Source organism: Quercus lobata, chromosome 6 (genome assembly GCF_001633185.2).
Source record: "Quercus lobata isolate SW786 chromosome 6, ValleyOak3.0 Primary Assembly, whole genome shotgun sequence".
In the NCBI taxonomy this organism is placed as follows: domain Eukaryota; kingdom Viridiplantae; phylum Streptophyta; class Magnoliopsida; order Fagales; family Fagaceae; genus Quercus; species Quercus lobata.
In genome coordinates, this window is record NC_044909.1 from 52,976,106 (window position 1) to 53,118,077 (window position 141,972).

The 141,972-nt window shown below is 35.2% G+C and overlaps 13 protein-coding genes, 1 long non-coding RNA gene and 1 other non-coding gene across 33 annotated transcripts; 7 read left to right on the forward strand and 8 right to left on the reverse strand.

Moving 5' to 3' along the window:
- The first annotated feature begins 2,836 nt into the window (after positions 1-2,836).
- Positions 2,837-9,302, forward strand: LOC115994854. 3 transcript variants are annotated; one of them, XM_031119152.1, is made up of 6 exons: positions 2,837-3,366; positions 4,471-4,664; positions 5,164-5,240; positions 5,644-7,402; positions 7,530-7,698; positions 8,376-9,302. In XM_031119152.1, the coding sequence occupies exons 4-6, from the start codon at positions 5,735-5,737 to the stop codon at positions 9,002-9,004; spliced, it is 2,466 nt and encodes an 821-aa protein (XP_030975012.1). In that variant the 5' UTR covers positions 2,837-3,366; positions 4,471-4,664; positions 5,164-5,240; positions 5,644-5,734; the 3' UTR covers positions 9,005-9,302. The 3 variants fall into 3 exon arrangements, with proteins under 3 accessions (XP_030975012.1, XP_030975010.1, XP_030975011.1); XM_031119150.1 differs by having other exon boundaries at positions 5,675-7,402; XM_031119151.1 differs by having other exon boundaries at positions 2,959-3,421; positions 5,675-7,402.
- An 11,188-nt stretch (positions 9,303-20,490) lies between these two features.
- Positions 20,491-24,673, forward strand: LOC115995319 (WUSCHEL-related homeobox 13). Of its 3 annotated transcripts, none has more exons than XM_031119836.1 (3): positions 20,491-21,041; positions 22,887-23,421; positions 24,156-24,673. In XM_031119836.1, the coding sequence occupies exons 1-3, from the start codon at positions 20,735-20,737 to the stop codon at positions 24,160-24,162; spliced, it is 849 nt and encodes a 282-aa protein (XP_030975696.1). In that variant the 5' UTR covers positions 20,491-20,734; the 3' UTR covers positions 24,163-24,673. The 3 variants fall into 3 exon arrangements, with proteins under 3 accessions (XP_030975696.1, XP_030975694.1, XP_030975695.1); XM_031119834.1 differs by having other exon boundaries at positions 20,492-21,041; positions 22,887-23,417; XM_031119835.1 differs by having other exon boundaries at positions 20,492-21,041; positions 22,887-23,399.
- Positions 24,674-26,332: 1,659 nt separating this feature from the next.
- LOC115993914 lies at positions 26,333-29,638 on the forward strand. The gene is made up of 6 exons (XM_031117902.1): positions 26,333-26,481; positions 26,711-26,936; positions 27,730-27,814; positions 28,014-28,068; positions 28,776-28,914; positions 29,206-29,638. Exons 2-6 carry the CDS (start codon positions 26,757-26,759, stop codon positions 29,314-29,316), a joined length of 570 nt encoding a protein of 189 aa, XP_030973762.1. The 5' UTR covers positions 26,333-26,481; positions 26,711-26,756; the 3' UTR covers positions 29,317-29,638.
- A 2,868-nt stretch (positions 29,639-32,506) lies between these two features.
- On the forward strand, positions 32,507-36,585 carry LOC115994887 (vacuolar protein-sorting-associated protein 11 homolog). The gene is made up of 5 exons (XM_031119202.1): positions 32,507-32,885; positions 32,968-33,156; positions 33,254-33,574; positions 33,748-35,481; positions 36,029-36,585. Exons 1-5 carry the CDS (start codon positions 32,637-32,639, stop codon positions 36,422-36,424), a joined length of 2,889 nt encoding a protein of 962 aa, XP_030975062.1. The 5' UTR covers positions 32,507-32,636; the 3' UTR covers positions 36,425-36,585.
- Positions 36,586-37,428: 843 nt separating this feature from the next.
- Positions 37,429-48,386, reverse strand: LOC115994368 (DNA mismatch repair protein MLH3). Of its 4 annotated transcripts, none has more exons than XM_031118491.1 (26): positions 48,166-48,384; positions 47,827-47,969; positions 47,683-47,734; positions 47,560-47,607; positions 46,585-46,739; positions 46,415-46,472; positions 45,766-45,823; positions 45,552-45,644; positions 45,310-45,469; positions 45,210-45,225; positions 44,875-45,098; positions 44,252-44,321; positions 44,076-44,159; positions 42,297-43,736; positions 42,122-42,215; positions 41,909-42,018; positions 40,706-40,779; positions 40,368-40,565; positions 39,965-40,009; positions 39,836-39,889; positions 39,636-39,742; positions 39,268-39,316; positions 38,627-38,686; positions 38,438-38,510; positions 37,955-38,004; positions 37,429-37,840 (listed from the first exon to the last, which is right to left on the reverse strand). In XM_031118491.1, exons 2-26 carry the CDS (start codon positions 47,950-47,952, stop codon positions 37,667-37,669), a joined length of 3,672 nt encoding a protein of 1,223 aa, XP_030974351.1. In that variant the 5' UTR covers positions 47,953-47,969; positions 48,166-48,384; the 3' UTR covers positions 37,429-37,666. The 4 variants fall into 4 exon arrangements, with proteins under 4 accessions (XP_030974351.1, XP_030974353.1, XP_030974349.1 ...); XM_031118493.1 differs by having other exon boundaries at positions 37,955-38,040; positions 44,875-45,095; positions 48,166-48,382; XM_031118489.1 differs by having other exon boundaries at positions 37,955-38,040; positions 48,166-48,382.
- A 3,137-nt stretch (positions 48,387-51,523) lies between these two features.
- Positions 51,524-54,151, forward strand: LOC115950571. 2 transcript variants are annotated; one of them, XM_031067761.1, is made up of 3 exons: positions 51,524-51,762; positions 52,437-53,743; positions 53,878-54,151. In XM_031067761.1, exon 2 carries the CDS (start codon positions 52,464-52,466, stop codon positions 53,703-53,705), a length of 1,242 nt encoding a protein of 413 aa, XP_030923621.1. In that variant the 5' UTR covers positions 51,524-51,762; positions 52,437-52,463; the 3' UTR covers positions 53,706-53,743; positions 53,878-54,151. The 2 variants fall into 2 exon arrangements, with proteins under 2 accessions (XP_030923621.1, XP_030923622.1); XM_031067762.1 differs by lacking the exon at positions 53,878-54,151 and having other exon boundaries at positions 52,441-53,874.
- Positions 54,152-58,921: 4,770 nt separating this feature from the next.
- LOC115995190 (SRSF protein kinase 1-like) lies at positions 58,922-62,936 on the reverse strand. Its single transcript, XM_031119650.1, has 4 exons — positions 62,230-62,936; positions 60,752-61,531; positions 59,684-59,731; positions 58,922-59,597 (listed from the first exon to the last, which is right to left on the reverse strand). The coding sequence occupies exons 1-4, from the start codon at positions 62,410-62,412 to the stop codon at positions 59,277-59,279; spliced, it is 1,332 nt and encodes a 443-aa protein (XP_030975510.1). The 5' UTR covers positions 62,413-62,936; the 3' UTR covers positions 58,922-59,276.
- Positions 62,937-67,345: 4,409 nt separating this feature from the next.
- Positions 67,346-73,330, reverse strand: LOC115993675 (3-oxoacyl-[acyl-carrier-protein] synthase 3 A, chloroplastic-like). Its single transcript, XM_031117620.1, has 8 exons — positions 72,758-73,330; positions 71,748-71,896; positions 71,073-71,209; positions 70,008-70,113; positions 69,804-69,922; positions 68,525-68,589; positions 68,215-68,437; positions 67,346-67,789 (listed from the first exon to the last, which is right to left on the reverse strand). The coding sequence occupies exons 1-8, from the start codon at positions 72,961-72,963 to the stop codon at positions 67,568-67,570; spliced, it is 1,227 nt and encodes a 408-aa protein (XP_030973480.1). The 5' UTR covers positions 72,964-73,330; the 3' UTR covers positions 67,346-67,567.
- A 3,778-nt stretch (positions 73,331-77,108) lies between these two features.
- LOC115950672 (amino acid transporter AVT3C-like) lies at positions 77,109-79,021 on the reverse strand. The gene has a single exon (XM_031067894.1). It carries the CDS (start codon positions 78,519-78,521, stop codon positions 77,247-77,249), a length of 1,275 nt encoding a protein of 424 aa, XP_030923754.1. The 5' UTR covers positions 78,522-79,021; the 3' UTR covers positions 77,109-77,246.
- Positions 79,022-81,274: 2,253 nt separating this feature from the next.
- LOC115950139 (54S ribosomal protein L19, mitochondrial-like) lies at positions 81,275-84,996 on the reverse strand. 10 transcript variants are annotated; one of them, XM_031067389.1, is made up of 3 exons: positions 84,824-84,996; positions 83,258-83,339; positions 81,275-81,935 (listed from the first exon to the last, which is right to left on the reverse strand). In XM_031067389.1, exon 3 carries the CDS (start codon positions 81,825-81,827, stop codon positions 81,360-81,362), a length of 468 nt encoding a protein of 155 aa, XP_030923249.1. In that variant the 5' UTR covers positions 81,828-81,935; positions 83,258-83,339; positions 84,824-84,996; the 3' UTR covers positions 81,275-81,359. The 10 variants fall into 10 exon arrangements, with proteins under 10 accessions (XP_030923249.1, XP_030923247.1, XP_030923245.1 ...); XM_031067387.1 differs by having other exon boundaries at positions 81,275-81,872; positions 84,784-84,996; XM_031067385.1 differs by having other exon boundaries at positions 81,275-81,930; positions 84,784-84,996.
- Positions 84,997-87,183: 2,187 nt separating this feature from the next.
- Positions 87,184-90,994, reverse strand: LOC115950796 (probable protein phosphatase 2C 47). The gene is made up of 4 exons (XM_031068043.1): positions 90,282-90,994; positions 88,727-88,921; positions 88,016-88,221; positions 87,184-87,846 (listed from the first exon to the last, which is right to left on the reverse strand). The coding sequence occupies exons 1-4, from the start codon at positions 90,501-90,503 to the stop codon at positions 87,291-87,293; spliced, it is 1,179 nt and encodes a 392-aa protein (XP_030923903.1). The 5' UTR covers positions 90,504-90,994; the 3' UTR covers positions 87,184-87,290.
- A 16,378-nt stretch (positions 90,995-107,372) lies between these two features.
- Positions 107,373-112,396, forward strand: LOC115950491 (glutamate receptor 3.6-like). Its single transcript, XM_031067685.1, has 6 exons — positions 107,373-107,658; positions 107,813-109,167; positions 109,313-109,590; positions 110,121-110,152; positions 110,314-110,720; positions 111,914-112,396. Exons 1-6 carry the CDS (start codon positions 107,385-107,387, stop codon positions 112,394-112,396), a joined length of 2,829 nt encoding a protein of 942 aa, XP_030923545.1. The 5' UTR covers positions 107,373-107,384.
- Positions 112,397-128,315: 15,919 nt separating this feature from the next.
- Positions 128,316-130,850, forward strand: LOC115950492. The gene has a single exon (XM_031067686.1). It carries the CDS (start codon positions 128,316-128,318, stop codon positions 130,848-130,850), a length of 2,535 nt encoding a protein of 844 aa, XP_030923546.1.
- LOC115951041 lies at positions 128,683-128,791 on the reverse strand. The gene has a single exon (XR_004083179.1). It is a non-coding gene; the product is annotated as a small nucleolar RNA R71 (small nucleolar RNA).
- Positions 130,851-136,336: 5,486 nt separating the features above from the next.
- LOC115994164 lies at positions 136,337-139,573 on the reverse strand. Of its 2 annotated transcripts, none has more exons than XR_004093132.1 (3): positions 139,191-139,573; positions 137,796-137,885; positions 136,337-136,545 (listed from the first exon to the last, which is right to left on the reverse strand). It is a non-coding gene; the product is annotated as an uncharacterized LOC115994164 (long non-coding RNA). The 2 variants fall into 2 exon arrangements; XR_004093131.1 differs by having other exon boundaries at positions 137,823-137,885; positions 139,191-139,568.
- Between the last annotated feature and the right edge of the window lie 2,399 nt (positions 139,574-141,972).

Genomic DNA, 141,972 nt, shown 5'->3' on the forward strand with positions numbered 1-141,972 from the left:
CTGTATGTCGCCGGAGATGGAGGAAACCCCACGAACCTCTGCTTGCTAGAGAGTTGACTCCACCGCCACCTGCGCCAACGCGCAAGCCTCCCCACAGACGGCGCCAATTGTAGGGACACGATTTTTAACGGCCCAGGGACGACACTGGGCTCGTATGTAAAGGGTCCAAACAATATGATTTGTAGAGAGTGGGATAGAAAGGCTGGATCTTGGTCGTTGGGCAACGGTTTAGTCAGGATTTTCATGGAAGCCCATACGAAGGTGGATTTGGCCTGTAGGGCTAAGCCTTACACGGATGGGGTTTGAAAGGTTTATCTCAAGTCCGAGGAGCGTCTCATCCTCGCCATCCTCTCCCCTCTTATGGGTTCCCCCCCTCCCCCTTTTATACTAGTATTTCCTTCCCGTTCTTCACATACGTGTCCGTTTCTCCTTGTTCGGGGTGGTTACTCGTCTTATCAATCCATACGTCAGAGTGGTTGGGAAAAGCTGGATAGCATGGTATGAGTATGGGTTTGTCAGGCGCTGGGCTCCACATGAAGGTGTTGGTAGTTTTCTCCCTTGTGCTGCTCTTGTACTGAATCTGTCCTTTTCTTCAGGCGTTTTTGTGAGATGTTGGACGTGAAGTCGTCCTCAGCCACATCCTTGGGCCTTCAAGGAGTTTTCATTGCGCGTCATTGGCAGTAGGGCTTCTCGGCCTGGGCTTTGAACCCTTAATACAAAGTGGGCTGGGACCTCAGATTTCGGGCCCCACTATAACATTAATCAAATATCATGTTTTCAAGTTTTTCACAAATATATTAATATATTTAAATTTGAATCATTTAATAATCAAAACTAAATTTTAGTTTGAACTTGACTTAATTATTAAAAAAAAAAAATCATAAATAAGTGCTTGAATATGCAGTTGGGAGCGTACTCCGCACGAGAAAGGCGTATTGGTGCGGAAGGAACAAACAAAAAAAAAAAAAAAGAGAGAGAGAAAAATAAGAATAAAAAAAGAAAAGAAATTGGTGGCGCCAAATGGAGCTGTCGTGGGCAATATCAATTGTCGCTGAGCTGTTGGGTACGTGTTACAACAAATCAAATCCGTTCTTAAATAATGAGATGCGACACTTTTTTTTTTCTTTTAATTGTCACCATAATGTTATATCTCATTCATTCTAGAGGCTTTGAATAGCTATCAAAAGTTAATATTCTTTTTGCTGGTTTTATTTGAATTCTAATCAAGAAGAGTAGTTAATGTTTTTTTCAAAACATAACATTTTAAATGTACAAATTTACATCTTTTAAATATGACTAGTAAATCATCACGCACTTTTGGTATAGTAGTCATTTTACAAATATAAGTGCTTGTAGGGTATGAGGGACAATGACTGATGTTCAAGTTTTCAGAAAGGAGATTCACATACATATACATTTAGATTAGTCCAAAGTAAAATTTATTTCTTGTATAAAAAAAAATCAAAGGAAAAAAGTATTTACTAATAATTAAAGTTGAAAAACTCTTATATTTGTTTTCTTATATATTTTTTGGGTGATACTTCAATCACTACAAATAATTTTTTAAAATAGAATAAAAAATAATTCAAAATTTTATTTATATTATGTTGTTTATGTGGCATTAATAATATTTATTGTCACATTAATTAGTAATACAATTAGTAACAACTTTAATATTTTTCTTTATCTATTAATAATTTTAAATGATCTCATTTTGTTTGATTCTCAAGCTTTCTTCAATATGAAAGTTGAAATAATCATTATAGTTTTTTTTTTTTCCTTTTTTGATGATACATTACATGATTATTTGAATCTAGATCAAATAATGATTGATTTAAATAGCTTTAAAAGGAACCCTAAATGTAAATTGCAATGCATAATTTTGCAGGATTCACTGTACATACACGTGAAATTGTAAAAGCAATCGAGCATTTCTGGCTTCAAAATTTTGTAATAATTTGTCCAATAAATTCAGACATAATATACTCGATTCCCTTTTTAAGTGCCTAACCACTACTTACAATTAAAAATCTGTTTGGAATTTCTTTGACCAGACCTACATGTTTTTCTAATCCTCGGAATCATTTTTACCCTGGTCAGTCAAAATCTTACTTTTATAGTTTTCTATGGTCTAACTAACTTATAGACTTTAGGGCTTTTTTGTTTTTTCCACACCTAAATGATTCCTAATCTTCAATGTTTACGACACAAACTATCTGATTATGAAGCCTTTCACATTTTGAGAATATTATATTATTCTTTCTTCTTAAAGTAAAAATTTAAAAAAAAAATCTGAAAGTTGTTTCAAATTCAATTAGCTCTATTAATAAACATCATCATTTAATATGGTACCTAGATTTTTTTTAAAAAAAAAAAATCCACTTATAGTAAAAATAAATTAATTAGTGTCTTGATATTAAAAGATAATAAACATAAAACAGATAACACAAGTTGAAATCTGCTTGAATTGGGAAAAAAATAAGTAAGAAGAATATTTAGGACACTCTTAACTTTCTTATTATTAACCCGTTCATGTTTCAAAAAATACTATCTTGTTTATTTCTTATCATAGCAAAAACAAATGTTTGAGAATTTGTTTATATTAAAAAGAAACTTACTAGTGGTGGCTAAGGTTTAACCTGGTCCAGTGGATGCTATCATGTATTCAGAAATTGCCACATAGTATCCTATTGTATCTAATGTACAGAAAGCACCGGACCTAAGTCTCTATTACGGTTTAATATAATGACAATAAATAATCATTATAGAACGAACACTGCATGTAAAAGCTTATAAGTGTCTTGATCATAAATATTAATCATAATAGAAAGAATGTCATAGGTACAAATTCATTAATATTTTGGCATCATGGGAAAAAATAATGGTGCTGATGGCACTGCTTCTAAGTTATACTGCAATTCTATTTATATTATAAAAATAAAAATATTTTAGAAAGAATAAGAAGGAGAATAAAGAAACCAAAAGCACAAAAAAGGAAGATGTAGAAAAGTTTGCAGCAACGGACTCTTGCTTCTACTAACCAAAAAGCGTTTGCTTTTCCTGTAACATTATTATTTTACTATAATTACTATTACATTTTTTCTTCATTGTCTTTGGGGGGGCTCCAAAGAGTGTACAAATCCAAGCTTTGAATTTCCACTTTTCATTCACTGAACAAAGACTCTCTCTGTGTGTGTCAAACTGTCAATCATGGCTTCTCTGATTTCTATGAACTTTTTGTAGTTTTACACACAAATCCATTTCTGGGTCTCTAAGACGCCGAGGTTGTTTCACTCTGAAACCCGACAATTCCGTTGCTGATGCGTTGTTACTTTGGACCCTCACCACCTCTTTGTTCTCTCAACGGTACGTTTTCGAATTATCGCTTTTTCAGTGACGCTGAGAAAGTTTAGCAAATGGGGTAAGAAAATAATGTGTAAAAATCTATGCTTTGAATTGTTTTGGTTTTGGAACAAAATGAAAGTGTCTCAAGTCTCAACCAAGTCAATCTTTTGTAGTAGGCCTAGTTGACTTGATGTTTTGTAGTTTCAAAGATTCAAAATTTGTATGAATTCGGCTCATAGATTTTTTTTTGTTACTTTTTGGATTTTTATTGTTCTCTTTATGTTGGGATTGGAAAGAACTTTCATTGCTGTATTATCATTTACAAAAAGATGAATCATATAAACTTTGAATCTAAGGCATTTTTAGTGTTGAAACTTGAAACTGGTAAATTGTTTAGTTTTATTTTCATTGGGGTGTATGAGCACTTATGCTCAGTTTTTTCTGGATTCGGATTTGAGGAAATAAATTCCTTGTCATTTTAAATTCACATGTAATTTAGGCTCCAATCCATCCACACACGCATATGTACTATATTATACACACTTAATTTAAGCAGTTTGAACTTAATTTTGATATCAAATTCCATGGCCGAATATCCGCCTGCAATCCTAAAGATATCTGGGTATTTTGTGCTGTTGCAGGGTATGAGGTGAACAAAATGAAAGTGTCTCAACCAAGTCAATCTTTTGTAGTAGGCCTAGTTGACTTGATGTTTTGTAGTTTCAAAGATTCAAAATTTGTATGAATTCGGCTCATAGATTTTTTTTGTTACTTTTTGGATTTTTATTGTTCTCTTTATGTTGGGATTGGAAAGAACTTTCATTGCTGTATTATCATTTACAAAAAGATTAATCATATAAACTTTGAATCTAAGGCATTTTTAGTGTTGAAACTTGAAACTGGTAAAAAGTTTAGTTTTTATTTTCATTGGGGTGTATGAGCACTTATGCTCAGTTTTTTCTGGATTTGGATTTGAGGAAATAAATTCCTTGTCATTTTAAATTCACATGTACTATATTGTACACACTTAATTTAAGCAGTTTGAACTTAATTTTGATATCAAATTCCATGGCCGAATATCCGCCTGCAATCCTAAAGATATCTGGGTATTTTGTGCTGTTGCAGGGTATGAGGTGAATACAAGACAGTTACTTTTGGTTCTAATGGGGATAATACATATATAGAAGCAGTGATTAAGCGGTAAGGGGATGACAGCCTTTTGGTAGCCACTGGCTGCATGGGAGGCTTCTTGCAGTTTTTTTACTTCAATCAGGGTAACATGGCCAAGAAAGTTCATAAACAGAAAAGAAATTTAGGCGGTAAGTATCTTTGCCTTGTCTATGCGTCAGCAGAACAATGTTTATGCTAGGAAGGAACTCTTGGCTTTAGAATGAAACACATTATCTAAGGGGCCTTGGACCATTTTTTTTTTTTTTTTTTTATTGAGTTCTGCAATTATACTTTGACTATGTTTTCATTCCAAATTTGATAAAAATCTAGTCAAAATAGCTCCATAATTTTCTTGCTAATGGTGTAATTGTATTGCGATGCAATAAACATGGCTAAACAGTTAAGATTGGAAAGTTCGGGATTTTAATATCTTGCGTGAAAAGGAAATTCACCTGATTTATATATTAAATAAATATTGGAGTCTTTTGTGGTGTTAGCTGGAGGTTGTGGAAATGTAGTCCTTGCATCACACCAACATTGTCCCTCCCAAAATTATTGAGACAATAATTTAAACTGTTTCATTCTGATCTTATTTCCTTAATCAGCTCAGCATAGAAAAGTGATGCGGTTATTTTGATTCCTTTGCAGGCCTTGAAGCTCCTCGGAATAGTCTGGAGTTGCAATTAGAAACTTCTCAAAGTTATTGTGCTGTAGGGGATATACCGGTAACTTTCATCTCATGCCTTGTTATAGCTTTAATTTGACAAGGTGGTTGTATTTGTGTAGAGACTGCAATCTTGGGTAGTGACCATGTGGGTTTCACAAGTGTGTATTAATGGTTCTTGTTGAGTCATAGGGACTTGGTAGCCACTACTTGTGGGAGAGTTATATGCTTGAATCTTTACTTAGTATTGCAATAGAAGAGTTCTGTTTTCGACTTGGGGTACTTTGTGTTAGCTTTTTCAAAATCTTCTGCTATTTTAATCTCATTTTTAGTGAAAATTCTTATCTTATAAATGATGTGTTCCTATGAGAGTTGAACCTCATAGATCTGTGTTATGGAATCAGGAGTCCTGTAATCATTTTTTATTATTTATTTATTTTTAAGACTTTGCTATGTTCTACCAGTTTAGCTAAATGTACTGCTATTAATTATCAGTACTCTTATCAAGTGGAAGAAGACTGGTCTGAAAAGAATTGTTATCCAATTGAGGCTTCGATGAAGAAATTGATAAATGAGGAAGTATCTAAACGATCAAGCACAAGACAAAATGCCCCAAGCATCGTTGCCCGGCTTATGGGAATGGACATGCTGCCATTAAATACAAATTCTGTAGTTCAGCCAATTGATAAAAAGAATGAAAATGCAGGAACAAAGTTCTCAAAGAAGGAAAGGAATGGAAAGGGCTCAGTTGGTCACACATCATCTGACTCAAATGCTTCCACACTGATGGAACTTGACTCATCTTACCATAATAAAGGCAAAAGTACTGATAGATGGAGCTGTGAGCAAAGGTTAGGAAAACCAAGGCGTCGAGAACATCCTCAAGAGGAGGAACTACAGAAATTTAAGAAAGAATTTGAAGCATGGCAGGCGGCAAGGTTTAAGGAATGTTCAAGGGTTATTGAACTTGATGACATCTCTGGACAGTTGCTTGCTCAAGAGGACCTCAACAAAGAAAAGATGGCACGTCACGCAACTTCTGGGAGAATAGCATATGAGAAGCCCATAGAACCTAAGAGTCATACATTAAAGGCAAGGTCACATGAGAGAGGCGGTTTACATCAACGTGGAGATAAAACAGAACTATTCCCATCTGAGCAAAGGGAATCTTTTCCTTTAAGAAGCAGGACCATGAGTAGAGACTTTGATGAGTCCACCCTTATGATTTCTAGCCAGAAACTAGATAACTCTTCTGCTCCCACAAAGATAGTGATCTTGAAGCCTGGTCCTGATAGGATTTGTAACCAAGAAGAGTCTTGGACAAGTTCCTCGGGAATTGTAGAGGAGAGGGGTAGTATAGAAGATTTTCTTGAGGAGGTTAAGGAACGGCTGAAATGTGAACTGCAAGGGAAAAATCTTAAGAGGAGTTCTGTGGGCCGTGGAAGTGGAATCGAGACCCCTTTCAGTGAAAAGCCATCAGATCCAAAAAGAATTGCTAAGCATATAGCAAAACAAGTCCGAGAAAGTGTGACTAGGGACCTCGGAAGAAATTTGCTCCGATCAGAATCAACAAGATCATATAAAAGTGAAATTCAGTTCAATGGACCAGGTTCCCCGGATTTCATTAGCAGAGATACTAGGAAATTCTTGTCAGAGAGACTAAGAAATGTTCTCAAGAGAGAATCACATCTTGACGTTCCCATAGTGGTCAATGGCAGCTCTACTTCATCTGCATTTGATGATGAAAAGGTCAAACTAAAACAAGTTAGAGATTCATTGAAGGCAAGGAATGAAGTGAGCCGCTGGGAAATTGTGAAAGATGAACCAGAAGTGAAAACCAGATCTTTCAGACATGGGTCAGATGATGGGGGAGTACTCCAAAGTGAGTTATCCCCTAGAAATCTCATTAGGTCTTTGTCAGCTCCTGTATCAGGAACATCATTTGGGAAGCTTCTTCTGGAAGACCGTCACGTTTTAACTGGTGCTCATATCCGGAGAAAGCATGAAGCCACTGATAATGGGTCAGTGGATATTAAAAAGCAGAAGAAAGAAAGGTTTAATTTTAAAGAGAAAGTTTCCAATTTCAGATACAGTTTCGCTCTAAGACGGAGATTGTTTGGCAAGAAGATAGAATCAATGGTGGAATCACATAGCTGTGAACTCGATCTTATGAAAGACATGATGAGCGGACCAACAGTTATTATGAACTATGGCGAGAGGCATGTAAGAGTATAGTATGTTTCTTATGTATTATTATTATTTTTCAATGAATAAAAGGATAGGATAGGCTCAATTGTTTTTCATATCTGCTTGTTCTCAAATTGAAATATCTTCTATCATGTGTTCTTAGGAGAATTCCACTGAGGTTCCCCCTAGTCCTGCATCAATATGTAGCAGTGGTCAAGAAGAGTTCTGGAGGTCTGCTGATCATATCAGCCCAATGTCTACACCAGATTTAACTTCAAGAGAAGATAATGTTGTACCACTGCTTTTTAGAGAAATCAGCTCCGATCTGAGTGGTATGGAAACAACTGATTTCTAGCTTTGACATATAAAACCCTGCACTGATGTTCTAAATGTGGTGTATGTATGAATGCAGAGTGTAGAAAACTTGTGCTTTATGTGCCTCATTGAATGTTTAGGTCTCAAGAAGATTGGAAACACCAAACTCTTAACTCAACAAAATGTGTGTGGACTGTGTTGCAGTAATAATTAATAAACTGTATCAAGCAATTTGTTGATTTTTGGTATATAATTGTGACTGAGTTTAATGGTTCACTGATTTACTCTCTATTTGACCTTCCAATTTGGCTGTCTGCACTTCTGTTTCTGAACATGAAAAAAGAGCAGTAGAAATGAGAATTGTGAAGATCAGTGTACTTATCTGATGTCTTTCAACATGAATATATCAGCTATTTAATGTATGGAATAATAAATGATCATGTCTTTATGTAATGTGTGTGTGTTATTAAGAAATGTATGGATTATGGGCATTAGTCTCTACCCCCTGGACTATCTGATAAACCATGCATTCCTTTCCATTGTAAAAATTTAATTGTCAACAAAAATTGATAGACAATTCTGCAAATTTTTGTTCGGATACTCAGCTAACCTAGAAGTGTCTGATATGTTTTCTTCTGGAATACAACCAGCCATGTGAATATCTAATGGTGTTCTCTGTTTGTTCATTTTACAGAGCTGCGGAAGCAACTAAATCAACTTAAGTCTCATGAGCCTGAAGAGACAACTGAAATGGAGTCTGATGAGTGTGAGATGGTTGAGCTAGAAGACCCAACAGAAGCTTACATAAGAGATCTGCTTGTTTCTTCTGGCTTGTATGATGGATCATCTGATGGGTCTTTATTCAGGTGGGACACATTTGCTAAGCCTATTAGCAACTCCGTCTTTGAAGAAGTGGAAGAATCATATAGAAAATTGGCCAGGGAGGATGAAAGTACGATAAAGGATCACAATGCAAAGTTAGATCACAAGTTGCTACTTGATTTATTAAATGAAACACTTTCAACGATTCTTGCACCACTTTCAACCACGTCTACATTCAAAAGAAAGATTATTAATTCCACTATGGTGCCACCTTTACGTGGAAGGAGGTTATTGGATCATGTGTGGGAGATTATCCGTGTGTATTTACACCCTTCAGCTGACAAATCCCATTACTCACTTGATAGTATGGTTGCCCTGGATCTAGGATCAGTCCCATGGTCTTTATTGATGGATGATGAGGTTAATGTTTTGGCAAGAGGGGTGGAATATCTGATAATTGGAGATTTGGTTGAGGAAATTGTAAAGGACATACAACTATGATCATGTGAGTATTAAACTTCTTTGGTTTGACCATTCTCAGGTCAGCAGGTCATGTCTTAGTAGACAGGCAGAGGTTTTCAAGAGATCGGCGGTGTATATCTGGAATTGAAGTATATACATGCTTACATAGATATTCAAACTAAGGTTACCATGTTTGCTTGATATAGTTAGGTGTTAAAATGGAAGATTGCATGTCCATGTATATATGTTCTGTGTTCATGATTTAGGAATTTGATTGAGTCAGGGCTAGACATAATGTACTAGTCGTGCGTGTATTATTAGGTTATCTACCCCCCCCCCCCCCAAAACCAAAAAAAGAAAAAAAAAAGAAGAAGAAATTTTGATTTATTATTTATTTGGGGATTTGTTGGATGTAATTCTTCTAGTATTGTTTAATAAGAGAATGTCAATATTCTATGTCCTAACAGTTTAACATACAACTGTCAGAAATCTAGTTGCTTGCTTGAGAACTTGGGTTGAGTGAGATGCTGGTATCAGCAGCTATATTTAGGCACATTTCATGTTGTTAATTCATCCATGCTCATCTTTTTTAAAAGAGCAACTTAAGCTTATTCCACAGCTGTTGCTCCTCTTTTCCTGATGGCCTTTGGGCTAATAGCTAATAGTTATCTCATGCATAAGATATATTCATTATCTTTCTTATATTGTGTGGACTCCATTGTCGTTTGGAACTTATAAGCTGTGAGAGGAAGGATGCATATATAGTATGAATGAGATACCTTCTCATAAGATAACTTGGTCGTATTAGAAGGTTTTAGTGGGAAATGTGGGATGTAGATGGGGAGGGAAGGGTAGCCCCAGAGTTTTGATGGTCCACAACATTCATCACCATTTTTAGCGTAGTGACTGGGAAAAGTACATCTAGAAGATCTACTCCCAAGTCCCAAATAAGACCAGTAAGTCATGGTTTGAAATTTCCACAAATGAATTGGTCCAAATGTGTCTCATAGTCGAAATTGTACACTCCAGTTCAGACTATTAAGTTGTGTTCACGAGCTCAAATACATATTGTTTTTGTACTACTAATTTGCTGATTTCTTATTTGCTTAATGTATTATAATAAAATTCAGCCAAAAAAATACCATAGTAAAGGATTTTTTATTTTTGGGGGTGTGTGAGGCTGTCAAAATAAGTTCAAAAAGCCTAAAAAAGAAAAGAAAAAGAGAGGCTTTATTGGGCTTGGCAAAACGCACTCTATTGCCAAAAGTGTGTGTGAACAAAAGAAAGAAAAGGCTAAGTTGTTAGATGGGATTGCACCAGTCATCAAGTTAAGCCGAAATGATCTTCCAAAAAAAGAAAAAAAGAAAAGAAGTTAAGCCAAAATGACCCAAAAGTCCATTGTGGGGAATTGACCAAATTATCCAACTATAAAATATTGGCCACTAGGAATAGAATGGTATAAGTCATTTTTTGACCGACAGTAAATCTGGGAATGAAAGTGTTGAGACCAGAATATTCAAAACAAGACCTAAGAAGATCTTCCACTAATCATGGAAAATCTTGTGGAAACCACGAGAATTCGTTAAAAAATAGACCGACCACTTAAGAATCTTGGAGTAGACATTAGAAACATTTAGACGAGGATCAACCAATAATGCCATTCTACATTTTTCTCCGAATATGGACATAAATACTTTACGGTTTTGTTAGGTGCACCACCAAATTTGTCCTGTTCAAAGTTAGAGAGAGAGAGACAAAGAGAGATTATCATGATTCATGACCTCCTTCCTAACCAGAAAATTCTCAAGCCAGATTGAGCCTTTCAAGTCCAAGTATATGTGATCAATTTGAGCACAACCTTCTCTACCAACAGTAATAATATTCACAGCACACGCACAAATTTCACAATATTTTTTATAATAATTGATATTTTTTCTTTTAAAAAAACAGTCAAAAGACAATAATTAAGTTAATAAGTTTTTATTAATTTTTATTTAGATCAATTATTGATATCACTTTTTACTAAACATTAACAATATATGCCAATATAAAATGTTTTGTCAAATTTTTTTATATTTATAGATTTTCTCACATAAATAACTGTTTAAAGCGGGTAGATGGGTTCCACCTCTAACCAACAAACCTAAGGTGGTACTCGCTCCGCCGTTTCTTTTTGGATTTGGGTCTATTTTCTTATTTTATAATGGAATTTATTCTAGCAAAATAGAGATATGCTATTCATTGCTGAATATTGAGTACTTCTTGTCTGTATGGTTGACAAGACGAGGCAGAGAACCAATCAACCAACAATATATGGGCCTAAAGCTTAGCTTAAGGTTAGTTTGGAGGTAAGAATTAAGATTGTTCAACGAATTAAAATGTAATGTATCATGTTCTCACATAAGGATGAGTTTGACTTATGAGTCCCGCACATGGGATTCAAGTAACGTGAGAGGAGGCGTATTATATTAAGTGTACAAGAATTATTTTTTGACAGCATTGATTAGGTTGCAAAGTTCATACTTTAGGTAGTACTTCAATCCTTGGACTTTTTTTTTTGGCTGAATCTTCCATCCTTGGACTTGGGGTATTAACAAAAGGACGAAATTGGGTGAGGCTTTTTCGGTGTAGTTTTAGTTTTTTCAATCAAATTCAAACACGTCTTTATCACATTTAATTCTCATTAAAAATGATAATTTTATTTATACTCTATTAATCAATAAAAACAAATGTTTGAATTTAACGTGTTGCACAGTTATACTAAATTTTATCTTTAATGAAATACGTTAATATGCTTACTTTGACTTCCGCGTTTATTTTTTCAAGAGAAATTTTTTTTAACCGAATTGTTACCAATTACGCCGTAATGCATGTGTTGTAGCTTCCTAGCGTGTGACAAATTTTGCTGCCAAGATACATGAAGCAACAATTGCTTTTCTTGATATTTCTCCAAGATATAACACCTTTAACAAGAAAGAAAATATATCATGAAGTAGGATTTCTTATGCCTTCCACCTAGCGAAATTGGAATCCAAATAATCAATCACTACCTCCTACTAATTAGTATGTCTACAAGTTGAGGTTGTAATCCTTGGTTCATTACAAGTATCTTGTAACATTTTTTGCAGCTTCCCAATGTTCTAAACTAGGGTTACTTCGATATCGACCTAAATACCCAATTGCAAACTCATCATCACGCCTTGTATAGACCTCATGCACAAATACCACCATCAAGAAAACCCTAAAAATTGCCTCCTCAAATCACATAAAGGGTATGCGTTCTATCATCTCGTTAACTTGAAATTTTTTGTTGAAGTTTATTTTGCAAGTCTCTTAATGGTCTTTAGTCTAGTGAGTAGGTCCTTTACTTTTAAACAAATCACTAATGAGTCGTTGGACATTCAAACTCCGTGCTCGTCGAAATCCATTTCACTATTCCAACCATGTCCATTTGTCAAACAAAGCTTTAAAATACGAATGTGGCCGTTGTATTCTTGGCTTTACATAACGCCAAATTATTATATATACTAATTATAAAAGTGGGAATTATAGACTATAGGAGCCACATTAGAAAACTATGGATGGAATACAGGCCTTTGGATCAAATGTGACATCAAATCTGTCGTGTGGCGCCCTCAATTTTTGACCCGGTGCTGAAGGTGGAGGTGCACATGCTATGTCGGGTCTTGCTCCTAATTAATTGTCACTTTTAAAGAAATCAAAATGAATAAGCCAAATCTTGTAAATGTAGCCTAATTGGATTCTATAAAGCTTTTACACGTGTCAAAAGCTTAGCGCTTGTATGAACTTTTTAAATGTTTTTTTCTCACCTTAATTAATCTAATTAGATTTCACAACAAGTCTGTAACATGATTAGGTCAAACACCACATAGATTAGTCGCAAATTTTCAGGGGCAGAATCACTAAAGTTGTGGATTATGTTCCAAATACACTTAACGGCGGTTTAATCAATGGTCTAATTGTATATAGTGTCATGATAATTGATACACAATGTAATCGAAGATCACATGCATGTTAAGATGAATACATACTATTACATGTTAATATATTTACATTTGCATGCCTTGAATCTTCTTTATTAAATTAGAAAAAATGAAAAAGACGAAAAGAATGCATTTTTATTATTTTGTTATTGTTATTATTTTTTTGCTAAGGCACTTTTATTAGATTATATCAGTAATGGCTGAATACATTTCTTGTATAGTATAGTAAAGTTGCATAAGTTCTCACAAGGTTCCTGTATAGAGGTGTGTTTGGATAAGCTTGTGTTCGTAATATTTTAAGATCTAAATAATAATTTCAATAACTATGCTTTTTTGATATTATTTTATGTATAAAAAGTTGGATAAAATTGACTAATAGAGTTATATCTAGAAAGAAAGAAAAAAAATGAGGTTTACAAAATTATAAATATATTGGTATTTTTATGTTAAAATAAATAGACCCTACAACAACATAATTAATTTAAAGATAATTACCATCAAATAAATTAAAGATTTTTTTTTTTTGGTAAAAAATTAAAGAGATTTATGAATATGCAAAACTTGCAACTAGTACATTAGCATAGTCGGAAGTGTTTGGGTGCTTTTTTATAATAAGGCTAAGGGTACAATTTTATTTTACAATATATATTTTTTGACAGTTGTTAAGATAATATGCTAATATTATGATTTGTACTAATAACAATGATGTAAGTAATAAATAAATATGACCTAAATTTTAAATTTTATTATCTCTAAAATATTATAATATAAAAAGTATTTATTAAAATTTTGGTATGACAATGACATCAACCATATGATTGCTACCGTGTAATCTTGGAAATTATTGTTTTTGTTAAAAATAAATCCCCTAAAACAGGAAAAATAAAATAAAATTGGTAGTGAATTCTCATTAGCCAGTAGTGACCTCTATTTTCTGATGTGGATCACCTGTGAAAAAGATTAACAGCTATTTTCCAATGAGTAGATGACAGCAGCTATTCTCTCTAAACACAGTTGATTTCAGACAGAAAGCCGAGTGTGTGTCAGAAAGAAAGTGGGAAGCAGCGGTTGAACGGTGCTCCAAAACTGAAAATAATTTGATATTATTCTCTGTTCAATAAATGATATATATATATATATATATATAAATAACTATTTGTTGATACATGTTTTTTATTTACTAATAAAAAAGTTACTTTTTATTTATATATCTTTTATTTGTTAAATTTTAATATTATTTGATATCAAATACATTTTCAAAAAATATATCATATTTTGAATGCATAAGTCTTATCTCCTCTGCGACAGCCGATCTCACGCAGACTATGCGAATAAGAGATCCACCTTGATATATTTCTTATATCATGTTTTGAAGGCACAAGTCATTCTCACAAGTCAGGCCCCCGGCACTGGCAGTTGCACTTATTTTAAGCCACCAATGAGTATGACCCACCCGGTGTCAAAAACAAGACAATCAAGGCCCTGGCCCTGGCAGGCTCGCACTGGCCATGTTGACAATTTTCCTTTTTGGTTAAAATTAAGGATAGATTCATAAAACTAAACATACATCATATGTTATTAGTACTTATAAAAATATTATAATAATTGAACATTGGATGAGATAACAAATGACATACATTCCATCCATCGGAAGTAGCTGCTTGACCCATGTAACAGAAGTTGTCGGTAAAACCGTGTTTGTGGATGGGAGAGTCGTACTATGGGAATAAAACGATTTTCCACCGTTTAGTGAATAGTGATATGATTTTATGTGATTAACTGATTATTATAGCATCGGCGACAGGCTCAATGTATTTTTACTCTAATTGACCTCAAAATCTCTACTTTTATTACTTTTTTTTTTTTTTTTTTTTGAGAAGATACTTTCTTTTTTGATGAAGATACTTTCATTACTTTAGGTAATGTATTGTTTTACATATCACTGCTTCAATCTTAAAAGCATCTATATCAGTACGTGAAAAAAAAAAAATTTATTTTGCATATTGAAAACTTTTTTTTTTCTATTTTACACACCTATTTTTATAAAACATTTACATCAATTTGTTTATTATACACATTTATTTAAATAAAATATTTATTTCTTTAACCGTGTCATCTCTCTCACTGTCCCAACACAACCCACACACGGTCATCTTTCACAAGCCCGAAACAACCCAAACAACCACATAGCCACCATCAGAACAATCGAAACCCACACAAGATCGACAGATCGGCGATGGGAAAAGGATGTGTTGGCCTATAACAGAAGTAATTCCATAAAGAATAGGAGGAATTTCCATTTCCATTTCCATTTCCGTTTCAGGTTTGGCTTCGGTTGTTAATTTCACAAAGAGAAAGGTTAGCCGAAATAGGAAGTGGGTTCAGGAATATGAGGTGATTTGAGGCTGAAACTGAAGGAATTGAGAATTGGGTATCCCAGAAAGACCCATAAAAGCATGAAGTTTCGATGAGAAACATGAACGTATTGGGTGAGAAAATAGGTTCGGACTTAGGGAAGAATGGAATGGTTTGGAATTGTTGTTGTAGGCCAACAGATCGACGATGTGGGTCGGTAAGAGAATTGATCTGATGAAATGAGAGAGTCTGATGAAATGAGAGATTCTGATGAAATGAGAGAGAGTTGATCAGTGAGAGTGAGGTGAGAAAGGAAATGAGAAAAAGAGAGTGAGGTGAGTCAGAGGTAGAGAGAGGAGAGAGAAAAAAAAATCATTTAGACATAGTGTATATTTGCACATTTTTACAAAAACTGATGTGAGTATTTTTTGGGTTAGAATGTGCAAAATTGGGAACTTTTTGCATTTTACACATTTTTGGAACCACTGATGTGGTTGCTCTAAGAGCAACCGTATCAATCATCGCAAATTTTTCATTTATTTTGCACAAAAATATTATTATTTTTTATTTTACACATCTATTTTTACAAAACACTCATATTAGTTTATTTATTCTACACATTTATTCAATAAAATATTCATTTTTTTAAATTTTTTTATTATTTCCTCACTTACTACCCCTCTCTCTCACAGACCTAAACAGGGCCGGCTCTATGGTAGAGCAAGAAATGCGGCCGCCTAAGGCCCAAGTAAAAAAAAGGCCCCCAAATTTTAATCAATAGGATTATTTATAATCAATAAATAAAATAATTTTTTTTTACTAGATGAAAAACAAATAAAAAAATAGAGAAAAATGCAACGTCGTCCGCAATATTTTTCACAACACTTTTAAAACTAATGCTAAGTAGCAGGTTGTTACAGCCTATTGTTGATGGCAAAAAACTAATTATAGTGATATTTTCAAATAAAAACAAAAAGCAGTTTAAAATCTAGGATTTGTTGTAAAAAATATTGTGAATGTTGCACTTCTAAAAAAAAAGAATAATAATAAGAGTCTAATTAACAAACTTTTACTAGTTTTCATCTAAATCTGCCACTAACACCACTGTTTTACTTACCACTATCAATCTACCACATCAACAAGTATGAAAAATTTTGTCAAATTTTTTCTGTCTTAAAAATTCCCAAAAAAAAAAAAAATCTATGTAGTTCATGTTAATTAGTTGTAATTTTGCATCTAAATTAAGATGATCAATTTTCGCCTTAGGCCCCCAAATGCATCAAGCCGCCCCTGGACCTAAAATACCAAAAAATTCTAAAATATTAAATGTAAGAGCTATAATAACCATGCATATATATACGGTTACTATAACATTTGTGCATTTATACCAAAGATGTCAATTCCGTACCGTACCGGCCGGTACCGCCGGAATATACCGCACCGGCCAGTAAACCGGTACAGATACTACCTCTGTTTCGTACCGGAAAAAATACCGGCCGTACCGGTCGCGTACCGGCTGTACCGGTGAAATCCGGCTATTTCGGCCGGTAAATGGATACCGGACTAAAAGTTCTGGTAGAGCCTACAGCTGCAAAAACCAGTAGATCCGTGACATTGAGACAATGACGAAGTTCCGGCAGAGACTACCGCTGCATCTTGGCCTCATTCTATTAATTTGCATCTCTCGTTCTTACTTTTTTTTTTTTCTATCTTCTCCTCTTCTTCGCTTAACACCAGCTTTCTCGTCCCTGCGCATTTCGCTTAACACCAGCCTTCTCGTCCCTGAGCATTTGGCTTCTCAATGCGTTTGGCTTCTCAATGCATTTTCAAAACATGTGGCTGTGTTTATTCTTTTTGAAAATAATGTGTGGCTGTGGTTAAAGTTAAACTAAGGCTGTAAGGCATTGAATTCTATCAGAATTCACGTGAATTTGGTGGGGTCTTTGACGGTTTGAATCTTTTACAATTGTTCCAAGTATTTTTTTTTTTTTGGATATAATGATTAAATAATTTAGATTTATATGTGATGGATTGGGCCGTTGTAGAAGGATAAAAATAATGATGAATTGGGCCTAAATATATTTAAAGACATAGGATTTAAATTCAGCAAAAAAAAAAAAAATATATATATATATATATATAGGATTTCATATGTATAACGGTAAACCCGAAACGGTACACCGGTATTGACCGGTAGCCGAAATATATCGTACCGCTGGCCAAACCGGTACAGTCTCCGGTACGGTATTGACATCCTTGATTTATACACAATTTTACACCTAATGATGTAGGTGTTTTTTAGGTCACAATGTGTAAAATGAAGTAGTTTTTGTATTTTGCAAGACTTTGCAACCACTAATGTGGTTGCTCCAACACTCTATATTCCATTTAAATATTACTATCTCCTCATTTTAAAAATCATCTTAGGTGGTAAAAATCATCTCAAGCAACACCACAACCTAAAACCAAACAAAAATGAATTCATAAGTTAATCCAAACCAAAGAATCAACCCATAAATTTTCAGTCTACGAGCCTGCAGTGATAACATTAAGGGAAAGAGCATGTCCAACGTCCACAGAGAGAGCCAAATCAAAGCACCACCATCAATGCGAAGCATCTCACACCTTACGGCACCATCACTATAAAGTTCTTGCTAGAGCAATGTCACTTTTACATTGGCTTGTTAGTAACACTCTTTTTGTTACATACATATTATATACATCATGTGAATGATTATAAATAAAAATAAAGTTGAAAAAAAAATGTGTCACTAAATGCAATATCCCAATTGAAATAGATTAGAATAGTTTGTGTTGTATATATAGGTATATACAAGGAGAGACTGTAATAATGATATTTGAGTTTGGAGAATATGATTTCATAAAGTTAAAATTCAAGTTCTAAAATTTTCTAAGTGAAAATTCAAAAACCAGCATTTTCAATTGGTTGAAGCTTTGGCTGGATCGATTGAAAATGGTAAAAAAATAATCCTGGAGTCTCTAGATAGCTTGATCATTGTTCGATTCTTGTTCAACCAATCGAAAAGAGCACTCACTCGATCGATCGAAAACTATGAAACAAGATTTTCTACAGAATTTTCTATTGAAGATGTTTCAAGCCTTGTTAATGGTTTTATGAAACATTTTTAACTCTCCATATGTGCCTTTTGATGAAATATAACCCTATGGGTATAAATAGAGGCTTATGTTCATTTGAAAATAGTAAGTTAGATAGAAACACAAGAAATCCTGTGGTCATTCTCCAGAATTGCTATTTGTAGAACCGAACATCTTGGTTGTATCATGGAGACAAATTTGCGATAACCCTTTAACAACAATAGTTGGGGGGGGGGGGAATATTGTCTAAGAAAAACCATATAGTGTCTCCAAATTATCTATTTTCTGTTTGTTTTTTGTGTTAACCTTGTTCTTCCATTATTACTTTATGTAATATCCCCAACAGTTTGTGTTGCTAGATGTGTACTAAGTCCTATATCGAATGTTTACTTGGTAGATCTATGCTATATAAACTATTACGATAAGTCCTAAATGAAACTTAACTACTCCTTTTAGGATATAATGCATATGTGTCTAATGCTTTTTTGGTCATTAGAGGCTAGGGGGGTCCCTTAATTTTCCAAAATCCTCCCATCTACATGCATTAATAATAAAAAAATTGAAATAATGTGTATGTTTTACATATTCCCCCCCACCCTTATATTTTTGAAAAGGAAAAAAAAAGTGTTGTACACAAACTCATTTAAAGCACTAATGTCTATTGCCATATATAATTCATTAAATTTAGGAGTATTATTCAGCATATTTTCCAAATGACAAAATTTGACTACAAACTTAGTTATAGTCTTAGGCTACAATTTCATTTAATATCTTTTTATTAGATGTGAATTTTGATAAATCTACCATTGGATTACATTTACTTCTTATATCCTCCATACTTGCAAAATTTATAGAAGACTAAAGATCAGTAGTTATGTTATTAATCAATTGTTTAAAATGCAAGTTTTTGTAATCTAAAATTATGTATAAAAATTAGTTTATTGATCATAATGTAAATAACATCCGATTAACATAAAATTTGACTGGTGTGTTAAGAGCATAAAGAACATGCAATCTAACTACTAGATTTTCAAAATATGTAGTCATGTTAATTGTTTTAATGGAAGTTATAACTTTAGGTTACAACTAAGTTTGTAGCCAAACTATGTTATTTTCCAAATGTATAATTAAATCTCTTTTCCAAATGTAAACAATCTTTGCAATTATAGAGTTAGAGATACAACAATACATGGATGTTTATTATTTTATTATTACTTATTAGAATAAAGATGTTATGACTAAGTGCTTTTGTAATTAAACTAGTTGGCACCTTTTGATATTTTCAAAAGAAACATTGAAGGTTCAAATCTCACGTCTCTTGTTATAACTATCGAATTAAAAAAACAAGAATAAAAATAATTTTTTTAAAAGGAAAATAGTATTTGTTAAATCAATAAATTACTCTCATAAGGGTTACTATGATTTTTTATAATTGGTTTAACACAACAAATATTACAATATTTTTACAACTATTAATATGATAAATTGTCATTAAAGTAACATCAATTCACTTTCACATTGACTAATTATGCATAATTATTATTAGCACCATTATAATATGTCATTTCAATAATTATTAAAAAATTATAAAAAGTTACTTATAATTATAGATTTTCTGGAAAAAATAGTAACAATAATAAAGATTTATGTCAAAGCATGTTATTTCAAAATCAATTCAACAAAATAAATTTTCGATGTGGTCTTTCTCCAGGTCTTAACCATGCTCTTGTATTATTATTATTATTATTATTATTAAAAAAAAAAAAAAAAAAACAAACAAACAAACATAAGAGTAGCGCTGTTGTTGAGAAGTCTTATAAAAACCAAACATTCTGCTGCAAAATCAAATTTGTACCGATAAGAGAAAAGTCCGAATTTTTTGAAACATGTGTCGGTAGGTACACGGTAAATAAGGAATGAACTCTTGCTCAAAGGCCAAAGCTCAACATTAGTTTGCATTGCAAGTTGCAACAAAACAGAAAAAAAACGCGCACGACCTCAGGGTAATGCTAAAATACGCATGCAAAACGACACTGCGCCACCCAACAACTCAAACACACTTTTCTTCCACGCCTTCTCTTTTGGTCTATGCCCCATTTGTCTCTTTCTTCACTTTCTCGTTATCCTTCTCTGCTCTCAAAGACCACTCAACTCAACTCAACAACAGCAACCCCCCTTCCTTGTCTTCTTTTTCAAAGAAAGACATACATATATTGAAAGCTGAAACCTTGAAACACACCCACATAGACACAAAGAAAAGAGAGAAAAATACTAGTTTTTTATTTTCTCTTTTATGACTGAGTTCAACATGATGGAGTGGGAGAAGCAAGGACATCCTCATCCTCATCATCATCACCATCACCAACACCAACAACATCAACAACACCAACAACAGCAGCAAGAGAGAGAGGAGCATCAGAATGGGAATGTTGGTAATAATATTGAAGTTAATGGGAATGGAAATGGTGGGATGTTGTATGTCAAGGTCATGACCGATGAACAATTGGAAACTCTTCGTAAACAGATTGCTCTTTACGCCTCCATTTGTGAACAACTCGTTGAGATGCACAAGAATCTCACTGCCCAACAAGATCTTGCAGGTCTCTCTCTCTCTCTCTCTCTCTCTCTCTCTCTAGCTTTACTTCTGTTATGTTTGCTTTGCGATGTTTCATCTTAGTCCCCAAAATTTGGGGTCGGTTATGGATTTTCAACATGGTAGTCACATGTATTCTTTTCGGTCATTCTATTTTTTACTTTTTAATTAACTTCTAGTTCAATACAACATTTGTTTTATTATTAGATAAGCGCAAATGGTTTTCTTGATAGTGGTCTCGCATGGGTGTTAAATGTTAGTGCTTTTATGGGGAATTCAAGTTATACCTTTTGGTTTAGTTTTTGTTCGTTTATGGGTTTTCTATGATGGGCTGGCTTTTGATCATTCTTCTGATACTTCTGTCATTTTGTCATTTTCTTTATGGTAAGGTTTGGGGTTTATTTTTGTAGTCTCTGATATTTACAAATGTCCAATATTTGTATAGGGTTTGTCCCCCTAAACAAATTATGGGTTTTCTTTCCCTTTTCTTTTTTTAAGAATGTGGCTTGTGGTTTCTCCTTCCTTAATTATCATTCCTTGTGTTTCTTTTGTGTGTCTTTGTTATGATGAGGTTTCATCTCATACATCTTTGCTCTAACCATTGATCTATGTCTAGAAAATCTTTTATGGGCATAAAGGGGGAAAATTTGAGGCCTTAGTGCTCTGTATTTCAATGAATCACTTTTGAGTTTGTTCTGATACATGCTTTTGGTACAATAGAGTAGGGCTGAAAGGGATTGTGTGGATTACTTCCGAATTTCCCATATTTTCTCACTTAGGATAAGTTAATTTAGTTCCAGATATGTCAATTTTTTTGAATTTGTTATCAATTTCATCAAGGGGGAGTCAAACCAAGCTTCAATAATCTATATAATGAAGCTTGCTATTTCAATATTGTGCTTGGACCACTGGAGCTCTAGGTATGAGCTTCCTGATTTTATTGCTTGATCTTAAAGAGCTATTAAGTTTTATACGCAGCTCTAAATTAAGAGAACTCAATTTGAATTTCTTTGTTTCTTGTTTTACAAGCTCACTCTAGCAATGTACACATATTGGTTGATCATTTTATCACCAGTCTATTCCATTTTCTGCATTCTTCCCATTTGAAAGTGGAAATGATTCTAACAGAATTCATTAGCAATGTGAAATGAATGGAGGAGAAACATTCACGATAGTCCCTGCCTCCCCAATCTATGGGGTCTATGGGATTTGGATGCTAGATACGATCTTTTGGTAGACGAAAAAATTAGTACTTGGTGTGAAAAAAGCCGTAGCTTTCAAAATGTTATTCCAAGCATTTTCATTAAATTTGGGCCTTTTCCTTCATATCTAATTTTATTTCTTAACTTGTTTGTTTTTCCTGCTTTAACTTACTAGACGCACGCAAAATGTTGTTCTGTTTTCGGTGTCTAATAACTATGCTTGATCTAATGTACCATTTTATTCTTTTAAGCATCAAACATTTGTGAGTAAGCATGCCATGAATGTCCAGTGTTTTCACTGAAAGGAGGAATTTTGTTATTTCATTTATAGGAGGTTTGAATCCATGCAGCAGTTATGTGGTATGTTTTTCTTAAGTTTATTTCAATTGTAGTTGATTTTGTCAAGTTCTCTGTCCCCTCCTTCTAAAAACTTAGCTGATTTGAAAGGCAGCTGATCATTTTCAACTTAGCAAGATGTAAACCATGGATCAGCTGCCTTAGATACGTATGCATAGTAGTGGCATCCAGTGGTGGATGTGAAACCTTCTTATTGCTCTGGTTTAATTCCATTTACCTACACTTTATTTTTCAATATGGGAGTTAAATATTCCATATTTTCTCAAACAAGACTTCCACTCTTGCTTACTCAGGAGTGAGGCTGGGCAATTTATATTGTGACCCCTTAATGACATCTGCTGGCCACAAAATCACTTCTAGACAGCGGTGGACTCCAACACCTGTGCAACTTCAAATTCTGGAGCGTATATTTGATCAAGGGAATGGAACTCCAAGCAAACAGAAGATCAAAGAGATAACCTCTGAACTGGGTCAGCATGGCCAAATTTCAGAAACAAATGTCTATAACTGGTTCCAGAATAGGCGTGCTAGATCAAAAAGGAAACAACAAAATTCAGCACCAAACAATGGTGAATCAGAAGTAGAGACAGAAGTTGATTCCCCTAAGGATAAGAAGACAAAACCAGAGGAGTTTCACTCCCAACAGAACTCAGATCCTAGGGCTGAAGATTTGTGCTTCCAGAATCCTGAGATAAGCTCTGATCTGCATTTCTTAGACCCACAGAGCAGTAAAGCTGAGGCTATGTTTCCTTCAGATGATGGTTTAAAACCTGCTAGAAGTTTAGGCCAAATTTCTTTTTACGAAGGTTTGCTATCAAATCCAAGTATGTATGTTCTTTAACTACCTAGTTCTTTCCATTAGCTCGCCATCTTACCTGGAATCTGACACATCTTCCTGTTATAGTAGAAATACTCAAGAGGTCTGATATATCAGATAATGTCATTTTTATCAAGTAATTTAGTAGATATAGTACTTTTAACAATCAAGAAAGTGTGAATAACAAATTCACAAGTTTTCCTCTATTTCATGTGATTTCCACTAGACTTCATTTCTATAAATGGTAAAACTATTCTGTTAATTATTCAGTAATAGTTAATGTTTTGCTTGTCTGTAGATTTCTTTGTTAATTATTCAGTTACAGTTCATGTTTTATTGATATATTTTGATTAGTATCCACCACTACTGAACATAATAATGCTTATAGAAAATCAGGGATGGACTTTCTAATTAAAAGGTCTATATTTTTGCTAAACTCATAGGTTATCATGTGTTTCTCATAATCTTAATCAACACTCTTTTGGGCCTCTGTCTTGTCATTATAGCACTTAATTCTTAAACCTAATTAGCCACACTCACTGAGATGCTGCTCTTTTCTTTCTCTACTTGATTTTTGTTATATATAGGCTCCCTCTATTCCTATCAAGTGTATCCTAGCTAGGAATAGAAAAGCATCATGTTACATTCATGTATAAGCACAAAGTATCTTGTTACACACACACACAGACACACACATAGTTGGACATATATGTGTGCTTATTACCTCCCTGATAAACTTTTTCAGGAAATGACCATCTCACTGGAAAGATGGAAGTGCCAGGGAACTATGGTCTTTATCAGCATTCAGAAGACTACGGCATGTAGGTTGACACTCATTTTGTCCAGCATTGTTATTTTACTTGACGAAGATATATATATATTGTCCCTAGAAGCCATACAGTTCCCAGATTGAGGTTGTTGGGCTAGCAGCGATCAGTGCTAATCGATCCGGTCTAATTGATATATCACGCCTAACGTAGTAATACTATATACTTATGGATCTATGATACAAATGAACTGAATTAAGCTGGAGAGTGGTAGATATACTAGTATGACATGGTAATTTGGAATTGGTTTTCGAGTTTGACTGATGATTAATCTTGAGTTGCTTTTGTCTGTTGTTAATAGAGTGAGATTTAGATTTGTGTTGAGAAGTTTGGTGGGGGTGATGATGATGTTAATTTTTTTTTTTTTTTCTTTTTCTTTTTAGACTTAATTATGATAGCTTTGTTTGCAAGGAAATAGTAATACTTTGGGTGTTTGCCTAAATCACTTTTTTGACAATTTGCACCCATGAATGAAGAATCTTGACGTATGTGTTGTCTTAAAGGAAGCAGCCAACCGCAATTTAAGTTACCGCTAATCATGCAATCAATAGCATGGGGTATTTCTGTAATTATTAAGTATAGTAATCTGGTTGGAATCCTCTGTAATATTAGCAGTGAGTGCATTTCTGTGTAATTTGATATGAAGCCTCTAATTTTGAGCTTATTGATATTGAACCAATCTTACTGAATTATTAAAGAGAAGCCATTTGCTATCAATTGTGACTAAGTTCTAGAGTAAACTCGTGTATGTTCTAACTATCTAGCTACCATAGCCCCAACCTGGCTTCATGACCTGCTCATTATTTGAAAGGGCCTGGTTAATGCATGCCAAACATTAACCAAGTTTCCTAAAATGGGAAAATTAAAAAAAGCTGTAAAAGAAAGTTAGTAACTTTTTTCATTTTTTTATAATTTTTTTTAAAATTGTTTACTAATGTATGCCTTCAAGGCAAATTATAGTAAAACCTCTTTTAAAAATGAGCGAAAACATTTTTTTTTTTTTTTTTAATTTTTAAAAAGGAGATTAATATAGGTGGGCTGCAGGGGAAGGGGGTATCTCCTGCATCAATTGCATGCAGCATGCTTCTCATAGCACTTTGTACATTGCCAATCAGATCTAAGAAAGAAAAAAAAAAAATCTTAATCATCCATTTCAATTGGAATAGGGAGAATCTTGTACATAGGAGGACCACATGATGGCACGAAACAGTTTTATAGGAAGTCAAACTATTCTTGGGCTAATGTTTAATCTCCTTGTGACATTTGAAAATTCACTAAGATTTTGAACGTGTCCACCACATCACTAGACACATTAGATATTTGTTCAGACTTATTGTAATTTGTAATTTCTTTCTTAACTGGGGTGTAGCTGCAATATCCCCCAAACTTTCAAATTGAACGATGTATACACTTAATTATTGGTATTAGTAATAAGCACTTTGACCCCTACAATATTTCCATCAAATTAACAGAAAATTCAAAATTATGTTATTTTAATCAAATTTGACTTTGTATTTAAATTTATTAGAAATCATCCTAATAATGACCGAAAGGAAGTAAAATGAAGAATAATTTGTACTAATAACTAAAATGGCATGTTGTTCAATATTGAAGTTTAGGAAGGCATTATAACTACACCATAAATAAAGGTAAAGTGTAATTAAACTTATTGGGGATGATGTAAAGATGTAATATGTTGGTTTCTTTATTGTCCTCTTAAAGGGTAATAACTACGATTTAAGTAGAATAAGATCATCTCTATTTCATTTCATATTTAAGATTTTTATTTTTGGATCTAACAACTTAAAGTGCCATGTCGTTGAAAATATCAAATGACATAAAAACTAGATGTATATTTAAATTTATAATAATTTGATATGACTATGAGCCATTAAATGGATTCATTTCAAAGAAATTCTTTTTGGGCTTAAAATGGTTTTGTTGTCGTTTGAACTTTTGGCAAAACCGACCCCTGGCCATGGGTAGTGGGCCAAATCGTGCATTTCATTTGCGCTGGTTTCAAAATAAACGGTATGTCGTTTAAAAAAAAAAAAAAAAAATCCCTAACTGACTACAAGTCAGTCTCCTTGTGGCGCTTAAACGGTACGTTTCGTTAGCTCGTAAACTCTGAGAAAGTCTGAACCGCGAAGCTTCAGGGCGCAATAGAAGAGGGGATCCAAAGACATGCATACGGTGCGTTTCGACTGTGAGATTGATTTTGGAACCAATAAGCAACCATTTAAGGCAAGTAATCTCATCTATTCATTTCTTGTAATCTGATTTAGTAATATTTGGTGGCAGTTTTGCAATTCAAGTTTTCAGTTTAGTTTTTGCTATTTGCAATATTAGGAAGAAAAAAAAAATGAAGATTCAAAATTAGAAGAAATCAATGAAGTACTTTGTGCAATTTTATATAAATAAATATAATGGCCTTCAACTTCTGGTTTGTTAGTTTGTTTCTTTGTCAATGCAGGTATAAGCAAGAAAAAAAAAATCTGAAAGCTTAAAGAGTATTGAGAATGGTGGAGAGTTGTATTAGTAATAAGATATATAGTTACAAACATGAATGTAAGTGGCCTAATTCTGAGGCGGCTGATGTGCACAGTATCATCGTTCGAAAGAGCCGTTCAAAGGGTTTCCTCGTATTCTTCTCGGCTCTTCTTATTTTAGCAAATGCCATTCTTCTTTTCCTTATCAAGGTACACACACTGTCTGTTCTTTTTTTTTTTTTTTTTTTTGTATAAGGTTGTCTAGTTCTTCCTTTACCATTTAATTTTTAGTTTGTATATATTAGGTGACAATCCATGCTTTATGCTAGCACACTACGAATTTAGTGAGACTGACTTTTTCGATATTTCCTATACACCGGTTAGTCTTTTAGTGTCTATCAGTGGAGAATGTATCTCATGCATCGGGTATATGTATCTTTGCTCTCACAGTGTGTGACAGTTGCGGGGTCTAAACATTGTGCGAGAGAGGATGCATGTATGTGATGCATGAGATAATTATTGCTATCAGTGGAATGCATTTGTATGAGTTCTTTGGGTTTTGTTTGGTATTTGTCTTGAATCTTATTCATGTCGTTATTCAAAAAAATTTTCTTAAGCAACCTTTTTACATGTGATATCTCAGCTTTTAATTTGAATGTTTGTGAAGTTATTGTAATTTCAAGTAGCTGGATGGTAACCATATATAGTAGAGAAATGAGATGTCTACAACATTTTTACAACAAATTTTAAGTGGCAGGTTGTTACTGGTTGTTATTGTTGGGGCAAAAAAGTAATCTTCGTGTTAGGTTCAAATTTAACCAATAACAACTAATCACCATTGATTTGTTGTGAAAATGTTGTAAAAATGTTGTGGACGTAGCATCTCTCTATATAGTATATATTTTGTAAATTTTTATACAGCTTTAAAATTTGTCTTAAATTTTACTTGGTATTCTTTATTATGCTTATCATTATCTGATATGGGTGACAGTAAATATAACAGGATAAATCAATTGCCGTTGTTTTTTGGAGCTTTATTTGGGATGTATTAATTGTCAAGCTCTTGCTTCAGAAGCCTGTTGAGAAAGGTGCGAACCTAAGACATGGAGGATGGAGCTTTATCTATTATAGAAAAGATAAAATAGATCTATTACCTGTAAATCATTTCTAGAATCGCTCTTATTAATTTAATTTTTTTTTATAAGTGAGTGTTGGCTGCAAGGTGAGGGGGAAGGGGAGATTTGCTCTTATTAGCTTCCTAACTGGTTTTAATTATTGATGACTCAGAGTCTGTTGTGATTATGCCAGCTTTAGGAGTTCAACTTGAAACTCACTATGTAAGGTATTTTTTTTCCCCTTTTTGGTCAAATGAAAAGTGGTAGCTTATTTTTGGGAATGAATGTACAAACCACTCTTTGTTTTAAGGTCTCCACTGTCCTACTAGATTAACTGTAAGTTTCTTTATGATATGGTATCTTTGTATCAAAAGTTATTACGATTTTCTTGTAAGTACTGTTTAAGCTGAGGTTTTGATGCATGAAATTCATAGCATTTTAGAAAGTTCATACGCATATTTGGAGTGATGAACTAGTTTGATCAGAATTCCTTCCTTCTATGAATGTTGTGAAAAAAATGGGGGAATTTATGCTGTTAATATATGTTATAAGTTTTTCACTATAATGGGATTTAGGATGGAAAAAACCAGGGTCTTGCTTCCTTCTTCTTCTTCTTCTTCTTCCTTTTTTTAAACCCCCACCCTCCCCCCCCAATCTTTCACCATTGTAGCATATGTTCTTTCTTTTTATCCTGAAATTTTGACTGCTTATGCATCCTTAAAGGCCTGAAAATTTGTCTCTAGTGTTCTAGCTCATGAGAAACATGGCAAATCTTCTTTCTGTTGCATGCATCTCATGTACTAGGGTTGTGCCCCTTGAAGTAAATCTAGCAATAACCAAGCAGGTTTTGTCCATGTTATATATTAATTTTATAAATACACTGTCTCAGGTTTTCTAATATAATCTTTTTCTGTGTTTCACTCTATACATATAGTGGTAACATTATCCGTCGCTTTGTACCCATTGACAAGATCTTGAAACCTGTACTATTAGAATGCGTGACCCCTGTTACTTGTTACTGGAGCCTGTCATTGATCGTACAGGAAGAAGCAGAATTGATGTTAGTTTTTAAGGTAAATGAATCCTGTTTATTTCAATGTCCTGTCCTTTTGAGAAATACTGATTGATGAACTTTTTTTAAGACATAGTATGATGTTATGTCACTCTTATGAGCGGATCACTCTATTATGAATGGATCCACTATAGAATTTTGATGTTATGTGGATTTTGGGTTCTATTGTAGCTGTTTAACAATAAATGGGATGATTAGTCACTCATTTAAAATGACGCCTATACATGACAGATTTTTCTTATTGAAAGTCTTTCTTTTACTTTGGCTCCTGAAACATGAATTCATTCTCTAGGAATTACACCCACCGGTGAAAATGCTAGTCCCCATCTGGAAGGCCTTGTGTGCTGCCACTGGTAGTGAAGGAAGCCTCAATACATTTACTGAAGATGGGCCATGCTGTTGAAAGATTTTATTTTATTTTATTTTATCAAGAGCTGTGGTAGACTTCAATTGGCAGGGACCTTTCTGTGGGCTGATGCATTATATATTCACATTTTGGGATGAGTGGATAAAATACATGCTTTTCGGGATCGATTAATGCATATGTGTAGTCAATTCAACTAACACAATGTGTATAGCAAAGGGATGAAATTTCACAGCATTGAAGATTATGTGGACAGAAGCATGGCATATTTTCTTTGTAGGATTACTGGACGTCTTTATCAAAATCAATGTATTTATTTGTACTCATTTCAATAAATACTATTTGTTTTTCAGTTTGGTTATTCTGTTACAAAAAGTCAAAATGTACACTGTTCCAGTACATATTTTTGAGACAAGGTTCTTGAATGCTGGCACAGCTAGTAAAAGTCAAATTTAAGTGTTAACTCTCACTTCTCTCTCACAAGCACAATGTAATGTATGAACATTACGAATAATCTTAGTAACATGCTAAACAATTATACTCTCAATAACATAGTAACAGGGATATGGAATAGTGGTTAAAATTTGGGGTGATGGTTAGAGCTTGCCATTTAAACCGCACCAGTAATCTACATATTGGCATTTGATTTTTATCAGAACAAATATTTGATCATAATCTTCTGCATTTCCATGAATGTGAGGATATTGGGGAAGATGGAGATAGGGTTAGAACCAAATACTACTAGGCTATCGCTTCGTCCCCAATTTCATATTAACTTCTTGCAGATCCACGCTATTTGTGGAAAAATTTGATTATTTGTATATATATATATATATATATATATATATTTTGTTAAGTGAAAAATGAAAATAGTAAATAAGACTTATAAGTGTTAGTCTCAATTCCTTTTTAAAATGATATGATTATTTTTTAACAAAATATAGTCGATACAATATATTAGATTTTCTAAATTAAGCTATTTATATTTGTTATTTGAAAGTGTTTTATATTTTGTAAGTTTTTTTTTAAGAAAACATAATGCATTTTAAATTTAATTATTATAAAATGTGAGGTATTTTGTAAATAATATAGTGTGTGGTTGGAATTTGTTTCTAGTACTCATTGCAAACAATTCATCATCTATACATTTTGAAAGGCCCAAAGAAGAAATATATATATATATATATATATATAAAAGTAAATCCATCACTTATATTAGAAAATAAAAATACAAGATTTTAATAACATAAGAAAAATGTAATTTTATCAAGAGTTTACCAAAATTACACTAAAAATGTGACATAATTGTTAGTGAAGTAGCTTGTCTTTTTACACAAATCTCTCATTCCAAAGCATTATCAAAGTGAACGGAATGGACCGAACTAGATCAAAAGGGATTGAATGAATCAAAGTGGACCAAATGGACTGAATAAACGGAAATAGACTGAATAGATGGAAATGAATCAAATGGACCGAAGTGGACCAAATGGACAGAAATAGACCTAATTGACTAAAATGTACCTAAGTAGACCGAATAAACCAAAATGGAGTGTACAATAAATGTTATGTTTCAGCCTTTTGCCTTTAAGATACTATATAAATTTATTAGATTATCAAGTGATTATTTGTGGCTTAGAAGATAGTACAGGGCATATTGGAGGTGACAATTATCATGCTTAAAAACATCAAACTTTACGTTTGACATGACATACACAAGACAAATAGAATGATGCTTGACAATTAGAGATGCACTGATGTAGATTGGTTAAGGAGAAGAAAATAATTTAATATTTTATGTTTATTTCTCTTTCCTAGTGGAATTAGGATTTATTTGCTCTTACAAGTTTAATTAAAACTGCCATCCAAATTTATGTTGTGTGAAGGAGGAGGAGGATCTCAATATCGAGGAGAAGGACTACAATATTGAAGAGGATGATGAATACATTGAAAGAGTTTGTGCAGTATATTGAGATTCTCCACCAATTTATGATGACTATCTTGATGATTGTAGTCAAGGAGACAAGATTAAGCTTGATAAAAAGTAAAGTCATATGCATACGAGGTGAGCCCATAACTCACACCGTTGATGAGACTTTCAACATTCAAAAACACGAGGTTATTGATTTTATTGATTACAATCATACGTTGGTACAATTGGTTTGTTCAACAATAGATGAGTTCTCTATTGATGAACAAAGTTTTGATCGACTGAAACTTGAACTTGAACACATTAAACACTATAATTTCATTGGGGTTGATGAGCTTCTCAAAAATTTCTTGATAGTATAGTTAATATTAATTTGGAAAGATTAATGGAAAACGTTATTGGTCCATTATGGGAGGATTTTATTGAACAAGAATTTATAGAGATCAACAAGAGGCATGAACGAGTGATTTTAAGTAATCTTTGTGGAGGAGGCAATATGAAGTTTATGGATGTGTGTGTGGATTCCTTTTTAGTATTTGCCTTGTTTATCCCATCGTGGCAAAAGAGGTCAAGAATAAAAATTCATACATCAAGATCTATTATGAGTGAGAAAAGATTGATAAGTAGCATATGGATTCGTCAAAGATTGATAAGTAACATATTAATTCATCTTGTCTTGTACAGAAGAATAGGGTGAAGAGGATTATTCGGAGTTCCAATTAATCGTGGAAGATTACCACAAAAACTCGAGGATGAGTTTTCCCCAACTCCGAGAGAATGATGCAGATTGATTAAGGGAGAATAAAATATTTTATGTTGTTTTCTCTTTCCTAGTAGAATTATGATTTATTTGCTTTTACAAGTTTAATTAAAAAAAATTTTGTAATTGAATTAGGATTTTAATTGTTTTTCTTTTCCTAGTTAAATTGTTTTTCCTTTCTCAAGCAGAAGTAGGTTTATTATTTCTTTTCTTGATAGAAGTAGGAGAAATTTTATTCATATAAATACTCTTTATAAGAAGGTGGATTATTATTATGTGTTGATTAATAAAAGTTTGTTAAAAATGTTTTCTCTATTATTTTGCCTACTATTCAGTGTGTAGAACTTAAGTTTCGTGGAAGAATTGTAGTAATTGTGTATTAAAGATTCTGCTTCTGCTTCTGCTTCTACACACATACGTTGGATCATGCACATTTTGATTTTATTGTAGTCTATTGCGTCGAACAAATACGACTCAATAAGCTAAATACCGCAGTAACAAATCCTCTTTATAACGCTTTATCCTTAGACAAATTAGTTACAAAATAACGCCGTAACATTCCCGAATCATCTCCAATAAAAATTCCAATTCCCTTCTGATAAAAAAAAAAAAAATTTCCAATTCGCTCAGAGAGTCTCAGAGAAAGAGAAACAGAAAGACTCAAAAGGAAAAATGTACCAGTGGAGGAAATTCGAATTCTTCGAGGAGAAAAACGCCGGGAAATTGAACAAAATATCGCCGCCGTCTTCGTCAGAGGAAGAGAATTCGGCCGCCGTCAAAATCGAATGCTGCTCAAGCGGAAGAGGCAAGGTAGTGATCGGCTACGGCGACGGCACAATCAGCCTCCTCGATCGCGGCCTCAACTTCAATTTCTCCTTCCACGCTCACTCTTCCTCCGTCCTCTTTCTCCAACACCTCAAGGTGACCTTCAATTTCGAATCAATTTCAACTCTCTACTTTTTACATCACCGTACTACTCTAAATTTTGATTTATTTTCTTCAGCAACGGAACTTTCTAGTGACGATCGGAGAAGATGAACAAATTTCGCCGCAACAATCCTCAATGTGTCTCAAGGTTTTCGATCTCGACAAAATGCATCAGCCAGAGGCCACAAGCACAAGCACAAGCTCCACCACTCCAGATTGTATTGGAATCTTACGTATTTTCACTAATCAGTTCCCTCAAGCCAAGGTTTTATTTATTTATATTGTTTTTTGTGTGTTTGTTTATCTTAATTAAGCTTTTGAAAACTTAGTAACGGCGATTTTTGATGTGATAATGCTAGCAGATTACTTCGTTTTTAGTGCTAGAGGAAGTGCCGCCGATTTTGCTTATAGCTATTGGATTAGATAATGGTTGTATCTACTGTATCAAAGGTGACATTGGACGTGAGCGTATAACTCGTTTTAGGCTTGAAGTTGATGATAACCGGTCGTCATCAAATTCGATAACTGGTCTAGGTTTCAGAGTGGATGGTCAAGCACTCCAATTATTTGCTGTTACTCCGGTTTCGGTTACCTTGTTTAGTTTGCAGGATCAACCGCCTAGACAACAAACCCTAGATCATATTGGATCTAGTGTTTATAGTGTTACAATGAGTGACCGCTTGGTATGCTATTCGTTCTTTGTTTTAATTTTAAGTTTGCATTTATTGATACTTGTATGGTATTGTGTCAATGCATGTTTTGTTGTGATCATGAGTTGATAATTGGTCGACCCTGACTAGTTTGTTGAAGATTTGTAATTGATACCAAAATTTTGGGATTATTGTTGTTGTTGTAGGAGTTGATAATTGGTCGGCCAGAAGCAGTGTATTTTTACGAAGTGGATGGGCGTGGTCCGTGTTGGGCTTTTGAAGGAGAGAAGAAATTCTTGGGGTGGTTCCGTGGTTATCTATTATGTGTGATTGCAGATCAGAGAAATGGTAAGCATACGTTCAATGTTTATGACTTGAAGAACCGTTTGATTGCACATAGTATAGTGGTTAAAGAGGTTACTCATATGCTTTGTGAATGGGGTAATATCATACTTATAATGGCTGACAAATCAGCTTTGTGTATCGGGGAGAAAGATATGGAAAGCAAGTTAGATATGCTGTTTAAGAAAAACCTTTATACTGTGGCTATAAACCTTGTTCAAAGCCAGCAAGCTGATGCAGCAGCAACTGCAGAGGTGTTAAGAAAGTATGGGGATCATTTGTATAGCAAGCAAGACTATGATGAGGCTATGGCCCAATATATTAATACTATCGGTCATCTTGAACCTTCTTATGTGATACAGAAGTTCTTAGATGCACAGAGAATCTACAACCTTACCAACTACTTGGAGAAGTTACATGAGAAGGGGCTTGCTTCTAAAGACCATACAACTTTGCTCTTGAATTGTTACACGAAATTGAAAGATGTTGAAAAGCTAAATAAATTCATTAAAAGTGAGGACGGTGTTGGAGAGCAGAAGTTTGATGTGGAAACTGCAATAAGGGTTTGCCGTGCTGCTAATTATCATGAGCATGCAATGTATGTTGCAAAGAAGACAGGGAGGCACGAATTGTACTTAAAGATCTTACTTGAAGACCTTGGTAGATATGATGAAGCCTTGCACTATATTTCAGGCCTTGAGCCAAGTCAAGCAGGGGTGACGGTGAAGGAGTATGGTAAGATTCTCATAGAGCACAAGCCAGTGGATACAATTGAGATACTCATGAGACTTTGCACAGAGGATAAAGAATCAGTCAAGCGAGGAGCTTCAAGTGCATACATATCTATGTTGCCATCTCCTATTGATTTTCTCAACATTTTCATCCATCATCCAGAATCCCTTATGGATTTTCTTGAAAAATATACTACCAAGGTAAAAGACTCACCTGCTCAAGTTGAAATCCACAACACACTGTTGGAGTTATACTTGTCCAATGACTTGAACTTTCCATCCATCTCACAAGCTAACAACAATGAAGATCTTAATCTTAGAGCTGTTGGGAAATTGGTTGCTGATGGCAAAAATTCAGCTAAGGAAACAGATTGTTTGGAAAGGCGTGACAAGGGCCTGCGTTTGCTTAAGGGTGCATGGCCATCTGAGCTAGAACATCCACTTTATGATGTTGATTTAGCTATCATTCTTTGTGAAATGAATGCATTTAGTGAAGGGCTGTTGTACTTATATGAAAAGATGAAACTCTACAAAGAGGTGATTGCTTGCTATATGCAGGCACATGACCATGAGGGATTAATTGGATGCTGCAAAAGGTTGGGGGATTCAGTTAAAGGAGGGGACCCATCTCTTTGGGCTGATCTGCTGAAGTATTTTGGTGAACTTGGAGAAGATTGCTCTAAAGAAGTGAAGGAAGTTTTGACCTATATTGAAAGGGATGACATCTTGCCTCCTATCATTGTTCTTCAAACGTTGTCCAGAAATCCATGCCTCACACTCTCTGTCATTAAGGATTATATTGCTCGAAAGCTTGAACAAGAATCAAAGCTTATTGAAGAGGACCGGCGAGCTATTGAGAAGTATCAGGTTGGTGCTTAATTATTGCAGCTTTTTTTAGAGAAATTTTGTCAGGTACCTGTTTCTGTCATCACTTCCACCTTGAGTTAAATGGTGCTACAATTTTTTGCTGAAAGAGAATAAGAAAATTTCAAATAGCTCCTAAAAAGGACAAAAGAGATAAAATGTAAATAAAGGAATTAAAATAGATAGACATAGCTATTATTCAATACTAGTTGAATTCCCATACAGTATTTTGTTAGTTTCCTCCAATATTTCAATAATTTTACTTCTAATATTTAGTGTTCTATTTTATAAACAAATCAAAAAGACAATAAGAGTGGTGTAATAATTTGATCATATTATATGTGTTTACAAATTTGAAAATTGCATGATGACTGATATAAATAAATCTGTTTCATGCCTATTAAAAGAAATGCAAATATCATTTTGATAAATAAAAATAAAATTATCCTTTTATAATTATTTTTAAGCCTGAGATGTGTAGAATTTTATTCATAATATTTTCATTCAATGAGAACAGCCAAATTACTAAATGAGCTTCTTTAATTTGCAGGAAGACACTCTGGCAATGAGAAAAGAAGTTCAGGATCTCAGGACAAATGCCAGAATATTTCAGCTTAGCAAGTGCACTGCATGCACTTTCACACTTGATCTCCCTGCTGTACATTTTATGTGTATGCACTCTTTCCATCAGCGTTGCCTTGGGGATAATGAAAAAGAATGTCCTGAGTGTGCTCCTGAATATAGATCTGTTCTGGAAATGAAGAGAAGCTTGGAGCAGAATTCTAGAGACCAGGATCAGTTCTTTCAGCAAGTGAAGAGTTCAAAGGATGGATTTTCTGTGATTGCTGAGTATTTTGGAAAGGGAATCATAAGCAAAACAAGTAATGGATCCACAGGTGCAGGTGCTCTTGGATCAGCCAACACTTCTTCCGGCAGTGGCCTCTAAAGTTGACATTTGACGCCAACAACACTAGCCGCTAGTGAATGTCTAAAGGTTGATTTTTTTTTTTTACTTTTTTTTTTTTTTGAAATTTAAAAATGTATATGGCTTGATTTTGAGCTTTGTTGCCCCTCGTTTTTTGATGATTGTACTTGCTTCTGTTTTGTCCCAGTTATTATATTTCTTTTTATGGACCAAGTTTTTTTTTGGGAAAAATCCAGAATGTAATTACATATGAGGCCCAATTTGAAGTCTAAATATACAATACTTTTTCGGCTTTGACTGAAAACAGAAAATGTCATTCTTAACCTTGTTTTTACATCTATGAGCTACAAAATTACTCCTAAAGATTGCTGTCACAAATTTGAAAAAAAAAAGAGGTTACAAAAAATGTGATTTCCACTGACAACCACCCATTTTCGGTTTTTGTTTAGCCCGGATTTTATTTTTAGACCGATCACCCTTCAATTCAGAACTTTGTCAGTCAATGGCATTATGGTCGCTATAAAATAGTTGCTTGGAATCACGGGGAGTGTCGCCCAGTGTTGGTGGATTAAATAACCACGATCATGTTTGACATTCCTGGTTATATCCTCCAGGCTATTTACCAAAACAACAAAATTTCGGACCTGTTTGGTAAGAGATTTCTAGTAACGTTTGATAAGAGATTTCTAGTGGTTTGTATTTTTTGGAAATACATGTAAGTGAAAAAGTGTGTGAAAATATGTATAATGTCGTTTAAACACTGAAAACTGTTATTTAAATCACAGTAACAAATAGGCCCTTAAATACATTACTTAAATGTAGTTCCTTAATTTCCCCTCTAAAAATTCAGCTATGTAATTTTTTTTCATACATAAAAGTGTATTTTTAGTTAAGTATTGTCATATGGCTAAATTTTAAAAGGAGAACCTAAGGAACAACATCTAAATAGTGTACTTAAGCTTTGGCCTTACCAAAATCATCTCCAACTTCGTGGTTATATCCTCCTATGAATGAAGACAAAAAAGTAAAGAAATCGTGATTTATTATGTCCAGATGAATTTACTGAGCAGGGTTCGGACGTATACTGATTACTAAAAGTGAGCTATACACCAAATGACAAAGAATGAATTTACACTTGTACTGATTACTGAAAGTGAGCCATACACCAGATGTCAACGAATGAATTTACACTGAACGTGTCAATTAACATGCATGTAGGGCTGCCACACTGATTCTAGTAACACCTTTGGTGTCTCCTCAACTCTAACCTCTTGCAGAACTTAACCGCTGTGCCGCACGTTCAATACTGAGTTTTTGTCGACGTAAACCATGCCACAACTCACTTGAACTATCACCCAAAAATCCGACCTTAGCTACCTGCTTGCGCAAGGCCTCCAAGTTGACAAGAGGGACAGTTGTGGGACGTCCGTGAGCACACTGCACAGCACACGTTTCACAGTTATTCAAGATTACAGCTGAATAATTCTCTCATACACATGAAATCAATTTGCAGAGACCTATGTAAAATGTTTCTAAAGAAAATTAACTCACTTGAAAACAAAGTGAGGTCTTCTTTAGCTCTTCAACGATGAGGGAGCATTCTGAAAGTAACAATGAGTCCCCAAACATAATTGCACCTTAATAGCAGAGTAACAACAATTAAGGAAAAACTCTAGAAATAAGAAGAAAATTCATCTTCATAGTAAGCGTTGTGCCAGATTCTTCTATCACATAAAATAAAAAAGAAAGGGCTAGAAGCTGGCTAAAAGGTGAAAACTTGCAAAGAGGTTAAATAAAAGGGAAAAGTCTCAGATAGTCAGATGTACCACTGAACTAAGAAAGATTCACTTCCCTCAGTACACCAGCTCATATGGGAGTATTTTGTCAAGGAAATTACACATAATCCCACTCAATGATATTTTGTATGTAGTGTAAAAATCTCCTCCCACATGCACAAACTAGAATAATAGTTGTGCTTTCAATACCCCCCATTTGTTCATGACTCACATGTTTTTTGTGAGATCAAGTATTTACCTCTGCATGCTTTCATATTAAGGATTCGAAGAACTGAAGGAGGTATTGTTGAGGATCCATCTGTATCAGCAAGCTACAGATTGCACAATAAACTGGACTTAGAAAGGCATTGATTGTGTTTAAAGAAGGTAAAGAATAGAGGGTAACCAGAAGAAAAGGAAAAGTTCCAGTTAGAGGGTCATATGATACCTGCTGAAGAAATTCCAAAAGATCTACATCAGATAAATTGACACCTAAAATGTTGGGTACCTGCATGTTATTATAGAAAGCAATTATATTAGTAAATATAATAAATACATAAGAGGCAGCACTTATGCAAAAATTTCAACTTTGGCTGCAACCAAAACAAGCTGAGTGCAAATTTTTTGACTCGATTCAATTCAGTTTATATAGGCTTGAGCTTAGCTCAAGCTTTGAACCAAGCTTATAGCCTAAGAAGCTTAATCATTGCTAATCAGATAGTCAATCTTAAACTCAGGCTATTCACTTTGACAAGCCTATATCAAGATCAAGCTCAAGCCTGTTGAAAGCAAGTGTTAAATGCACATACTTATTGAAGTATGTTTATATGCTTTAACGTATATAGACTTGCACACTTAAGAATCAAGCATAGCTATGGTTGATCTTAGCTCAATTATGTAATGAGTGAAGTTGAGCCATCAGTGGATCAACAGACAAGCAGCTCACAAGCAACTTGGCTCATTTGCAATGACCATAAAGCTTTGGTTTGGACAATTATTAGAGAAAGATGAAAGTCCTTTTCTGACATGTTTTTAGCTCATAATAATACTGAACGTAAGAAGAAAATGAGAAAGGAGATTTTGCTTCACCGCAATAAGTGTGACAGCTGTTGGCCGCCTGTGGAGAATATTCAAATTCCTGCCACAATGGTTAATGTTACAAACCACAAATTAGGGTAAGAAAGAAAAATAGGAAAAAAAGGGGGGGGGGGGGCACGGGGGCAGAACTACAGAACATGATGAACAATATAACAGTAAAACTACCATCTAGCCTCATTAACAGTGTAAAAATACATGAACACATGCACGTTAGCAATGCCTCTTCAGGTCTTTCCCATCAAAAAAGTCTATATCTGTTGTCTATATTTCAGAATGCTGGATATTGATATGCTAAACCAGCGCTGTTTTCTTATAATTAGATAATCAACAAGCATGAAGTTTTTCTAGGTAGAGAATACCTCTTGAAAGACCTTGAATCTTGGCCATAAATGTTGCAGATCCAACCCCAATCTTTTATCTCTTCAGCATAATATTGCAGTAACTGATAGGCATTCTCTGGCAGTGTCTGTTATTACCATATTTAAGTCAAACTTTTCAGAGATTAGAATACTCCATATGCTCATGGAAGAACCTAAAACAGCATCAAATTCAGACATACCAACTCTTGTTCAACATCAAGATAACTTCTTGTCTTTGCCTCTCCAGATAACACCTAAGTAGACATGGTCTTATAAGCCATGATATATATATTATCATTTCACAAGTTCAAACAACAAAACATTCTTACCTTCTTTCGCAGTTCTTCCAGTCGGATCCTTTCATCTGCAGCATGCTACAGAAGAGCACCATTGCCAAGTCATAAATCCATCCAAATTTATGCAAAGGCCATTGTGTGCGTGTGTGTATGTGAAAATATACATGTTTCAGGATGAGTGAACAAGTAATGAATGCATGTTTATATATAGGCGCCAAACTTATACTTTTCTCAATCAGTATGTCTACAAGTATGTTTACATAAAGCAAAGAGGCAACTGTGGGTAACTTAATTCCAATAGAAATTCCATCAATCACAAAATTGTATAAAAACTACAATTGATCACTAGTGCCCTTGATCCCTCCAAAGACCACCATGCAATTCAGTACAAGGCAGATACTGCATGACGAAGTAGAAAAAAATAGTATAAATAAACCTGGTCAATAACGGCAAGTGTTCCACCAGCCACAACTGGAATGAATTTCTTATCCACCTGCTGAAGAACTTTGGCATTACCCAGGCAGTTCTTGTTGATAGATTTAGGAATTAATGAATCACTGGCAAGATGCAAGAATCCCGAAGAGATGTCAAGAATTTTACTTTCATCATGAACACCACATGATCTATTTTTGTTCTGTACGAAAAAGATAAAACCCATCATTCACTAGTTAAATGGATTTTTAAATTACTTCTGTACACTACAGTAAACTTGAATAGTGATGAAAAGCTCATCTGTGTATTAAAACAGTCTTTCAATTTGCAAAATTACTCAACTGTTATCTGGGAAGAGCAATTCTGCCATTTGGACCATGAATCCATTGAATCTTGAGTTTCATTTGAGTTGGAGACTGAATGATGAGATAGTGTAAGGTCAATGCTATGTTAATCTATTATGACAATGAAGACATAAGAAGCAAGATCCACAAGCCAAAATGAAACAAGGCTTTGGCTGGTAGATTTAAAAAAAACTTGATTACGAATGGCAATTACATCATGCAGCCTGCCCTGAATGGGGTGGGTTTTCCTCAATACATGAAAAGGATGGGATGGGGACGGGATTCTAAATTTAAACTGAGGCAGGTTTGGAGTGGAGACAGGTTCTGATCTTCCTGCCCTGATGCCCTTGGTATGTTACTTCAAAAACCCATATGTTCTTTTCATTAGTTTTTTTTTCTTCCTTCTCCAGCCTCTCTCTCTCTCTCTCTCTCTCTCTCTCACGCACACACAAAGAGACAAAACTCAGTGCAAATCAAGTGTCTTGGCCTCCACAGAACCAAACCCCTTCAACCTTCACTGCTGCATCATTCTTCACCAGCAAGCAAACATCGATGACCTCCTCATCCCCAGACAAGAAGTCATCCACTGCCTCTGCTTCTTCAAATAGGCCATCACAAGTCATTTTCTTCAGAGAAGACAGAGAAATTCTCTAGATCTGGCCATTTGAGCTTTTTGGCTGGTTTTTCTGTATTGTGGTTGGTTATGTAAATATCGTAATTCTTCTTTGGGTTTATATTAAAGTTCTGATTCGTTTTTTCTTTGGTTCCTGGGAGGCTGGGACAACTTGGGGTAAAGGTAAAAAAAATTGACATTTGTGAATTTTCTGAGGGAAAAAATATCAAGCTTTTTAGAAAGCCAATTAATATTTATGTTCCAAGTTTTATTTTTCTGCTTGTGTTTATGTAACATATGTGATTAATTTGGAAAGTTTATTCAATGATATTGGATTGTAGGATGGAGGCAGGTTTCTTAGCCCTGTGCATGGGGCAGGGTGACAGGGAGGGGTTTTAAAACCTGAGGCAAGAATGGGGTGAGAACTGGGCACAAAAATCCCACATTGTTGCCATCACTAAACCTGATGCAAAATTAATTGCTTGTTGGCAAATTGATAAATGCTTCTAGCATTATTGAAGAACTCAATGTGCCAGTTCACAAACTTTTATTTACATATGGCACACTTTTGCCTAAATATTGGCTTACCTTTAACTGGAATGGTATCTTGAATGTCAAGATAATGGGACTGTCCATACTTTTCTCCTTCAATCTCCTTCAGGTCTGAAATGCCTGCCATCTTCTTCTCCATATCTGGTCTGAAAGCAAGAATAATGTAATTTAGGAATTCAGCAAGACAATATTGCATCAAAACTGCTATAATAAGAATATAAAAATTTAAATAAAAAAAATCTGTACTACCTAGTCTCTGACAACAAATGCTCCACAGAATTCGGCTTAGAAATTAAATGAGAAATACCAGAAGGTTGTTTTGCATGCTTCAACTTGTCTGCTTCTGAAAATTTACAGGCATATTTTAGTTAGTTTTGCATCATCTTGCCATGTCTTAAAGGGCAACTCAAATCACAAATAATACCTGGATAGGTAAGGGCATTATCAAAGGTTTTGGCATCAGGTTTTCCTTCAGGATGATTTAAGGAAAAGAACCTCCTTTTTCTTCTGTAAAATGGTGGAGCTGAATGGCTTCTTGATCTTTCTTTAGGAAAATGATCCTGTTCACAATCTTGATATCTCGTTGAATCCCTTTGGCCTTTATACTTATCAATATCTTTATCTTTAGCACACGAGTTCAGATATAACCAGTCTGTCTCATCTGGTAATATATCTGGAAATCTACAATCTTGATTGTCTCTTTGAAGGAATTCGCAGAAATCTCTACTAGAATCAGAAATACCATTAAATTCTAATTTGCTATATGTACCACTTGAGGTGCCATTTTCCAGGCTGGAGACCTTTGACATGATATCATAACTAGATTTGCAGCCCCTTTTTCTGTTATCCACAAAATGCCCATAACTAGTGCTTTCACCTGAGTGAAAACTCACTACAGGGGCATTTTTATCCTCAAAATGCTCAACATCCCATGGTGTAGCTTGAAATAAGGGATCTGAGGTCGGGCAACACCAGTCTGAATTTGAGGTCCATTTACCAGAGCCAAAGTTTGCTATTTGTGTGAGTGAATCAGATTCAAGAACATCTTCAATGAAATGTTCTCCAAAAGATGGATCTGACTTTACATAAGCTCTGGACGAAAAATCAAATTCTCTAGGCAATTCACATTTTGTAATTTCTCTGGTGAAGGCCTGAGAGCATGATGCCTCATCTTGCCACAAGCTCCTCGAAAGGAAATCAAAAGTATGGTTGCTGCCCTCAACTTCTAGAATATTAACTTTGTCATGAGTACCTGCTTGCTTCCAGTCAGTCATGGAGCCATTTCTTTGAAATTCAAATCCTTCATCATTTACAAACAAAGACCTTTCAAGTGGCAGGCGTTGTTGTGAAGAGCAACCCTGCAGCAAAGGTCTTTTTATATCCCTGCTAAAAAAGTCACAAGATAATGCACGCCCTGCTGATTCAATGTCAACATCTGGAACAACTTTAAGGGACTGAACTCTACATGCTGAACTTAAACTATTTTCCTCCACATTATCATCGAATCTATTTTCCAAGAAATGATCTTCCATGGATAAAGAATTGTTATCAGATTTCAACAGATGGTTGTCATACCTACATAACACTGTGGGTATAGATTTAGCCTCAAGACCATCCCATGACTGTAAAGCATAATCCTTTTGACAAACAAATCCCATCTCAACTTGTTGCTCTTTAAATTCAGCAGAAATTTTCTGCAAGTTCCCAGAAGGAATTCTATTGTGTGTGTGAGACAAAAGGTTGACCTCTTTCATTAGCATCTCTGAAGGTGAAGAGAAAATGTCAATAGAAGCTTTATGATTTTGGATCCTGCACTTCTTTTCTGCAATTTCAGAGGTTTCTGACAAATCTACTTCAAGAAAATCTAGCAACAAAGAAGGTGATATTTAGCTTTGGGCTAAGAGAAAATCAAACCAAAGTTATGCATATATTCATAAAGCATGCTATGTAGATAGCATGTATGACACAATATCTTTCTGCTAATGTTTAGAGTATTTTTTAAACGCAATATCATAATTACGTACAACTTCTAAGACATGGAACCAATTTGATTCACATCAATGAAAAATGCGGCCATTTAAAATTCAAAAGAAAATAAAAGGTGATTTCTTCTGTACACAGCCTGTGTATCGGGATTGCTTTTTTATTAATGAATTTATTTACTTATCAAAAAAAATCAAAAGAAAAGGAAACATATTTTTACCTTCTTCTGCTGATATGATATCATCAACTTCCCTCCACATTTTGTCCTTTCTTATTATATCAGTTGCATGACTAATGGAGTCCCCTGAAAAGATCTCAGAGATTAATAAAGGTTTCAGAAGTCCCTAAATCAAATTAGTGTTAATAATCAGCAACATGTCATTGTAGTGGGTGTACCAAAAGCTAGATTGTCCTTCCAAAATCGTTGAATGGCCTTCTCAGTGAAGGCAAGTATAGGACCCCAATCCTGGCAAGAGAAAACAAGGAGAAAAGAAAAAATTCAGTGGTGCCCATGAAAAGTATTGGATTTCTTAACCATTTCAATGCTCTCGAAGCTTTACTTAAAAGGTGAGACTAAGAATTTCCTTTGTGCAGTGACCAAGGATTTTTATTTTTATTTTTAATTAAGTTTTTATTTCTATTTTTATGTCCCGTGGGAGTGTCCCCAAAAGATAAGAAAAAATATCACTAAAACTAAGAGATCAACTGTTCAGTAACACTCCACAAGGGAAGAATTATAAGCAATCATTTTGAGAGAGAAAGAGAGAGAGACAGTGGTAAAGGGACTCATAATGCAAATTTTCAATTACTGTCCTAAAGTCGAATAACCCCACCCCAAAATTTATGGACATTTCAACAAGCCTGGATAAATAACAAAGAAATCGCCCAGAACCTTAATATGCTTTATAAACATTGAGCCACTAGACAAAGTCAAATTAAAATAAACAGATCCAGAGAAACTCACACGATCAATTAGAAATTAAACGTAAATCAGTAGATCAGACAAGAAAGTGAATCACCTTGAACTCAACATATGTCTTTGATGGTTCAAAGGTTAAATCATAGAGAGATCGAGGGCAAATTAGATTCAAAATATAAGCTGGGTATGCTTGAGACCTACTTCTCTTCCTGTTTTGGGACCCATCATTGACTGCCCATGAATCCAAACACTCAAACCTAGTGGCCAGTTGATTCAGTAGTTTGTGAATTGGACCTTTGCAAATGAACCGCGAGTTAATATCTGCTACTATGTAAAGGTCACAACCAAATTCTCATAACATATAATCCTCTCCAACCCATGACACTCACCCTAAAGACAAAGTACACTGTTGACGTGTATACAAGAAATGGATACAGACATATTGAAAGGCCTGCAACAATAGACATTACATAATTAGAAACAGGTATAACAAAATAAATGAAAAAGTACATAGTTAATCAGTTAAATCTTCTACCTTGATTCCGAAACCATCACATGGACCGGATATGAAGCCAGAAAGCTTCAGTGTACCATCACTAGCATTCAATTCATGAAAAGAGTCAGACTCAATCCCAAACCCACTTGTCAATAGTGACAAAGGAGAAGAAGGATGAGTGCAAAGAAGTTCGTCCCCACTGCATGTTGAGAATAAAATATATAAGTAAACAAACATGATAATCAAACTATCCCCAAATTGCAAAAATGATAGGAAGTAACCTTTCACTATCAACAACTTTGAAGGAAACTTGCGAGTAGACAAGGGCAATCCTAAGTACACATTTCTTGACTGAGTGCAACACCTTCTTGGGGCTGTCAGTTCAGTAATGCAATTTGGAAATCACAAGTGCACTAAGTCAGTTCAAATGGATACAATGGTTATTTTATTTGAGGCAAACTACATCAAAAGCTGTAATGGACCAAAAAAAGGAACCTGGATTGCATATATTTCCTCCGAACTGGCTGGTTGTAAAATAAATCACGAACAGTAACTGCAAAGACTCAAGCAATAAATAATTGAAAGTTTATTGTATATGGTTATGAACAACAATATAGAAAAGAAAAATTATCCACATAAAGGTAATTTCAAGTTACACGTTCATTTGTGTGTGTATATATATATATATATATTTCAATTTGTAAGCTACACCTGCATTTACACAAATTTGACAGATTAGCAGTTCATGTTCACTATTCAGCAATGATCAATGTAATTGTTGTTGTGAAGTATAACACATAATAAGTTACACAGATAGGTCAGAACATGCCAAGAGCCTTGTAGCTTAACTGACACCTCCTATTGTTTCCAATGGAGACGAAACAGGGTTCAAATCCCTATTCCTCCATTGTAAGTATGGAATTATTATTATTTTTTTAAATGATAGGTCAGAACATGCATTTGAATGAAAACTAAACTCGACAACCAACCCCACTGCCAAAAAAAAAAATTTAAGATGGCTCAAATGATGTGCAACAGGTTTACTTCATTGAGAGAGAGAGAGAGCATAAATGGCATGAATGGATCTTCAAATAGGGTAGTATCCTAACATCAAATAATATCATTGACAAAAATAATATGTTACCTGTGGTGCCTACATTCTTCCTGTCATCATCAATTTCAAGATATAAACACTTGCATCCCTATACATAATAGATCAAAAGTCAACCAGAGCCAAGCTTGCATGAATAACAGCAAAATTAAGCAACTTGCTCATGGAATAGCAAAATTGAAACAGGAACAAACTGCCAATACCTTAATGACTTTACGATATCCATTTGGCCTCCCATATGCTTTTGTTACAATTTCCAACAATGAGACATCAGAAATGGAAGCCAATGCTTCTCCACGAAAGCCAAAGCACCCACTTGCAACATCCATATCAGCCAACTGGTGAAACTTTGATGTTGCTGCTCAGAATACCCAAAAACTATCACAACTTCATCTAGCAAATCCAAATCCATATAAGATAAATCCTCATTTTTAATGCATCTCAATTCAATCCACGAGAATTACCTTCAATGTTCCCCTATTTGAGTTAAATTATACCCCGCAAAATCCCCACCATTAGTTAAAAATTCCTAGACAGTCCTAGGCTCCCAGTCCTCTTGATGGATAGATACTAGCAGTTAATGACCACTTCTATTTCTTTCTTTATCAGATAAGCTTACAAGTAATATGATGATCCACACAAACTGTATGAAACAGTTAAGTTAGCCTAAGTAGTTACCGAGATTAACTTTTTCAAAACCTACCCATCCAAGTCGTTTGGTTTCATTAGGGAGAACAGTTTTTCTTTCATACAAAACCCATTACCTACTACAAAGAAAAATTTTGGGTCCAAACATATATTACAGAACTCATCACTTTATTTTTCTGAGGCTAAATCTAAAAACAGGTATAAAAAAAAAATTAAAAAAAATAAAACAAAAGAGAGAGAGTACAACTTAAGGTTCTGTAGAACATTAAGCCAAGCCCATTGTACTTTACTTCCATACTATTGTAACACAGTCAGGTACTAGTACTACATTGTTGTATTGCTAGGCTAACTTCCCTTTTATATACAGGCCCCATGCATAGTTTCTCTATGTGATTCAGTAATACATTCCTGATTCCATCAAAGTTAAAACAAATGACTACTCACATAAGCACTTGAAAACCATTACAAGCATCAACTAGAAAGAACCCAGGCAAAATACACAAAAAGAAAATATCAAATAACTTGGTTACCATATCTTTCTCCCAGCAAAACCAATCCATCCCGAGTAATACCGGATCCTGCAAGTACATCAAATAATATTGAAACTGAACATGCTACACAGATTTAACCCATTGAAGGAGTTTAGTACTTACCGTCATCCACCACTTTCACATAACACGTGCCAACCCCTACATAAACTGATACCTAAAATCACAACAACAACAAAAAAATTATCAATTCTCAGAATTTTGATATTGCTTTACCATACAAAACTTTCGCGAGCAAAGCCTTTTTACCTTTGTGGCACCGGCATCGAGGCTATTAAAAACGAGCTCTTCCACAACCCTAGTGATGTCGAAGAGGATGATGCCGGAACGCACTGCACTCCGAACTGCCTCTGGCAAGGGATTGATGCTCCTCATTCACAAAATTCAAGCATCTGAAATCACAAGCAAGCAAGAATAGTTTCAACCATTGCAAATTTCCAATCAATTTTAAAGCAAAGTAATTGTACGAGTGTGGAATTTTCAATAAGCAACCAATATTGGATTTGGACAGTAAATTTAATTTCGGGAGAAGTGAAATTTGAGAGAGGCGGTGAAAATGTAAAGAGGAATCGAACCTTGGTTGCTTACCTGACGATTCGATTCGATAATGGTTAGGGCTTAGGGTTTCGAAACGAACGTCGACGTTTTGAGCAGAGCAGAGCAGCACAGCGAGTTTCGATTTTTTGATATCGCGGGTTTCAAATGCGAAGCCGAAGAAGAAAAAGGCGGTCGAGAAGTCAGTGAGTGTTGTTATAAATGGATGGTAGGCAATGATAAGATTACACGTAAGGAGCTTTATTTGAGTCATAACGGGTGGACGCGTGTCACCCTAATGTAGTGCGCAACCGCCGCTACTTTTAAATTTCTTTTTGACGGCTGTAGTTTTCGCCGCGAGTAATGAAACTGTGAAGTATGAAAGTCTTTAACTTATTCGGTATATTTACTGACTTTTAAAGTTTTATACCCACTCCAATTCTTACAAATTGCATTGGTTGTTTTACTTTATTACAAAAATACCTGCAATTTTGTATCTTGTAATTACTAATTAGTAAATTTTCTTTTTTCCTTTTTTTTTTTAATTATATGATTACAATTTTAATAATTTGTGGAAAATGTTTAGCTCCAATATGATTTGAAGTTTTCTTCCTCCAATTCATTATATGACGATTGAAGAAACTATTTATGATTAATTTTAGTCACATGACTTTTTTAATTAGTCATATGACTCATGTAAATAATATATATAGATAGTCTTATAAATCGTCACCTAGTGGATTAAAGAAGATAGTACTAAACTAATTGGAAACTAAACTATGATTAAACATACAATAAATACACTTAATGTAAACTTGTTGATAAAAAAAAATGTCAACATTTTAGTAATTACAGTAAATAGATGTCCTTGATTATAAAAAGATAGATGTCCTTAATGTATCAATTTCTATTTAGACATGCGATTGGATGGGAGACTATAAGACAAATAACATACTCAATGTGCGTTTGGCATCCGCTTAAAAAGTCAGCTTATTTTACTATTCAGCTTATTTTTGCTACTATTTATGGGCTCTATTGCACTTTTTGGTACTATTCATGGGTCCCGCTATATTATTTTAACTAATTTTTCATTTATCTACAATACTTTCAACAAAAAGTTTTCAGTTTCAACAAAATAAGCAAATTCCAAATAGACCCTCAATGAATTATCAGTTGAACATCACCAACATTAAACTTTTGCATATACTCATCAATTATCAAATGTTGGGTCCATAAAAGTAAGCAACTTGGACTATAATAATTTGTTGTTACCATTAATCTATTCTTTAATTAAGATTTTGGTATACCTCTCATTAATTCATCTTTAGACAAAATCGGGTACAACCCATTCTCCCTCTCCCACCAATTAAGGTTTCTCCTCGTTAAGAAGCAAACAAAATAAATTAGTAATAGAAATATGAAGATAATGGTTTACCTAAATCAAAGGGCATCATCTAGTGGTTAGGTTTTTGGTATGAGGATGGCAATGGTGGGACATTGGTTCAGCTTAAATACTATTACTTCATATCACTTAGAAAAATGTTGTATTCATACGTGAGATTGAGATTATACTATAGTTTAACCCATTTGAGAGAGTGCCAATGAATTTCTCATTTTCATACAAATTGTGGGCTTGTGTAAGTGAAATTATTCATTCGGAGGAGCTCCCTCCTCTTACAACAAGTGTATTCCTACATGAGATTGAAGTTAGACTATAGCCTATAGTTTATCCCACTTGAGAGAGTACCAATGAATTTCCCACTTTCACACAAATTGTGGGCTCATATAGGTGAAATTATTCATTCGTTCGAGATGAGTCCTCCATTCTCCCACTGGAAGAGTGAATAATGTATTCTCGTATAAACCATTTAACATTATTATTTTTTTAATAGATAAAAAGTTACTACAGTAACATTATAGGGGTCTCCTATATTTTAGGGGTAAAGATATATTTAATAAAAATAAATCAATTCACCCAATTGCCCTAATTTGATGAGTTGTGGGAAATTTCAACCGAGTGTGAGATTGAAATATATTGATACACACGAAAACATAATAGTCAAGCAAGTCTCAATTTTGTTCCCCACCGCCCCCCCCCCCCAACCCCCAAAAAAAAAAAAAAAAAAAAAAAAAAAAAACAAACAAACTTATTGAACGAAGTTTAGACCAATCAAACTTTTACTCGTGTTGTGTTTTCATTCTTTATCTATTTCATATTTCATCAAATTATTATTTTCCATCTCTCTCTCTCTCTCTCTCTCTCTCTCATCAAGTACTTGCTAACCCCTCATAGTTCCTTGCCATCGTCAACCTTGGTTTGTTCAACATCACCATTTTAGGCCCTTGCTTGTTCACAATCACAATCCCTTTTGAAGCTTCAATGTCGATTTTCACTCAATCTACACCTGTTTGTTGTTGTTCACCTTTTTGTTACTAAAGGCTCATATGTTTCGTTCATAACTCCATCTCTCTCATTGTTTAGTGTTTGTCATTCATTGTTGTTTGGCTTTTTGCCACTTACTAAAGGCTTATATGTTCCATTCATAACTTCATCTCTCTCATTGTCAATTGTTTGTCATTCATTGTTGTTTGGATGTTGAATTTTGGGTTTGAATTGTATTTGTCTCATGCTAGGTTTTTTGTTTGATGATTTTCTTTATTAGTTATGACCATGAGTTCTTGGATATATATTTTTTTCATTTACGGGAAATCTATGTGATATATATAATTAATTCGAAAATCTTGTCAATCCCATGAAAGTAAAGTGCAATCAATTTCGATTATTTCAATGAACGAGAACGAGTCCAAAGATCTGTCAATCAACATGATTGGGTCGAGTGATATGTCTACCCTAAATCCGAGCCCAAAATTTTTTTTTAATGAAATCCGAGCCCAATTAACCCATGAGGCTATTTTCCTTTTTTATTCAATTGGGGGGGGGGGGGGAATGTGTGTGGGTATATTGCAATTTAGGGTGTGTTTGAATACTACTTAGGGTCCGTTTGGTAATGTTGTTCTAGTAACATTGTTTGTATTTTCTGGAAATATGTGTAGGGGAAAAAGTGTGTAGAAATATGTATAATGTTGTTTAAAAATTGAAAACTGTTGTTTGAGTTGCAATACCAAACACCCCTTATTTTGCTGAAATTGAAAAATTATTACTAAAAGTACTATAAATAAAGGTAAAAGTTTGTTAAAATAGTATAATGCGGCCATGAATAATAGTAAAAATAAGCTAAATAGTGAAATAATTTTAATTTTTCATTTCAATCCAAACATACGCTTAATTGCACAAACAAATACATAGGGAGTTTTTTTTTTTGAAAATCATACATAGAGAGAGTTAATACTTAATATACTCCTAGTAAAAAGTAGGAGGAAATGAGGGGCATATACGTAGATTGGAAATGAAAACAAGGTTACTTGGAATAGTCACAGGAGTTAAATGGTTTTAATGGGATTTCGTCGTGGGGTTCTAGAACCAGAACCAATCGAAATTCTTCCTGACATCATATATAAGAGGAGCTCCGGTTTTCATTACGACCCTGGATTTTCTTCCTCATCTCTCTCCCTCTCTATCCGCAAACCCTAATTCCAAGTCTTCCTCTGTCTCTCTCTCTCTGTTTCAGCTGCAATAAATAAGATCAGCAGGTAATTTACGCTACCTTCTCTTCCTCATTCACCAACTTTAGCTGAGTCTGTGTTGTTGCTTTTTTTTTTTTTTTTGTACTGTGTTTCTTGTTTTCGGCAATTTAATGTAATGGCGCTTGAAGTGTCATTGATTTGTTTAATTCTGTTAAATCGAGCTGGTGGCATGCTAGATTGAATCGTTGATACTGATTTTGATTTCATTTCTTGGTCTGTGATCTTAATCCTAGGATAGATAGGGAAATCCGATGTTTTGCATGGTCTGGTGCACGAATCTGTACATGTTTGCATGTCTGAATTTTGTTGCGCTTTTGATCTTCTGGTTTTGTCGGTGATTTAGATATCATTTGATGCTTTTGTTTGGTTGCTGACAAAGTGAGAAGAACAGGAAAAACTAAATTCTGCTGAAATAGTTGAGACAGATTTGTCTGAGTTTGTTATTCATGTTATTTTTGGAATCTAAGAAATGGGGACTATTGAGGGTATGGATTTGAATGAAATTTTATTCGTTGATATTGTTAACCAAACATGTACAGATTTTATGTGAATCATTTGACAATGGGTTGAATTTAATGTTGGACTTGGATGAAATATGTATGTGGCTTTTCCAAATTTTCATTATGGATTTAGGATTGGATTAATACTGAAGGTGTAATACTGTTGATGTTTTGTTTTAGCCAGAATGTAAATAGAACGGTTGATTTATGTACGGGGAGGATTATTCAAATTTTGGGTGTGAGGCAAAATACATAATTGGAGGAACGATGGAAGCTAACATATGTGATGTTAATCACTTGGATTCGGATGTCCTTTTGCCTCCACGAAAGCGTCTTCTTGCTGGATTGAAAAAGCAAAGCTCAGAAGTCGATGGTGCTTTGCATCTCTCTCTAGTTGCTTCTTCTTCTTCTTCTTCTACTTTCACGTCTGCATCTGGATCTGCATCTGTTTCCGGTTCTGCGTCTGCTCCATCTTTTGCGTCTTCAAGCGATTATGTAACTCGTCTTAACAATCTAGTGAGTTCTCATCCGAATAATCCTAATGTTACACCAGAGGAGATAATTGAGGCCTCGAGATCAGCAGCTATTGCTGCAGCTAAGGCTGCAGAGACTGCAAGAGCTGCAGCCGAAGATAAGGCTGCAATAGCGGCAAAAGCAATGGCTGCTGCCAAGAGTGCTTTAGATCTGGTTGCCTCATTTTCTGAAGAGGCAGCCAGTAAGGAAAGATACCTGAAAAAAAATAAGCAGAAGAAGCATGTCCCAGTTCAGCTCTTGTACAAAAAATACCAACCAATTGAGAATAACAAGACCGACGAAGAGTTGGCCCGTACGTTGCATCGAGCTATTAACAGCTCTCCAAGAATCTCAAAGAATTCTCCAAGTTCTGACTGGAAGGGTCATAAACACAGGAAGCCTAAAATCTCAGCAAGTCCTGAGAAAAGTAGGGAATCCAATGGGGCAATCTTATCGGAAAGAATCCCAAACCCCCCATCCATGTGTAATGGTCATGCTGTAGCAGGCAAGGTCACTTCTCAAGGATCCATCCGAGAGTTATACACGCTTAAAGCAGATGAAAAGGCATGCAAGTCTGATATAGCTGGCCAACTAGAGATGAATAACGGGGAAGCAGAATCAAGTCAGCCAAGGGATAAAACTTTGGAAGATGTGTGTGCCACTGGTAAAAAGAGGGGAAGAGTGAAGCTAAAAAAGTTGCCCTTAAGCATATTTAACTTTAGGGATCGGGCAAACCCCAATGGCAAGATGAATGTGAGTTCCCCATTGACTGAAAAGAATGTGGACGGCCCTACTGCTAGCAGTAAGCCCTTATTTTCAATGGAACCTTCAGCTGATGGTGTGATGATGCCAATTGGGGCTGCACCACCAGTGTGGAAATGCCAGGAGTTCAAAGCGCCTGCATGTGTCAAACAAAATAAGGTCATGCAGTCATGATGTTCAAATTGCTACTGCGATGGAAGTTGATAGCTGAGGTAGGATTCATGGTGCTCTTTCTATAGAAACGGCTTTATTTGATTTATCTTTTTGCTCAATTTTTATGGCTTTGTAATGAACTTATAACTGAATGTAAATTAGATATTTAATTGTTTGCATCCGTGCTTTACAGAATAGCAAAGCTTGAAGCTAAGATACGAGTGATGCAATAATTTGCATAATATCTGATGACAAGTTGCATATTCATCCCGGTCTTAGATCCAATCATAAATGAACAATACAATCCAGGTGTCTTTGGTAATGTAATTGGGGCAAATTAATTCTTTTCTTTTATTTTTTACACCTTTTATAAACTGAAAGTGAAAGCTATGCATGAAATTATTGTCAGCAGAGTAATATATTTAACATTTGATGTTAATTATTACACCTGCAACAAGTTCCACATTTTGAAAAATGGAAACACTGTTGGTGTGGTGGTTACTTCACTAGTATAAATGTTTATAGAGCGTGTACAACTTGATATCACTTGACATGCCTGGGACATCAAGTTGATACTCAATGTTTGCAATAGAAGTTGATACTTGTGAAGTCTCAAGCGTGTCAAGTGATATCAAGTCCCTAGGACACTCAAATAATTGTAAAAAAAAAAAAAAAAAAATGGAAACACCTTTAATATCACATATAAATTTAATGAAGACAGATAAAAGCTTTGCTTGAATGAGTTTTTTTTTCACCTCGAACGAGAGTATACAACTTTAAAGAGCATTTTCAACTTTGTATTTTTAACCCTAAGTTGCCTTAGTGGTTTCTAAAGCCTCATGATATCTTAGGTTCAAAACCTCTCGTCAACATCTTAGAACTATCTCTATGGGATTCCTTTCTGTAATAACTTGGTGCGTGAAGTTAGATACTCAAAGAGGTTAAGATATTCTCAATTGTCAAAAAATAAAATTAAAAACTTTGTATTTTCACACAATAAACGGGAAAATACACTCTTCCAAACACACACGACACAAGCAATGATGTGAAATATCATTTACAATTAAACTTTTAGTAGTGTAATTTACCAATGTACCTGATTTTGTATCTTTCACTTTTAATAAGATTTAGCTTATTTTAGAAAAAATAAGTTAGATACGTGTACAATTGAAGTTTGATAAAACTAGGTCTTGCATGTTGTCATTTTGCCGTATAGCTCTCTTATGTATTACTATGAAGCATGGATACTGGCAAAACATGGAGACATGATAATTTTTGAAAGAATAGGACACGGTGTAGCGAGACATGTCCATTGTAGGAATAAAGGGCCCAAATATAGGTATTGGGCCGTGGGCAGTGCTCGAGGATTTCAAGTAGCCTGAGGACAGATAGATACTAGCGAAGGCATACAAATTAATGGGCCGTGGAAGAAATCTGGTCACAATGAACAGGAAACATTGTCTGAGGAGAAATACCTCCTCGGCTAAGTAGAGTAGAGGTCAAAGGTCCGACCATCCATCAAGAACAGGGCAACAAGCAATCTTTCTTGGAAGGATAAACATCAAAGACGGATGAGACAAAAAAGAGTTGAGAAATATCTGAGAAGAAAGTTACTACCACTGCATTGAATGCTTTGCATCTAACCTCCTGACCGCATTAATATGGAAGTGATACCTGAACAGTAACTTTCATCTTTATAACTACCTCCAAAGACTTCAGGAAGGGGTTGATGGGACAAGTATCAAGAAGATTAGCAATCTGACCTACACGTGGAGGGCTAAGATGAAAGAAAGGGAGGGAATATAAAAGAGAAGAATCCCATTACAAAAGGGATCATCAGAAAATCTAGAGAGAAATCACTGTACACTCAAGAATTGTAATTTGGTATAAGTCTAAGAGAAATATATAAGAACAGACCTTCCTTGGACTTGGTCGAGGAGAACTTTTCTTGTTTAAAACTGTTTGCTTTATTCTTTGCAGTAATACTAACCTACTGTGATAATTGTCCATCCAACTCATTGAAAATCACTCTCTAACAAATTCATTGTTTTGGGCTCTTTGGACCATTGACCATCAGTTTGGGCTTTGGGATTAAATCGTGCCCTTACATCTATTAAATATATTTTTATTTTCTATATATTATTAAAATTTATTTTTCATATAATGTTAAATATATATCAAATTAAAAGAAATAATGGATAATAAAACAAATCCATTACTATTAAATGATGCTTACAAATTAGACTACAAACCAAGAATAAGGATATTCATTAATTTTCACATACACTCTTACTATTTAGAGCATGAAAACTTTCTTTGTTTTATGATAAGGTATTTGAATTCTCTTATTTTTGTGTCATGATCGTGTCTTGCATTTTTTTAATTAAAAAAAGGACATGGCTAGAACACACAAGCAAAAATATCCTAGAAATGTCTTGTGTCTGACATTAATACAACATAGGAATGACACTCCTAATGAAGTGTCCGTGCTTCTTATATGTATAATACATAATTTGTTTTTTATCAAGTGCATAGTACTTTTATTTTAGAATGTAATAAAGAAGGGGAGTAATAAAGATTTATAGAGTGGACAATTAAAAAAATAAAATTATTCTATACGTTCACTATACTATGCTTACATATATGTGGATTCCATCCATATATGCCGAGAGAAAGTGTAGTATATTGTGTGCACTAACTCTAGAACTTTCATCCAAAAAAAAGCACAAAAATTCACTTCCTCCGAATCTGATGTCAGTCTGGCAACCCCACATGTGGTTCTATTTGATTTAATGTTTCTAAAAAAGTTGGAAAAAGAAGTCAAAGTAACAAAATTTACTCTCAGGGTATCCAACGATACTTTGTTACAGAATACAGTTTAAACGAAAAAATTAATGGTTGAAGCAGCAAGAGCAAGAGACAGAAGAGGTTATTCATTGGTGATTTTGCGGCTCCCAGTTGGCTGTTGTCCTGTGCTGTATTTCTAAGTAAGATTGTTGTAAGTGTCGGTTGCTATAATTATGGAATATGGACTAATGTTGTTTGTTTGTCCTCCGGTTTCTAGTTCTTTTGGACTAATTGAGATCTGTGTCTCTCGAACTTTTAGGACAACTAAAATATTGTTCATCTATTTTTTATTAAGATTTTGCTAATGTGTGCCTTAAGAACACACAATAATTAATCATTTTTGAAAAAAAATTTCTTGAAAATTGAAAAAGTATTGACAACTTTTTCAATTTTTGAAAAAATATTTCAAAAAATAGAGGATTTAATGTACGCCTCAGACCCTTCAAACCCTTTTAATTATATGATAAAATTTAATTAACTTATTTCAAAATAGATGGATAAAATTTTAAAAATTAGAGTTACTCTAACAAAATCTGAACATCTTAATTCCACTCATTGATTATTTATGCCCCCCAAAAAAAAATCCTAAAAAAAAGAAGAAAGTTGTTGTAGAAATGGGGTGATCTGCTAATTCATGTGAGAAAATGCAAATGATTTCTCTATTGCTAGCTGATGCTGTCCCGTCATTGGTCAATTACACTTAATAAAAAAATATCTAACAAACATATCAGGGATTCATGACATGTATTAATTTCATACGACAAGCGAAAAATATTAGGTGCAAGTCGTTGTTCCAAATACACACGTTAATTAACTTCTTTGAAATTTGGAGAAAATTTTTCAAACCCATTACGTGTTAATTGAACACGTATACACTTAATCATATGATCATTTGTTTGTTTAAATAATTTAATGAGTCGGTTGACTCGTTTGAAGTAGCTTATTTAGTTGAAACTGAAATTTTTTTATTAAAAATATTGTAAATAAAGTTAAAAGATAGTTGAAATAGTACAGTAGAATTTATAAATAATATTAAAAAGTGTAATGAGACCTATAAATAATAACAAAAATAAATAAAAAATAAAAAATAAAATTTTAAGCCGATATTAAACACGCACTTATTAATATAAATAGACAAATTTATGAATCGTCATTGTCAAATTAACTCTAATCGACTATCCGTCACAACCGTACTACGTTGCTAACAAGCAGAATTTGAAGAGGACCCACATCATTTTGAGAGTTAAATCATATAGTGCAAGTTGCCTCACAAGTGCACAGGGTCCCCAGTGCCAAAATTGCCAAATCTTTTCCTTCATAAATGCTATCTGTACTTGGGTCACGTCGCATGCTAGCTCTTCCCTTGTTATTGAAACAGTTCTTTATCTTTTTTGCTTTCGAGTTTGCAAATCTCATTGAGAAATAACTTTTTTTTTCCCATATATGTACTATTGAATTCCCGAACTGAAGCTATCATCATCATTCATCACATCTATGACTTTCTGGCATTTAGTAATTGTATCGACCAATTTTAGATGATATTCATATTCATAGCAATTTTTTTCTAAATAAGGTGGCCATGATTAAGACAAGACCATCATCGATTGCTTGTATTATATTTGGCAATGAAACTTTACAGTACATTTAGGTGTTCAATTATTTTCACCCTGTTTAGGGTATGACTTTTATTCCTTCATCTGAAGATAGCAATAAAGTAAAGTATTAGATTAGAACGTTAATTCTTGGGTTCTATTGAATTAACTCATTAATGTGTTCAAAGGGTGAAAAGTTTCAACTAGCTGCTCTTTGTAATGGTACTACTATTCATGGCCTCATTCAAGCCCAATATATATATATCATTTCTCATTAAGGCAAAATCTAAATAAGCACCATATCCAGGAGACATTTTATTAAAAAAAAATACAAATCCCTTCCTTGCAGAGAAGAGTGATTAATGCTGCAGTGAGAAAGACTAAATTGATTTAAATCGAGAATAAAAAAAAAGTAAAGAAAGACTTAAAATAACATTAGTAAAAGTAGGGGGAAAAAAACTCAGTTAAGGAGGTAACAAAAAGTAAAATTTTGGATAAAATAGAATAACAAAAAAAATACATGGGATCAATCTTGATTAGCCTGTTGAATATCCATAGCCAATTCTGAAATTTTGGAATCAAAGTTGTTTTGTGATGGCGGTTGTGGCATACCATTCCTTGTGGACTTTAACATGACAATAATATATGAAATCCATACATACATAATTTTGTCTCACAACCTGTTACTCCAAGGCACATTCGCCAATTGCTACATTAAGGATGCAATGCAACCAATATGTAATAAAAAGCCACAAGGTCAGTAATGATGCATATAAAGCTAGCTCTAACACTGAAAAGGAGCCACTGTCAATCTGTCGGTTTTTCATTCTCTTTCGAGTCCCCAACTGGGCATGTATCTTAATAATGCAATGCAAAAAATTCACTCATTAATCATTACAGGTGGAGAACATAGATATCAATTGATCAGGTTAGCTACGTACAACCCACCAGAGTATCTATAATTGCAGTAAAAAAATATCTTGCTGCATCATTTCCTCACATGAATCTTACTATTTTACATCTTATAGATAATAAAAAAATAAATCTTATTAGAATTGTAACAAACCAAAAAATAGATCACAATCAATGGTCATACATGTGGAGGGAGGGACTTGAAAGTCACGTGGCTGTGTCAACACCTTTCATCCCTTCTTCACTTACCCACCTTAATCTGAAGGTTGCTCATCCCAACATCCACATTTTTCAGATTAGCTTCATCTTTCATCCCATCCTGAGTTGAATTCCTGAGATTGAGCCATGGGTGTTGCAGACACTGCTGAGCAGTTGGTCGCTTCTCTGGTGCAAAATCGAAAAGCGGACAAAGAAACTCTGCTAACTCACGAGCATCATTCTCTGAAAATTTGTATTTATCAACCAGCAATCGATCAAGTGGCCAGAATTTCAGCCTCCGAATCCTCTTTAGATCCCCATGTCTATCAAAGTAATCTTTGGACCGTGCTCCTCCAATAGCTATCTGCCCACCCAAGCACAAGAGAAATGAAAATCAAAGTTATTGGATATAGTAACCATGTAAGGCCAGTGGCAGAATAATCTGCTCACCTTCCGAGGCATCTTTCCAAGAAGTTCCATCATTAGAGCAAGGTGATCCTGAAACCAACCAAATGAAAAGTACCGTTAAATTGCTATATCTAAATATGCTCAGAAAGACATTTGACATGAACATTGCTAATTCGCAAAATGATTAATTGATAATAACTAACGTTGCAATTACCATTTAGATTATCAATCAAGAACTAATTTGTTAAAGGGAAATGCAATTCAATTTCTTTCCTTTTTTAGATCATTCCAAGGAAGTTGTTAGGTGGGTATCAATGACATGAAATTAAGGTCACTATATGTTAATAATTAGGAAAGTCATTCTTGGAATATATGCTGCTCATAATCCCTAGAAAGAAACCTAAAGTCCAGTAAACATCCATATTAATTATCACACAATCTATTTCAGTTAGAAGCTTTTTTTAAATTGCTCATCTTCCATCTGCCACACCAATGATATGAAAATTCAAAATCAGCTTTTTAAGACATGCTGGTAAAATGGTAATTCATACTTATGCCACACCAAGAAAGGAATCCAAGTCCAGTTAAATATAAATTTGTATTTATTTACATATGATTATATATACAATTTCTTTTTTCTTCCATATTTATCTTCCCATCCGCTACCTATCTCCTGCAGGAATGGGGGACCATTATGAAGAAAGGGAGAAAACTTTAATTGTTATTTTTTAGGCTCACCACACATGGTACCCTTTAATTTATTTTTTTCCCCTGTTCCCCTTTTCTTTGGGGAGGGGGTAATGAGTGGGATGTGATATGCCCCAAAAGGCTAAAGCTCATTACTTAAAAAATAACAGAATGAGTGAAGAACAAGAAAACTCAAATTTTACATTAGTCAGATATGGATATATATATATAAACAGAGAGAGTCATATTGTTGAATTAAATTTTCCATTATCCTTAATCTTCCTTTATTTGCTATTTCCGTTCATAACTTCCAAGATAAATAATGAACTTATTCAGTCTAACAGATTATAATTCCTAAGGTGCAGCATATTGCAATGGATCAAACAGTAGGGGGAAAAAAGAAGAAGAAGCAAACCATCCTACCTCATCCTCACTAAAGCCTTGCCCGCCCTTAGGACAAAACAACATGTCACCAGTAGCAAGTTCAAATGCAGTGCAAGCAAATGACCACATATCAACAGGGAAGGAATACCCCGCTTGTAGCACAACTTCAGGAGCTCTATACTGCCTTGTTTGGATTTCTTCTGAGAATGGCTTATCAGCCCAACATGCATTTCCAAAATCCACAACCTTGCATCTCATATCAATCCCATCCAGGTTCCTTCCAGATTTTGCAGCTCCTCCCATGGAGGCTCTTCTTTCAGATATCTTAGCAACTGCTCTCCTTGCTCTCCTTTTCAACTTTTTTTCAATGGTACTCGTAGTAACCCCACCATTTGGGTTCCCTTCAGGCTTTTCAAGAACTGGTGTGAGCCCAGACCTAACTGGGTCCTTGGTAGGATCAATGGTAGAAATGAGAAGAATATTTTCTGGTTTAAGGTCAGAGTGAATTATACCAAGTTCTCTATGCAAGTAATCCAGGCCTATCAAAATGCACTTGCAGAGCTCCCTAACTTTATTCAATCGCAAGCCTTCGTATCGGTTATACCTGATCAGCCCAAGTATGCTGTCACCAAGAAATTCAAGGACCATGCAAAGATGCTGACCATTTGGGCCGTTATGCTTAAAGTGGTCCACAAGTCGCACAACATATTTCGAATTTGAGGGGTCACCATTGGCAATAGCCGAAAGGACTTCAATCTCATGAAGGGCAGCTTCAGCAAATTGAGCTGCACTTTTCTGAATCTTGAGAGCCACAAAATCCTAACAAATAGATTAAAAGTAAATGAGACTGAAATAGATGCAAGAGTTATAGTCTTGCCCAGAAAAAGGAAAAAGAATCAATATTGTAACCTTAGCCTCAAATAGTAATGATTTTTAAAGTAGGGAAAAATGACATTGCTTGCATTTACATTTTGCATAACCACTTAACCAGACAAAACCATGTTAGTCTATGTGTTTGAGGAAACCTGTCTACAATAATAGTGGCTAATTCAGATCAATTGGTAACGTAACTAAATAGATCATCATTTTATTAGATCAAAACTGAAACTCATATGTGGGTTCCAGCTAACTTGACTAATAAACTCTCCTAATCCTCAAATAAGGGACTCTGGGTTTGAACCCTGTCAACCCAAAAAAAAAAACCCAATTGGTATCTTGTGCTATTTTCAAATCATATGGTATCTATCAAATGAAAACTGAAACAAAAATCTGGTATTAAAAGTTTAAACCTTTGTAAGCACCCAGGTAGTTTCATGTGAATTGAATTGTTTGTTATAATATATAACACCAAGAGGGAAAGAATCCAATATCTCTGGCAAGCATTTAATCCATAGATACAGACAAAAAAAAAAAAAAAAACTGATCCAAAAAACCATTAAATTCCAACGAATCAGGTTTGATAAATCCAACACATATATTTTCACCGAGTGAATGAAAACAAAAAAGCAAATACGTACAGAGGTGCGAGTGTCATAGGCGAGCCATACGGTGGAGAATTGACCCCAACCGAGCTTTCTCTGAGCGATGTATCGGCCCCCGGCAAATTGATCGCCGACTCTCACGGCATGGTATCCTCCTTTTCTGTACCAGTCCATTGCTTCCTCATCTTCCTCTGACCCTGATGATGATGAACACGACATCTCTGTCTGTCTCTCTCTATCGACCGTCTGATCTGCTTTGATTTGATTTGATTTGATTGGATTGGATTAGATTCGGTTTGATCCAATTCGATTTTGTTTTTGAGATTTCGAGAAGACCCACAAAGAGAAAAAAAAATGAACAAAGTTTGAGAGAGGATGATGAGTAGTTCTGTTTTGTTGGTTTTTCTTTCTTTGTTTCTTTTTCTTTATTTGTGTGCAGTTAGCTTTTTAATGCTTTTTGTACAATAATAAGGCTCTTCTTTCTTTCTATATTTTTTTGAGTATTATTTGGAGTTGTTGTTGTTGTTGTTGATGTTATTTTTTTTTTTTAGGTTGTGTTGGGTTGTGTACTTGTGTTGTGTGGCCTTCAATACAAGACTCTCTCCACTTTTTTCTCTTTATTTCTTTCCCATCTCTCTGGCAGTGACTGGTGGTGGTGTGGTGTGGTGTGGTGGGGTGGCTCTTTCTTTTTGTGCCTAAGCTCTCTTCTCTTTCATTCTTACTTTTTTTTTTCTTACTTACCCCTTTTTTAGTTCTTTTTTGGTATGTTCCTTTCCAATTTTTTTAATTTCCCTGTCAAAATTTCTTCTGTTTTTTTCATCTAATTATTCAAGGACATATTTTAAATTTTTAAATAATATAGTATTGAATATATTTAAAAAAAAAATTTAAATGATGAGATATTGGATATATTATAAAAAGGTTTAAAAATAATGGACACCACATTTTTCTTATCAAGAAAACGCCACAATAGCTTTTACAATATTTTCACGATGGTTGTTATATAGTAACTTATTATAATTGATGGTAATAATAATATCAATAACAATGTGTCTTTGGCATCATTGTTTTACCTTTTATTTATTTATAATTTATTATGAAACATCATTGATTTACCCTATAGCTATTTTTATTTTTTGAGAAGGAAACCATATAACTATTTAGAGTAAGAATTTGACCAATTAGGTAACGAAGGTGGAGTGGAGTGATCATATAATGTTTAGGATCCGTCGATGTTCCCAATGATGCGCGTCGGCCACCTGCCTTCTACTATTGGTTTTTTTAGTCTTTCCCAATTCCAATGCTAACTATTTACACGTTTTTTTAGTCATCCTTCATCCCCCATTTACACGTTTAGGGCCCATCTTCCTGTGTCCTAGATATGGGCCCTTTATTCAACAATAACCAATTTCAACCCAAATTAAAAAATCGGATAGTATCCTTGAAGTTGAAAGTTGAAACATAACCTTTTTGGCTTCACACTTACTTTTTTTTTTTTTTTTCTCTAGAAAAAAGATCTCAAACTTTTATTGAAAAAAATTAGCCATGATTGGTAAGGAAAACATCATACAAGTGTGGAGGAACATCTTTTATTTACAAAAAAAAAAAAAAAAAAACCATTAATATGTCTTGCATGTTTAACTAGGTTATAAACTACAAGATTGCCTAATCTACGAGTATATGAAAAAGAGATATTATTGAAGACATCTATAGTAGGTTGTATCGAAGTAAGGAGGTGACCGAAGGAGGCAAAGGACCCTTCTTCATTTTTTAAGGGTATTGATTACCACCTCAGAATCTCTCTCAAGAATAACGGAAGAGAAAACATGTTCATGAGCAAAGAGAATGGCTCACATAGTTGCCATAACTTCAACATCATCAAATGAAGGGGGAAGAGAGATTTTTTTCCAACAAGGAAGCTAGAACCAGTCCTTGATTGTTATGAACCACAACCCCCATGCTTGCCTCTTTTGAGTCTTTAAAAATCGCTCCATCAAAATTAACCTTGAGAGAGGGGGTTGGAGGGATCCACCTGATTCGAGATGGGGCTTAAGGCCCAGTGGCAACGCCACGTTATGCTAAGGGTGTTCCTAGGAACACCTTGACTTGAAAAAAAAAATTATATATAATACTTAAATATTTTTATTTGTTTACCCTTAAAAAAAAAAAGCCCAAAAAAAAAAAATTTGCAATAGAGCAAAACAACGGACGGGGCAAGCCCAACAGATTACAGAGGAAGCAAACCCACAGATTCTCCAAAAAAAAAAAAAAAAACCAAACCCCAATACAGAGAAAATTACTAAATCAGAAACCTCAAATCAGTAAATCAGTACATCAAAAATCACTAAAGCTAAAGCAAACCTAAAAACAGAGCAACGCCTCCCCTTAGAAGTTAGATCGGTCTAGTCGCAGTCCAGAGTACATTGTCGCTCATCGGAGATCGCTTGCACATTGCGTCGCACATTGTCGCACATCGCTCAACGGTCACTACCTCAATCTCAGCCTTCACTCTTCAGGCCTCCTTGCTCAGTTGCTCCGGTGCTCCCTCAAGGTATTTCTCTCTCTCTCTCTTTCTGAAATCTGAAATGAAATGAATGACTCTCTCTCTCTCTCTCTCTCTCTCTTCTTTAAGAGTAACTTTATTTGAAATGTGATTGGTTGAAGCAGTGAAGCTTTAACTTTATTAATATTTTGCCTATTTTTTGACTTTTTGAGTTTGGCTTTATCTTATGATTCTTATCCATTGGTTTGTGTGTGTTGGTGTTGGTGTTGGTTAGTTGGTGAGATCAGTGGCGACTTTAGGAATTTTGTCTAGGGTGTTCCTATTTCACTTTGAAAAAATTTCGGATCGTCTTAGTCTATTTCGGGTGTTTCGGGACGTTTTGGTAAATACCGGCCGAAATTCAAGATTTGGCTGGCATGAAATTTGTGCTTTAAAAAAGAAATGTTCTTAAAACCAAAACAAATTTGTATTCTGTACACCGAAAAACCTCAAAAGGAAAAAAAGAAAAGAAAAGAAAAGAAAAGAAATGAACAAAGGTACCTATACAATAAACTATAAGTTTATTTGAAATATTAATAAAATTATTAATTATTGTTGTTTAGTTGTTTTATTAATTTGTTTTTCTTTTATAAACTATAATTTGTTATATTGTTATTTCATTAATTATAAAATTCTTAATTGTTGTTTAGCCTAACATAATATAATTTGTTTGTCTTTTATAATGTATTGATAAATTAAATTATTAATTGTTAGGATCATGAGCCAGTTGCCAATCAGAAAATTTCACAATCACAAATCACAATAACATTACACTAAAAGACAATATCTCACCAACTGACCAACACCAACACACACCAACCAACGGATAAGAACCATAAGATAAAGCCAAATTCAAAAAGTTAAAAAATAGGCAAAATATTAATAAAGTTAAAGCTTCACTGCTTTAGCCAATCACAGTTCAAATAAAGTTATTCTTAAAGAATAAAGAGAGAGAGAGAGAGAGAGAGAGACTCATTCATTTCATTTCAGATTTCAAAGAGAGAGAGAGACTCATTCATTTCATTTTAGATTTCAGAGAGAGAGAGAGAGAGAGTCAGAGAGAAAAAGAGAGAGAAATACCTTGAGGGAGCACCGAAGCAGCCGAGCAGGGAGGCTTGAAGAGTGAAGGTTGAAGCTGAGACTGAGGCAGTGACCGTTGAGCGATTTGCAAGCGATGTGTGACGATATGTGACGTGATGTGTGAGCGATCTCCGATGAGCGACGATGTGCTCTAGACTGCAACTGGACCGATCTCTGATGAGGGGCGACAATGTGCTCTGGAGTCTGAACTGCAACTAGACCGATCTAACTTCTAAGGGGAGGCGTTGCTTTGTTTTTAGGTTTGCTTTAACTTTAGTGATTTTTGATTTACTGATTTGAGGTTTCTGATTTAGTGATTTGCTCTATATTGGAGTTTTTTTTTTTTTTTTTGGAGAATCCGTGGGTTTGCTTCCTCTGTAATCTGTTGGGCTTGCCGTGGGCTTGATGTTGGGCTTACTGTTCGTTGTTTTGCTTTGTTACAATTTTTTTTTTTTTTGGGTTTTTTTTTGCTTGAAAGTAGAACAAATAATATATATAAATAAATATATATTATTATTATTATTTTTTAATTTAAGGGTGTTCCTATTTTTTTTTAAGGGTAAACAAATAAAAAAAATTTAATTATTATATATATATATTTTTTCAAGTCAGGGTGTTCTCAAGAACACCCTGAGCATAACGTGGTGTCGCCACTGGGTGAGATATTGTCTTTTAGTGTAATGTTATTGTGATTTGTGATTATGAAATTTTCTGATTGGCAGCTGGCTCATGATCCTAACAATTAATAATATAATTAATCAATATATTATAAAAGATAAACAAATTAAATTATGTTGGGCTAAACAACAATTAATAATTTTTTAATTAATAAAATAACAATATAACAAATTATAGTTTATAAAAGAAAAACAAATTAATAAAACAACTAAACAACAATAATTAATAATTTTATTAATATTTCAAATAAACTTACAGTTTATTGTACAGGTACCTTTGTTCATTTCTTTTCTTTTCATTTTTTTTTTCCTTTTTTCGGTGTACATAATGCAAATTTGTTTTGGTTTTAAGAACATTTTTTTTTTAAAGCACAAACTTCATGCCAGCCAAATTTTAAATTTCGGCTGGTATTTACCAAAACGTCCTGAAACACCCGAAATAGACTGAAATGACCCAAAATTTTTTCAAATTGAAATAGGAATACCCTGGACAAAATTCCTGGAGTCGCCACTGCCTTGAGCAAGAACCTAGGCCGAATACTTGGGCTTCATACTTAACAGTTAGGCTAAAATATTATTTACATCCTTTGAGTTTAGGGTTACTTCTAAATTAGTTCATTAGCCTTAAAAATTTAAAATTTAAACCATAAAAATAAAAGTCAATTTGGACATTTTTTTTTTCAGTATGTTCAAATATTTTCGTTAACCCAAAAAAAAAAAAAAAAAAACATAATTTTGAACATAAAATAGAAAAAAAACGACATCATTCTAGGAGGTTAATAGGAGAAAAAGAAGGAAGACATGTCGTACTTAATGTAGAAAGCTCCCAATGTGACAAAAAATAAGTAAATTATTTTAAGGAAAATAATCAACTTTATTAAGGCTGTCAATCAAAGCTAAAATTTAACAAAAGATAAACAAACAAATGGGGGCTGATGGAAAATATGACAATAAACCCCCCCAGTATATCTTTGATACAAATGGAATGGGTAGCAAGATTTGAAGAGCTGAACTGCACTTCATATCAAAATCTATTATGTCTTCTGTATTGGTGATTAGCCGTTTAATTGAGGTTTTATCGCCATCTGACAATAGCAGAACCCCAAGTAAGACCTGCTCCAAATCCTGCAGCTGCTATAGTATGGCCTGCCTTCACCTTGCCGCTTCGAACAGCTTCATCTAATGCCAATGGAATGGAAGCAGCACTTGTGTTACCATAATTTGCCAAATTTGATATGACTTGTTCGGGTGGGACCTCTAGCCGTGTAGCAACTGCATCAATGATCCTCTGATTTGCCTGCATTTATCGATCTCTGTTATTACCTTTTCACCGCCAATATGGGATATGTCTACCATTTTGTGAAAAATCTTAGCAGTGTAACAAGGTCCTTTCAAAGAGTATTTACTCCGGGCAAATTTTTATCATTTATCTTGTATATGAAAACTCAGCACCGGGCTAGTACTGTGCTAGTTAAGAACACCAAATCAATTTGATAACAAAGCAGAAGTCCAGACCCACTTTTGTTTTTGTAGCATCAAGAGATGACTTTGTGCTAAAACCTTCAACATCAATGATTTGACCAATAAATTTTTATCTTGAGATATCATTCAACACACTACAGTCTTGAATAGATTTCCTAGATAGACCTTGAGTTATCGGTTATATCTTTTGTTGAAAACATATGATTTTATTTTTCAGTTTGTAGGCAATACATTACATACCTGATGAAGTAGTAACCAATCAATGCTAGACCGAGGGAGACCAGCCTTTTCAAGGGCAGACTCAATTGAATGTGGCACACTTCGTACAGCAAAGCGAAAGACTTCGTTGCCGTTCATTTTAATACACGAATATGAGGATCGCTTTGGGGGAAAGTCTAACACTGAACCATTAGATCCCAATGCGTTATCTATTTCATTTTCTTTGATGGTGGCATTTAGATGTCTGCATATAGAGAGGTTGAGTGCTCAGTCACATTCCTCACAGAAGTAAGTGCAGACTTAGTTTAGTAAAGATGCTAGAATCACATACCTTTGGCCATCACCATCACTATGTAGGTCAAAACCAAATAAGCCATCCTCTTTGCTGTCGCATGCCTGCAGAATAGTTGTTACTTGTTATATCAAAATAAATAAAAAATTTTGTTTCCCATAGCCAAACTGTTTAAAAGTAGTTTTTTTTTTTTTTTTAATAATTCGATAGTTGGGGGAGGTGCCAATTGAGCTAGATTTCTCTTGGCAAACTGTTTAAGAGTTGGTATGAGGTAGTAATCATATTGAAGCGACAATAGAACCAAAATCCCCACTTAAAATAATAGGGATATCAACCCTAGTGTCAAAAATTGGAAACCTATGAGATTTTTTGTCTAGTACTGAAAGTAATTTTTCAGAAACAGATATAGCTGAAAGATAATTGTCTATAGAGTGGTCAGAATTCATAGCAGTAATCGTCTTTTTAACTCTTTGCTTCCAAGAATGTGAACAGATGTTAAACAGATGGGCAAAAGATACAAGTGCCCAGTAGGGGTGAGCACTTAGGTGTTTGATCACCCAAATTCTCAAATATGGAGACCCAGCTTAAACATGGAAGTTTCTCACGCAGGAACATAGCCTCCACTTGGAACAGATGACAACAAATACTTCTTTAAATATTTTGTGCCATCATGTGGAAGTCAAGAGGATGTAAACTAGAAATAATTCAAAAACAAGGGTTGAGGCTTATAAGAAAGAAATATGCTGTTAATCAGCCAAACCATTGTTCTAGCCTTCAAACTTTTCACTAATTTTATGACAAGCCCTTGTATGAACAAACTGAATGTAATTGTATTTAAACCTAGAGGATAATATTAGATCTCTACTTCCCTTTACAAAGTATCAATCATGAAATGAAGCCAACTCTAGAGTTCTCAATTGAAGGGACAGAAAAATTTTAAACATATTTTCTGTCCAAAAACTGATCCAAGTCCAATTTTTGTCTCTCTATTTTAAAAATTTGTAGCTTCATAACTGAAAATTTTAAAAAGGTCCTTTCGTCCCATTTACTGTTAAGGGAATTGCATATGTGATAGTGTGCTGTTGTGGCAAGTTAAAAATTTGAGGTGACCTAGAATGGGCAGGAGGACAGAACTAACACCTTTTAAAAATTTCCAGGGAGGAAATTGCAATTTAAATTTTGGAGATGAAAATTGAACTTGGACCAAAATTCAGAGACGATAAGATAATAGTCTTTACTTGCTAGAAGTGCAAGGAACTGTAACTGTTTACATATGCTATAAGCCTATAACAGTCAAAAACCAAATAAAGACCATTACCTGCACTAATACAGCACCAGCAGCATCTCCAAAGATAATACAGGTACCTCTATCAGTCCAATCAACATATTGAGAAAGAGCATCAGCCCCAATCACTAGAACATTCTGAAACCCAGCTCCTACAATTTACAGATCTATAAGTTAATTCTTTTAATCACAGAAGTTATTGAGATCCCCTTACAGAAAAGTAAACAAATTCAATACCCCTAATGTGACAAGCGGCTGATACTAGACCCAGGACAAATCCGCTACATGCAGCAGTAATGTCATAAGCCAAAGGGTTGCTTTTGCAGCCAAGTGCTTTTTGGATCTGACAATTACAATACAACAAAAACGATAGCATGTAAGACTCTTAGAGTGGTTATAATACCAGGTGAAATAGAATCACTCTAAGCTCCAGGCAAGTATGCTTTCGAATAATTATTTAAATGGAATTAACTACCACGATATAAAGCTGCAGTGACTTTAAGCAAGGCCTACCAGGGTTAAGGGTGGTTGACCTGAAGTTAAACGCTTCAGTCTGACCAAACCAGGCTTGTAGAGCATAATACTTAGCTTGCTAATTCAGGCCTGACTCTAAAACTATGTGTGGCATGGGCTAATTAGAGACAGCATCTCTCTCAAAGACATGTTACACTTGGACGTTCACACCCAAAATATCTTCCTATTACACTTTTATAACTACAATGAGGAGTCAATGCCAATTTGCCATGGCAAATGAGCTAATTAAGTTTCTGGTAGGATGTTTTTAAATTTAAATAAGAGATTACATGTTGGTATATGATGCAAAAAAAAGGACATGTAAAATGCAACAACTTTATATATATAAACCCACTGCTGTCTCATAATCCCATCATTCAGAATGCATGGAACCGGCTTTTTGAAACAGGAAGATGCACATAAATGGTAGAAAAGACACTTTTCAAAATGAAGAAATGTGCTTGTATATATTCATAGAGCAGATAGATTAAGAAAAAAAGAACACTTTAATTTATGCAGCCAACAAGATAAAAAGGCTCACAATTGGTCTAAGTTCCTTACAAACATACACAGCACAAAATCATTTTTTCAGCTTGCCATGATACTCCTGGACACATCAAATTCCAATTTTCAATGTCTATGTGCATCCAATGTTCCTCAGAATGACAGCACCAAACATCCCTAGATTATTTAAATCATACATGCTGCTCAACCTCAACAATAAAAACCAATATGATTGATCTTTCAATTTAATCAATCTTCTGAATATATGATTTTATATATTGATACCTGAGGAGCGCTACCAAAAAGATCCTCAGGTGTTGATGTGCACATCAACACTAGGTCCACATCATCAGGGTCAACCTGTGACATTTGAAGAGCTTTCCTCCCTGCCTCGACTGCTAAAGTTGTCAGGCTATCTTTGCCTATAATAGCAACAATGAAACAGTCATTCACAGCTTCCATAATCAGGATGACATTGCATAAAGAAACTGCATTTTCAATTTCATAACAACCATGCCATAGATAAGAAGACCAACATACATACATACATACATACATACATATATATATATATATATATTACATACTATTTATGGAGCACTAGCAAAACAGGTCTAGACGTTAAGCTATCAAGCATAAATATTGAAAACCCTCTTGAATTCAACTAGGTCCAAACCACTATATTATTTGAACTCTCAGATATAAGGATGGTGAATTCTGAATGATCCGCTTGAGCAAGGACTCAATCAAGCAAAACTCAGCCTAGCTAGGCTAAGACTGATAGAGCTGAACAGCCTTTCTCTAGCTCTAGCTCAAATTTTGTGCGTCTTAATCAAAAGGATGAGTTACAAGCAAGCAAAGTCACCTTTTTATATTTGGCTACAACCAAGTAAAGTGACCACAGACCATTCACAAGTTAATAAAATATGGTAGTAGCAAGCACTGACTGCAAGAACTAACCTGATAGAACTCGTCGATTACGAATCCCAGTCCTAACAGATATCCATTCATCAGAAGTATCAACTATTTTTGCAAGATCGTCATTGGAAACCTTCAGAGTGGGTACTGCTGAGCCGCATCCAACTAACTTGCAGCCCTGACTGACCAGCCTGTATATTATTCAGTGTGGGAACAGGAAAATAGATCAGTCAGATTGCTATCAGCCAAAACTCAACATGGCTTTAAGTTAGTGGCAAGTAGATGGTAATTAGACTGAGAACGATGGACTTTCTAAAGACGCAAAGTGGACCCTTTTGTAGTAATAAATCTCCAGGGAATTTAGAATAAAATTTACCATGTCAAAGAGGATGAAATTCAACCAGCAGACCAGACACTCAAATATGAGAATGAAGTTGAAGGTCATGAACATATCCGATATTTTCCAGCAAGAATCTTTGTTGTGCTATGACAAAACGTAAACAATCAACATCCTAAAACGTCTATATCAGTCATAGAGACATGATTGAGCCTATAAAAACAAAGAACATCCATCCGCATAAACCAAACATGCAAAGCAAATAAACTGAAGAATAAGAAGCTAATGACATAAAACTCTTCCCCATGGAATGTTTGTGATATTCAAAGACTTTCAAAGCTAATTACATGAGACACTTCAGCACAAAATGAGTGAAACATTGTAAGGATAAGATGTTTCCTACTCCATCTAGCCGGGGTGCTAGGAAACATATTAGACTTGACCTCTGACTTGATCAAAGAAGAAGAAGAATAAGAAACTATTCAGGCTTCTGCTTTAGTAACTTTAGCTTAAGCTCAAACTTCAAATATTATATTCTAGGAAAACCCAAATTACAAAGTAGAAATCCCGAGTTCATTTAAAGGGGCTTTCAAATATAGGAACAACAACTCCTTAAACATATATCCCAATTAACAAACTGAGATAACCCATTTGCATAAGAAAATAAATGGAAGAATGAGTGATCAATCACCAAAATACAGCAAATGTGACTAACCTGGGTGCCCGAGATTCAGAAGAGGAAGCACCAGAACCAGAAGCAAGCTTGTCTGAGCCTTGAGCGGTGTTGGAACAAAACACCCTCAAGGAGAATCCCTCAGGGGAGCAAAACCCAGTTCGATAAATCTCTATTGGAGATTGAATCCTCCTTCTCAATCTCAAGCTGGGAATTGAAGGAGTAAAGAACCCAGAAGCATTGGCCATTCAAACCCACGATAAAGAAAGAAAGAAAGAAAGAAAGAAAAGGAAGGATCTTTAGCTCGTATGTGAGAGTAAAATAGATCAATGGCTGTGGCAGAGACAGATATACACTACGTTATTTCTTAGGATTCTTTTTTTTTGTTTGTTTGATTATTTTAATAATCTTCGGAGATTCCGATGAAGAGATGAATAAATGTGCAACTTTGCCAAACCCAAATCGAGGAAATCCACGTAAACGGTGTGGGATTGCCACCGAGGTGATCGAGCTCCTCCTCCTTGGCCCTGTGCCTCCGCCGTCAGACACCAGCATTGCGCACGTGTACTTCTGCTACTAGGTCTTCCACCTCAATATCTTTGCCAGTTGTCACTGACACCATGCTTTTATTTTATTTGCCAACGTAATAATATGTTCTATGAAATTAATTTAATGGTCCATTTGGATTAAGTTTATTTTTATTGGAATTAAAAATATTGTGAAATAATTTTTAAATGTATAAATAATACTGTGTGACCTATTTTTAATAAAAAAATTATTGAAAAGTGTAATTTGTGAGACCCGTAAATAATGTACGGTATAATAATTACAGTTGACTTGTCAACTATTGCTGGCTGAAAAAAAAAAAAAAAAAGAAAAGAAAAGAAAAGAAAGAGAAAACGCAGGACAAAAATACAAACGCCACAATCATTTGAACGGGTACAATAATATATCCATTATTTGACACTTGGCTGAATTTCATTGATTTTTTTATGAATTCCATCATGTGAAAAAAGAGAGAACGCCATTCTTCGTATTGAATTACGTTAAAAACTTGAGAATATTAACACGAATTCTCTTCTTGCACTTGAACAGTTGAACTTGACTGTTCTTTCAGTTTCTTGACACGAATTCTCTTCTTGCACTTGAACAGTTGAACTTGACTGTTCTTTCAGTTTCTTGCAAGTTGTAAGTACCCCCTATATACTCCCATCCCCCATCAATACAAGTTAAAAGAGTTTTGCTTAGCTACAAGTTTTACAAATGGTTCACTCCGTGACCTTTCCACTTGTTTCAGGAGAATTTTATCAAACATTGTTGATTGTACAGAAAATTTAAAAGCCTACACGCATTTGGTTGCCTTTAGTAGGGTGAAAGATGTTTTAAGAAAATGAAAGATATGTTGATAATTTCTCTTGTTTGGAATAATAGGAAGTAGAAATGAATTTTATAAAAATGATTATTTTCGAAGCAAGACCTAACATTTTTAATCTTCCAAAATTGGAAGAAACATAAAAGACAAAAAATACAAAATGTCTTACTTAGATGTATTTTTTTGATGGAAGATGCCTTACATAGATGATTGGACAAGCTTATACTCTAGTAGTCTAGTTTATTAAAACAATTTAATACAATGTACGAAATTAAATATAGGATGCTTCGCTTTCTCAGTATTATTTATCATTCCTATCAAACACTCAATAATGGAAAATATTAATCTCTTAAAAAAAAAAAAAAACCTTCTTAGTACTTACTTTTCTATGATCCCTGCAGGAAGTGGACAACAAATGGCTTAATTTAAAAATTCAACAGCCGATTAGTTAGAGAATCAATTTGAGAATATGCTAGGAGCTAAATGGATTGGGCATAATTAAACAACAGTCTCTACCCAACAAAGAATTCAGCGTTTTACTCAGATGTGAAAATAACCATATTGTTTTACTTTTACAAATATATATATACATACTATTAAATTTTAGTGCACAACTTCATATATTCAATAACTCTAAAAATCAGGAATGAAATATTGAAGATGAGATTTGATGGGACTATGCTTGTTGGCAATTAGATGAAAAACCTTCAACTGTTTATGTGATATTGCTTAAATCTGTTAAAAAATGGGCTTGCCAGGCTGCATTTGTTCTGTAGCGTGAGAATCTTTCAGTATCTTGCTGGTTAGTGGCAGAACTCATAATTAAACAGAGAGTGGTAACATTGTTTAAAATCTCAAGGGCCAAGGATTAAAGATGGACCTAACATTGGCTGTGCAGTGTGCAGCTGTAATGGTAGTAATTGAAAGAGTAAACTAATGAAAAAGGTTGTAAAAGATTGGTTCCTAATCCATGGAATAGCTTGCCCATATATGCATTTATGAACATAAAAATGTACAGCACATTCCTTGAACTTAAAAGAGCTAGTTACAACTAATTTTTAACTCAAATTTTACCATTCTATAATCCTCACATAATGATGGATGAATAAGATTTGCATAAATCTTTAATATCTTTGCTGTCAACACTATTTTCTTGATCCTCCTTATAGTTTTGATTACTGCTAACAGTAATTTAGTAAGATGGGACTAAAAGCACGTATAAACCGAGATATCAAAAAGGTAATAATTACATTAATCACATTGACAATGTTGTATTCTACCGTCCAAAAACAAGCCAAAACAAAACTGATGTTGTTATGTGACCAAGTACGTCTGTCACGAGCAGCCTACCAAGCAGAGAGATGGATAACAACCAAGCAAGAGCAAGAGTCTATCTGTGCGCGACAAATCGTGAACTCATTGATATGGATACGACAAAGCCACAAGTGCTTATCTATCCAATAAAAAAAAAATATAATGAAGAAAAAAATAAATAAAGGGAAAGATACGATATTGGCTATCTACTTCCAAAAACGGAACAAGAAAATGGTTTTGAAGCTTCAACACGGCAATGGGTACTTGAAAGTTGAAAACGACACGCAGCAGACCAATTCGTGAAGGCCTATCTCTATTAATTACCACCCCACCATCTTTACTCTTTAGGATTTTCCATTCCCATCTGCAAGTTTTGTTCTCATTCTCACCCTCCTCAATTCAAGGGTTGTTTTCCATCAGTACCAACGTTTTTTTTTTTTTTTTTGGTTAACTCGTTTTCAATTCAATGCATAATTCCATGTTTGTTTTTTGGGAAGCATTCACATCAGCTCTTTTATAAATGTGTAAAATACACATTTTGACCACTTTTACACATTTTGAAACAAAAAACACTCCACATCAGTCCGTTTAAAAGTGTGTAAACTTTTGTAAAATTATCAACTAGCTACAGTACCCGTGTAAATTTACACGGGCACTGTAGCATGTGTATTTAGTTTTTTAATAGTTTTTTATCTCTCCTCTCTACCTAACTCTCACCTCCCTCTCTCTCAGGCGCTGTGCACTCTCTCTTTCTCTCACAAAAAACCCACTACATCATTTCATCCTCAGTTCTCTCTCCCTCTCTCACATCTCTCTCTCTCTCGTTCAAAGCATGCCATCAGAGTTCACAGCGTGGCAAGATCGACGCATGGCATGTGGCGTGGTCTCGATGGTGGCAGTGTGAGTTTGGGTCGATGATCGATAGTGGCGACGTGGGGAGGTCTCGATGGTGGTTTAATATGAATTTATGGTGTGGGTTGGTCTTGGTTTGTGTGGGTTTGCTTGGTTTGGGTTGATTTGGGTTGTGGGTTGATCTGGGTATGTGTGGAGGCGTGGAGGCATGGAGACGATGGCGTTTTGATCGGCGTTGATTTTTCTTTGTGTGGGTTGATCTGATGTTGATTTTTCTTTGATTTTGGGTGGAGATCAGGTGGGTTCTAATGGAGTTTTGATCGGCGTGTCTGGAGATCGGTTTCTGATTTAATGGCTTTTGGTTTCTGATGATTGTGGTGATGGTGGCTGGGTGGTGATAATGGTGGTGATGGTGGCTGTGGGTCTATGAGAGAGAGGAGCAGTGAGGGAGTGAATAATAAAAAATTATAAAATAATAAATATTTTATTAAATAAATGTGTAAAATAAATAAACTGATGTAGGTGTTTTGTAAAAGTGAATCTATAAAATAGAAAAAATAGGTTTTCCTGTATAAGATAGACGAAAAATTTAAAATAACGGACGGGTAAATGTTCTAACGCTGATAAGTGATTCCACCTATTATAGTGATTTTTACTTTTAACTTTTTAGTACTCTTCTGTCAGAAGAGGTACGGAATAAAGTTAAAAGTTGTATGAACGTGCATACTTTTATAAAAGTAACGTGACATCTATGCTAAGCGAAACTCTAGTAAAAATGTCAAAAATTAGTGATTTAAGGCTTGGAAATATCTACAAAGCATGTATTGTATCATGATTGAATGGATTCAATGATCATCATTCCAAAATATGGCAATTGCACAAACTAATCCTTTTATTATGCAAATAATACTAGTAATCTACAATAAAAGAGTAATGAAATTCATACACTAGTAATTTAGTGTCAAATATAATTGGCACATTAATCTGTGCTAATCAGGCTTTGGGTGCAAGAATCTCCATTAGAGAAGACCAGGTTCCGGTGACTGCAATAACCACACCCAAAACCAGAACGCACCCATCCAAAACAATCCCTTTCCAACCCATCTCTACCTTGAACACTAACAAATGAAACAAAGCAGGCAACACAAACCCCAAAACAACACAAACGCTACTCCCCACAAGAGACAAGAAATCTGCAAAATTAGGCACCAACAAAGCCACCAAGCTCACCACCAAAACCATCACCCACCTTAGCCACAAACAGAACCTAGAGTCACAAAAGCGCCTCTCCACCACTTCATAAACCGGGTTCATCATCAGAGGCATGGTGAAAAAGAGGTTCACACAAAGACCCAATTGAACCAAAATGCTAATCAATCCTTGACCAAAATTGGTTGTGATAATGTCTTTGGTTTCATCACCAAAAGCGAAGTAACCCAGAACTCCAAATCCACCGTACAATAGAGAAATGAAAGTCATACACAATCCCAAGACTTTCCCAAACTTGTCTTTGTCTTTTGCCTCTGATTCCAACGGCAAAACCATTCCTACCCCTTCAAATGCATACACAGCCACACCCACACCATAAAGAAAAACAGACAAACCTCCAAAAGCCTCCAAGGCTGGTCTGTTCTGGAGAAATATCATCACGTCCTCGACCATCACAACCCCCATAGCTCCCAAATCGACCACATCAGCGAAAATACTCAAAGGAGCCAAATGGGTCAGTGTTGGAATCGAATTCAACCCCAACTGAAAAGGGAAACAAGCCCAAAGAAACAAACTTTTCGGTGACAAACCAAAATCCCAGCTGCTATATTCATAATTGAAGAGAAAAGCTAAAGTGGTTGCTATGAAAATCAAATAGCTGACACAGAAACCAGCTTGAGCGAGAACGATCATGACATCAACAGAGAAACGACCGAGGGGTCCACAGACTGTAAAACCAAGGTCACCAAAGGAATTGATCTTAGAGAAGCCGAGGGTAGACTCGAGCTTGCGACGTGTTTGGACTAAAAGCATCATGCAGTGGTAGGTGAGGAGGGCTACAGAGAAAAGCATGAGAGAGCCGAAGACCCATCCGGTTTTTTTGAAAGTGTAAGGAAGGCCAAGCACGCCCGAGCCAACTATGGCGATGAAGACATTGGCAAAGGTCTTGGATTGGGAAGAGAGTTTGCGAGGTTTGGCTAAAAGTGGTGTGTCTTCCCGTGGGAAAGGAGGGACTTTTAGGACAAGGGAGGATGAGCTTGCTTCCTTGTCAAATCCCATGGCAACGGCAACTATGTATCTGCTTCAATTTTTGTTGATCTTGCTGTTGTTTAAAGTTTGTGTGAGAGAGATAGGCAGATGGGGTTTGTGGGTTTGGGTTCAAGTTTTCAGATTTGGGGGATTTTGAAGTTGCAAACTTTGAAGTTAAGAGATTGTAATTGTACCTGCCAGGCCAATAAAAATTGGGTTTTTTTGTTGTTGATGGGATGGGAGTGACAACAAAGATGGCTGCAACAGGAGGATGAATGGAGAAGATGATAAATGAGATCAGATTCTATGATTCTGTATCCTACACTACTCCAGTCTTTTACCAGATATTTTAGAGAGAGAGGGAGAGAGAGAGAAGGAAGGTTGGGGTGTCGTTTCTCAAAAGAGGGGTTGCTGTGTTGGATAAATTATTGATTAATGGGGTCATGGGTCATGAAGTTGAAGCAGGCGGAACCGTGGAGGCGTGGAAGGTCCAAGAAAGACAATGACAACTGCCATCATTCCTCAATACCATTCTAATTCTAATTCTCCTCTTAAATGCTTCTATAAATAAAATAAAAATAACTAACCAGCTTCAGTAAATGGTGTCCAAACTATTGTGTTTTTAACGAACTCAATAGCCATAAGTATTGTTTTTTTTTTTTTTTCCTCCTACAATGTAACTACAATTTCCAGCGAAAACTTTGATGGTTCAAAATCTACTCTAAATGCCAATTAAAACATTTGGTAAATGAAACTTTTTGCTTCTGTGAGATTCTACCATAGATTCTGGAAGTGACAAAAATAATATGATTTTGGATAAGATTCAACAACACTTCCTAAATTTTCTGAGTCAATTTTTGGATTCCGTTTTGAATCCTCAATAGACTAGTTACGGTCAATTTATATAAATTTTTTCCATCCATATATCTGAAATATATTCTTTATTACTCTCTTAATTGCTTATTATTATTATTATTATTATTATTATTTTGGTGTTGTCTACTTTTCTAATTCACTCATTATATAAAAATAATAAATGGACTTTTTCGGTATGTTAAAGGTCCATTATTGTGAATTCTAGTTAATTCAAGTGGTAAAATCTCTTATTATATAGTTTACTCAACTAGTAAAGTCTTTTATCGTCGAATAAAATATATAGGTTCAAACCGTGCTTAAATTAAAAATTGATCGGTATCTTAACTTGATAATAAAAAAATCATTATGGAATTGATCCTATAGATTGAAATTATTAAATGAAAGGCTTGAATTAAATAATTTTGAAACTTAAAGGATCCAATTGAACGAAAATTAAAATTAGAGAATTTAAATGAATTTCAATTAAACTTGGAGAGTGTAAATTGCATTTTAGCCAAAATTTTATTATTGTTATTAGCTTAATAGAAATCAACATGTAAGGTAATTGGTCGCAACCTATTTTAAGTCAAGTAAGTTTAAAAATACAAAAATTTCACTAACTATTTTTATAATTTATAACATGACTAATTTTGATTAATGCATAATTTTTAGGTTTTATCATGCATAAATGTTTTCTTTCAATCCTCTAAGTTTGAATTTTATCATTTCAGTACTCTAATTTTGATTATGTCATAAATGAAACCATATTTTGTTTTAATTGCAACTTAAAAAGTTTGACGAAAAAAAAAAAAAATCCCCTTATAAGATACATTGTTGCGCTGCTGGATACTGACACCGACAAATTAGCCCACAAGCTCTGGCTCTAGGAGCCGAGGATGGTACATTTTGACGGGCAGCTTATGTATATGGCTTGCCAAACCCCTGAATAGATAGAGGCAGGCAAATCAATTTAAGAAAACCAAGACTGGAAACACACAAAACAAAAGCACCACTTTAAGGAGACTGTTCTAACATGCTCTCACGTGTGGGGTTTAAATCAAGTAGAACAAGAAGAAGTCTCCTAAGCCATCTAGCAAGGCATATAATTCACGTTATTGGAGCCAACAGAAAAGCAATGACGCAAAAAGGTTACCTCTATTCTATGTAAACCTACACACATAATACAAATAAGCACAGCAGGTCTAACAGTGGGACATGTTACTATTTTTTTCAGATAAGTCAATGTCACTAGCTTCACTCTCATAAAACCTGACATAGCAAGTTTTTAAAACCTAGTTTACAAGATACGTAACAAACCATCAACAATCTTAAGTCACAGGGTATCAGAATTCAAGCAACATCGACAATCTACAAAAACTTTATCCAACTAGACAGGAGAATGCTGAACCAGGTTTGCTGTTCAACCTTCAATACGCAGTATGCACTCAGCAGAATTGTTGCACATATGCACTCTTATTATGGGGTCAATACTAGCACACTAATACTGAATCTTATCTCCACACACACACACACACCAGATCCACTCCCAATGGTGCAATACAATCCTAGAATTATGAACTACAAACATTACCTCAGCCTAGTAACATGATTGAAGCTACATTCTTCACATTACTCAAGCTACTTCAATTTGTTTAGTAGGTCACCAAATTCCTCAATTCTAGATTAAACAATCATATGAAAGCAATACAACACTTTAAAAGACCCAACAATGTCTAAAGAACATAAATTTGATTCGACATTTAAACTAAAACGAAAGAAGATTCAATATGATTTGTACACATTTTGAAACACAAGTTCCTTAAAGGTTATCAATCAATATTTCCATTTTTAAGTAACTAGTTCCATTGCTTATTATCAAGTCATTACTCATTAGCACAAAAAGAAAATCATTCAACTTCAACCAAAAATAAAACATGACAACTGAAGCAAATCTTTTAAAGAAAAATTGAAAGGGAAAAACCCTAGAAGGTCAAAAATAAATGTCTAACATAGTCAATCCAAATCCTTGACAACCTTGATCCCCATAGAATTTGCAGTCCCAATGATGGACTTGGAAATAGACTCCGAGGACATGTACTGGCAATAAGGATCAGACTGCTTGATCTTGGCGATTTCGTAGACATGCTTGAGGGTAATGGAGGAGGCGACCACGTGGCTGGGGCGGGAGCTGCCAGACTCGATTCCAGCTGCTTTCTTGAGGTACCAGGTTACGGAGGGGGACTTGACAATAAACTCGAAGGTGTTGTCCTTGAAGGCCGTGATGGTGACTGCCATAGGGGTGTCAGGCTTGTACTTTTGAGTGCGGGCATTGAAGTCCTTGCAGAAGGCCATCAGGTTCAGTCGATACTGACCCAGTGCGGGGCCCACAGGTGGTGCGGGTCGGGCCCCTCCAGCTGGCACTGTCAGCCGGATAGTTGCCGCCAAGGGCCGCCTTGTTAGGATCTCTTTTAGGGTTGACATGCCTGCTCCTCTTCCTCTTCCTCTACCCGTTCTCTACACTGCACCCTGCCAAAATATCGTAGGTGTCTTGGGTATCATTTGAAATGTAGCACAGTAGTTCACGCTGTACTGTACGCATTTCCCATTATCATCAGCAAATAAATCAACTGATAAATAGCAATAGCATCATTTTCCTAATATCAAGTATACTCTCACATACATCTAGCAGGTACCTCAAATTCTATATGTCAATAGGCATCATTCATGAAAATAGAAACATGAGTTCATAGCATCTAATGACACTCGTAATAATGGATTAACATGACAAGTAGATCAACATGCCCTCAAAGCCAAAAGATGCAGTCTGCTGTGCTCATGTTATGACTTAATATCTCAGAACATTCACATCCCTACTTTTTAAGTATACCCCATCTTTACACTTTCACTACTACACAAAAATATTCTTTCATTTTGACACCCATATTTTTGAAACAGTGATTTCTCCAGCATTCATATTATCCCAGTGGTTATATTTTCAAAATTTTATCTTTTTCCCAACAGTCTAGGCCAATGCTCATTGACAAGCTTTGATTAATTATACCAAAGCAGAACAAGATACTGATCATATCAACATGCACAGATATGTAACAAAAACACAAGGTAAGGGGAAATTGGTTAGTGATTTTAATTATACGTTTGATTCAGCCACCAAAATGCTCAATAGTTGCTAATGTTAAACTCCAAAAGAAATCATTCTTAGCACAAACCTTGTAATCTTGCATAAACTCATAAGGCATATGCAAAAGTCTGTTTTGATGCTGTAAATCATGCGGCACTAAAGAATGCTTAATGAACAGTGTTATTTCCACCAAAAAGATGAGATTCAAATTCAAAGTGCATCTCCTATGTCACCCATATATCCTAGTTGGATGAGTAACCTGTAATTATAAGCATGGCATGTTCGAAGCATGAAATTTACTTCACCACCCAATTTCTAGGCACAAGGGCAATGTGGAATGTATAATATTTTGACCTTTCTACCAAACAAATTTACCAACTATCAGACAGTGTGTTCGTGTATCAAATTTGCAATTGCTGTCATATCTAACATGATATCATGTACTTTGCAATATCTACATCTTTTGTGGGGCTACAGTAACAATTTTCCAAAGGACAAAGTTTAGCTCCAAACTAGTTGAACACTCCTCCAATCCACTACATGGTGATTTATAAGATTATCCGAGTATTATTTAAACAAGTTACTTGACTCGTGAAAAAAGTCATGTGACTAAAATAACACATGGATGGTCTCTTCGATTGCCACATAGTGGGTTGGAGAAAGATAGCTCCAAACCAATTTGGAGCTAAAATTTTTCCTTTTCCAAATTCATGGCTAAAACGATGACAAAATAAAAGAAAAAAAAAAAAAAGACTATGAAGCTTTTAATTACCAAAATTAGTGCCTAATACATAGAGCTTTCCAAATTCAAGTGGTGCTCCACAAATCTTGATGCTGCAGTTTATGAAATTACACTGCAGTACAATGGTAAAAATCACAACAAAGAAAATGGCCTAAAGATCACCTCCTAAACAGCCACTTACAAACTCCCATCGTAGTATATGGACTGCAGAGAAGTCTCCAATAAAAAAGTGAAATAACAAATTGCATCTTGAATACCTTCATCAGTATAATAAACCTTCTGTAGAAATACAAATTCTAAAAACAAAAATAGGCTTTGATAACAAGAGATAAGCATTATAGTCCAAAATGCTCAAAAAATACATATAAATCTAGAACAGTGATTATCCTAACATAAATCTACACAAGCTACAAAGAAAAGTATGCAGCACTACTCTAACAAAATTCTATCTGGATCATCACATAATCTCAACCAGAGACATTACGTCTTTTAATTTCACTAGAAAATAGAAGATCCATGGAACACTGTATCTGGATTGAAATGAAACTATGAATATCAATGCAAATTGTACTTGTCAGGGTGCAATCTAATGGTAGGAGACTTGAGATAAGCTGTAAACCCAAACATCCTAGGTTCGATCCCCACTAGGAGTTTCCCTTGGATTACCTGATACATGGTTATGGCAAGTGGACTTGTGTATTTGTGGTTTACTCTCTAGGGATGGGTCCAAAGGGCCTTGCCTTGGTGAGGTTCCACATCATAATTAAAAAAAAAATTATATATATCAATGCTAATTGTGCAAATAATTTTTATTTTTAATAATTAAAACTCCCAAATAAACTTTAAGGTGATATAGCAATGATTCATCAAACTTTAGACACCAAAAAAATAAAAACCCAAAATTTTAAATCAGTTTCAAATGTTATCAATGTGAGATGAGAGTCCCAGCAAACAATTTTTTTTTTTTTTTTTTTTTTTTAATGAAAACTAATACTAGTTCCACTCAATAAAAGTCAAATGCCAACTTTAACACATAACTTGTAGCATTTACCACCTACACCTCATCAATCAAGCAATACTTTAGAAAACCCTGATAAAAAAATACATGAATTTGATGAATACCTATCAAAATAAATCACACCCACCATTCAAAATGAAAAATTTCGACTAAACTACTTGCCAAAAGGAAAAACTAAAGTCACAAAGCTAACAATGACAGTACCAATTTTTTTTTTTTGGATAAAAAAAATTAAGGATTTCATTGAACAGAAAAAAGAGGATGCAGTACACAGGAAGTATATACTAAAGAAAACAGAAACAGAGAGGAAAGAAAAACGGTATCTTGAAACCACAGCAACAAGCCAACAAAAAAGGCATTGATACATAGGAAAAATGACAAATACCCAAGCTTCAAAGTGTAAAGAAAAGATAAATAGTGTTTGATATATCAGAACTAGCTACACTTAACTTGGGGCATCATATACATGCCCATTTTCAATTCACAAAACAGAACAAAACACATCAAATTTGGAGCAAACCAAAACACACACACAAACCAAGAGAGAAGAGGATGCCTTTCAATCGGCCGCCAAGAACCTTGTGCAGAGTACGGTTTAGCGAGGCGGCTCCGGGAGTATAGTGTTTGAGATTGAGAGTCGAAGAAGAAAAGGCTGCGAGATACACATACAATGAAAAAAAGAGGAGCTTACGTTAATGTTCAGGTTGTTTTTACTTTTTTTAGCAGAGATGATATTGTTCAATGACATATTTGGGCCGTTTTCAAAGAAAAGAGGAAGTTTCTACTATTTCTCAGTGGAAAAAAGAAAAGAAAAGAAGAAGATATATTTGGGCCCATTTTTTTGATTTAGTCCAATAGCCCAATGCCCAAATGTTTTAGCAGTTTAGTCTCTGATGAGCAAACATTTTAGCAGTTCATAACTGTTGACTTCGTATGGTGTGACATTGTTTTTATTGACACCAATTTTAGTAAAATCTCTTATCATCATATACCAAATTTGCCCTTTTGGATATAAACCATTGTTAGTTTCTTTAAAACATTCTCCCCTCTCCCATTGTGTGTGTGTGTTAAAATACTTAGTATTCTAAAAAAAAAAAAAAAAAAAAAAAAAAAAAAAAAAAACCAAATTTGAGGTTTAAACCATGATAAGAGCAATTATTCATCATGGAGTAAATGTTATAGATTAAAATTCTATCGTATTAATTATTACAAAAAAAAAATTATTAATAAGGGTAAATTTCACAAATCTATCTTGAGGTTTGTGATAATACTAATTAGGTCTAAAATATTCTAAAACCTACTGATTTAGTCCTTAAAAGACAACTTTATCCCTAACTTTTTTTTTTTTTCTCTTCTTTCCCTTTCTCTCTTTTGTCTTTGTTCCTTTTCTCCTCTCTTAAACTCTCTTCTCTAAGTTCTCTCTCTCTAAACCCAAATCAGAAAATACCCATTTCAAAAACCAATCTTTTTCATCTTCTTCTTACTCACCAAAGATCACGATTGACTGGTTGGTGGCGTTAGAGAGAGATGGTGGCAGGCTCAACGAGGTTGAAACCAATATTCTTCGTCTTCTTCTTGCTCATAGGAGATCACGATCGACTAGCTAGTGGCGTCGGAGAGAGATGGCTGGAGCGTGGTGGTTAAGGATGTGGTGGTTGACATTGTTGAGGACAAAACCGTAATTTTACAAAATGAAGATGGTTTTGGTCTTGCTCTGTATATGTCTCTGGGGTCATGTCAAGACTCAAGTTTCAAGGCTTGATCTTTGGGAGATGAAAAAGTTTCTTCTGAGATTCCTTCTGACTGTTGACCACCTTTATATTGTCAAATTTCTTTGCTTCCTAAGTCATATTTAAGACGAAATTGCGATTTATATCATTTGAGAAAGTTTTGGTTAGATCCCTTAAAGTTTGCTCGGCTGTGGGTTTCACCAATTAGAGAGAGATATTTGAAAGAAAACTTAGAAAAATAGTTTAAGAGAGGAGGAAAGGAACAGTGATAGAAGAGAGAAAGGGAAAGAAGAGGAAAAAAAATGTTAGGGATAAAATTGTCTTTTGAGGACTAAATTGATAGGTTTTAGAATGTTTTGGACCTAGTTGGTATTATCACAAACTTCAAGGTAAGTTTGTGAAATTTACCCTATTAATAACTCCGATCATAATATATCATTGAGTAAACTACGTATTTGGTCCCTATCTTATATATCACATTTCAATCTGATCCCTAACCTTTCAATTGTGTCAATTTGATCCCCAACTTTTCAGTAACATGTCAATTTAGTTCCTGCCTTTATCTTTTGGATGAAAATTGATGATGTGTCTAATAGCTAAAATAAAAAATTAGCTTTCGTTAATGTGGCAATAAACTAAAATTTTATTTCGGTCGTTCGCCATCTCAGCAATTTTCATCCTAGATATAATGGTAGGAACTAAATTGACATGATATTAAAAAGTTAATGACCAAATTGATATAATTGAAAAGTTAGAGACCAAATTAAAATATGGTCTAAAAGATAAGGACCAAATATGTAGTTTACCCTATATCATTTTAGTTGCAACAAAGTTACAATGCCTACCAACTCACACATGGGTTCACCATAATCTACCACTTATTATTATTTTTTTTATAGGAACAATCTACCACTTATTATTATAATAATTAAATAAGATAGTAACTTTTGATAGGTAAATTGGGTTTTATTGTGATATTTTGTTATAGGTCAGTTGTTACAAAAAAATATTGCTAAAAGTTTACCCAAACTCAATATTTGGAAGCTCTATCTATGGTAAGGCTTGTTATTCAAAATTAATGCGAAAGCTAGTTTGAGACTAGTACTAGTGATTTTTCAACAGTACAAATGAAAAGTTCCAAAATTCAAGTAATTAAGAAGTATGTCGATTCTCAAATGTACAATATGATTGTTAAAAGAAATCAGCAATATCCAGCCGCAGCAAGGGGCAACACTAGGACAAGAAAAAAAAAAATGCCCCACCAAAGGATACATACACTCCAATTTGGTCTATACAAGTTGTTAGAAAATGTTGTTCATATATCATTCAAGACACCCTTGAGAAGATCTAGCCCTTCAGCTGATATACTCCTCCTCTTTTGGGATCTAGGAATTTCAATCTTAGGAGGTGGATCAGGGGAGAAACAGACCACAACAACTGTGAGATTATCGCAGGTGTTGCGTTGGAGAGCCTCCTTAACAAGTGCACTCGAACACCTATTAGGATCATTATGCATCATGAGTTCTTTCCTCACCATTGTAACTGCACACTGGCTGCTCATCACATCCCACAACCCATCACACCCAATTATCAAAAACTCATCTTCCTCTGACAGGATGATCTCCTCCAATTCTGGCTCAGAGCTTAAGGGGCTTTTTGAACCTTTGGAGCCCTTTATATGCCAGTCTCCAAGAGCACGTGCCACAGATAATTGACCATTAAGGTAGCCATCATATATGACACCACCAAGTTTCTCAATTCTTAGTCTTTCAGCGGTGCAATTGGGTTTATGGTCCTTAGAGAGCTCAATTGCTCTTCCCCGTTTGCCAAGCACAGCTCGAGAATCTCCAGCATTAGCAATTAACATGGTCCTGCAACATTATCGTGTTAAGAAAATGATTGCAATAAAGAAAAAATCATAAAATTAAAAACAACCCCTGATGTTGTTTTCAACTTCATTGATCAATGAGAGCCTAGAAACATCAAGACCAAGTTACAGTCAATAGTGATAGGTAGAAATGAAGTATTATAGTCCCTAACCTTCCTGTGATTAGGGCAGTCAATGCTGTGGTGCCAGAGGAACTATCAAGAAAGGAGGCATTAAGAAATGCATGATCAGCCTTCATAAAAGCATTTTTAACAGCCTTTTTTGTGCCAGTTGGGAAATTGGAATCTTCAACGATGTAGTTAAGTATATTCTTTTTGATGAATAATGCTGCATCAATACCACCATGTCCATCAAACACCTGCAGAAATAAAAGAAACCTTAGTACATGACCTCAACTAGTTAATTGACTTACTAGGTAGAGTGAGCAAGGAGTTTTATATAATTCTCTTAGTTGTCTAGGCCCTAATAGGTCAGAAGAAGACCAACTTCTAGGAAGGATTAAAGATATATGCTAAAAAAAAGTCCAGGAAAGAGTCACCACTACACCTTATAGTTATAGCCAAGTGGTATGTCCATGGAGGGGGAAGGCTTTTCCCCTATTGTGTAGCTTACAATTGCCATTTTTATCATGAAAAACAAATTACCAAAGAAATTTTGATGATAAGATGGCTAATCACATGTAGTTTGGCAAATGAATCATAGAACATGATGTATAAATTTACTTTTTAATGTGCCAGAAGTTATTAATAAGAATTTTTTTTTTTTTGGGATATATTACTATGAAATTTATTCCAATTAGAAAAATATTAATAGTGTTTCATCTAAGTAGTGGATTTACACTTATCTAAAAGCACGAGACGCACCCCATAAAATGCACAAGGAGAAGGGAATTTTGCAGTTATCCTAAGATGTTCACGAAGATTATCTACAGAGATATACTCATCCTCCATGTACTGTTTTGGCCCTTTCTCAGAACAGCTTCCTGAGCGAAATATAGGTAAAAATCCAGATTTCTCATTTGATGGTGACTTTAAGCCTAAAAACCCAATTTCTGATTCCTACAACAAATTAGCATAGAGCAATAATTAGTGAAAGTATATCTTAAAGATATGCATTATGAGAAGACATAATCTCAACTTTTAAAAGCTTTGTATCAGCTCGTTAAAAAAAGAAGAAGCTTTGCACCAAGAAAACAGGTTATATTCCACCTAAGACAATCCACATGCATGTGCGCGGGCCCAAACACATAGAAACACAAACACTGGCATTGTGATTTGTGAGCATATTAAAGAGAGGATCATAGAAGATGCATACAGGTTTTGGCTCTAGATTAAATGTAGGAAACTATGGTATCAACTTCATAGGAGAACAAAATTTAATTTCCACAAGAAAGATTTCTAAAAATCAAACTATGATACTAAAATAAGTATTTACACAACTTTTGTAATAAGTCAATTACCACTTGTAGAATGCAATATGCATGATTTATAAATTAAGTTGCTATCCAAGATACAAAGTTTTGTCTTGAAAAAGAAAGAACTAAAGAAAGTTCAAATATATAATTTCCTCATTTTAGAGTTTTTTTTTTCCCTCTATATTTTTTTCAGTAGAAAACCAAATCTAGAAAATGAGTTTTTTGCTGATTTTGAGAGCTTCAGATTACTAAGATGACTCAATGAAGATTATATTAATAGGCTAATGCTTAGAACACTAGGTTATTTCTTAGAAACTGGCAACCTAAGAATATAAAGGAAGCTATAACCAAGCATTTTGTAGAAGTGAATTTAGCAACAAAATAACTGAATGAGTAATTAGTGTTTCTAATGTGAAGACTTTTCTCAAGTGCTAAACAGATTTCCCCATCCTGACAATCACTTAGAAAAACATGTCAATGCAATAAGATGGTGCTTGAAAGTGTATTTTTCTGAGATCCATAGAGTCAATCCAACATTATGTTTTATTTAACTTGTAAGATCCATTTGGCCTTTTGTAATATAACAAAACTTGACACAATAATGCAAATACTTGGTCCATAATGTCCTTAGACTGGTAAAAAATCACGAATCCTTCTATTACTCCAAGGATCTCAATCAAGAAACAATAATGTTGCAGACACAACATGTTTCACAATTTCTTGAGTTGACAAGTTATTATTAATTTTCACTTGGTCTACATTTGCTGCCACTTTTTTATTTACCATTAACAACTTGCAATAGCAATTGTGAAAAAAAAAATTGTGGCTCTAAAATGAACACATTTCCTTTCCTAAAATAACCTAATTATTGATAAAGTATCACAGAACCGTAGCATTTGAAATCAAATTGCAAACTTTTAAGGGCTATTAGACCATTAGACCAACTTAATAACTTTTTGAAAAAGAAAAAAGAGAAATAAAAAAAGGGTATTAATAATACTCACTGATTCAGCCAAGAAAGTAGAGCTGGTGCAGTGTCGCATTACAAAGAGGTTTCGTGGGGGTTTCCTCATATTTGTTGAGGCCAAGCCTCCCAATGACTCATCATCATTATTATTGTTGTTGTTGTTGTTGTTCTGATCCTCCATGGCTAACACACTAGTTTCCTTCATGGACCCACCATCTATACCATTTGTTTGAGGCGAGTACTCAGTTCCTGGGGCCATTAATTAATCTCTTTTCCAATCCTAACCCATTAACCACAATCAAATACAAAAACAAGAAAGAGCTTCAAAACCTTTCCTTAGTTAGATTTCCAAAACTTTTCCCTATAAGGCTATACCAAGTTACCAACCCTTCTTTTCTCAACCAAAAAAAAAAAAGAAAAAAAGTTACCAACCCCTCAAACTACACACATTGCTCACAGTTTCACGATAAAGATTCTATTTTTAGACAAACAAACACCAAAAGCTAATACAGCAACAACTAGTTGTCCTTTCCCAAATGTTCAAGCGCTTGATCCAAGACTAAAATCCTGCAAAACAAACAAATCACAAGAACCGGTTTTTTTGCCACAAAGAAAACTGTAGCCCAGCATTTTTGGGACTTTAAAAGGAACCAAGCACATGTCCATGCCCAAAATATTTGACAATGCAAATCAAAATTCAAAAAACCCAGATCAAAAAGTGCAAGAATTGAATGAAATAATGTATGTGCATGAGAGAAATGAAATGGGTAATAACAATTTTTTTTTTTTTTTAAAGCATATAGTAGTAGTGAGAGAAAGGAAAGAGAGGACCGTTAGAAAGAAGTGGTTAATAAGATAGTAACAGAGGGTGACTGGCGATTCCAAGTTTTCAGGTCGCCAATGTAGCGGTAGTAAGGTAAAGGAGATTGGGATAGTGACATGTGGTTCACTTGTGGGGACATATTTATCTACTAGTTGACCGGCTGGCCTTATGGTTGGGTAGTTTTTTGGATTGTTAGGATCTATGCTGGTGGTTTTTCTTAACCATTTGATTTTTTTTTTAATCTTGATCATTAAAATTTGTATGATCTGTCCATTTTTAGTGAAATCATGAGTTTGTTTACATCTGACATTGTCGACATGTTGGGCATTGTTGATTTGTTGCTATTCCAACGATGCAAATGAGATCCAAAACTTTTTTTTTTTAATAGATCAAAGAGTAATGCTACAATTACAAACTATTTTACAATATTTTTACAAATTGTTGATGTGGTAAATTCTTACTTGTTCTCTTTTGAACCCATTATTAACATTACTTTTTTATTTACCAATAATCATCCACCACATCAATAATTTGTAAAAAAGTTTGTAGTTATAGCATTTTCCTAGATCAAATAATACTTTTACACCTTATTTATAGGACTATATCTATACTATTATTTTAAAGGATTTCATCTGTTTGATACTCAAAATACTATCAAATTCTCTTATTTAGAAAGTTTAACTAATAAGATTAGACATATAAAAAAGTTACGTACAAGGTTTTTTTTTTCTTTGAACATATCTACTCTCATATCCCCATTAACCTTTTTTTTTTTTTTTTTTGATAAACGTCGATGTTTATTTAAAAATGAGAACAAAATAAGTAGTCATCCTCACAAATGGTTTTTATACTTCCAATAACAAGCCGTTATTTCATTTTACATGTCTCTTCATCTTTATTGTCTTTTCTCTTTCTTCTCCAAATTCTAAAAAAACAAATCCAATCGTACACATCTATTCCCAAGTTCTTACAAATTTCAAAGGCAATCACTCAAAACTGAATTAAGAATGTATGAATATACCATGTTATATTTCCTTCTCTTTTCCTTTGTCGTTGTCTTTGTCTCTCTTTCTCTAATTGCTCCACTGCCTTCAAATAAGCAAGCATTACATCTTTAAATCTCTCATATTACAATTTTCTCTCATCTTAATTTGTTCATTTTTTTTTAAGCTAGTCTTATAACAATCCTAAGTGACCAAATGTATAAATCTCAAATTGGGATAAATGGGAAATTATAACACTAAACTCCAAAAAAAAAAAGAAAAAAAAGAAGCCTCATTGCACATAGAAAGCGTGCGTGAGGCTAGTAATTTTTACAAGTTTTCATGTGTGTAGTAATGGAATGACTAAACCATCACAACCCATTCTAAACATATTGTTTTCAATTTGGCTCATAATTATTTAATAGTATTGTTTAAACTTTTATATACACTAGTTGCAAACCTGCGCAATGTGCAAAAAAATTTAATGATTTTTTTTTTGGTTAAGCAAAAAATGAAAATAGTAAATGATACTTAAATATTAGCCCCAAATCCTTCTCAAAATGATGTGATTGTTCTAACAAAATATAGTTAATACAATGTATTAGATTTTCTAAATTAAGCTACCTATATTTGTTATTTGAAAGTGTTTTAAATTTTGTAATTTTTTTTACAAGGAAACATAATGCATTTTATTTTTATATTCAATTATTATATAAAGTGAGATTTTGTAAATAACGGAATGTGTGCTTGAAATTTGTTTTCTATTGCTACTTACATATGGTTAATTCTTTATACGTCTTAAACGACCTAAACATGAAGCATATATAAGTAAATTCATCACTTATATTATATAAAAAAAACTGCAAGACTTTTAAAAAAAAAAAATATATATATATATATACATATATCTATATATATAAGATAGAATTTATACTCTAACCTAATCTAAGTGTATATGTGTGTGAAACTCCATCTTGGAGACTTAAACCTCGGCCCTTGCTCCCCACACCCCCAGGCATTTATACTTATGAAGTGACCACAGCATCAAGGGTGCGCGGTGGTAAAAAAATATAAGACTTTAATAATACAAAAAAAAAATGTAATTTTATCAAGATCCTACCAACATTACATTAACAATATGACACAGTTGTCAATAAACCAACTCATTTTTCTATACAAACCTCTTGTTCCAAAGCATTGGCAAAGTGAAAATAGACCGAATAAACCGAAGTGGACCGCATGGACCAAAATGCTATGTTGATGTGGTTTAACAGAAGTATAGTAATAATAAATTAATGTTATCCTTTAATTTTTAGATATTATATATATATATATATATATTCTAATTATTATTTAGCTTTTTATTATACATATTTGATTGCCATCTCTATGACACTTGTCTATCATTTTCTGTTGGTACTCTCTCAATCGTCATTTCTCTTATTTCATCTTTACCTCATCAATGATAGAATCAACTCATTAGTATGGAGCGGGATAAATCTGCCACCAATAAACCTTCATGATCTCTTACACTTTCTCCGTTAGCACAATATGTTTATATGGTCACCTATTCTCACCATTGTACTTGTATACTTGTGTGTGTGTCTCTGGCCTCTCTCTAGGCCTCCTTGTGTACATTATTTTTCATCCAATTAATCTATTGAGAATTACTTCTCAATTCTAACTTTCCCAAAGTAAGACCCATTTGTGTTAAGTTTAAGTCAGCAACAACTGATTTTTCCCACTGAACCAAACAAATTGGTTGAGCCGATAAAGAAGGGCAATTAATGAAAGTTGAAAAAAATTACACCACTCTTTTAAAAAAGGTTTGAACTAAGGAATGATCTAAGATCCCTGTTTGAAACAATATTTCAATTAAGCCAAAGGCTCAAGATACCCGTAGGAAACCCAACATTGCAAAGAATATTTAGCCTATGAAAATGAGAGGATGAGGATTGAGGAGGTATTCGGGTGATGAAGCCATTCCTGATGTATGTTTGGTGCAAATCTTTAACACTGATTACACTTCTTCTTATACTCTTATGCTTCTTTCTGCATATTTGACCACTAGTAGCCCTGAGTGATGGCTCTGTGAGACAAAGATCTGCCTCTTGTGTGGCTTCCACAAATTCTTTTATGCAGCTCCTTAAGGAGTAGTTCTGTTGTTTCCGGGTGAACACAGAGTAGATATGGCCCAGAAAAAGAGTGCTTGTACAATTTTTGGTCCTTGGATAGCCAGAAACGAGGCGCTTTTCTCCTTATCTTTTCAGCCTCTGATTTGTCTTCTGGAAAAATGTCTTCTCTCAGATATAGTACTATAGAATCCATCCAACTGGGCCCTGCCCTGATTTGGTGAACATGAACCGCTGGTCCCTTGACCTTCGTGGGTTTACACAAGTCTTCTATAAGGATAACCCAAGGTAGTCTTTGCGCCGAGGAGGTTGCCAGTGTGGCTAGAGAATCGGCGTGTGTGTTTCCACCCTTGGAGACGTGTAAAAGAGTGAAGGATTCAAATCCTGATTACAAATGTCTAACTTGACTTAAATACCCTTGCATCCTCTCATCTCTTGCTTCTAGCTCGCCCTTCACCTGGCTGACGATCATCCTCAAGTCTGAGAACATCTTTATCGCCCTTCCTCCCATTCTTTGAACCATGAACATTCCCTCTAGCAAGGCTTCGTATTCAGCTTCATTATTCATGGCCGAGAAGTCTAATCTTAGTGACTTTTCTATGGTGAGCTTCTCGGGTGAGATCAGAACTAGCCCTACTCTAGAGCCCCTTTGGTTTGCCACACCATCAATGTATACCTTCCAGCATGAAGGTTCTTGCAGGGATATTGTACCAACCGATTTTTCATCCATATTATGTGTTGTTGATATTTCTTCTAACAGGGGTTCAGTGAACTTGGCCACGAGGTCCCAGTACCTGACCCTTGACAGAGGTACGGGGCATGTATTTGATGTCAAAAGCCCCTAGAACTGTGCCCCATTTTGTAATCCTCCCCGTGTAATCATCACTTCGAAGTATGGCCTTGAGTGGAAGTTGAGTTAGGATGATGACTATATGTGCTTAAAAATAATGGGGAAGCTTTCTTATACCATGCACCACTGCCAGGATAGCCTTCTCCAGCAGTAGATAGCGAATCTCAGCCTCATGCAGTGATTTGCTCACATAATAGACTGGTCGTTGTACTCTATTATCAACCCGTATCAATACCAAACTCACAACGTGGAGGGCCACCGCAATATAAGAAAACAAGACTTCGTTTGTCTCAGGACTGGATATAATAGGCGGCCAAGATAGGTATTCTTCAAGTTGTTGAAATGCCAAAGCACATTCTTCAGTTTATTTAAATCCTTTCCATTTATTCATCAATAGGAAGAAAGGTCTGCATCTATCTGCGGATCAAGAAATAAACCGGTTTAAAGCAGCAGTCATTCCAGTTAGTTTTTGAACTTCTTTGGGATTCCGAGGTGGTTGTAGATCGTTTATCGCCTTAACTTGGTCGGGATTAACTTCAATTCCCCGGTAGGTTACCATGTAGCCCAAGAATTTTCCTAATCCCACACCAAAAGAACATTTGGAGGCATTAAGGCGCAACTTGTGTCCTCTTAGTATTTCAAAAATGCTTTCGAGGTCTCCCACATGCTCGGACATCACTTTACTCTTCACTACCATGTCGTCTATATAGACCTCAATATTTTTGCCTAACTGAGGTTTAAACATCTTAATCATCATCCTTTGATAGGTGGATCCTGCATTTTTCAAGCCAAAGGGCATTACCTTGTAATGGTAGTTTCCAGTAGGAGTAACAAAAGCTGTCTTTTCCTAGTCCTCTAGTGCTAACGGTATTTGATGATATTCTTGAAAGGCATCTAAAAAGCTTATCCAAGGATGGCCTACAGTAGCATCTACTAGTTGATCTATCTGAGGCATAGGAAATGGATCTTTTGGACAAGTCCTGTTTAAATCCGTGAAATCCACGCACACTCGCCATTTTCCATTCTTTTTCCTTACTATTACAGTATTGGCTAGTCATTCAAGATAGAAAACCTCTTTGATAGCCCCCGCCTCCTTAAGCTTCATCACCTCATCTTTGATAGCATCAAAATGTTCTCTGGATGAGCGCCGAGGAGGTTGTTTTTTGGGGGTAATAGATGGATTAATATTCAAGTGGTGACAAATGAAACTTGGGTCCACCCCCGAGGCTTCATAAGCATTCCATGCGAATACATTCACTTTTTTTTTTCAGGAATTCGATTAGCTTTAGTCTCTCCTAGGGAGGCAGCTAGGAGCCGAATTGAAAGAACTTCTTCGAATCGTCACCAACAGTAACCTTTTCTAGATCTTCGCACTTCGCTTCCTCAGTTGATTCATTGTTGGACAGTACCGGGGTTCTTAATTGCTATGAGTTCTTTTTAGTAGAGGCCGAGGACCCCGTATTGGGCCTATGCAAGATGGCAGCCACCATGCACTGTCTAGCCATGGATTGATTCCCTACAATCTCTTTAACTTGGCCGTTGGTCGGATATTTCACTTTCTGGTAGAGGGTTGAAGAAACGGCTTCTAAAGCATGAAACCAAGGTCTGGCCACAATAGCCGTATAAGGTGAATAAGCATCCACCATAACGAAGTCCACTTCCACCACATCCGAACCAATCTGTATTGATAGTCTAATCTGACCTCTTGGAGTAACTGTCTTCCCCTCGAAACTTACTAGTGGGGAATCGTATGCTATCAGGTCCATGGGTTTCAAATTCAACCCCTTGTACATGTCGGGGTACATTATCTCGACAACACTTCCCTGATCTACCAATACTCTTCTCACATCGTACCCCCTATCTTGAGTGTGACCACCAAAATATCGTCATGGGGTTGGATAGTTCCGATCTTATCATCGGTTGAGAAGCCCAAGACTAACGGGGCCTCTATTTTGATTCTTTTTGGTCCTGAATTACTGTCTTCGGTTGATAGCCGAGTCACCGACATTACTCTGGAGGGACAGGAACCGGTCCTATCAGGAGCAGCGAAGATGACATTGATCGTTCCCAGAGGAGGTCTTGAAGAAGAATCTCTTCGTGAATCCGAACCTGTCTGCCCCGCTTGGCCACTAGAATGGTGCAGTAGCTGCTTCAACTTCCCTTCTCGGACCAGCTGGTCCAAATGATCCCACAGATTCCTGCAGTCTTCCATGGTGTGTCCCTAATCCTGATGATATTGGCAATAAAGGCTTTGATTGCGTCTCAAGGGGTTTCCGGCCATCTTGTTTGGCCATTTGAAGAATGGCTCTTTCTTAATCTTCTCTATAACTTGATGCATCGGTTCTCGGAATACTGCATTAACGGTCTGGGTATTGGTAGACCCTAATTGTCCAGCAAAATCTCTCCGGGGCCAGTTATTATTGAATCGATCCGACCTGAAATCCCTCCTCTCCTGAGGGATAACCTTAGCCTTTCCTTTACCCAGTTGTTGATCTTCCTCAACCCTTTTATACTTGTTAATACGGTCCATAAGTTGGCGCAGGCTGGTGACTGGTTTTCCTGTTAAGGACTTCCTTAAACCATGCTTGGCTAGGAGGCCACTCTTGAAAGTATTGATGACGACATCTTCAAAGTCACCCTCTATCTCATTGTACATCTCTCAGTACCTGTCCGAGTATGTTTTCAGGGTTTCCCTTTCTCACATGGACAAAGACAGTATGGAGTCTAAGGGCCGAGGGACCCTCGTATATGTGATAAAACGAGAACCAAAAGCCCGAGTGAGCTCCTTGAAGGAATTTATAGAACCTGTCTTCAAGCCGTCAAACCATCTCATCGCCACGGGTCCTAAACTGGATGGGAACATTTTGCACAACAAGGTTTCATCCTTAGAATAAACAGCCATTCTTTGATTGAAATGGCTCACATGCTTTACTGAGTCTGTTCGCCCATTATTAATGGTGAATGTTGGCTGATGGAAACGCCGAGGAAGGGCTACCCTTTCGATTCTATGCGTGAACGACGACTTGGCAATCTGTTTCAAAGCTTTGCTCATCGTATCATTTCCCAATCCTCTGTGAATGGGGCTTTTGCATCGGCGTTCACTATGATGCTCTTCTTCATATGAGAAGGATTTGCTAGGGGGAGTCCTTGATCTACGTCGATAACCGCTATCCTTCTCATCGTCGGAGGAGGAATCAGACGGGGTGGGAGTTCGTTTTCGTTGTGCATGGTGTAACTTCTTTTTAGGTTGATCGATTTCCCTTTGCATGGCTTTATTGTGTTGTTCTTGAGAGACGTGACTCCCAACTCGAGAGTGGCTTTTGCTTGTGTGTGTAACATGCGCGCTGCCTTCCCTATCTCTCCTACATTCAAGATTGGAGAAAGGATTTTCACATTAAGATGCCATGGATTCTACCTGATGTGAGCCTGAATTTGCCATATTTGACCGTTGTTTTCACTATCACACAAGTTCTCCCCTCAACACCAATTGTAGAGTCCCGATTTGTGGCCCAAACCCAAAGTATATGGGATCTCGGCCCAATGAGCCTAATACAATAAATTTGTAGATAGTGGATCAAAGAACTAGGTCCTAATGAATTGAGCAATGGCTAATATGGAATTAAATGACAATCAGGCACAAAAAAGATGTATTGATATCAATAGACTTTTAGCCCGACGAGGCTATAATTATGTATATTGATCACAGTTAAATACAGAGACAATTTTGATTTCTACAATGTTCTCTTTTCCCTTTTTCCGATCCCTTCTCCATGAAGGGTCTTTCACCTTATATATCCTCCTTTGGATCATCTTCACCTTCCACTTGTTGATCATCCGAACCCTTACTTGAGTACCTGTCCCATCAAACACCCTCTCTAGTTTTCTGAGTTGTGATAGCCAAGGTAATACTGTTCAGAGGTCTTCTCCACATAAATGCAACCAGAAAAGTAGCTGCATTGCATTTAATGTGGTGGTGGCAGCTTTCCTTTAAATATTTTTAGGTTTCCTTCCTTCTCGTATGTTTCTGAAGCGTGTCTCTATTATTAGAGTTTCTTGGAGGATTACGCTAACAGATAGAGTACATATTGTGAACTGTATTCATCATATTCGAGGAGGAGTTCCTCCTCGGACAACCTCTCACTTGTTCCCCATCTTTGAGACTTTAATTGGAAACGTTTAACAACTACTTGGTTCTTCTCGGACCTATCAATGTCCTCGGATAAGGCCTAAGGCCCAATATACTGTTTTGGACCCTTGTCCCTACAAAGATGATTTTTGTTATTCATATGAATTTTTGAGTTAAAAACTAAAAACAATGATTCACAAGAAAAATAAGAGAAAACAATATAAACGAATGCTCCAAAACTTTAAAATGCCATTAGCCTCTCTCTTCTTTTTTTTTTTGGTGTGTGGAAGAAATCCAAAGTCCAAATACACTCAAAGATCTCTCTCTCTCTCTCTCTCTCTCTCTCTCTCTCTCTCTCTCTCTCTTTTGCAACCACACCACCCCCACTCCTAAATCTCGACCTCTGTGAAACCACCACCAACCCCAAACTTGACCCCTGTTTCACCACCACCATCCTTTCTCTCTCTCTTGGGATTTTTGCTTATTATATATTTGTTAGGGAGTTGAGAAAATGTAGGAAAGTAGTAGAATAAATTTTTCTTCGAAGCATTTTTAGGAATATATGCAACTAAAAATCTAAAATGTTTTTCAAATTATTTTCAAGAATAAACCAAATACTTGAAAATATTTTCTTTTCTAGGAATTTTTTTGCTTGAAAATACTTTATGATTGGAAAATATTTTGAAAGGAAGCAAATGCAACCTTTGTCTCAAAATTTTGGAGCCAATTATAGATCATCAACAAACTAATCAAGGTCGGCCATATGTATTCTTTTCTACCATTCTAATCTAATCAAGGTCAGTCATACGTATTCTTTTCTACTATTCTATTTTATCCAAATTCATACTCTCTATTACTTTCTTAATTTACATGATTTATTTTTACTATTTGTAATGTTATTTTTGGTATTCCTCTACCCAAAGAAAATTTGCACCAAAATAATTATAGTAAAGGTTTTTTTTTTTGAGAAACAATTTTAGTAAAGTTTAATGAACACTATACTTCTTAATGCAATCCCATATTGAATAATAGCAATTAGAGTAAAAAGTGAATGGTTAATACAACATTATGAGACCCAAATCAACTAACTTAAAATCTTGGGTTGATGTATGTTTCAACAGGTGCATCAAGGTCTCAAAAGAATTTCTGTGTTTCACTTATATAATAGTAGGTTAACCCCCCTTATGCATACCATACTTTAAATAGTCAAATACATTTACATGGTAGAATAAGATAAACAATTGTTAGTTGGATCTTAACCACTTAAAAATGACCCAATTTGAAGTAAGTTTAAATTTATGCAAATTGTCACTAAGGATCTACAAATGATTCATTCAAGAAATTTTGGGGGAGTCCGTATATTTACATGGTAGAATAAGATAAACAAATGTTAGTTGGATCTTAACCACTTAGAAATGGCCCACATTTAAAATTAAGTTTAAATTTATGCAAATTTTCGCTAAGGATCTACAAATAATTCATTCAAGAAATGTTGGGGGAGTCCGTATATTTACATGGTAGAATAAGATAAACAAATGTTAGTTGGATCTCAACCACTTAGAAATGACCCACTTTTGAATTAAGTTTAAATATATGCAAATGGTTGCTAAGAATCTACAAATGATTTTTTTCAAGAAATGTTGGAGGAGAACGATGTCACTCCAACTGAAAAACTAAAGTCAATGAGTTTAAAATCAACAATGCATATCTTCTACTCATTTTCTTTATTTTTCTTCGACGTGGAACACAACCCTAATACAAACGCACTACACACAACAAGACACCATTTTCCAAAGAACAAATTTGTGTAATTTTTGCTATTTCCCTCACTGCATGCATTCTGTTGGACAGTAAATATATTTGGATGACCCTCGAATTGCGTTAAAGTTATAGCTCTTTGCTTTACAAAATGAAGAATTCCCAAATTCATCCAAAAATACAATGAAGAATTACAAATATTTTTTAGTATCGTTTCATAATCATAATCTATAGAGTAGAGATCTAAAAATCTAGGATTCAAATTCACTAACTTTCAACTGTCGAATTATAAAAAAATAAAAAACTGAGAGAAAGAAATCTGAAAATCCCTCGGACCCGTCAATGAAATTTTGTTAGCTAAAATTGTTCCCTCTTGCTTATTTAGATAGCTTTTGAACTATTTATATATATTTTAAGTAATTAAATGGGAAGAAGAAGTCATATATAACGAATAGCAGTGGTTGAGAGACAATGAAACATGATTGTTACGTAATCATGAAAACAAAACAGGGATGGAAAATAAATTGATGTACATATATTAATTGCTGCTAATTAGTCGGAGAAATCCAAGGATTAGGGACAAAATTAATGGGGTATAGCACTAGGGTAATGGAGATTTAGGTAAGAAAGAACCCAACGATGGAAGTCATTATGCATGGTGATTAGTGACCTATCACTATCAGATGATGGTGGATGCAGCGACTGGAGTTAGTATAGTTTTTTCCAGTGGCTTTGCTCCGCAAGGAACAATACCATGTTTTTAACGCGTGAAGTGGGGTTTGACCATCGAGTTCGAGTTCTACATTCTAATTGAGGTGGTCAGAGATTGGATGATATATACTATAGGTTCAAAGTTCAAACTCAGACACGGTGTGAATTGAATGTGTTACATGGGAAATTAAATTACGATTCAGGGAGCTCTCACTCCCAGTGGACCACTTACTATATATATATATTCAAGTAAATATTATATGGCCAAGTGTTCAGCACTGGAGTTGATACCCGACCAGAATTTATATGTAATGGTCTACTTAAGTTGGAGTTCGATTCTAAAGTCAAAAAGCGTAATCCTTTGACTCGAAACGCCCTCTTTGATTGGCTGAGAGACTTTAAAGAGTTGCGAGTTGCCCAACTTTTGTGGTCCTCAAAAGCGCAAGGATATTTTGTTGTGATACTTACTTAGAATATCCGAAACACGCAGGCTTTTTTTTTTTTTTTTTCGTCTTTTGTGTTTGATGTGCCGCACGTGGTATATAATATCCTAATGTTTTGTGAGTGCAAATCCCCTGTTCTTCTGTAATCAAAGTTTACTTATCCTTATCCTTATCCTTAAGTTAAGAGGAGTGATTGTATGTATCATGTATGTGCACTCACTCATCCCAACCATATATATGCAAACTTACGGGCACGAGGTTATATATGCATGGACCAATGCCAGGCTAGGTGTTGGGCAATGCACTTGGGCTGAAACATAAGCACAAGCGTTTAACATGTGGCAGCAGTTATTTAGCAGTAACTACCATGACTGTTATTTTTACGTATTATTAGGCTGTGTTAAGGGTGTCAATATATAGCATGTGAGAAGGAAAAAAAATCAGATTGTACTTTGTAAGGAAACATTATAAATCTGTGTGTTTGTAAGCCTTAATGGCTGATTAAGCTAAGGCAGGTTTTGTGTGAGCAAAAGTCTTGGTTTCCTTTGTACTTTGCTGGTAAAAGTAACAAAGGATGGGAGTTTTCCTGTAATCTGTGTTATTTATTATGGATGCTTTGTTTGTGTTGTGCACTATTGATTCAATCAAACTCTTAGGTTTTCCTTATGAGCCTTTTGAATTGTTGATTGAGTTTATTAAAATCTTAAAAGGAAAATAATTATAGAGAGATGTGGAAGTAACAGAGAGAAAACAAGAGTTAACATAGTTTGGCAGGATGATCTATGTCCACCGGAGAAGAAAGTCTAGCAGATCTTTACTATGTTGAATTGTGTATACAATACACTCGGGTCTCTTGGGCTATTACACATAAACACATCTTTAACACTTGATCACTCAAACTCTTAAGGTCCATTTGGTTGGGTGGATTTTAGGGGAGGATGAAAAAAAAGAAGAGAGGCAATGGGGAGGGAAAGAAATTTATTAGGGTGTTTGGTTGGGTGGATTTGTGGGAGAAAAACTAGTGGGGTCTGAGTGTTTTCTTTCTAGGCCCATCAAAATGTTTTCTCACCAAATTGGGAAGAAAGTTGAAGAGAAAACTGGAACAAGAATTCTAAACAAAAAAGTCTTTGTCGTTTTCTTCTTTTGCTTTTTTTTTCCCCCTTGATTTTGAACTTTGGTTTTTTGCCTTTTTTGAGTTTTTCTTGGTCATTTGTTTTGGTTTGCGTTAAATATTAGCATTGATGTATACTATGTTGAATATGATAAAGTAGATGTGAAAGATGAAGCATAAAATAGGAATATGAGAATATGAGAGTTACGTGGCCCCACCTTGTTGGCCTACGTTCACGGAGAAAATCTTTAATGGCTACATTAATTTTATAAGAGTGTATGGTACAAAACTTGTGTTACAATGAACTATAATATGAATATATATACTAGGCTAAACCCTAGACTACTAGTACAAGTAAGAGACTTTACTTGCACACATAGTAGGTGTGGACTTGAGCCTATGTTATGGGCTAATATGTCTAATATAACACAACAGTTAACTAGTTTGGCATAATGACCTACGTCCAATGGAAAAAAAAAAAATTCTAGCAGATCTTTACTATGTTGAATTGTGTATACATACACTTGGGCCTCTCGGGCTGTTACACATAAATATATCTTTAACGCTTGATTCACTCAGACTCTTAGGGTTCGTTTGGTTGGGTGGATTTTAGGGAGGATGGAAAAAAAAATGGGGAGGAAAGAAATTTATTAGGGGTTTTTAGTTGTGTAGATTTATGGGAGGAAATTGATGAAGCCTTGGTGTTTTCTTCCCAAACCCACCAAAATGTTTTTCTCCCCATATTAGGGAGAAAACTAAAGAGAAACTCGAAACAAAAATTCCGGACAAAAAAGTCCTTGTATATATATATATAATATAATGGAAATATATTTTTATATTTAATGATTACAAAAAAAATTATTTATTATATTATGTCATAGGGGCATAAGAGTAAATTTATACCAACTTCATTTTCCATCATCTCATTTTTATTCTCTATCAAACGAATAAATGTTCCATTTCTCTACTTTTCCATCCTCTCAATGAAACACACGAGGGGAAAATGAATCTCTTCTATTTTCCCACTTTTCTATTTTCTTTCTCCATTTTCTATCCTTCCACTTTTTCATCCCTCCAACCAAACGAACCCTTAGGGGTTTTCTTGTCAGCCTCTTCGGTTGTTGACTAGGGCATTAAAATCTAAAATGAAGATAATTATAGATAAAAGCATAAGAAAGAGAATTTGACCTAACAACCTATGTCCACATGAGAAGAAAGCCTATGCGGCTACATTTTTACTGTGTTAAATTGTGTATACAAAATACTTGGACCTCTTGGATCATTATATATTTAACAAATAAACCCATTGTATCTCTGTAATGAAGACGAAGTAGGGTTTTTACTTAGTGTCATTCCAAGATAGAAAATTTGGGTGAAAAACCTGTCTTGCGATATTAGGGGAGGAAAAGAAAACCCAAACACTAGAGGCTTCAAATGCGGCATCTTACACATTGAATCGCAAGACAATAATCTGAAGCTACAAAAGGATGGATCCCTTTGAATATCCTAGTACCTAAAGATATTATAGCTTGGTCTATGATCATGTTTCAGGAAATAAGAGGGTGTTTGGTACTTGTGTTTGAAAACATGTATTTTGTTGTTTGAAAACATGTGTGGAAATATGTGTGAGTAAAAAAGTGTATGGAAATACGTATAATGTTGTTTAATAACTGAAAATGTGTGTTTTAGTGGGTGTACCAAACACCTCCTAAGTTTTTAAACTCACCTTGATGTCCTGCCAGGCTGCCCTTTTGGGATACCTGGCTTGATGAATGAGTATTATTAGTTCATCGAAAACATGATCAATACCTTAATGTCCTGCGCCAAGTTTCCCTTCTGGGGATACCTGATGGATGAATTGAATTTTGAATAGTATAGTGAACTAGTAATATGCCTCATATGGCAAATTCTCCAAGATTAGGAGATGAGATGACCTTGACCTTTAAAGTGAACTTGAAGGATAACATTCAGCAGCACATGCGCCATTTAGGAGTGGCTACTCCATTTTGATACAATGGTAATCAAGTGCTGAAACTAAATCAATCGGCCATTATGAATTCCATTACTTGGAATTGTTATTGGATGAAATGCCCCTAGTGGTATTCTCAATAATGCAAAAGAATGACATTCTAATTTCTATCCAATAGCAGTGATCATTCCAGGATGTAAGTCTATGGCAACTCAGTCAGAGAAGTATATAAAAGGATCAAGAAACTCTTTCTAACAGGCACACATTTCTCACTGCATGCACATGTTGTATTACACGCATAACAGGTGAGGCCTCACATCTAAGCTAGAGTAATCTATAATTATTGCATGTAACCACCATAGTAGTCCTCGAAAGTACACTCTTTTTGCATAGTCAATACAAATATACGGTTTGGTTGGATAGTGTTATTTCTGACTTTTTGTGCACGTTTTTTCTCTACATATGTTTTATCTGCATTATTAATTTCACATCCGATTGTTGCATTTGTTGACTTTAATTCAAATCAATTATACTGATGAGAAGTGTGTGCACAAAAAGTATGTAAATAACTTCCCCTTTTCAAATTCCTTCAGGCTAGTACAATTTTCATTCTTACATGTGATAAATTACCAATTATTTCAAAAATTTAAACTATTAGAAATAATGAAATTAATTATTTAACTATTTTTTAACAATTTCCTTTGAGCATGAATCTAAACTCCACCTTAATAAGTGAGGCCAACACATTAGATTTTTCAATAATTGTCTTAAAAGTTTAAACTATTAGGAAATAGTGAATTTAATAATTTAATAATCAATCTAATGGCATGCATGGATGACTCACTATTAAAAACGCGCTCTAACCTATAGCCGCATTTTTAGAATTTGGCACTAGTTTTAGTGTAGTTTTAGCATGATTAATGTGGTAGTGAAAGTGACTTTGGTTTTTTTTTTTTTTTTTTTCAATTAAGTCTTACGCCACATAAAGTGACACAACAAATGTCACAACTCGCCCATGTGGCGAGTTGTGGTTGGTGGAGGGGTGTCTCCACATGGACCTACCACCATCCCCTTTACTAATCACAACTCGCCTACTAACCACAACTCGCCACATGGGCGAGTTGTGGCATTTGTTGTGTCACTTTTTGTGGCAATAGAAAAGCTCTTTTTTTCCTCTATTTTTGTTCTAAATTCTCAAATCTAAGTGACTTATGAGTTATCTCTAGTCTAACGTATCCAATAAAACCAGCTTTTGAAATTCTGGCAATAGGAAAAGGAAAAGAATCTCACTTTTGAGATTTTCTTTTTCCTCTCTCTCTCTCTCTCTCTTTAAATTAACCAGCAACTACTTTGATCCTATGGTGTCTTCCTTTCTTTTTTTTCTTTTTCTTTTTTGTTTGATACAGTGTCTTACTTTCAATTACGCATCTTTTGAATATGAACCGAATTACTCTCATTCAAGCCTACAACCTTTTTTTATTAATGGGTAGTTCTTGTTTCCCCGTGTTTCATGGGTGCTTATTTTGTCTTATTTGGTGGGTCTTCTTTTCTGTGTTTCATGACTCTGTTTAGTCGTTGTTATTTGTATTTGCTTTGGTAATATATATATATATATATATAGGCACACAAATACATCTAAACATATACAACATTGCAATTTTCTTAAGAACTGATCTTTAGAGGTATTTTCTGTTGTTCTTGTGACATGTGCATAGGCCTGAGAGAACAACTTATGCTTCGCTCATTTAGCTTCATATCCTTAGAATGTATGCATACATAAATACATATTTATATTATGTATATTTACGTGTGTATATGTGTGTATTGTTAGAATATATTAGTATATTATATATATATATATATATATATATATTAGAATCTCATCATAAATACACAAACAATGGTTCTATAGAATATCAAGGGCTATTGTGATTTTGTGATACCATGGGATGCCCTAGTTTTAGAGTTAACATACCAAACTTAATATATTCCTATGTATACTTACATTGCTTCATTGGAACACATTTCAATATAGCAATAAAGATGCAGTCGCTTAAGCTTTCCACTATGGACGTATACCATAAGCCGAACCTCATTAAATTTTCTTGCTTCCACTTATATTTGAAGTTTTTAACATAAATGCTTATCTGTATTCTGTACATGTTAGTGCCTTTTGGTAGGAGGAAGTATCCGTTTGTGACTACGTTGTTTTGTTTCTTGCAGAGTATTCCACCATGAATATGTTTTGGCTTCTGGTATCTATGCTTTTCTACCATGGGCTTTGTATTAGCACTAGTAATACTAGTGTTAACGTTTCTACAATACCCAGCGTTGTGAAAATCGGGGCTATTTTCTCTTTCGATTCCTCCATTGGGAAAGTTGCTAAAGTTGCAATAGAAGCTGCCATCAAAGATGTGAATGACGATCCAACAATTCTAAATAGAACTATGCTGAAATTAGCAGTGCAGGATTCCAAATTAGACAATGAATTTTTGGGAATTGTTGAGGGTACATTCTCTGTAACATCTCCTTTTTGTTCATTCACAAATTTTCATCCTTTCCATGATGCGCAAGTCATAAAATTTCATACAGTCTATATTTTTCACCTTCTTTTACAAACTCTGCGCTATTTTGGAACTAAAGCTTAATTGTTGTTTTTCAGCTTTGCGGTTTATGGAGAATGATACAGTGGCCATACTAGGTCCCCAGCGCTCAGTTATGGCTCATATAATTTCACATATAGCGAATGAGCTCCGTGTCCCCTTATTATCCTTTGCAGCAACAGACCCCACCCTGAATTCACTTCAGTTCCCTTACTTTGTTCGGACAACGCAAAGTGATCTCTTCAAGATGGCTGCAGTAGCAGAAATTGTAGCCTACTATGAATGGCGAGATGTAATAGCAATCTATATTGATGATGATCATGGTAGAAATGGGATTGCTGCATTGGGGGACATGCTAGCCGAGAAAAGATGTAAAATCTCATATAAAGCTCCTATGAGCCCTGACTTAGGCCGCGTTAACATCACCAATGCATTGGTCAAGGTGGCTTTGATGGAGTCTCGGATTATTATACTGCACATTTATGATTCCTTAGGTGTAGAGGTACTTGATGCTGCACGAGATATGCAGATGATGAGAAATGGATATGTATGGATAGCTACTGATTGGCTCTCTACTCTACTAGATACAGACTCTTCCTTATCTTCATCAGTAAGGGATAGTATTCAGGGGGTTCTTACATTGCGTATGTACACACCGGAGACAAATTTGAAAAAGAAATTTGTTTCCAGGTGGAGTAACTTGACTGCTGCAGGAGACACAGATAATGGCCTTTTTGGACTAAATACTTATGGTCTGTATGCTTATGACACTGTCTGGCTTCTTGCTCATGCACTTGACGCATTTTTCAGTCAGGGGAAAAACATTTCATTTTCAAATGATACGGGTTTAAGTGATTTTAGTGAAGGAAACTTGCGTTTTAATGCTATGAGTGTCTTTGATGAAGGGTCAGTGTTGCTTGATAACATTTTAAATGTTAACATGAGTGGTGTAACTGGCCAGGTTAAGTTCACTCCTGATGGTAACCTCATTCATCCTTCATATGAAGTCATCAATGTGATTGGCACAGGGTCTAGGACAATTGGGTATTGGTCCAATTCTTCTGGCTTATCAGTTGTGCCACCAGATAAGCTCAATGCACAAGCAAATGGTTCCAGTTCAATTCGTCCATCACTATACGGTGTAATCTGGCCAGGACAAACAACTCAAAAGCCTCGTGGATGGGAATTATCGAGCAGTGGAAGGCAATTGAGAGTTGGAGTTCCAATCCGTGTTAGTTATCGTGAATTTGTGTCTAGAGGTGAAGGCCCTGATATGTTTGGTGGTTATTGCATTGATGTGTTTAATGCTGCAAAGGACGCGTTACCATATCCAGTCCCGTACAAGTTTGTTCCATTTGGGGATGGGCATACGAATCCAATAAACCAAGATCTTCTGCACAAGATCACAACTGGTGTAAGTATGAAGTACATCAATTCTCTGCAGACATTGGAATAAAAATCCTCTATCATACTCTTATAGTGTGATATGCTTTTGTTTTGTTTTTCATGCTTTTAGTTATAATTCCTGATTCACTGGTTTTGATGTTACATATGTATAGGACTTTGATGCTGTGGTTGGAGACATTACAATTACCACAAACAGGACAAAGATGGTGGATTTTACACAGCCATATATTGAGTCTGGGCTAGTGGTAGTGGCCCCAGTTTGGAAGTTGAACTCTAGTGCTTGGGCATTTTTGAGACCATTTACTCCGTTGATGTGGTGTGTCACAGGAATATCCTTCCTTCTTGTGGGAGCAGTTGTTTGGATTTTGGAGCGCAGGACAAATGATGAATTCCGGGGCCCTCCTAGAAAACAATTAGTCACAATTATATGGTGAGTTCTTAAGAAAATAAATAAATACTAAAGCTACTACTAATTTTATTTAAACTTATAAGACATTGAATGCAATTTTTGAAATACATTTTTATTTTGTATTTAAAGTTGACGCTTCAGTTTGTCAAACTTATATGGTAAAATTTATAGTAGATGTAACATCACTTACGCTTCTATTAAGAACAGCTTAGCTACACACGTTACTATGGTAAAACTTTCACTCCATTCATTCTTTGTTTGTAAGAAAATGATAATGCTGAGGTAGAGATCACTAGAAGCCCTTCACATCCAAAAAAAAGTAGAACATATTTCCCTACTTTTCACCTTCACTAATAATGTAACCATTGTCAGGTCCAGAAAAGTTCCTTTTGTGATGATGATAGTTTGGACGCTAAAAGTAAATAAATGATTGTACCTGGAATGTTCTGTTATTGATTCCTCTTTCATTTTCAAAAATATTCTATAAGATTGCATCTTCTTGAATTTTTATCTATTCCCCTATTGCTAATTTTGTGCCTTTCACTTTGCAGGTTCAGCTTTTCCACTTTGTTTTTCTCTCATAGTAAGTAAAATGCTCTACTTTATTCTTCACAAGCAATTTGCTGCAGTCACTTGCAAATTGCTATATATTGACGTGACCTGTTGTGATTAATGCAACATGACTATCTCTTGGATCTACTAGTAATAAGGATTACTAAATCGCTCCTTTCATGTTTTATGCAGGGGAAAGGATTGCTAGCACCCTTGGTCGCTTAGTGCTTATCATATGGCTTTTTGTAGTTTTAATACTCAACTCGAGCTACATTGCAAGTCTGACCTCAATACTGACAGTGGAACAGCTTTCTTCACCCGTCAAAGGGATTGAAAGTTTAATATCGAGCAACGATCCAATTGGTTACCTGCGGGGTTCATTTGCTGAAAATTATTTGACACAGGAGCTCAACGTGCATAAGAACAGACTTGTTCCCCTGAACTCTCCAAACGAATATGAGAAAGCCTTGAGGGATGGTCCAAGGAAGGGTGGTGTTGCTGCAGTGATTGATGAGCGTGCATACATGGAGCTCTTCCTCTCCACCCGATGTGAATTTGGTATAGTAGGTCAAGAATTCACCAAAATGGGATGGGGCTTTGTAAGTATCATTTATAAGCATTTGATTTTTCTTTAACAGTAACAAGAAACATCCCCTTTGGTAAATTTAATTCCTTTGTGGGTTCATTCACTAATCATTAATGGTTCTACTAATTCAGCATACAAAAATATTATTGTCAAAACTTTGGGTAAGATGACCAGTTGTTCCTGTCATCTTGTGAATGTGAAACTGGTGAACCATAAAAATATGAGAAATGTTATGTCTACAACATTTTTACAACAAATTCTAAGTGACAGACTGTTATTGATTGTTATTGTTAGGGCAAAAAAATTATCTTAGTGTTAAGTTCAAATTTGAACCAATAACAACTAACCACTTATGATTTGTTGTGAAAATATTGTAGACGTAACACCTCTCTAAAAATGTACTTCCTCATTTTAGCATTTGTTCATAATCATGATAGAATAATGGTAATTGATATTGTCATTTGGTAGCATTTTAAATTTTTGGAACAAGTGGTAAATTATAATGACATCAAATTAAAAATCTTACATGCATATGTATGGGGTCCCACTTATTAAGGGATAGTTTGAACTCACAAGTGAGGAGAGTTCTAGAATAATGGTTAATCGGTCAAATTCACCATTTTTTTAATAGATTTAGCTTTTGGTTGAAATAGTGGATTCAGATTCTCTAGATTTCTTAGGGTACTCTACCAATAAATTTCCTTAAATTCTAACCAATCTTTTATAATTTAAGAGTCTAGATTCTGCCATGTCAGCATTCCACTAATAATATTCTTAAAATAATATAATAATGGTGCAAACAAAACAATTTAGATTATTGTTAGTGGAATGCTGACATGGCAAAATCTAGACCATTAAATCATTAAAGAATTGTTAAGATTTAAGGAAATCTATTTGGTAGAATACCCTAGAAAATTTAGAGGATCTGAATCTTGAAATAATATATCATATCAAACTCATTAGAGAACCATAGTATATATGCCTGTGTTTGACTTGATTAGACATAGTATATTTGTATTGGATTAGCCACTTGTTTTTAATTCATTGCTCATGTCTATCATATCCATAAAAAAAATGTTAAAGTTATTATCGATTTTATTACAAAATACTTATAAATAATAAATGTGATTGATGTCACATATACAACATAATATATAAATTTCTTATTTATATTTTGTTTTGTGTTCCATATTTCTCATTGGTTAGGCCTTTCCACGGGACTCGCCACTAGCAATTGACATGTCAACTGCGATCTTGAAACTATCAGAGAATGGGGGTCTACAGAGGATTCATGATAAATGGCTTACAAGAAGTGCATGCAGCTCAGAAGGTGCAAAGCAAGACGTAGACCGTCTTCCACTTAAAAGCTTTTGGGGACTCTTTTTACTATGTGGCTCAGCTTGCTTTCTTGCTCTGCTTTTGTATCTCATTAAGATGGTGCGGCAGTACATGAGGCATTCAGATGGGAGCTTAACCAAGAAATCATTTTTTTCTTTTGTCAAAGAAAAGGAAGAGGATGCAGATAAAATGCAAGAGGAAGCTGGCAAAAATGGAGCCAAGAGAAGGCGAAATGATCAGAGGGTCTCAAATGGAAGAGTGCCTAAAGATGGAACTTTAGATGGTCCCAATAATCGTGGTGTTTATGCTGGATATGAAGTAGGGATGGCAATTTTGCCCCACCCCGCTTAACCCGCCCCTCTCCGCTTCGGCCTTCGCGGGTTTTCGCTGCCCCGCAAAGGTGGTGGGGCGGGGATGGGACAAGATTTTAGCTCCACTCCATGGGGCGGGGCGGGGATAGGTTTAGACTTTTTAGACCCATCCCGCACCGCCCCTCCCCATCCCTGCCCTATCCTGTGTTGCTAAGGGTTATAATTGTAAATTTTTCATACTCTAAAACCTTATTATTTAAACAAACATATCAATATTAGTTTATTTTATTCTACCCAATGTGATTCTCTGCCTTTATTTTGTTATGTGTTATACTATGAGAATTTTTTTTTTTTTTTTTTTTTTTTTTTTTTTGTGATTGTTTTGTTAAACACTTGGATATATTATTCAAAATTTTTTTTTTCTAAAAATTGATTTTATTTGGTGGGATAAATTTAGTTTTAATTTCAAGTATATTTTTATTAATGAAATAGGTTTCATTAAAAAAATTGTACTAGTTGTAGGGAAAATTAACAAAAATTGGAGTTTTATGGGGGTGGGGTGGGGCTTTGCGGGGCCTCAAGGGGCGGGGATGGGGTGAGAAAGTTTTTCCCGTTATGCAGGGTGGGACGGGGCGGGGATAGGACAAGATAAAACCATGCGGGGTGGGGACGAAGACCTCATCCTTCGGCCCTGCCCCGCCCCGCCTCATTGTCATCTAGCCTGATAATTGGTTCCATCTTGGAGCTTTAGTCAATTAATACGTAGGCTATCAAACTCTCTTTTAAATGTTTGGGTTTGGAACTGTTGTAATTTTAATTATGTTAACTGACTTGTATCCTGTGCATGTGTTTATACCCAAAAATAAAAACCATGTACGGTTTGTATGAATAAATTTAGGAGTTTTTAATGAAAACAAAGCTGCAAAAGTGCAGCCATATGTAAAACAAATCATGCAATTGAAATGTAGATTTTGCCTATTTTGGCTCAGAACGTGTAAACATACTCAAGCATACGTACACAGACATTCTCAATGATGCGAACACACTTTGCTCAAAGAAACTTCAAATTTTAGAATTCACAAAACTTTCACCTGTATTCATCAATATCACTTAGGTTCACTTTAGTTGTTAAAAGAAAGTACTCATGATAATTTTGGCGTGAGTCAACTCATATTTGGAATGTTTACAACTGAAGTCGTAAATAGTGGTGTAGATATGAATGGTCTATTCCTCACAAGTCACAACCGTGAAGATTGATGTTAGTCATATGAAAGATAGTGATTCAAAAGTCACTTGGAGTATACTGTCATTGAAATAGTGTGAAGAAAGTTGTGGTCAAAACTGGGAGTGACAAAAATGTGTGTACATGCTGGTTAAGTCACACTTACGCTACTCTTTGTGCAGAAGGCATGATGAGAATTGGCATGGGACATGGTCACATAGACATTGGTATCGGGACTGCGTGCCGACTAAGTTATGAAGTAAAGTCCCACATTATAGTGTAAACAAATAGAAGACGTTGATGTGACAGTGATCACACGTAATGTGGTCATCCCCACACCAAATAGTTGATAATCATTTGATAATACATTAAGAATTCATATTTATGATAGAGATTACTCACAAAAGTTAATGATAATTTGAATTTGAATTTCATATGCAGTCCCATAATTTGTTCCAATGATTAGTCCCTCAATTAAAATTTTAGCCAATTACATGATTTTCTCGGGAATCAATATCTTTTTTTTTTCTTCTACAATCAATGACCCTAAAAGTGAATTATTTATTATCTACTTTTTCTAGCAAAAATACAGGGACACCATTCATTTTAAGCAACTAAAATGCCTGTCTGTAAACGTTGGGAAAAATTCTATATATAAGTGGGAATAAATTTCAACAAATACAGCAGAAGCATAATCACACAAAAACACAAAGATTTATGTGGAAACTCTTTCTCCTTGAAGGGAAAAACCACGGGAAAAACTCCGAATAATTTCACTATATTAAATAGAGATTACAACACTTAGAGATACAACTTGAGTAAAAAAAAACTCTCTTTTTCTTTTCACTCACTGCTCTCTTCCTAACTGTATATCTCTCACAATTTTCTCTTCCTCTCTATATTTTTCTTTTCTCTTTTGCTTGCCCTCACTCACGCAGTTCTTTAAGACTGCATTGTCCCCAGTCTCACTCGCTGAGACTTCTCCTCTTCTTGCTCACTAGCCGAATGGTGTACTTTATATATCTTCATCCTTTTCTTCTTTTCTTCCTTCAACGTGTCTCACAAGTTTAACATCACATCTTCATTTATGTGGCTTGACTTTTGTACATCATTATAGAGAAAAAGATGAATCCAATTCTTCTCTTTTGGTCAAGCTACTCCAGCAAAACCCATTTCACTTTGCTAACTTCTCAGCACTTGTCCAACAAGCTCATTTAATGAGCTAAGCAAAGGGTGGGCTGGACATGTGGGTGTCAGCACCCAACAATCTCCCCCTCCAGCCCACTTAGGGAGGAGATTTAACTCAACTTTTCAATTTGAATTTATGCCGGTCAAGCCAACACCAGGCTCAACCTTTTTCATTATCTTAGCAACATTGAGAAAATATCATCAAAATTAAAACTTTTCATTTTCAAATAATTTATTTCACCTTGGATATCCCTAATCCAATTTCTTGGCTCCCCCTCATCAGAAGCACAAATATTCTCAAGCTAATTGCTTGATTTTCTTCAGTACACCTCTTTTCAAGAGGTTCAACAATCTCTAGTGGTGGATATTACTCCCCCTACTCAAGACCTTCATAATCTTTCACTTCATCATTCTTCCTAGCATCATGATATTTTTCATCAAATATCACTTTCTCATTTAAATCACTTTCAAGTAGAGAGAATTTTACTCTCTTGGCTACAACACCATTAATATCAACTCTTAACTGTGGAGTTTTCTCAAAAACTTTGACAGCATTGAAATTCTTCTTACAAGCCCTCACATGAGTCGTGTACATACCGCAACAAGCACGCCCTCATGCAACAACCAATAATCCTTTAGAAAGTTTCCATCTTCCATTTCCAAGATGGTTGCAATAACCAGCTTGATCCATAGCTAAAGTAGATAACACATTCATCCTTAAATCTGGAACATGTTACACATCCTTCAATATCAATGTGCAACCAACATTGGTTTTGATGCACACATCACCAATTCCCACAATTTTTGAATAACTGGAGTTACCCATCTTCACAACACCAAAGTCGCCTGCTTTGTATGTGGTGAACAACCCTTTTGTAGGGATAACATGGTGGGAAGCTGTTGAATCAACAACCCACTCAACATCATTCTTAGCAACATGTTCACACTTTTGCTCTTCAAGAGAGAGCATCAGAACATCCTCATGAAACACAATTGTTGCCGTATTCTTTTCATCTTTCTCTTCAGTTTGTTCTTTATTCCAATGCCAATAGTTTCTTTTATGTGACCCTTTTTTCCCACAATGGAAGCATTCTCTTATCTCTTTAATCTAAGATCTAGCTTTTGATTGTGACCTATCATTAAATTTAGCCTGATCATTAGACCCTTTGCTTCTATTTCTGCCCCTGTTCTTCATGACAAGAGCTTGATCTTGTGCATTGTTTATACTAACATATCTTCTGTGAACCTCCTCACTTAGAATCAAATCTTTAATATCATCATATTTGAGTTTGCTCTTCCCTGCAGAATTGCTCACGGCCTCCCAACTATTTGGCAAAGAAGTCAAAACAATTAATGCACAGATCTCATCATCAAAATCAATCTCCATGGAGGACAATTGATTTGTGATGGTGTTAAACTCATTCAGATGCTGAGCCACAGGAGTACCTTCCACCATCTTCAGATTAAACAACTTCTTCATCAGATGCACCTTATTGTTAGCCGAAGGCTTTTCATACATGCTAGATAAAGCCTTCATCAAATCCACTGTGGTCTTTTCCTTCACAACGTTGTGTGCAACTGATCTTGTCAGAGTTAATCATATAACTCCTAGCACCTGTCTATCAAGAAGACTCCATTCTTCTTCTTCCATACTATCTAGCTTCTTTCCCAAAAAAGGAAGATGTAATTTCTTCCCATACAGATAATCTTCGATCTACATCTTCCAATAGCCAAAGTCTGTGCCGTCAAACTTCTCGATTCCTGATGTCTTTCCTTCTTCTCCGACCATTGTTCCCAATCAAACCTACGCTCTGATACCACTTGTTGGAAAAAATTCTATTTAAGTGGGAATAAATTTCAGCAAGCATAGCGAAAGCATAACCACACAAGAACACAAAAATTTATGTGGAAACCCTTTCTCCTTGAAGGGAAAAACCACGGGACAAACTTCGAATAATTTCACTATATTAAATAGAGATTACAACACTTAGAGATACAACTTAAGTAAAAAAAAAAATTCTCTTTTTCTTTTCACTCACTGCTCTCTTCCTCATTGTGTATCTCTCACAATTTTCTCTTGCTCTCTATATTTTTTTTTCTCTTCTCTTTTGCTTGCTCTCACTCCAGGGTTGGCTCAATAGATAATGCAATTGATATAATCGCCTAAGGCCCCCAAGTAAAAGAAGGCCCCCACTTGTAAAAAAGAATTATATATGTAGGGGTCTTGGGCCCAGGAGCTCATTATCCATGTATATATTGGGCCTAAAGCCCAAGCCGAGGACTAGAGGTCGTCCGAGGAGGAGTAAAAATTATCAATGGAGTCCGTGTTAGTAGATGAAGAGGTTAGTTTTGGCCATAATGGCACAAGAGGGTAGGTCGAGGACAAATGTCACCTCAGCTAACCAAAGCCGAGGTCCAAATAGGTGGTCTGCCATCTTGGGGAACGTTCTAGGGAGTTCTATTGGTATGGATAAGCATTGCAAAAACATGGGATAGAGGGGAATCCTAAAATATCTAAGGAGAAAACTGTTACCACCGCATTAAATACTCTGCAACTAACTCTCTGGCTGCTTTAATGTGGAGGTGATAATTGAACAGTGGTTTTCAGCCTTATAGCTACTACATGAAGATTTTAGGAAGGTGCTGATGTGTAACGCCCCAAAATCATAAGCAATAAAAGTCTATTTAATCTGAAAAATCCATAAAAATATATTAAATAAAAGAAACCAGCAATCTAAAATCTCATCACAAATGTCAAAACTCTAATCCACCAAAGACAAAACATTCTCAAAATAATTCTCCAGTATAAAGTTTAATGCCATAAAAATCATAATAAACTCCTCAATTCTATAGAATAATTCATAATTATTGTCTTCCACGAGTCTCTACTCCAATAATTCCTCTAATGTATATGTAAGGGAAAATAAAGGGGGGGGGTGAGATAACTCAATAAGTGAAATTTACTAATATTGGGGTGTAAGAACAAACATTTCAAATAAATATTTCTTACGACAATTTCATAACTTGTAACTCATCAATATTTATCATCAAATACTTCATATATATAAAAAAAAATATCTTTATATTGTGAGCCATCATAATATATATTAATACCATCACATGAACAATTTCTTAGGCTTTTCTCGTGGTCAACGTTTATGCCCCGTTGACAGGGTTGTGCTGTCCCCTTTTTGGGACTGGAACTCCTTTTCATCTCTTTTCTTAAGGATGGCTCATTTCGAATTTAAAGGTGCACTCCCTTGCTAAGGAGCTTCCTTTTTGGATCCTCAATAGTATACTCCCTTGCTAAGGATCTATCAAATGTGCACTGTCCTCTTTTCTGGGACCGTCCCTTGCTAAGAACTAGCTGCAGTATGATTGTCCCTTGCTAAGGACTAAATACATTACTGAGCTTTTAATCACGACTTGCCATAGGTTTTCAAAACATATTTAATATGCTTACAAAAATAATCCATTCATAATTCTCAAAAATATAAAGATATATACACATACAAGTTTAACTAAATTTAGGTTGTCCCACAAGTTTTTCATAAAACGAATAGTAAATATACCCATCAAACATTTATAAAATATCAATTTATATATAAAATATCAACATGTTTCTTTGATATAAAATAGTTTAATGATCAACACTGTTTTGGGAAAACCCCCAAAATTAGTAAACACCACTTACCTCTTAGTTGCAAAAATAAAGGAAATCAACCTCCCTTAAATCACAACAATTCAGTAGAATTAGAACCTAGCAACACCAAAAATAGGTTCATCAATACACAATTTCCCACTTAAAAATCTATTTTCACTCTTAAACGGTTTTATCCTAGACAATACTGATATATCCAAATTCTCTATTTATTCACTTAACTATCTAATTCACCCTAATATTATAGATATTCAATCTAAGTCCTATTGCCATAAATGCTATGGCAAAGCAATTCATCAAGTTGAGGCAGCTTGGGAAATTCTCCATCACACAATTTACAATTGTATGGGTGTAATAGAAGATCATAACACCAACTTCATCATCAGATTCCCAGATTGGGATCCATCAAATACCAGCCCTCCTTTTAAAAGCTTTAAATCTTCATAGTAAAAAAAATTATTATATATATTCAATCAAATATAGGAAGCCACGTACTAGCCTTACTATCAATCTAGTTGCCTATTGTCCCTTTAATGCCACTGGACTAGTTTTAGACAATAATAAAAGGTGATGGTTAATCGGTCAACAATTGAGGCTATGTGTGAATGCATATTAACCACAAGCACTCTTTTCTCTTTAACATTGTGACAAAGTCCAAGCCTATTTCTCTATTTGGTTCAATTTCAAAGTCTGTGGCCCTTTCCTGACATTTTGACCATTTCTTATCTAATATAATACAATTATAGGAGCCATTTTCTATTAGTATAATGATAGTCTAGGTTCATAACAATTGCTAGCTATTGACTATTCAGATTTCTTAAATCTAGAGCATGAGAAAATCATACCTGTAGACTCCAACTCAACGCCACAGTGAAGAAAGGCAAAGTTCAATAGTCGGCTGAAGCAAAAGGAAGCCCTATCAGTAACATACACATGTGACTAAAGAGGAAGAAGGCTAGGGTTTTATTTTATTTTATTTTTTTTAAAGCTTATTAAGGCCCATATATTTACTCATGCCACCTCACTTGGGCTTTAAATTCCGTAGTATATATCTCATTTTTAATATCTTAGGCCCAAATCAATTTAATTGTAGGCCTCCTTTATAATTTGCGTACAATAATTAAATTGGTATCAAAATTATGGGGTGTTACATGATGGGATAAGTATCAATACCAACCATTTAGCCAACACATGGAGGGTAGAGATGAAAGCCAAAGAGAGTATAAAAGAAGAAGGAAGCAATGGGAGGAGGAGATCGAGAAATCAAGAAAGAAACACTGTAGCAATTAGGAACCAAACTTGTAATCAAACCTAAAAGCAATATATAAGAACTGATCTCCTTAGACCGTGTCGAGGACGATTTATTGTAGTTAAAACTTGTCTATCTTCTTTTTCTTGTCATTCGAATCCACCTTGTTTGTTGTCCAACTCATTTTAGCCTAGTTTTCCAACCCACTTTCTACAAATTCATTGTTTTGGGCTCTTTCGGCCTAAGTCCATCCACCTTTTGGGCTAGGAACTCAAATCTGGTCCTTACAATTGGCGCTGTCTGTGGGAAATCCTAGTGTGATAGTGAGTATAACATGCAAAGATGGTAGGTTCAGGTCCAAACTAGGCAGAATCTTTGGGGTCTAAACGTCAAGATCACTTCCGTGAAATTGAACAAAGAAGGGATCGGGAGGGGAATGTGCATACTACCCATACTAGTGGGAGCCACTCTCGGGGTGGTAGCCACCTCTATCATGAGAAAAATACCATAGCCATGCAGCTAGAGATTGATCACTTGAAGAGAAGCTTACGCCACGAACGGAGAAAGCGAGCTCCTTCCATATCTGACTTCTCTTCCGATGGCGAGGAGGATGGTAGCTATAGGCCCAAATCAAGGATTCCTTCTAGTGAGTCTTTCTTGTATGATGAAGACTACCATCATGAGCGTAGAAACAGAAATTCATCTTTGAAAGGCCTGGGAAATGACGCTATGAGTAGAGCACTCAACCAAATTTCCAGATCATCTTTCACGCGCAAGATTGAAGGAGGGAGACTTCCTCGGCGGTTCACTCAACCCACGTTCACCATGTACAATGGTCAAACAAACCTTGTGAAGCACGTTAGCCACTTCAATCAGAGAATGATTGTGCACTCCAAGAACGAGGCCTTGATGTGCGTGGTGTTCCTATCCAACTTAGGCTTGTGACGATGAGGTGGTTTGACGGTCTGAGTGCAAGTTCCATTAATTCCTTTAAGGAACTCACCCAGGCGTTTGGATTCTGCTTTATCACGTGTAGCAGGGTTCCTTGGCCTTTGGATTCCTTGTTGTCCCTATCCATGAGGGAAGGAGAGACCTTGAAAACGTATTCGGACAGATACTGTGAGATGTTTAATGAGATAGATGATGACTTTGACGACGTAGCCATCAGTACTTTCAAGGTCGACCTATTTGCCGAGCATGGCTTGAGGAAGTCTTTGATTGGGAAACCTGTTATCAATGTACGCCAGCTTATGGATCAGATTGATAAGTATAAGAGGGTTGAAGAGGACTAACAGTAAGGCAAGGGAAAGGGTAAGGTTATCCCTCAAAAGAGGAGGGATTTCAGGTCGAATTGCTACAACAATAACAGACCCCGGAGGGATTTTCCTGGGCAATCTGGGCCTACAGCTCCTTAAGTGGTAAACACCGTGTTCCGAGAACCAATGTATCAAGTTTTGGAGAAGATCAAGAACGAGCCATACTTCAAATGGCCGAACAAAATGAGTGGAGACCCCTTAAGGCTCAATTAGAGCCTTCATTGCCAATATCATCAGGAGCAAGGACATACCACCGAGGATTATAGAACTCTGTGGAATCATCTGGAACAACTGGTCAGAGAAGGAAGGTTACAGCAGTTTTTGTATCGGCCCAATGGGTAAGGAGGCCAAGCGAGGTCAGGGGCTCAAAGGAGTGCTTCTTCAAGTCCCCCATTGGGCACAATCAATGTCATCTTTGCTGCATCTGAGAGAACTGGTTCTCATCCTTCAAGGGTAATGTCTGTAGCTTGGCTAACAGCCAAGAACTCTAACCCTGAACTGAAGAGGGCTAGAATGGAGATCCGACCGGCACTGAGTTTTTTGGACGAGGACAAGATGGGAACCATCTAGCCACACGATGATGCTCTGGTGTTCACCCTCAAAATAGGAGAGTATGATGTAAAGAGGGTGATGGTAGACCAAGGCAGTAGTGCAGAGATTATGTACCCTGACTTGTACAGAGGGCTGAACTTAAAGCTTGAGGACCTGACAGCCTATGATTCACCTTTGGTGAGTTTCGATGGCAAGGTTGTCATCCCAAAGGGCTAGATTAGGTTACCTGTGTAGGCAAGTTCAGAGGTGGTTGAAATGGACTTCATTGTGGTAGATGCATACTCTCCCTACACGGCCATTGTGGCAAGACCCTGACTTCATACCCTAGGGGCCGTTTCTTTAACTTTGCACTTGAAAGTAAAGTATCCATCAGGGGACCGGATTGAGGATCTGGTAGGAAGTTAGTCCATGGCTAGGCAGTGCCTCGTGGCTGCAATTATGCATCAGCTTGTTATTGAGTCCTCAGCCTCTGTTGAAGGAGGCTTATAGCAGTCAAAGTCGCCGGTATTACCTGTTGATGGGCCAGTCGAGGATGTGAAATGTGAGGATTTGGAAAAGTTTGCTGTAGGTAATGACCCTAAGAAGTTTTTTCAAGTTGGGGCTTAGCTACTGCCTTAGGAGAAGGAAGAGCTGGTAGAGTTTCTCAAGAGGAACACTGATGTGTTCGCTTGGAATGCCTACGAAGCTCCAGGGGTGGATCCAAGCTTCATCTGCCATCATTTAAACGTCAATCCATCTATCACTCCCAGGAAACAACCACCTCGGTGCTTATCTTAGGATCATTCTGACGCTATCAAGGACGAGGTAATGAAGCTTAAGCAGGCTGGGGCTATTAAAGAAGTGTTCTACCCCGAATGGTTGGCTAATACTGTGGTTGTGAAGAAGAAAAATGGAAAGTGGCGGGTATGTGTAGACTCACAGATTTGAACAAGGCCTGCCCAAAAGACCTTTTCCTCATGCCTCAAATAGACCAGTTGGTGGATGCCACTGTAGGTCATCCTCAAATGAGCTTCTTGGACGCTTTTCAAGGCTATTACCAGATACCTTTAGCCTCAAATGATTAAGAGAGGACAGCTTTTATTACTCCGATTAGGAATTACCATTACAAGGTGATGCCCTTTGGTTTAAAAAATGTAGGGGCTACCTATCAGAGGATGATGACCAGGATGTTTGAGCCACAGTTAGGGAAAAATACTGAGGTCTATATAGATGACATGGTGGTCAAGAGCAAGTTGGAATCTAAGCACGTCAATGACCTTAGGAATATCTTTGAGATCTTGAGGAGACACAAGTTGCGACTTAATGCTTCCAAGTGTTCTTTTGGTGTCGGATCAGGGAAGTTCTTGGGCTACATGGTCACACACTGCGGAATTGAAGTCAACCCTGACCAGATTAAGGCAATCAGCAACCTACAACCACCTCGAAATCCTAAAGAGGTCCATAAGCTAATAGGGATGACTATTGCTCTAAACCGATTCATCTCTTGGTCAGCAGACAGGTGTAGGCCTTTCTTTCAGTTGTTGAACAAATGGAAGGGATTTGAATGGACCAAGGAGTGTGTCCTGGCCCTCCAGCAGTTGAAAGAGTATCTTTCTCGGCCACCCATTATGTTCAGGCCCGAGGTAGATGAGGTTTTGTTTGCCTACATCGCAGTGGCCTCCCACGCGGTAAGCTTGGTGCTAATACAGGTTGATAGTGGTGGCAGAGGCCAGTTTATTATGTGAGTAAGTCACTACATGAGGCTGAGGTCCGTTACTTACCATTGGAGAAGGCCATTCTGGCAGTGGTGCATGCTACACGTAAGCTCCCCCACTATTTCCAATCACACACAGTTGTTGTCTTAACCCAGCTCCCGCTCAGATCCCTACTTCGGAGCGCTGACTACACAGGGAGAATTGCAAAGTGGAGTACGATCCTAGGGGCTTTTGATATCAAATACATGCCTTGTACCTCTGTCAAGAGTCAGGTCCTCGCCGACTTGGTAAATGAATTTGCTGAAACCCCATTAAAAGAGAAAATAGAAGCAAAACATGGATGAAAAATCGGTTGGTGCAATCTCCCTACAAGAACCTTTGTCCTAGAAGGTCTACGTTGATGGTGCAACGAATCATAGAGGATCTGAAGTGGGGCTAGTTTTGATATCTCCTAAAAGGATTACAATCGAAAAATCCTTGAGATTGGACTTCTCGACCACAAACAATGAAGTTGAATATGAAACCCTGCTAGTAGGGATGACCATGGTTTAGAAAATAGGTGGAAAAGCAGTGGAGATATTCTCTAATTCAAGGCTGGTTGTGGGCCAAGTCCAAGGAGAGTTGGAAGCAAGAGATTCTAGAATGCAAGAATATTTAAGCCAGGTTAGACACTTATAGTCTGGATTTAAGTCTTTTAATTTATCACAAGTCCCTAGAAGTAGAAATACATATGCAGACTCTCTTGCAACACTAGCAACCTCTTCGGCACGAAGTTTACCTTAGGTGATCCTCGTGGAGAACTTATGTAGACCTACTGAGGTAAGAGGATATGTGGTTCATGTTCATCAAATAAGGGTCGGTCCTAGCTGGATGGACTCTATTATACTATTCCTTAAGGAAGATGTCTTGCCTGAGAATAAGTTCGAGGCTGACAAGGTATGGAGGAAGGCTCCTCGGTTTTGGCTGTTCGAGGACCAAAAGTTGTATAAGAGATCTTTTTCTAGCCCATATTTGCTATGCATATAACCTGAAGCAGTTGAGCTACTCTTGGAAAAATTACATAATGGGATTTGTGGAAGCCACACGGGGGGCAGATCTTTGTCTCACAAGGCCCTCACATAAGGTTATTGGTGGCCAAATATGCAAAAAGAAGTACAGGAATATGTGAAGAAGTGCGACCAATGTCAAAGATTTACACCAAACATTCATTAACCCGGAGGAGTCCTTAATCCACTGTCCAACCCTTGGCCTTTTGCTCAATGGGGAATGGACATCATAGGTCCTTTTCCTAAAGCAACAGGGAACAAAAAATATTTGTTGGTCGGCACGGATTACTTCACCAAGTGGGTTGAAATTGAACCATTGGCAAATATTAGGGATACGGATGCTAGGAATTTGTTTGGAAGAATATTGTCACTCGGTTTGGAATCCCTCATGCCTTCATCTCGGACAACGGATTGCAATTTGATAGCAAGGCCTTCAGGAGGTATTGTTGTGACCTGGGCATAACAAATAGATATTCCACCCCGGTATATCCACAGAGGAACGGACAGGTTGAAGCTGTCAACAAGGTCATAGTGGGAGGGCTTAAAAAGTAGCTGGACGACACAAAGGGTAAATGGGTAAAAGAACTACCACACGTCCTTTGGACATATCGAACTACGCCCCATAGGTCCACTGGGGAGGCGCCCTTTTCAATGGCCTATGAGGCGGAGGTTGTTATTCCTCTAGAAACTGGATTCCCCACGCTAAGAACAAGTTCTTTCACTCTGAGCAGTAATGATGGGCTACTGGAGAAAAGTTGAGACTTAATTAAAGAACGAAGAGAAAATGCCATGGTTCAATTGGCCTATTACCAACATAAGCTCAAGCAAAACTATGATGCCAACATGAAGCTGAGACCACTGGCACCTGGTGACTTGGTGTTAAGAAAGGTTTTGGGTACTGCAAAGAACCCAGCCTGGGGAAAGTTAGGGCCCAACTGGGAAGGATTGATAACGCCTTAAAATGTATACTTGTTATATATTTATATGGGCGTTATCTCCTTATTACTATGCTTAATTTGTATAATTAAGCCATGATTTGCATTAGTCCCTATTATTTATCTTTACATAATTTCTTGAATAAGATGCTATTCATTGTGTGTAATTTTTTACTTTTAGGAAATCATGTGAGAAAGATGAGTTTACAGGAATTTGTGAGAGAATGGAGGCCAAACTAGAATTAAAGTGGAGCTAAAAGACCATGCTTAAATGTATAAGGAGGTGCAGCTGGAGTGCTTGGATTGTCTACCATGATTGGAAGCTTCAAATAAGGAAAGAAATCAAAGAGGCAGAATCTGAAAATGAAAAATCTGATTTAAGCACTGATCAGTATTTTGGGCGTATCTCTCTCCTCAAAAATCCAATTGACACAAGGCTAGATGGGTTGGAACCATGACTTAAATATCTACAACTTTCCAGTTTTGAGTTTTTCTAAATTCTCAATTTTTGAAGGCCGAAATTAACTCACAAGTTACCGCTATAAACCTGGACGGAAATTAAAATAGAAAAAGTTTTATTTTCTTTGGACACTTTTTACATTAGGGTTTTAAAGGGAGGCTGTGTAGAACGAATTTTGGAGAGAAAACCTTGTATTTTCCTTTCTCTAATGGTAGCCTAAACTCTTTGCTAGGGCTAGGGGTTATGTTTCTTCTATACGGTATGAATATTCAATGTGATTCTTTCTAGGATTTTATCAACAACATATTTGATTTATCAATTAGATTTATTTTAATGTATTAGTTCTTCCATGCTTTCAATAAGTTCAATCATGTTTTCCTTATTGTTTAGAGGAATTTCTAATAGTTTCAAATAGAAATCAGGTTTTAAAGTAAATGAGTTTTTCTGAAAACTTTTCTAACCGCATTATTAATCGAGGTTATCATGCGTTCTTGAATTGTCTCAGTTCAACCGAATCATAAGTTTTTAATTGTATAAGAACAATCAATTATGAAATAGATATTTTCTTAGATCACAAAGAATTTCATATCGATATAGGGAAACACCCCGATGCGCTAGTATTTACATTATTGATTTAAATAAGTTATCATTGTTATTCTTGTTAACAATCACCAAGCGAAAGTATTTTTCTTCTTCACTCAAATTGTTATTTAATTATATTGTCTTTGAATTTACCTTGCTCCTTGTGGTTCGACCTTGGTACTCCGAGAAATATATTGTTACAATCTCCTGCACTTGGGAGTGAGCAAGCAAGGACCATATCCTATCACATCAGCAGCAAGAATAGGTGCATATTATCTTGAAGATCTAGAGGAAAAGGTTGTACCACGTCCCTGGAATGTAAATAACCTGAGAATGTATTATTATTAATGAAAGCTTTCTTCACCATATTTGGGTTCGTTGTCGATGTGCATGAAATATATACAATAAAGTACTCATATATCTACATATTTAGCCTTACTTTTATGTTATCTTGTGACTGATTATATAATATCTTTGTGTTGTAGGTAACAAGGGTTTTATATGCAAAGTGGGGCTAGGCCAATTGAATCAAGCCAACTTACATTCAGCCATGCATGAATTCAAGAAAAGACCAACCCAATTAAATTTAAGTCCAATTGGAGCAAGGAATCAAAGGAAATTTGCTCCAAATCCAGGTCCAATTCGGATTAGGATTCCAGACTACACATCAGTTAGTATTTTTGTCATAACTTTCGGTTCAGATGTCCAATCAAGATGATTCAAGTTGGGATGGAACGTTAACTTAAAGGGCTACAACTTTGTAGTTTACCAAAAGTCCAAATTACGAAGTTAAATGGGCCAAAACTGTCGGTTAACTGAAGCATAAAAATCTGGGATTTTCTCCAAACGGGAATTCAACTTGTAATAGGATTCCTTGACCTATTTAAGGGCTCTTTAGGGCAAAATTCAGGGAGGCGGAGGCTAGTGCTGGCTGAGGGCCGAATGTATAGAAAGTACGGCTACTTCTTTGGTTTTCTTCTATGACAGTTAGTTTTATTTTATTTGTCTAATTTAATGTTTAGTATTTTATTTTTGTGTTTTCTTTCAATTACTATGAGTAGCTAAATTTATAATTAAGGTTGAGGATGAAACCTTGTTAACGATTATCAATAATATTTATGTGATTTGATTTTTCCCACGATAGTTGTTCTTTAATGATTTAAATTGTTCTTGCTTCATATCAATTGACTAAGATGGAATTCTAGATATGAGTTCAATCATGTTTTTCTCATGATTTAGGATTTGTTTTAATTAATTGAATGTTTGGTTTATTAATTCTTGATTATAAAATTGGATATCGCTTGTGATTTGTCTATCAATGGATATAATTTATGATTTGATTTTTAGAATTGGATATATCTTGTGATTTGTTTGGCTACAGATACAATTGATGATTTTGTTTTATACTTAAGAAGCGAAGAAGAACATGCTTTAGATTCTTAAACATAAGTTTTAATGATGATATTTTCCATGATAGCAAGATTGATTTCTAGATTATCATGTAGTGAGTTGGGAAAAATTAATGATCATAAATATATACTGATATGACTTACAAGGCGGATTCCAAAACCTTAATTCCTTTCCCTTGATTGTTTACATCTTTTCATTGCCTTATATATTTTTCTTAGATTAACTATTTGGTTAATTTTATTATTTGTTTAGTATATTTAATTGCAAACAACCAATTTTTATTAAACTAGGTTAGGATTAATTTGGTTAAGGTTTAATTAATTTTCCTACGTTCTTACAAGTCCCTGTGGGTTCGACCTCGTTTTTGTCCAACTATACTTCAGTACGGTTCGTACACTTGTGAGTATTTTAAAATTTCACAACAAGTTTTTGGCGCCGTTGCCGGGGACTTGGTTAGGAAAATAAATTAGGTCTTAATTGAATTTTTCCTTCTACTAGTTGTAGTTAGAATTTATTTATTTTTAAATTAAAAAAACAAAAAAAAAAATTATTTCTTTGTGCTTGGTGTATGAGAACTTGGATACATGATAAAGAAAATCGTCTTGTTAGTTTTGATTATCCATCCATAATGGGAGAAATAGGAGATGATTCAAAAACTCTTAGGGAGTTGTTCTCACCCACCCATAACCACTAACCCTCCATCTTGCATAGTATTGCCTGCAACCACTACTACACATTTTGAGTTGAAGCCACAGATAATCCACCTTCTTCCTACTTTTCATGGATTGGATAGAGAAGATCCTTATATGCATGTGAAGGATTTTCTTGAGATTTGTGCTACTTGTAAGTTCCAGAATTTCACTAATGACTCTGTTCGCTTGCGTTTATTCCCTTTTTCCTTGAAGGATAAGGCAAAAACATGGCTTAATTCTTTGTCACCTGGATCTATCACTTCATGGGAACTGTTGGTCACAAAATTCCTCTCTAAATTTTTCCCAATGGCCAAGACCAATGCTTTGAGGAGAGAAATTGCAGATTTTTTTCAGGATGAACAAGAGAAATTTTATGAGAGTTGGGAGAGATTTAAGGACTTGATATTTAAGTGTCCTCATCATGGTTTTGAAACATGGAGACTAGTACAATATTTTTATAATGGTTTGACTCAAACAAACCGTAACATGATTGAGTCCATGAATGGTGGTGGATTTTTGAGTCTTAGGGATGATGAGGCATACAAATTCCTTGAGAATCTATCAGAAAGATCACAACAATGGGATTTTTCCAATCGTAGAGAGAGATCTGCCCCTGCAATTAAGAAAGGAGGATTGTATGAAGTCAGTGAAGATTTAGACATAAAAGCTAGGTTGGACAATCTCACTCGTAAGGTTGAAGCTTTAGCTTTAGGTAGAGGGATGAATTCTGTCAATCAAGTTCAAAGTAAAACATGCTCTATTTGTGCAAGTCCTATGCATACAACACAAATGTGTCCTTCCATAGCTGGTTACCCTGATTTTTATACTGAGCAAGCAAATGCATTGAATAATTATGGAAGGCCACTTGCTAGTCCGTTTTCAGAGACATACAATCCAAATTGGCAAAATCATCCTAATCTATCTTGGAGGCAGAACCATTCCCCCACAAATGTAGGTGGACAACCAGTGCATCAACAAAGTCAATTTCGTCCACCTACTCAAGCATATCCTCCCATTCCTCAATCAACACCTCAGTTTGTAGCACCACCAAGACAACAATCATCTTTGGAGGAGTCTCTCAAAACTTTCATGCAATCAACTAGCCAAGCCATTCAAGAGATAAAAAGTTACACCCCTCTGAATACTCAAGCTATTTCAAAGTTGGAAAATCAAGTTGGCCAGTTAGCAACCCAAGTTGGAGAGAGAGAAAAAGGAAAATTTCCTAGTCAACCTATACCTAACCCAAAAGGGCAATATGCCATCAGTGGTTCTTCTAGTTCTACTCATGCACATGAATCCGTTCAGTCTATTACTACCCTTAGGTCTGGTAGACAGGTTGATAATCAAGTGAAAATGCCAGAAGTGGAGGATAATGAAAATACTGTGTTAGAGGAAAAAGGAGTTCATAGTTCACAGGATGATCATAGAGAAAAGAAGGGAAACTCACCCTCTATTCCAATTCAGGATCTTAGTTCTTCCCCTCTTGATAAGAAGTATGTTCCTAAAGCTCCATTTCCTCAAAGTTTAATCAGTCCTAAAAAAAGTGCACAATTTGGAGATATTTTAGAGGTTTTTAAGCAAGTGCAAATTAATATTCCATTTTTTGATGCAATTCAGCAAGTTCCTGCTTATGCCAAGTTTCTAAAAGATCTTGTGACAATGAAGAGAAAGACAAATGTCCCTAAAAAGGCATTTTTGACAGAGCAAGTTAGTTCAATCATTCAGAATAAATATCCAGTGAAATGTAAGGACCCTGGATCTCCTACAATTTCATGCAGGATTGGGGACCATCTCATTGAGCGAGCTTTGCTAGATATGGGGGCAAGTGTGAACCTAATGCCATATTCAGTATACTTACAGCTAGGTTTGAGGGAGTTGAAACCCACAACCATGACACTTCAATTAGCTGATAGGTCTATGAAAATCCCTAGAGGTATTGTTGAGGATGTGCTAATTAAGGTGGATGCATTCTATTTTCCTGTTGATTTTGTTGTGTTAGACACTGAGCCTGCCCTAAATGCTAGTACACAAATCCATGTCATTTTGGGTCGCCCTTTCTTAGCCACATCCAATGCTTTGATCAATTGTCGGAGTGGTGTGATGAAGATTTCTTTTGGGAATATGACTGTTGAGCTTAATATTTTTGACATGAGTAAGCAAGTACTAGACAATAAGGATATATGTGAGGTTAACATTATTGGGAGCCTAGTCCATGACACTTTCCTACAATCAAGTTGTGAGGATCCCCTAAAGGCTTGCTTAACCCTTTTTTATTGCAATTTGGATATTGAAAAATCAATTGAAGAGGTCAATGCATTGTTAGATTCTATTCCTCTCTTAAGTACTAATAGATGGCAACCAAAAGTGATCCCTCTTCCACTTTCTTCATCCCCATTCCCATCTATTGTAGAACCACCAAAGTTGGATGACTTTTGGGAACACCAATTGATAAGTATACTTCAAGAGCATAAGGAAGCTATAGGTTGAAAAATTGTTGATATTAAGGGTATTAGTGCTTCTGTGGTTATGCAAAGAATTCACTTGGAAGACACTGCAAAAGCTTCTCAACATGTTTTTGACCCAGGTAAGTTACAATATCATTGGACTAGTCCATTCATAATATGAATTATTTATCTCCATGGTGTTGTTGGGGTTTGGATCCAATTGTGTTAAATCTTTTTGCAAAAAAAAAAAAAAATCTTATTTATTTTCTGGTTAAAGATTAATCTTTGTGTTTATTTTCTTGTTTCATTTTATCTTCTTTTGTTCTAGCTAATATTTGACAGAAATTAAAATTTATAATAATCAGCTTGATCAAGGTACGTCTCCTCCTTCTCCTTACCTTACTTGTTTCTACTTGGTTCTCATGTTGCATATTAATATTTTGCTCTCTTTTCATTCAAGACATATATTTGAGAGTATCATTTTTAACATTGAGGACAATGTTTGATTTAGGTTTGGGGGGATGTACATAGATTTCTATCTTTTTGTTTTGTTGTGTTAAAAAAAAAAATATATATATATATATCTTTTGCCTAGCTGAGATTTATGTTTTGAGTTTGTTATACTACTTTTGCTTAAAGAATTTCATTGCTTTCATTCTCAATTCATTGCACATGATCATAGCCACTTAGACACAACTTGTTGTTGAATGAGAAAAATGATTAGAAAATCTTGATGATAACAATGTGGAGACTGTAACCCTTGTGAGTTTTGAGCCAATCATTATTTTTGGAGGGTTATTTATTGTTTTTAATCTTAAAATTCATTTGGAAGTGCGTAACATGTTTCCCTTGTTGTAGTCTATTATTCTTTCTTTTGGCCAAGAAAAAAATAATTTAATTTTATGCCACACTTGAATCTTTTGAAGTCATTGATGTTGGATGAACTATACTAGTCTTTGAGAGATGAGATCAGGCCATTTTTGTCTACTTTGAGCCATATATGTGTTTGTTTTTTTTGATACATTATCGCTAGTCACCCCATTGAGCCTTTTAATTAGCCTTTCTTTCTTAAAGCCCTTATCCATAGTGTTTCAAGATAGAATTTGATTAGTTTGTTTCAATGTGGTGGTTTGTGCAAAGAAGAAAGGGGAAAAAAAAAGCATTGAAAAAAAGAATTCAAAGAAGAAAGAAAAAAAAATTCAAAGAGAAGGAAAAAAAGAAGGGAAAAGTGTCAAAAAAAAGAAAATAAAAAGTGTTCTCATCAAATTTTGAGAAGTGAAATGGAAGGAAGGAATACTACTTTGAAGAAGAAGAGTTGGAAAAAAAAAATTGTTGAATGGAAATTCCAAAAAGAGTTGACATTCCGACAAATCTTGAAAACACTTCTAATTATTTACCTTCACCCATTTTTATTTCATTCCCTTTACTTTTACCCTACATAACGTCCTAATAAAGTCCTTATTTGATCTTGAAGGTTGTATAGTTCAGATATTGATATTACTGAATAAAAAGTGTGGTATAAATTCTTTTTGGCATCCTTTCATGAGACTACTTGTTCTTTCTTGATTGAGCGTTTTTCATGGGATTTATATGTGAGATGTTTGATTTTGCTTACATTATTCCGCTCACATATATTGTTGAGAGTGTTACACCCCATTTCAAAGTGATTTCATTTGTTGAGTGATAACACCGGAAAGATTTGAGTTCAAGCATACTTTCAAATATAGATTTGAGTCAAGTTTATTCTAAAACTAAAAGTATGTTTGGGTTGGCTACCACTTTTCACTCACATTGAGTTTTGATGGCATGAGAAAGTTCTTTAGCATATGTAGTGTTTTTGAACTTGAACTAATCCTCTTTCCAAAAGGCAATTGAAAAAAAAATTTTGATTTTCTTTGTTTTGTTTATTTATTTATTTGTTTGTGTTTTTTTAGTATTCATTCTCAGAATTTTGTGGGTATATTCCCTGCAAACCCTCACGAGACTACAACTCGTCCACTAGTGTAAGCTAGGGGTTTAAAGGCTTGTTGCATACGCTAAATGCAATCGAAAATTCCAGCGAAAGTGGATTAGTTAGGATTTCCTTTTTCTTTGTTTTGTTTTACTCTTTATCTGTTTTGCTCGAGGACTAGCAAAATGTAGGTTTGGGGGTATTTGATGTGCATGAAATATATACAATAAAATACTCACATATCTACATATTTAGCCTTACTTTTATGTTATTTTGTGACTGATTATATAATATCTTTGTGTTGTAGGTAACAAGGGTTTTACATGCAAAGTGGGGCTAGGCCAATTGAATCAAGCCAACTTACATTCAGCCATGCATTAATTCAAGAAAGAACAACCCAATTAAATTTAAGTCCAATTGGAGCAAGGAATCAAAGGAAATTTGCTCCAAATCCAGGTCCAATTCGAATTAGGATTCCAGACTACACATCAGTTAGTATTTTTGTCATAACTTTCGGCTCATATGTCCAATCGAGATGATTCAAGTTGGGATGGAACGTTAACTTAAAGGGCTACAACTTTGTAATTTACCAAAAGTCCAAATTATGAAGTTAAATGGGCCAAAACTGTCAGTTAAGTGAAGCATAAAAATCTGGGATTTTCTCCAAACGGGAATTCAACTTGTAATAGGATTCCTTGACCTATTTAAGGGCTCTTTAGGGCAAAATTCAAGGAGGCGGAGGCTAGTGCTAGGGCTGAGGGCCGAATGTATAGAGAGTGCGGCTACTTCTTTGGTTTTCTTCTATGACAGTTAGTTTTATTTTATTTGTCTAATTTAATGTTTAGTATTTTATTTTTGTGTTTTCTTTCAATTACTATGAGTAGCTAAATTTATAATTAGAGTTGAGGATGAAACCTTGTTAACGATTATCAATAATATTTATGTGATTTGATTTTTCCCACAATAGTTGTTCTTTAATGATTTAAATTGTTCTTGCTTCATATCAATTGACTAAGATGAAATTCTAGATATGAGTTTAATCATGTTTTTCTCATGATTTAGGATTTGTCTTAATTAATTGAATGCTTGGTTTATTAATTCTTGATTATAAAATTGGATATCGCTTGTGATTTGTCTATCAATGGATACAATTTATGATTTGATTTTTAGAATTGGATATATCTTGTGATTTGTTTGGCTACAGATACAATTAATGATTTGGTTTTATACTTAAGAAGCGAAGAAGAACATGCTTTAGATTCTTAAACATAAGTTTTAATGATGATATTTTCCATGATAGCAAGATTGATTTCTAGATTATCATGTAGTGAGTTGGGAAAAATTAATGATCATAAATATATACTGATATGACTTACAAGGCGGATTCCAAAACCTTAATTCATTTCCTTTGATTGTTTACATCTTTTCATTGCTTTATATATTTTGCTTAGATTAACTATTTGCTTAATTTTATTATTTTTTTAGTATATTTAATTGCAAACAACCAATTTTTATTAAACTAGGTTAGGATTAATTTGGTTAAGGTTTAATTAATTTTCCTACGTTCTTACAAGTCCCTGTGGGTTCGACCTCGTTCTTGTCCAACTATACTTCGGTATGGTTCGTACACTTGCGAGTATTTTAAAATTTCACAACAGTTGTATTGTGTGTCATGCATTTTACTATCTATCTAAGTATCAAACAGAACCTTGATCATGTCTGGCTCCTCGGACCACATGCCTTGGGTAAATTGATAACTTACAATCATTTTTCTAAGTATTAAACAGAACCTTAGCTATACCTGGCTCCTCGGACCACATGCTTTGGGTTAATACTCCCTGACATCTATCTAAGTATCAAATAGAATATTGGTCATGTCTGGCTCTTCGGACCACATATCTTGGGTGAATTGATAACTTACAATCATTTTTCTAAGTATTAAACAGAACCTCAGCTATGCCTGGCTCCTCGAACCACATGCTTTGGGTAAATTAATACTCCTTGACATCTATCTAAGTATCAAACAGAACCTTGGTCATGCTTGGCTCCTCGGACCACATACCTTGGGTAAATTGATAACTTACAATCATTTTTCTAAGTATTAAACAAAACATCAACTATGCCTGGCTCCTCGGACCCCATGCTTTGGGTAAATTAATATTCCCTGAAATCTATCTAAGTATTAAACAAAATCTTAGCTATGCTTAACTCCTCGGACCACATATTTTGGGTAAATTAATACTTCACGTCATGTTACCCAGTGTAAAGGCAAAGCCTTCATAGTTTTAGATTTTTTGGACTACATACTTAAGGTAAATTACATTTTCTTAGTGATTACTTTAATGTCAAGTATAATTAGCTACTCTAAATAACAAGGATTTTCACTGTGGTAACAGGCTCAAATAAATGCTCATGAGCATCACTTGAAGTATTTGCAGGTATACCTATATTTGTTTGAGAGTTGGTTATCCCTCTGGTCCTTTAAACTTGCTAATGAGTAGAGAACGGAGTAAGTTTGAGCCTGTATGTATGCTGTAGTGCTGTGTATGTCCTTAAATTTAAAATTATACTTTGCCGAGATGATGGACTTAGTAGATTTAACCTGTTTTGCCTCTAACCATATGAGATGGGATAAATTTTCTACAACTTATGTAGTTTAATGAGGAGAGTTTTACCTCATTACCACTTTCATTAAGAGTTAAGAAAAGATAGAAACTATATCAATATCAGTATGAGAATCATAGGAAAAAGGAAATATGCATAAATTTCATTAATTAAATCCTTAAAGCAAGGCAGATTGAGTACAAAAGGGGAAAGTTCAGTTACAAACCATGAAAACCAAAACAGAAGTCCTATGTAAAAATATAAAATAAATAAAAAAAAGGAAGAAAAGGGAAATAGACTAGAGGTTATTTCTTTTTTATTACAATCTTTCCTTGAGGAGGGGCCTTATTAGGCTGAGTGGACGCTGCTTCTGAGGCCTCGAGGCCATTGCTTGTAGGATCGCCCTTAGCAGGCAGAGAGAGAGAGTAGACAGCTGGGGGCTGCGTAGCATCAGAGGCCACTACTTGGTTGGCATTTTTGTCCTTTTCAGTGGCCCCGGGTTGCTCGGCCACCTCGGAGGGTTTGTCAGAAGAGGTTAGGGCTTCAGCTAGACCATCCTTGCCTACTTCTGCCACCTTGGGAACAATAATAGTGCTCGAGCTGGTTGGGACAGATATTCGAATGGCAAGGGGGTAGTGTACACTCTCTGGCTTTCTAAGTACAGAAGAAGCCCTAACCCTGGCTTGGTTGAAAGTTTCATACCATACTTGGGAGCAGTAGTTTCTACACACCCCCGAGACCTCCGTCTTTAGGGACTCCTCAGTTTCTGTGTCATGCCCCAAACCTGATACCCAGATTTGTGACCATGGCCGGTATGCTAATATCAAGCTTAAACCTGATATTAACAAGAACCAACTTAACTTTTTCCAAAACTTTTACAAAAGCTTCCCTTTTTCTTTTCATTCTTGTTTCTTTACTTAAATTATATATCTTTCCACTTGATATTCAGAGCATCTACATTTTACCTCAAAGGATAACACAATCCATCGATTATTCAAATTCTAAATTTCACATAATACATCTCTTAATACTTTAAGGTACACACTCTTATTATATCCTAAAATACACCATACTACAAATCTAAACATCAAATTGCTAATTTAGGATCTATACATATAAAACTAAAACCAGCTCCTTCCAAACTCGACTAAGGCTCCCTTTGTTCCAAAATAAAACCTGTTAACTGAAAGAGTGGAAGGGGTGAGCTACACAGCTTAGTAAAGGTAAGATATATGAGAATTTAATAAGGATGCATGTAAATCAAATCATTTCATTCTATGAATATTCGAATAGGAGAACAACTTTTCATGCATAGTATTTTATATTATTCATAATAATAACTTATACACTTTTCATAGTAAAATAACTGTTCTCCCTTTTCTTATTAGAATAATATTACCAAAACTTTTCAGATTTAATTTCTTTCATTTCTTACAAAGTCACTGAATGTAATATTGATTGTTTAAAATCAATATATATGCATTCTCATTACAAAATAATCATTTTAACTTAAATCAGATAATTGGTAACTTTGTCTTAAATTAGAAACATTTTGCCGAATAAGAAAACTTTTCTTTATAAAATTCTTCTCATAAAATATTATAACTTTCATGGTCATAAAATTTAACGTTTTATAAGAACAGATATCTAATAACTTTTAAACATAAACTAGTACTTTCATCAGAAACTTTATCTTTATAACACAACAGAACTTCAGAAACTCTTATCTTTAAAGAACAGCTTTCCTTTTCATCAAAAACTTCTTCTTTTCATCAGAGCTTTTAACTTTTCATCATGCATTTAAACATAATCATTCTCTTATGATCAATAAAATAATATAGCTGTTCATAACATATTGGTTAGTCCATATCTGATAAGTCTGTATAGAGAAGGTCTCATCACATTTAGGTGCCCTCGTGTGCATGATATTGTCCTCTTTGGGAGGCCTGATGGCACATCCCCTCAAAGTTTTGCCCCTCCCCGTTGTCCATACACATTGGGGAGAAGGCTTTGTTCAAATTAGAGTTACGAGCAACCCTATTTCCTTTACTTTAAATGGCCTAGAGTTACGGGCAGCCCCATTTCCTCTACTTTAAATGGCCAAACAGATAACATTTTCCATGGAAAGCCAGTAATTAACCCCTACTGGCCGAGTTCAGATCACCAGAGGACATAACCCGAAAACATTTCATACTTTTACATCATACTGAAATTTCTTATTTTGCATAACATTTCATAATAAAAGCATTTCCATTCTTTTCTTTAAACATCATGTTCGTGGAAATTAGTAATGGCATCAATAAGCTTAAATCATATACATAAGGTTTCGAAAGCTCACGAACATATCTTTGTCAGAATAATTATTATATGACATATCTCTAATCAAAAACCTTTTAATGCATAATTTACTTTTAAAATAATCTTATGACTTACCAAATGCTCATATAACTTATCCCTTACCTGAAAGCAGAGGAACCGAGAGCCTACAGTCGAAGGAGTTTAGACCTAGGGAACTGGTAACACCTAAACCAAATATCAAAACTTATTATTTACTATCAATTATTCCTTATCATAAACTTACACATTCATCTCAAAGCCTGTCTCCTAAAATCAAGGAAGTCCTAATCCCACCTCAAAGAGGTTCCCACAAACACAAAATACATTCATCAGACAACATGATGTACTAAATCATAGAGAAACCAACATTCTCACACTAATCTCATATCTCTAGAAGAGCCAACTTTATTTTAGAAGGTGCTTTGAGATTAAGACAATAATGCATATATAAACATAAACTCTTTTAAGCATGGTCATGTAACCATATACACTCTTAAGGCAACATACAACAAGTTGAACAAAACAGTTTCATAAATACAACCGTCGCATGGTTTAGAACCCCTCCTTTGAGTACTAAACCTCAAACCAAGTTACGCAAAATTAATCTATGATCTAGACATACCAAAAAATAAGCATATTAAATTATAGCTCAAAACATTCATCCTAACTTTACAATTAAATCCTCAAAGTCAGAGTTATCATTTACTATTTACTGCTCATTTCAGCAGCATATGCCTCATTTGTAAAATACAAATGGGCTGTTTATACACATCCAAATGTCATGAAATTTTACAAAACTACTCTCTTGTATGTCCAATATATACCATAAAAATTTTGGAGTCAAAGCATAAACCCATGATTTACTAAAATCATACAAGACAACGTGCTCAAATCTGTCCTGACAGAATTTCATTCAATTTAGAAATTGAACCATTATTTTTATATTCATCCAAATGCTGTGAGACTACATCCATAACAACCACATGTGTCTTAGATTCAATAGTAAATATCCCTAGCATCCAAATTCACTCTATACAATTTAACACATAATTTACCATGCATGAACATAGAATTTATCATAGTGACAGTTTTGCAACGTTTTCTCATAAATTCACAAACAATTATCAAACGATGGTATTTTCATATGGGGATTTTTATACGCTCATTAGACATGTTATAAAACACTTATACATAGTCATTTAACCATTTAGAGCAAAAATACACACAACAAAAAGCCCAGTAGCAGCATCAAAAGTACTCATCCTAACTTTTTCTTACTTCCTTAATCATATAAGATCATTAATTAATAAAAACCCTAATCTACCTTCAACAAACCATCAACACAATTTCAAAACTTCTTAAAACACTATATATATATATATATAGATTTATAAGTTCATGATTTCCTAATTTCACAAACCACAAATACCATTACTAAAAATTCTTTGAAGAAATCATGGATTCTAAGGTGAGAGTAGCTAGAATCCTTACCAAATTTATGGTTCTTGAGAGGAAATAGAAATAAATCATTCTTGCATGAAAGGATTTCCCCTTCCTAGTGGCTGGATCCAAAAGTATGAGAGGTAGAGAGCTTAAGAGAGTCTTTTCTTTCTTTTGATGTTGGACCGTGGGTATGAAAGAAGGAGAGAGCTTCTTGAGTTTTCAGCTTCTTTGAGAGAGTGTGAAGAAGAAATGAGATGAGGCTTGTCGTTCTTTTAATGTGTGGACCCTTGGGTTTGACAAAGGGGACTTAAGAGAGCTTCCTAGCTCTTTCCTTAAGAAAAAAGAGTGTAAAGTGGGTGAGAATTCTGATTTGTGTACCCGTGGGAAATGGAGAGGTAAGGAGTTTCTTGGATGCTCTAGTTGCTTGAGAAAGTCAAAGAAGAGGTGAGGTGGAGCTTGTTCATTGCATGGCCAAGTCTTGGTCTTTGGGTTTGTCAACATGCATGAAACTTTGGTATTATGTGTTGAATTCCCATTGGTTGCATGTGGGTGAAATTTCTACTATACTATCTCATGCATCATGCTTAATTAAAACACCAACTATGTATGTAATAACTTAACCCACTTAATATAGTTTTGTACATATTTAGTATATATATACATAATAAAAATAGTCATTCAATTATTTATAATTTTTACAATTCTTACTTAATAGCATTATAAAATAATATGTTTATTAAATACTCTTATATTAATTTTAGAAAGTAAATGGCTTAAAAATAATAATTAACCACTCAAACACATAGTTTAATTATAAAATTGGGTCAGGGTGTTACACTTTGCCACTCCTATATTGCACCCCTGCTGCTCAGCCTAATCCCTGGCTTTCTCTGCCTCCTTCTTTGCCTTGTCTGCCTAGTCCTTGGTTTTCTGGACCTCCTCTAACTTTTTCTTCAAAGCAACGATTTGCTCTTTAGAGGTGGCCAGTTGATCCTCGGCGTTGCGAAGAAGTATCCGCTGGCCTCCAGCTTGCTTCTCAACATTATCCAAGGTAGCGGCAACACTTTTTCTCTCTTTCTCTGCCTCGATCAGCTTGGCCTTCATATTCTGATTACTTTTCTCAGCCACATGGAAGGCGTCCACAGCAACAATTCGCCTCCCTTTTTCTTCCTTCATTTTTCGATGGGAATAATGCACCATCTCCTTGGCCCTAAAGGTGGCTTGGATGGCCTAGAAAGGAAGAGGAGTACAGTTAAAATAAAATAAAAATTAAAAAAAAAAAAAAAAAACTTACTTACCATGGCCAAATCCCTCTTCAGTCCGAGGAAGACTTCATGCTACCTCATAGACCTAAGGTCAACCATGTCTTTGGGCAGTAACAGGGATTGTTCTACCGCGTCTGCCACATACCCAGCTATGCCCTGCTGGAAGTCTCGGATAGAGGCATCACTAAGTAAGGGAGCCCCATCCAACTCCATGCGTGGGGCCCAGGTTGGGGCTGTAGCTCTGTGGTCACCCCTCTGCTTTGCCTCGGTGGCTAACCTCGTCTGTAGGTCTCTCTGCTGCTTAGACCCCCTATAGGGCTCAACTTCATGATGGGGAAGGTTTTTCCCTGTCTCGGTCACCTCCTTTCATTTCTCCTCCCGCTTCCTTTTTATGATCGACAGTGTAACACCCCGACCCAACTTTATAGTTAAACTATGTGTTTGAGTGGTTAATTATTATTTTAAGCCACTTTCTTTCTATAATTAATAGAAGAGTATTTATTAAACATATTATTTTATAATACCTTTGAATAAGAATTGTAAAGATTATAAATAATTGAATGACTAGTTGTATTATGAATATATATATATATATATACTAAGTATGTACAAAACTATATTAATTGGTTTAAGTTATTACATACATAGTTGGTGTTTTAATTAGGTGTGAATGCATGAGTTGTTATAGTGGAAATTGCACCCATACATGCAACCAATGGAAATTCAACACATAATGCCAAAGTACTATGCATGTTGACAAACCCAAAGACCAAGACTTGGCCAGCCATGCAATGATCAAGCTCCACCAAATCTCTTCTTTGACTTTTTAAAGTAACTAGAACTTCCAAGAAGCTCTCTCCCTCTCTATTCCCACGGGTCCAAACAAATCAGAATTTCTCACCTCACTTTTCTCTCTTTTCTCTTAAAGAAAGAGCTAGAAGCTCTCTTGAGTCTACGGGTTCACACACCAAAAGAAAGATAAAGCTCCATCTCATTTCTTCTTCATATTCTCTCAAGGAAACTAGAAAACTGTCTCAAGCTCTCTACCTCTCATACTTTCGGGTCCAGCCACTACGAAAGGGAAATCCTTTCATGCAAGAGTGATTTTATTCCTATTTTTCCCCTCAAGAACCAGAAACTTGGTAAGGGTTCTAGCTACTCTCATCTTAGAATCCATGATTTCTTCAAGGAATTTTTAGTAATAGTATTTATGGTGTATAAAATTAGGAAATTATGAACTTGTAAGTCTATATCTATATATATAGTGTTTTAAGAAGCTTTGAAACTGTGTTGGTGTTTTGTTGAAGGTAGATCAGGGTTTTTACTAATTAATAATTGTGTATGATTAAGGAAGTAAGAAAAAGTTAGGATGAGTACATTTGATGTTACTACTGGAATTTTTGTTGTATTTAATTTTGCTACAAATGGTTAAATGACTATATATAAGTATTTTCTAACATGTCTAATGAGTGTAAAAAATCCCCATATGAAAATACCATCATTTGATAATTGTTTGTGAATTTACAAGAAAATGTTACAAAGCTGTCACTGTGACAGATTCTATG

Excerpts from the sequence above, each read along its gene's own strand:
- LOC115993675 (XM_031117620.1), bottom strand. The coding sequence starts at position 72,963 with ATGGCCAATGCTTCTGGGTTCTTTACTCCTTCAATTCCCAGCTTGAGA. Across the intron at positions 71,210-71,747 it reads TAATCGACGAGTTCTATCAG|GCAAAGATAGCCTGACAACT; the intron begins GTTAGTTCTTGC and ends TTGCTATTATAG. Across the intron at positions 67,790-68,214 it reads ATTGGTTACTACTTCATCAG|GCAAATCAGAGGATCATTGA; the intron begins GTATGTAATGTA and ends CGATAAATGCAG.
- LOC115995190 (XM_031119650.1), bottom strand. The coding sequence starts at position 62,412 with ATGTCGTGTTCATCATCATCAGGGTCAGAGGAAGATGAGGAAGCAATG. Across the intron at positions 61,532-62,229 it reads CCTATGACACTCGCACCTCT|GATTTTGTGGCTCTCAAGAT; the intron begins GTACGTATTTGC and ends TCTATTTGTTAG. Across the intron at positions 59,598-59,683 it reads TTGGAAAGATGCCTCGGAAG|ATAGCTATTGGAGGAGCACG; the intron begins GTGAGCAGATTA and ends TTGGGTGGGCAG.
- LOC115950492 (XM_031067686.1), top strand. The coding sequence starts at position 128,316 with ATGATTCAAAAACTCTTAGGGAGTTGTTCTCACCCACCCATAACCACT.
- LOC115993914 (XM_031117902.1), top strand. The coding sequence starts at position 26,757 with ATGGTGGAGAGTTGTATTAGTAATAAGATATATAGTTACAAACATGAA. Across the intron at positions 27,815-28,013 it reads TCAGAAGCCTGTTGAGAAAG|AGTCTGTTGTGATTATGCCA; the intron begins GTGCGAACCTAA and ends TTGATGACTCAG. Across the intron at positions 28,915-29,205 it reads AATTGATGTTAGTTTTTAAG|GAATTACACCCACCGGTGAA; the intron begins GTAAATGAATCC and ends TTCATTCTCTAG.
- LOC115950672 (XM_031067894.1), bottom strand. The coding sequence starts at position 78,521 with ATGGGATTTGACAAGGAAGCAAGCTCATCCTCCCTTGTCCTAAAAGTC.
- LOC115994854 (XM_031119150.1), top strand. The coding sequence starts at position 4,583 with ATGGGAGGCTTCTTGCAGTTTTTTTACTTCAATCAGGGTAACATGGCC. Across the intron at positions 5,241-5,674 it reads GTGCTGTAGGGGATATACCG|TACTCTTATCAAGTGGAAGA; the intron begins GTAACTTTCATC and ends ATTAATTATCAG. Across the intron at positions 7,699-8,375 it reads AATCAGCTCCGATCTGAGTG|AGCTGCGGAAGCAACTAAAT; the intron begins GTATGGAAACAA and ends TTCATTTTACAG.
- LOC115994887 (XM_031119202.1), top strand. The coding sequence starts at position 32,637 with ATGTACCAGTGGAGGAAATTCGAATTCTTCGAGGAGAAAAACGCCGGG. Across the intron at positions 32,886-32,967 it reads TCTTTCTCCAACACCTCAAG|CAACGGAACTTTCTAGTGAC; the intron begins GTGACCTTCAAT and ends TATTTTCTTCAG. Across the intron at positions 33,157-33,253 it reads ATCAGTTCCCTCAAGCCAAG|ATTACTTCGTTTTTAGTGCT; the intron begins GTTTTATTTATT and ends TAATGCTAGCAG.
- LOC115950139 (XM_031067392.1), bottom strand. The coding sequence starts at position 81,827 with ATGTCAACCCTAAAAGAGATCCTAACAAGGCGGCCCTTGGCGGCAACT.
- LOC115995319 (XM_031119834.1), top strand. The coding sequence starts at position 20,735 with ATGACTGAGTTCAACATGATGGAGTGGGAGAAGCAAGGACATCCTCAT. Across the intron at positions 21,042-22,886 it reads TGCCCAACAAGATCTTGCAG|GAGTGAGGCTGGGCAATTTA; the intron begins GTCTCTCTCTCT and ends TTGCTTACTCAG. Across the intron at positions 23,418-24,155 it reads AGGTTTGCTATCAAATCCAA|GAAATGACCATCTCACTGGA; the intron begins GTATGTATGTTC and ends AAACTTTTTCAG.
- LOC115950491 (XM_031067685.1), top strand. The coding sequence starts at position 107,385 with ATGAATATGTTTTGGCTTCTGGTATCTATGCTTTTCTACCATGGGCTT. Across the intron at positions 109,591-110,120 it reads CAATTAGTCACAATTATATG|GTTCAGCTTTTCCACTTTGT; the intron begins GTGAGTTCTTAA and ends TTCACTTTGCAG. Across the intron at positions 110,153-110,313 it reads CACTTTGTTTTTCTCTCATA|GGGAAAGGATTGCTAGCACC; the intron begins GTAAGTAAAATG and ends TGTTTTATGCAG.
- LOC115994368 (XM_031118489.1), bottom strand. The coding sequence starts at position 47,952 with ATGAGGAGCATCAATCCCTTGCCAGAGGCAGTTCGGAGTGCAGTGCGT. Across the intron at positions 46,740-47,559 it reads TTTGCTGGGAGAAAGATATG|CAACATCAAAGTTTCACCAG; the intron begins GTAACCAAGTTA and ends TATTCTGAGCAG. Across the intron at positions 40,010-40,367 it reads CACTTGCCGTTATTGACCAG|CATGCTGCAGATGAAAGGAT; the intron begins GTTTATTTATAC and ends GCTCTTCTGTAG.
- LOC115950796 (XM_031068043.1), bottom strand. The coding sequence starts at position 90,503 with ATGGCCCCAGGAACTGAGTACTCGCCTCAAACAAATGGTATAGATGGT. Across the intron at positions 88,222-88,726 it reads CTCCTTGTGCATTTTATGGG|GTGTTTGATGGACATGGTGG; the intron begins GTGCGTCTCGTG and ends TTATTTCTGCAG. Across the intron at positions 87,847-88,015 it reads ACTGCCCTAATCACAGGAAG|GACCATGTTAATTGCTAATG; the intron begins GTTAGGGACTAT and ends ATAATGTTGCAG.
- LOC115950571 (XM_031067761.1), top strand. The coding sequence starts at position 52,464 with ATGTACGGGGAGGATTATTCAAATTTTGGGTGTGAGGCAAAATACATA.